Raw genomic sequence first — 124,925 nt, forward strand, 5'->3', positions numbered from 1 at the left:
AATGATATACTTTATCTCATTGAACTCAAGACTTGACGTTATATCAAGCGTTGAATCGAGTTTCCGTCGTGGGTGACTCTAATTAATGGGCTTGAGTCTCATCCCTTTTGAGCTCTTGTTGACTATATCTCTAGCAAGATTTTTTTGTCAAAGGATCCACCAAATTTTCACTTGACGTCACATACTTAATAGTAATCACTCCATCAGAAATTAATTTTTAGACATAACTATGTCTTAATCTAATGTGTATAGACTTTCCATTATATAATTAACTATATGATTTTGCTAGAGTAGCCTCGTTATCGCAATAGATAAAAATAAGTGAAATTGACTTAAACTATAAAGATACATAGTAAAGCAAGTTTATTAATCATTATTCTTCTTTAGATGCAGCGGCTAATGTAATAAATTATGTTGCCACAGTGAAATCAGTTTACACTACTAATTTTTTCATCTATTAATTTCTATATTTTAATTAAATTAAATCTAATCATCATTATTACTGTCACATCACTATGTACTTCATGATCAATTTACACTCCAAGTTCTTATCTTTTTCTCATTCATCTAATTTCATCATTTTTTACTTTTAAAATTTTCACTTCAGTCCAATACTTCTTACACTATTACTGTAACGCCCCTAACCCGTATCCGTTGCCAGAATAGGGTTTCGGAGCATTACTACCACTTGCAGATCACTAAAAAAAATTCACTTAAATACTTATCAATTCAATGCATCAATAAATATATTACCATTCAATCAATGGCTTGGCACTTGCCTAAGCATCAACAACAACACTTGTTAGTGTACTTCCACATATTTCATATAAATCCTTATTTTCTCAATATGTCATATTTGAATTTAATACTCGTCTTAACTTACATATTTTCCTTATGTTAACATATAAAAGATAATCTCATATGTACATGTCATGATACATATCATTCTCTTACCGTTTCTTTAACATATATCATTCATTTCATTATATCAACATTTCATGCACCATCATTTCCTTATATCTTAGGTATATTTATTTCCATATGACCAATTCCTGTAAACATTTCACATTACCATTTTGTATAACCAATTCATTTAACCATTTGTTATATTACCTGAATATTGGTTGTTCAACAGATATCTTGACGTTTCTCTTCCACGATCTTATTTATCTTCGACATGATGCCATAGTGTCTTTCAACTATGGTCTTACTCATTTTCTGTCATGTTGCCATGGTATCATTCAACCATGGTCTTATTCATTTCCCGTCACGTTGCCATGGTATCTTTCAACCATGGTCTTACACGTTCATGTCACGTTGCCATGGTATCTTTCAACCATGGTCTTACACGTTTCATATCGAGTTGCCATGGTATCTTTCAACCATGGTCTTACACGTTCATATCAAGTTGCCATGGTATCTTTCAACCATGGTCTTACACATTTCATATCGAGAGCACACTCATGAACCTCATTCTTACATGGGATTACCGGTCAGGCTAAATCACTCAAATATAAACTCATAGAGTATTGTCGGGATTACCGGTCGTGCTAAATCCTAGCAACGACAATTACTCTAATGAGCTTGGATCTCAATTACCAATCCAAAGCTAAATTCAGACCCTAATTCGGATTACCCGTCCGGCTAAATCCATTTTCCACATATTCTTCGGAGGGCTATATCGAGTTAGGATCACCCGTCCGGCTAGATCCTTTTTACTTCAATTCCTTCTAAGAGATCCATCGAATTTTCCTTTCATTCAATCGGAATTTTTTTCCCTTTTTTTATCAAATATATCAATATTTTATCAATTTTCATATAATGAACAATCAAATTATATTCGCATCAATAACATACATTTCAAGCATTTATGAATATAATTCAAGTTACATGAACTTACCTCATTGATTGTTCGTGTTTATGATTTCATTATTCTGATATATTTTCTTTTCCATGATCAAGTCTCGTATTTGTGTCGTCCGGATCTTTATAAATAAATTTGGTCATCATTTTCATTCATTTCATATTCTAATGCATTTAATTAATGCTCCAGCAAAATTACCATTTTGCCCTAAACTTTAATTAATGACGATTTCATCCTTAGGGTCAAGAAAATAAAATTCTTGCAATTTAATCCTTATTTCCAGCTATTATTATCATACATATCGATAACAGTCCATGAATTCTATAAAATATCAAAATTTTTCACAATTTCAACACTTTTCAATTTAATCCCTAAAACATGTTTTCCCCCAATCTTGAACTAAATTGATAATTTCGTTAAATTTTGTAATTTAAATAATAAAATAATCTATTTCATGCAATTTAGTCATTTCTGATATTTTTACAAAATTGCCCATAAAGTTTTACTTTTATTCAATTTAGTCCCTAAGCCTAAAACATGCAAATTAGCCATGCTAGATGAATATTCATACATATTTTCCTCCTCCTCCTCTCCATTCCACATCCTTAATTCATATAACATGCAACAAGTAACATTATCAATAATTTCACTATTTACTTATATGTACATTCAAAACTATCCATTTGCGTCATAGTCACTAAATTATTTATATATTAAGCTACAGAACTCGAAATTAAGATCTGTTAATTTTTCCTGAAACTAGACTCAAATTTCTTCTTACCATTAAATTTTCAGAATTTTTGGTTTAGACAATTAGTACAGTTTATTCATTAAAGTCTCCCCTGTTTTCCTATTTGACAGTTCTGACCACTCTTCACTAAAGTTTAATTATGTCTTTAAACAGAATTCAAATGATGTTATAATTTGTTTCTTATAAAATAGACTCATTAAGGAATTTAACCATATAAAGTATGTAACAAAATTATTTTTCTATAATTTTTAGTGATTTTTCCAAGTCAGAACAAGGGATCTTGAAATCATTCTGAACTAGTATCACAAAAATATAAATATCTCAGAATACAGAATTACTTTACTCTCTCTATTTATTTTATATAAAATAGACTCAATAAGCTTTAATTACATATCACCCTTAGCTTCTAATTCAATTTCTATTATTTTTGGTGATTTTTCAAAGTTAGCCTATTACTGCTGTCTAAAACTACTTTAGTGTAACATATTGATTACCAAGTTTATAACACTCTTATTTCCATTTTCTACCATATTTCCCATTATTTTCTCTCATTTCCTTCACTAATATATCAAAACATGGAACCATATAAAAGAAAACTCTACATTAACATCAATTCCATACTTTTCAACAATATTAGACTTAAAAATATATTGAAATCTTAATGTTCTTACCTTTTCTTATTAACTTCAATCTTTAACTTGATTTTTCTCTCTTCCAGCTTCTATTTCTTGAATCCAACTTGATATTCTTGCTCCCCATCATCTCCTTGCTATCTTTCTCTCTTGATGGCTATGGAAATTCTTTCAATTTTAGGTGAGAATAATGAATTTTTGGTGAAAGGACTAAATTGTAAAGAAAGAAAACTTCTTTTCTTCTTACTCTTTCTCACGTTGGTTTGCATGGAAAGGAAAGATGATGAAAATTCTTCATCTTTCTTTCCTTATATACTAAATAAATAATAATAAAATAATATTAAATATCTCATAAAATATTAATAAAATAATATTTATCTAATTAATTAATTTAAAATTATCATCAACATAATCATTACATTCTAGAATTCTTTCTCTTACTTAATTGACCATTTTGCCCTTCATGATCTTTTAAAATTCCATCCTTGAGTCATCATTTAATTTGGTAAAATTACATTTAGTCCCTCATAGTTCTTCACTTATTCAATTTGGTCCTAATTCATCCATTTTCCTTAGTTTCTAGATCATTCTACCCTTAAAATATTTACACTATTGGTCCTTCAACTTTTTCATATTTACACTTTAACCCCTTAAGTCTTGAGTATGTACTCTTAGGCAACAAAACTTTTTTGACTTTTACAATTTAGTCCTTTCCTGAATCAAGATATCATAATTTACTTCCCAATGTTGCCATAACTCAAAACTTCCCTTTTTATCACTTTATTTCCTTATTTTATTATATCAAGGATAATATATTACTGTAAAGATTTTTGAGGTATTACAATTACAATTTAGTCCACTCCTAAATTTAAATTTCCTAAATTCAAAAGTGTTTTTAGTTTCCTATAATATCTAATTATCCGCTCCACTAATACCAATATTTCTATTTTTATCTTCCCTAAAAATTTCAAACACGTGTCATACTGAATTGACACAGTTCACTTCTCAAAAATGTGAAGGATATTACAATTTTCATCTCATGAAATACAATAATTCCATTTTGTTAAACAAAGCCCACAACTTCATAAACAGATGTAACGTTTAATATATAAAGAAACAACGGTATCTCCTTTATTAATAAAATCATGAACTTCTCTGCACAAATAAATTCATTGAAGTTATGGTCAATTGTTAAACATCCACATCTTTTCTTTTTTTTTCCCATTTTTGATTATGCAATAATTAAAATATCTAATATCTCATTATGTAATTTTTTACTCATCAATCTCGAATGTATACACATTGATCATCACCATTATTCTTAATTAGAACTTTTAAATTCTAATATCTCATTCATAGTTTTTTACTTTCCATGCATAAAATATAAGCCAACAACATTTTAGAAATTTTATACACCCACATTCTTTTAGTAATGGACAATCATGCTTAATAATATCCAAATCCCAAAGTGCATCTTCAATCTTTTCAAGAATTTTCACTTTCCTTCATTTTTAATTAGAGACCATAATGACCTTCAATTCTTTTTTGAGTTTAAACATCACTGTTTGTTTCATTAATTCCAGAGCTATTGTATCTATTTTTTATTCTCCAAAATTTTTTTCATAACCACATTGGTCTCATTGGCTCAAGGAATATGTGCCCACATTAATTGAAGAAACCCACGAATTATTATGGTCCAATGTTGGTGTACTAAGTTCCCTTCATCTTTATTCACCGTTTTATGTGTCGAAATTATTTTTTTAAAAAAAGGGGGATCGATCTTGGTTTGAAAATGAAAACGAAAATTGGGAGTCGCCACCAATCCTTTTTTGTTTAGGTGTGATCGGATTACCTAGAAATTTGATCATTTTAATAAAACATTTTGATTTACTTAAAACAACGATTTTGGTCTACGAATTTTGAGAAAATGGGTTCGGGAGTCGGTTACGTACAAGGAAGGATTAGCACCCTCGTAACGCCCAAAATTGGTACCTAACTGATTAATTAATGTCTTAATGTCGAAATTTAAAAACTCGAAAAGAATTTCGAATATGATCCCTTTTTATGAATGTTCGTTTCAAAACGCCTAACTACGTTGAAATGAGCATCAAAGGCTTACTCGTCCCAAGATAGTAAGGTGTCGTATCCAGTAAGTTAGGACGTGTCGAGAGCAAGTTTGCCTTTAATCTTTATCGAAAGCTTGTGCATTTTGAAATCTAAAAGGATATTTGACTTTCTAGATTTAACAAGAAAATCAAAACCCAGTAAGTTAGGGCACGATTCCTCAAATTTCCTAAAACGCGAAATATTGCCTTATTTGAAATATATTATTAATAGTGAATACAACATTTGAAGGCATGCACTTATTTTGTTTGAAATACAATAAAGCGATCTAAATTGGATAAATATGTTGGGGTTTACTACACAACATGATTTGAGCTAAGTAAAACAAAAGTGTAAAATAGAGCATGGAATAATGAAACACGAATTAGATACAATATTAATGAATGTCACAATATGAAGATAAATAATTTTTAGTACATGTAATGGCAATATTCACAATGTATATTACTTTTAATACCCATCAATAATCAAAGACAAACGAAGTAAAATAACATGCGAAAAATGATTCAAAGTAAATAGGATAAAATTTAAAATTGATAACAAATGAAATAATTGAGATTTAAAACTCATAATACCAAAGAATGGTTCAAGATAAATGACGTATGAAAAAGATTTAACATGAATAAAATATAAAACAATTTGAAATAACATAATATATAAAGTAAATTTCAAATAAATAATATGTTAAATAAATTAAGATAAATAATTCACAAAGTAAAATAAAAAAAGGATCCTTTCAAATACATATAAAAGAGCTTAAAATAAATAATGTATAAATGAAAATTTTAAAATAAACAATGTACAAAAATAGTTTAAATGAAAATTTATATATAAATGCAATCCAAAGTAAAATTTTAAGATAAAAAAATTTAAAATAAGTAATATATAGGAAGTTCAAAACAAATATCAATAAAAGAATTTAGAATCATTAACATATAAAAGATATATACAAAAGTTTAATATAAATAACATATGAAATTTTAAAATTAATAATAGTAGAAAGGTTTATAATAAATAATAAAGAGAATTTAACACAATTATCGTATAAAACGATACAACTAAATAATATATAAGAATATTTTTTTAAAAAAATATGTATATATATAATAATTTAAAATACAAAGATACATATAAAATTTCAAAATAAATAACACGAATAATAGTTTAAAAGAAATTATATATGTAAATTATTTAAAATTGATAATAATCTAAAATACATGATATGTTCAAAAAAGTAATAATAATAATAATAATAATAATAATAAACATAAATAGAAATACAATACGTAGAAATATAAAAATAATAGAAGGATAAATAGATAGATAAAATTAGAGAAACGGTAATAATGTTAGGAAAATAAAATAAACATGAATATAAATATAATACTAATAGTAATAATATAATAATGATAATAGTAATAAAAAACAATAATAATAATAATAATAATATCAATAATAATGAAGATAACAAATATGTAAAGAATGTAAAAATAAAATGTAAGCAATTTAATTTTAAATGTGTATAAAAATAAAGAAATGATAACAACTAGAGTGATCATAGGCAGGCGGCCCGGCCAACGCCTCCTAAAAATGGGAGGGTTTGGGTAAAAATATAAGTCCGAAAAATGGGCTTGGCAAAAAAACGAGGCCCGTTTAGAAAATGGGTCGGGCCTCGGGTAAGAGTTTTTTGGCCCAGGCCCGGCCCTTCGGCCAATTATATATTAATATATATTTTTATTTTATTTTAATCATTTTAAATTTTAATATACCTATTTTTATTATATTGTCAATTTGTGTATTATTTTAAGAATTATTTTAGTATCATTTTATTTGTTTTAATATTTATTTTATGTTTTTAAATATATTTGATTTATTATATTTTTAAATTTTTTATTTACTAAAATAAGCAAAAAATTTAATATAGGCCGGGCTCGGGCTTAGCAATTTTATTTCGGGCCAGGCTTGGACAAATTTTTAGGCCCATATTTCTAGCCGGGCTGGGCCCGTGCCTAGTATTCGAGCCTAAAATTTTATTTAGGCCCGGCCGCCCGCCCATGATCACCTCTAATAACAACTAGATAAATAGATAAATAAATAGTAATAATAATAATAATAATAATTACAATAGTGAAACATGCCAATGACAGAATAAATAATAATACAAATTTAAAATACAATATAAACATATAAAGAAATAAATAAATGCATGGATATATAAATAAACAAATAAAACAAAACATAACAATCTATAAAGGTTGAAATTGAATGAATAAAGGGTTAAATCGAAATTTGAAATGAAATTTAGAGGCTAGATTATAATAAAAATGACAAATAAGGACCGAATCGAAACTAAATGAGGTTAGAGGGGATAAATCATGAAAAAATAAAAAGGAGGGGCTAATACTGAACGCGCGAACAAAGTGAAAGGACCAAAGGGAAAATATCCCCGCCATTCAAAACGCTGCTCCTCATGCAAGATTAAAATGAAATAGAAATGAAATCATCGGGCCAAATTAAAAAATAAAGAAAATTGAATTGTGGAATAATTAAGAGACGAAAGGACCAAAAGGGTAAATATCCCCTTTTGCAGAAACACGCGGATCCTAGGGTTAAAGGTCGGGTCAGACAGGCAATAGAGTGAAACGGCGCCGTTTTGGGCATCTGAGGCTTGCCCTAAAACGACGTCGTATTAGGGCACTATATAAACCAAATTTTTTTGTTAAAAATTTCATTTTTCTTCTTCACAAAACAGAATTTGCCAAAAATTCTCTCAAAAAAAACTCTCTCCCTCTCAGCCCCTTTAGGATCCGGCCTAGCTTCGGTCAATGGCCGTCGTGCCGACCGTCGACCACCGACGACGGGGCCGCCGTACGCGGTGGTCGGAGAGCTCAAAAGTCGCATTTCTCTCCCTTTTTCCTCGGTGGTCTCAAAAAAGGGTAAACCCTCCTCCCTTTTCTTCTTTATTCCTTTTATTTAAAATAGATTTGAAATGAAAACAAAAAGAGATCGAAAATAAAAAAGAGAAGAAAAAACAAAATCAACCTTTTGTTTTCTTTAATTTCTGGAAAAAAAAAAACCTCTAATACAATCTCTTTTTTTTCAAAAAACCCCTTTATTTACATTCGGTTTCCCCCTAAAATACAATCGGTTCCCCCCCTTTTCCATCGTTTTCTGCCTGTGGCTTTATAGCCTAACATATACAATATTCTATTTCTTATTACTGCTTTTACTGCTTTGTTCCTGCTTCTGTTCTCTTTTTCCTTTTGTTACTGTTATTTGCTCCCTTTTTTGTCCTCTTCTTTGCTTGTTTGCAGGTGACAGTGAAGGCGATGGGACGGGCCGTCTGTCTCGGGCGTTGGAGGCGCTAACAATGCACTTGGGAGGGTAGGAGGAGCGGTGCCTAAGCTTTCAGAAACCCTAGGGTTTCTGTTTAGGTTTAGGTTCTTGGGCCTTTTGGGCCCCATAGGTTTGGGCTTGTTTTAGTTTTAGGTTAAGTTGTAAAATTTGGGCTTTGTATAGACTGTTAAGAACTTGGACTTTATTTATTTTTATACTTTTAGTTTTTTATTAGTTTGGGCCCGGGCCAAAATTGGGCTCTACATTATGTTTGTTTACTTAATTTTACTATTTACATCCTCAATGTTCTATGAGTGAATCTCATGATTAGACAATCTAACATCAAAAGATTATTTTTGAAAAAAATTATGTAAATATTAAATCTTGAATTCTGATTTTAAGGTTAAGTTTATTAGTGATTAACTTATCATCACAATTTACTGAAGAATAAGTTTGTATATCATTTATGTCTCTTTTGCGTTTTTGCACAAAATTCTCATGTGGTTTGAATATTAGAATTAGTGATAAACTAGAATATATACATATTTTTACTCCATGCTTGGCATATTTATGGATGATTTTTCTTTGGTTTTATTGAATTCGATGCTCCTAATCATTTAAATTCATGTTTTACACTTAGGTGAGTATAGGAAGGCGAAAAAAGCAAGAAACGAGCCAAAATCGGACAAAATGGGCCTAATTCAGCGTGGCACACAGCCTACACACTTCCACACAAGTGATCCACACGCCCATGTGTGACACATGGGTAGACCACACGCTCGTGTGTCATGGCCTGTCGACATTAAATCAAGTCAGAATTGCACACTGCCTGAGCACCTTCACACGGCGCGTGGCACACGGTCGTGTCCTTATCGAGCCTAAGTCTAATTCTACTCGGAAAAGGCTAATTTTGGGCTAATTTGGGCATTCCAAAGTCTATATAAACACCCTAGAAGAGGATTAAAGGGAGACACGGAGAGCAGAACGCGGAAAGCACTCAAGGTCAGTCATCGGAATATCCCAGAAGCAGGATCTCTTTCAAGACTGAAGATCTCCATTCAATTTTTATCGAAGTTTTTGGGTTTCTTTATGTTTTGTTGTTTTCCCAATTTTGAGATGTTTCCCTCTATTGTTATGAACTAAATTCCCTAAATACCTAAGGGAGATAAAACCTAAGACGAATCTTATTACTATTTGAATTATATGATAAATATTTGTTCTTATTTTTAATTGTGAATTAACCCTTGCTTTAATATTCCAGGATATTAATTCAGGTTTTTGATGTGCTTATTCAGAGGAGGAAAATTCCTTGTTTAAGAGTAGATCGCCCATAATTAAGCTGAGCTGCATGCAATCCTAGAAATAGGACGGCATAAATCTGCCGGATTAGAGTCAAATCTAATAAGGAAATCCATAGATCGAGTTAATGCGACAATAGGAGTTTTAATTAGAAAGAATTTCGATTAATCAACCTAGAGTCAGTTGTTTTTAGTCTCGAGAGAGATATTAACATAAATCAGGGATTCCTACGGATTAAGTCAAGTGAATAAATCATCTAATTCAGAGGTAATAAGTGAAGTTTAGGTGAATTCTTCCTTGGGTATTGTCTTCTCCATCGGTTTTCCAAAAGTATTTTCCAACTTTAATCTCTGTCGCAATCTTAGCTAATTAGATAATTAATTTTAGATTAAAAATTCTCTTAATTGTTAGGCTAGATAATAAAAAATAGTAATTACTAGTACTTTTAGTCCTTGTGGATACGATATTTTCGGTCTCACCATAACTATACTACTGTTCAATAGGCGCGCTTGCCTTAGTCGAATTTTTAATTAGTTTTACAACCATCAATTAGTAAGAGACTCATCTTCGTATTTCACACTTTTTTTAATCGATGATTGTACCTCTCTCCTTTGTTTGTTCTTTTCTTTTCTTTTTTCTCAAGTTTTTAACAATCACTTGGCCAAAGTGCATACTCAATCTCTTTTAGAGTTTTCATTTTCTTTGTTTTTACTTATATATAGAAGCTTATCCTCTTGAATTCTTTCTTGAGTTTCACCATCACTATCTATTTTCATCTCCAAAGTTATATGAGCTCAAGGAATTTGTGTCCATATTAATTGAAGATACCTATGAATCATTATTGTCCAGTGTTGGTGTATTAAGTTGACAAAAACTAAAAAAAAATTAAAAATATAAAAAGAATTACGCGCCACTAATTTTTTCAAGGCATAATGATAAATTTAGCCCTCAACATTTATGTCTTTTGTTAGTTTCTTCCTTATTCATTTTTTTAATGATGTTGGCGTGACACCTGTGCAGCAGCTCACGTGTGTTTAATGTTGACATGATACTATGTGTCTTGTATGTCATGTCAACAATAATTTAACAATTATAAATATCTTCAAATAAATAAATAAAATAAAATGACTCAAAATTAAAAAAATATAAAAATTTTAAAAAATTAGGATGAAGTACATATGAATTATCATGCGGGCTATCATGTTTAAAAAATAGCAATTTGACTATTTTTGAAAAACTAATGGTCAAATTTGACTCCTTTTAAAAGATTGATAACTCAAAAAAAATTCAAATTGACAAAAGAAATATAATTAAAAATATTAAATAGAAAATTTTCACATTAAGAAAAGATTTAAACAAAAATACCACCAATTAAATTAATAAAAGTAAAATGATTTACAATTTGAATATTTAATTTTTAAAATTATTTTGATATAAATTTTAAAAATTATTAAGTCCTAAAATCTTGAAGTAAAAAAGGTCTTGTGCCCAATTAAAATATAAAGAGCTTGTCAAATCTCCTCTAATTTGTCGAGATTACCATTGAAAATATTTTTTTCTCTTTTTTCTTGTGCTATTATTCTTCCTACTCCCTACACATCTCATTTTAATTGGGAACTTGGTATATGTACGTTTAAAAGGAAAGTACAAATAAAAAAAATATTAAATAGAAGAATAAAATATTAAATAATAAGAATTTTACATTAATAAGAATTTTAATGAAATAATACAATGAATAAAATTAATTGATATTTTAATTTAATAAAAATAGAATTAATTAATATTTGGATATTTTAAAATTATCAATAGCATATTTACAGTTTGAATACTTAATTGTAAAAAAAAAAAAAGATCATGAGTAAATATGCTGTTCACTATTTGTAATTTTAGGGTTGGTACTTTTATAAATAGATATATAGAACCACAAAGAGGTTAAGGTATATATATATATATATATAGGAGATAGACATTAACTGGGAAATACACACCAAATGAAGCACTAAACTTGTAAGGGACTTATGATTGACCCACCACTGGGATTTTTTCATAGCTTTCCCGCCATCTAAATCTCTTTGGAACAATGCAGCAACCACCAAATTGCTGTTGCAAGTAAATGGTTGCAGCAAATAGCGAAACACCAATAGGTATAATCACATCCCAAGCAGTAGAGAAAAATTCCTCAGCAGGGTTCACATAAATGAATGTTCCCTTGTATTCAACATAGGTGTGGTCACAATAAAGATCGTATGCATGTGGCCGCAACCGAACCAGACTCGTACCGATATAGAACAAGGGGCTAAGTGCATATTCTCTAGAGTTTGAGAACATATTGAACAGTATCTGGGGAAGAAGGAAACCATCTGAGATTAAACCTGCATAGGATTTCAGGTCATCCAAAGTTGAACGCTGCCAGTAGTCGACCGGACGAGTGGGAAGCAACACGATCTCGCGTTTATAGTTCCCCCTATAGACAAGCAGGACAATTAATGCACCAGAAACATACAGTGATAGTGTGACAAGCAAGGTCATTTTCTCAGCAAACCATAGGCCTTTTCCGTTTCCATCATTTGATCTACTCGAAAATGCTTGTTGGAGAATACGGAATTGCAACAAGAATGCTACCATTGAAGTTATTCTTATGATTACCTCATTCACTTCGAGCCATCCACCGGTTTGAAACAACATGGTATCCTGATCACGTTTCCGATAGAATAAGGCTTCATAGTTAAGCACCAGAGGAATCAGTTGGCCCATGGTAAGGATCACAAACATAACCAGTGAAGTAAAAGGGAGTGTTTTAGGATGCCTTCTCGCATGATAGACCTGAGATCTCAGAAATAGACATATAAGTGTTTGAGATATTACAACCATCACAATCTCAAGATCCATTGCCCAAATAGTATGCCTAGCTTGTTCCCTGCTGTAAGCAACTGAAGACATATCTAGAGGATCAAAGTAAAGATCATCAGATTTGTCCCGTGTGCTTTCGATTCTTCCCCTTATATACCCTCCATTCTCAAACCCTTTTACAGGAGCAAATTGAAAGTTCAGAAGAATCTCACAGTCTATAGAAGTATTTCCAGGTGCTCGATCAGTCAATGCAAACTTTCTGCAACCAATCATACACAAGCCTCCGGTGTCAGCATCATAAACCCCTTCAGCAGTAATCTCCATTTTCTCATCAGGTACAACAGATACATAATTTTTATTAGCTAACTTCTGAGAAGTGTGCCATTTGATATCTATCTTATAGCTAATATTGGCTCGGCCTTGAGGTTCCCACCTTGTAGGCCTCTCAAAGTCATCATCAGGGATAACCGTAAGTGCTATGCCGGCCTGCTTGCAAAACTGATTATTGACAGTGAGAGCATCAGCAGAACCCCTAGCAGTCCTTCCTTCGGAACTTCTAACAGACATGTCGAACTTCATCTCGGAAGAATAGGGTCTAGGGTATCTTTGTCTCCTGTTTCTGTCAAGCTTCCTTTCCGGGCATTCATTTCTTACCCTGTCAAGTTCAGTGTATTCATACTTCAAACTATAAAGACCCTCAATGAGAAACTCAGTACTTCGAAACACGATTTTTTCAAAGTACCCTGAATCATGCACAGTTTTGTTAGTCCAAATTTGCCCCATTATGGTACTGGTCTCTTTAATTGACAAGATTGCAGGGTACCTCAAGCTCAACCTTGTTGTGCAATCTCCAACATAAGCATTAGACCAAGAGTTTGCTCTGCCGAGAAACCGACAAAGCAGAACATGCAACTGATTCTTCTTGTCATCCCACATTCCTTCTCCAATCAATGTTGTGTTGGGATTGAAACGCTGGTCGAGCCTTGAAAGCTTGGTATGATCATCAAACTTTAGGAAAACCCGAACTCTCTTTCCAACATCAGTACAATTAATGACACCAAAAGATATAGAACCAGGCAAATTTTGAACCACCCCACCAACAGGGAGGCACTTCTTGTTGGATCTGCAGCCTGTATACTCCAAATTAAATACATATTTAATTGCAAGGTTTGAGAACTTTGAACAAAAGGATCTTCCTCGCAGTATATTGTGCATAGATAAATTCTCTTCGAGATCACTTTCACTGGAAAATTCGTCACCAGAATCTCCAGACGCAAAGGTGAAGCTGTAATTCATTTGTGGAACCGTCATTAAGGAGATGGGCTCAAAGTAATTGTTATCATTGATAGGACTCAAACTCTTCAAAGTGCCAGTAATCAAAGTAGTAATATTACTTGAATTCTTGATATTATGAAGCTTAAGAACAGCTGCAGGTGTAAGCAGATTACCATCTTTGAAGTATGAAGAACCTGTTCCAACCATACAAAGTTCCCCCGAAGATTTGGACCAGAAGCCGTGCAGCTTCAAAATGAACGGACTTGTAAAATCAGCGACCACAGGCGGCGTGTGAGGTGTGAGAACTGAACCTTTTGATGGTCCATCTTCGTATAAGAAGCTGTGTAAAACAAAAGGATTTTGGAGCTCAAAGCTTCCTTCGATCATAAACACACCATCTTTATCGGTTTGGCTCACCTCAGTGGTGTAAAACGAAAATGAATTTGTATACCCCGTTATATTTGTACTTACAACTCTCAAATTTCCAAAATAGTAAAAACCAGATTGGGATGGACCAAATGGACCGAATTCGTAATCAAGAGGTTCAGAGTTGGGGACTGGTTCAGGGACAGTCGTTAAACAATGATCAGAGTAAGAGTCTATAACAGATGAGACAGGTTTCACTGACAAACTAATGAACAGAAAGGAAATTTTGAATGTACATAGCCATAGAAAGATTGAAGGTTTCATTGCCTTCGTAATTTCAAAGAAGGAACAAACAGTTTTTGATGTCTAAATGATTTTTTGTTGAATTTGTCATTTTCAAGTCTACATGTTATATAGTTCAAGCATCCAAAATCGAAATATTTTTTTATTACAGAATTGACAAAGACTGCATCGAAGGTCCAGAAAGTCATTGAAACTTCCCCAAGTGGGATGGATTTTCACCTTAGATGCTTTTCTTTAACAGGCCTGCATTGTCACTTTGCTGAATAACACTATTCTCCTTTCTGCTGGAAACTGATATACATATATGCCAAGGAGGCATTGGTGGAATTAGTGAGAACGCAACCTCTTGAATGTTGACATAAATTGTACAATATATAAAATATTAAGATGAAATATTGGAAGGATGAAAATTTCTCATACATGGGTTAAATTTTATATATGTAAAATAATAAATTGGTCATCCATTGAACTTTGGTTTTCTTTGACCAGATTAATGGACATACTAGCTCGTAGATGCTGAAAATCATGAGAATCATCGGTAGCAACTGCAAATACCATTTAACCAAAGTAGCTGAGGTAGAAGAAATAGTTGGAGATTGATAATTCAGATTCGGGTAAGAACCGATAACCACTATCCATAAAAGGGATTAATGTACGTCAGAGACTGTATGTGAGCATCCTATGAAGGAAAGTATAGGACACTTCTCAATTCAATTCTAAGTTACTAGCTGAGGACTCAAATTAAACTCCTATTCATATTTATAAATGAAAACAAGTTTCAAAATTTTTATTTTAAAAGTAGTTCACGATACTGGAACCTTGGGAATACTATCAACTCGATTGTTTTGACATTTGGGGACAATGAGGAATTTCTCACAATCCTTTACTCCAAGTACCGTAAATTCCTTCACCAGCATATTTACACATCCGGAGACAGAGTTCTTAAACTTCTGTGAGCAGCTCTTGTCACCTTCATCAACATCTTGAACCCCGCCTTTTACCAGGCAACCTACCTGAGCACCATCCATGTATGCTTTACATGCCACAAGTATATCTTGAGCACGACGGTAGAAATGGCCCACTACAAAATCCTCAAAATGCTGCAGCCAAACATTGCTCTATTAGAATTTAAGCCAAAGAGAAGAAATTGCCCTATATTATCATAATAGGAATATCTTAATCCAAACTATTAGTTCCGGGTTCCAGCTTATATACACCACCGAAAATATCAAGAAAATAAGAAAATAGTTCTTTCAACTTACCTTTGGTGGCCTCCTCATTGAGTAGATCATTGTCTTCAGTGACAATATGAATGTATCCTCGTTGTATTGTCGAGACAGTAATTCACCTTGTGGCGTGCCTCTATGATGAGCCCAACCAGGCTCATTAAAGTACGGATCCTGGTTCAAGATTAGAGCCTGAATAGATACCAGAACTTGGAGCATGGTAGACATACCAGGTATCCACTTCTCATTCTTATTACCAGACCATGTGTTTAGAAGACTAAGGCATACTTTCCCACAACTGTACAAATTTGGATTAAGGCGCAGTCCACCAGAGTGGTAATAAACTTGCTGAAAAACAATTCTTATTAATCAGTCCAAACACATATACCAGAAAAAATGATCATACAAGATACAATCAAATTCATAAACCACAATTACATACAGGGGGTCCTTTAGGATAGCTAGCAGGGAAGAAAACATCAAAGAAGAAGAGACCATCATGGTAGGGAGTGCCCTCTGCTCCTATAATTACAGCCCTCAAGAGATCCATTCTTGATTCATAAACCCTAACAAAAATAGTGTCTGTTGAAAAAGTTGAAACGGGATTGAGTAAGAAACAATGTTACTTATACATTCCATCAGTACAAAGGGAAATAGTTGCAAGAAAAGTAAAAGATCTCAGCTGTTAATATTTCATGAAAATCTTGATCATTTTGAATCACAATACAGGTTTGCAGCATTCACTAAATGACACATTTGTTTAGAAGGGATGAAAACAGGAAAGAACAAGTTATCAAATGGACACTCTCTGGGAGAATAATTCAACACTTAAAAATCACCTGGTAAATCCTTCTCAAGAATTCTCCACTCCTCCTGAATCTTCTTTGCCCAATTCTTCGGTGGCTGCCGCCAAGAGAATAACAGAAACAAGTTCACTGATTGAAAAATTAACATAACTACAAAAGGGGAAGACCTAAATACAACTTGAAAGGCTGCTCACCTGCTTCATTGAAGCACCACCAGAGGCATAGTGATGGTCTGAAAAATCTTCAACAGTATCAAACTGTTTAAAAAGTTGGAACTTACTGAGGATATCTTCTTCGTTTACATTTTTCTGGTTTCTGATATCTGCCACTTCTTGAGGAGTAATGTAAACACCATCAACTGGATCAGGAAAACTTGCATAGTTATTGTGCTTATTGAAATTATATTTTGGTTTCATCGGGGGTGGCCACCAAGGCATGGACGGTTCTGCAACCACGGTGTGATTTAGATCTATAGGTGTAGGAAAATTTGAATTCAAACTACCAGCACCAATTTGCTTATTTGCAGCAGAACTAAAGTGACCCAAATAAGTTGGATTTACTGCATGAGGGAGCATCATTGAATCAGAGTGACTCCCATTACTACCATTATTTGAACCACCAACCTGGTAAGGCTGGAATGAATTCCAAAATGGAAGACTTTGACTGCTCAATTTAAGTTGTGAAGTAGCTGACTTCTTACTTTGAGAACCTTGTGGAAATAACAAAGTAGAAGGAACAATTACTTCTCCAGGAGAATGACTCACAGGATCTGCTGGGTTATGGAAACTCGAACTACTAACTAAAGCTGCCTTCTTCATATGAGCAGGCTCTGACAACCATGATGAAAGTGACTGGTCATTCCCATTAGCACTCAATTGAGTCTTTGAGTGAGAAGTATTAACACTTGATTGAGTGTTTACATGAGAAGTATCCTTTTTCCTCTCAGAAAAGTCAGCAAACCAAGGGATGGATGCCTCTACTCCAGCAGGAATATCAACATTATCAAAATGTGCTTGCAACATGGCATACTCATCAACATCCATGAAGTCATTCCCGTAATAGTTATCAAAGAAATCATCATCATAGGTCAAATCACAATCAAGGTTATATATATTATGTGATCCTTGGGTAGAATGTTTAGAAGGCTCAATCTTGTTTAATGAAGCAGGAGATTTGGCCACAAAGTCCTGAGGAGAAATGGGAAAACAGTAAACAACAAAATCAGAGATCCAATGTACATTAATTTTGATGTTAGGCACAGTAAACAGTAACTACAGCAAGAACGCTCCAATCTCTCACATACCTCAGCTTGAATAGCATTATAGATACCAGAGCTACCTTTCACTGCCTTCCCTTTGTTCCTTACATCAACCCTCTCATCGAGGATCACTATATCACTTGAATCTCCATCATTATCTACATCAATTACTTCATGAATAACAACCTACCAAGATATGAAACAGAAATTTTTCAAGTAAAACATGAGGAAGATTTTTCTAAAGAACAACAAGATTGTGCAAGACACAAGTTAAAAACACATAACGCAATAGAAAAAGTAAGGCTTTGATAAACCTGCAATTGTCTCTATTTCTAGAAAGTAAGCTTATATCATATACAAGATGTTTCTTGGAGCTGATAGCTAGATCTGGAGTTTGTTTTTTTCAAAAAAACTGAATATACATCAAGTCAACCTTAATTTCAGTAACAGAGTTACTGCAAGATGCTTTGCCAACATTCTATCCGATCTATGGCCATACTCTGTGGAAAACTGATTGTCTGCTGTTCTTTCTTTCCCAATTCAAATAACAAAGAACATGACCAATGTTAAGGTCATTAGCCTTTTCCAAATTTTAGCAAATATTGAACATTGTCAGTCTTAGACACAAGCAATTACAGAATTTAACCCCTATTTAAATGCTTAATACTATCTGCAAAATTTTATCAGCATGAGGATATTGATTTCAAACATTTAGCTCAAACTGAGATCAGTTAGCTCAAACTAATAACTAAAGAGGTCCTAAAAAAATGCCTGATAACAAACCAAACCACATGTGAGCATTGACAAATGTGCTTGAGGCAAATTATATTGGTTTCAAACATCTATTCTAGCGATATATATACATATATCAATAAGTTTCATCCAGTTGATAAAAGAATATATACCTAAGAAATATTTTAAAAGCACATATAAACTATTTGAAACCTCAACTAAAAAGCAAAGCATGATCTTCTACTAAAACGAAGCCATTTTTATACACCACCAACACACAGTTGAAACCCACAGTCACACCAAAAGGAAGTTGAATCTTCAAAGCGCAGCATTTGAAACTATTAGTAACTTATCTACCAAAGGGACCGAAAAAAAGTACCCAAAAAGGGTTAGGGTGCAAGGATAAATACGAGTTCAACCAAGAAAACATGCTCAGTAATCATCACCTACATTACCAAGCATGCCTATTACATGAGCAAGGTTAGCTTCTTATAAATCCCTGAGACAGTGTCAAAGGAAGGACCCATAGTTTCAAACTGTTCGTTCCTTAGCCCTGCAAGCAATGGTTCCCTAACAAATAAGGGAGGACATCTAACAGTCACAACATTGGCCACAACTCCCTTCTATTATTAGTACAAAGACCAAAGTTAGGAACCCCAAAAAAAAAATGAAAAGTAAGATGGAAAAAATTTGGTAACTTCAAACTAACATGATTGGAAGAACGTAGTCCCAACTTCCAAGTCACAACACACAGTGATAAGTGAAATCATAAGTTTTCTCTGCAAAATTTTCAAAAATTTTCCTCCTTTAAACCCTAAAAAATCAATACTAAATGATCAAAAAAAGGACCAACACAATTCCACGATAAACCGACCAATCAAAATTCCAATAACAAAAGCAACAACTAAACGATCAGTATATTTAATCAAATTTCATAATTCTAAGAATTTTTTTTTTTCTAGAATAAGTTAAAGAAAGGCGAAAAGAATTGCTTTTTTAAAAGAAAATAACTAAGTTAATCTTGTGTTTGACCTGCTTTTTCTTATTAGACTTAAAAGAGTAAGGAACCGGAGGAGGGATCTCGATTACTTCAGGGTCCATGAAGAAACCGGAACTCGCAGTAGAAGAAAGCAATCGTTTCCTGTTTGGACAGTGAGAAAGTGAGGAGAGAAAGTGAGAGAAAGAGCAAGAAAAGTCATCAAAGAAAAACCGCAAAAGACGCTCAATTTCTATTCTTTTATTTTAAACAATCAATACAAAATAATTTAAGGAAGGACTTGGAATTGCGCGTGTTATAATAGGCTCGATGAGTAGACGGCGGCGGCGATGGTGGCAGCGGCTTCGTAGATGACATACCAAATAAAAAAGTATCCTTCTCTACTAAAGAGATCGTTCTGTCTGGCTCTACGGCTTCGCGCCTAGTCGTGAAGAAATATATAATCAGCTTCCTTTTCCTTTGAATTACCAATTTTGCCATTGATTGGTTTATTAAATGTCTCTTTTTTCTTACGTGGCAGGAGTTGTAACGACTGTGGGAAGTTTCAGTGTACTTGGTTGTAGAAGATCAGGGTCAAAGCTTCACGGGTACGACAGTGTAGAGTTGACTCATATGTTGACGCTACAGTGGTTTTTTGCACCGTCCGATAAGGTTGCCGAAAACGGCTAAGATTTAGACACGTGAAGACTTGAGAATTAAGATTAAGCCTCGACCGTCCATGCGTGGTCTTGTGGGACTCGTAGAAGCGTGGGCGAAAGATTAGTGGAAAATATTGCTGATGCGGATTTTCAAAAGTATTGCCGACGTGGAAAATAAATAATAAATAAATCATAATAAAATACTATCTCTTTTTTTAGTATTGTGCCGTATAAGAAAGAACTAGTACATGGGCTCACTATCAAAGGCCCAATGAATTTTTAGGAAATAATCAGACATGCGTCAGGCCTTGACTAGTACATGAGCTTACTATTTAATTATTTTGTCAATCATGTTAGTTTTTAATAATATAAATAAATAATTTAATAGAAATAAAGATTTACTTCTTTAAACTAAAGTACAAGAACTAATTTATTTTTTTCAAAAAGTAATTTAACTCTATAATAACTTTGTTTATTTATGCAATAATATGGGCATATAAGCGAGAAAAGGAAAAGGTAAAGGTTGTAATGAGGAGAACAAAATTGATTTTTCTTTGCTATAATTGTGGATGAAAATCTTGAAAACCAATATTTGAGGTTATATTTTGTTCATAAATGATTGGATATGGAAACTTTTAAACTCTCATTTTTTTAATTTTACTGTGTATTTTTCATATTGATTTTTTAAATATATTTTAATAATAATTAACTAGTCGGATTTGAAATCTTTATATTGTACCATTGTTTAAATGTTTTTTAATTTTTAATTCAATACCAACAAACTAGTCACCAAAAGACCTGTTTTCCTCTGATGGGGCCTAAAAGGCTTGGTTCCAACTGACCTCCCATTTTCCCTGGATGGTACCTGGTCGACCATCTTTGCGAGCTTGCTACCCACTCTTTTAAGTATCTTCTCGTTCCTCAGAGCACTCGTTCTATTATTGAAAGTGACATCAAACCCCACATAAGTTCAACCACTTTGCACCATAGTCTGGAAGGAATAATAGAACGTGTCCCATCACTGATATCCTTCCCATATATCCCACAATGATGGCATGACAATAGATTTACCACGTTAACGTCACCAAACACGAAACCTCCTCTATGTATACTCCTCTCCGCAATGAAGAAGGGATCAACCCTTCAACACTCTAGCCTCCATATTGCCCTTTACATCCTCAATCTCTTTGCCTAGTTACTGCCTTCGACTGTTCGTCCTGTAAAGTGGACTGTCTTTCCTTAGCACTACCACATCCTCCTTAGTGTCTCTTTTTTATTGATACCTAACATCGACAAAGTACAAGTGAAATTTCATGCAGACTATCGTGTTTAAAAATTTAACATTTTAGTCAATATTTTTGTTTAAAAAATTAATTTGACTCTTTTTAAGATACTAAATGCTATATTTAACTAATAAAACAAATCAAATTTGCAAGCAATATAAACATCAAATACTAATTTTATTATTATGCGAAGAGTAATCTTACATTTTATTTTATTTTATTGCTAAATAAGAAACAAACTAACAAAACCTCCGCCTAAAAACTAATGTCAGTCCACCAGTGCTATCTTGAAGCAACGGACCATAAATTGCAGCTGGTGGTTCGGAGTAAGTTTGAAAGCCAACTTGAGTTCTTTTGAGAAGGTCAGCCACTCCATCAGCTAACACTATTGGTTCCCTGATGAACACGTCTAAGGTGAACTACCCAGTCTCGTCGCAGCAACATTTTCAGCTCATGGAAAAGTGCGATATGTTGTACCACCCTGTCTCGCCCATTCAGTGCTTGCACCAATCCAAAATTATCCGTGTGGCACCCAAGTTCCAAGCAAAAGACAACCCATCGTCCACCCCTCACATCTCCGCCTCCATTTCTGAGCACATACCAATGCTTCTAGCAAAACCGATCACCCACGCTCCATGGCAGTCCCTAATTATTCCTCCTGCTGCTGCTACACTATCAGGTATTCTTACATATTTAATATTTCACCTAAGAAGAAAATTATCTATAAATATGTAGACCTCTCCTTTAACAAGGGCAATCCTTTTGCCTATAAGAATAATTAAGTACCGACTTTGACGTGGTTAAGTATTTCCCACTTGGCTTTGACATGGTTCGAGAGCTGGTATGCACACCAAATAATTAAGTTCCCTTTAAAACGTACTCTAACTCTAACAAATTAAGGAGGAAAAGGAAAAGGAGTCATTATTAGACCAAAAGTTAACTGTAAAAGTTAATTAATGGGCACAATATCCACACTACTATCTATAAAAGGAGGGCCATAAGGCATTTCTTACTTGGCACATGTACATTTCCTTTGTTTTTGTCTTTACATAATAATATAATTTTTCTATTTTTGTAGATTATATAAGAATATTTAATTTTATTTTTATCCATAAATTTTGCTGAAATTTGAGACTTAATCTCTCTATTTTAATTTTGAAATAATTTAGTATTTCAACTTTTATAATACTGTTACTTAGTCTAAAATTTTATTCCAATTAAAATGTTTATTTAAATTTTAAGAATTGTTATCACTATTAAATTCTCTATTAAATTTAGGTCTATTATAATGTCAATTTGTTACTGAGTATTTTTAAAAAATTTTTAAATAGTCACGCCAATAAATTTAATAAATAAATTTTAATAGTGTAAACATATAAACTTACATTTTAAACTCTGAAAAATAAAGAGATTAAAGTCTTAAAATAAAAGTACAAAAATTAAATTTATACAAAATTTAAAATATATTGCAAACTCTATAATTAGAAAAATAAATATATATTTAACCCAACATAAAGATCTTATCTAAATTTAAGCTGTAAAAATCTTCCTAAGAATAAGGAATTTGACCATATAATCTTGACAATATTAATGAAGATTGCGATTTTGGAATTCTGAATATCCAAATTTAAGTTGTAAAAATGTAATGGATTTTTTTTAATTACGAATTTTATCTAAATTATTTTAATTTAAATTTGAATATATTTAAATTTTCAATTTATTGTATTTTATATTAAAAATAAGAAATTTATATTTTTAATAAATGATTGAAATAGAAATTCTCCATCAATCTTTAATTCGGAAGAAAGATGCCTAGCAGCTTGATGGTCAATAATTAATGAATGAAAATCAGGTCAATTCAGTCACCAAACCCATTATATTATATCTCACCGGATAAAACAATTTACCTTTCTTTATTTACTTTTTTTTTTAAAAGAGAAAAAAAAAGACAAAAGAAGAAGAAGGAAAGTAGAAAAAGGTAAAAGACAAACGATAAAACATCCAATCACTGTGGTGCCATGCTGCTAAGGACCAATGTATAGAATCAAAGAACTGCATACATGCATATATAAGCCATAAGAGATAAGCAACAACATGTATCCAGTGTAAAATTTAAATAAATTTATTGAATTTTATAAATTAATAATTTAACTTTTAAATTTATCAATATAATCAATAATAAATATAAACACGATGTTGACGTCGATTCTCAAAGTTTAAATTTTATAAACTTTTTTCAATTTTAATTTTATAGATTAATATATGCATACATATTCTTATCTCCCTTTCCTAAAAGGAGAAATGATATGGACAGGAGAGGAGGATAGCAAACCTTCGCCGACCATTATCAAAAGATTCCTTACAACACTTTAACCAAACAGTACCCTCCCCTCGCTTTGCACCATTGCAATTTGCTTCCTCATCTATAAATGCATGCTCGTGCTGCAAAGTATAGCAATCCCAATATTGCAAGCTAGCTATCAACTTTAAGACGCTCAAATTCACCATGTCTAACACTTGCGGCAACTGCGACTGTTCTGATAAGAGCCAGTGCGTGTAAGTAAATCCATAATATCATTGTCATGTTCTAAGTTTGTGTCTGGTTTTTAGATTAATAATGTTCATGTTTTGCCATCATTTATCGTTGGATTTTCGATTGTTACAGGAAGAAGGGAAGCAGTAACACCATGGTCATTGAGACTGAGAAGAGGTATATATGTACTTTCAACTCTTCAATGGCTTTCATACCTGCAACAAAACGAACCAATATTATCCATAAAATTCTTCGAAGCATGCTATTTCTATGATCTGTGTAGCGACGTAAAAATTTGGCTTTGGTCACTAATTGAAGTATTTGATTGAAAATTTTGAAAACTGAAATTCGATTTTATTGAGAAGGGAGTCGCCACCGATCTTTTTCTTTAGGTGTGACCGGACACTTGATAAAATCTCTTTTAACGGAAAAATTTGTTTTTGGGTAAAAAGAAGGCCGGGTTTAGGTCTACGTCAAAATTTAGAGAAAAAACAGGGTTCGAGAGTCGGTTACGTGCAGGGAAGGTATTAGCACCCCCACAACGCCCAAAATTGGTATCTTATTAAATACGCGTTGTCTTGATTTCCAAAAATACGAGTTCGATGTAACGTTTAATCATGGTCCAATTGAAAAGACGAGAAGTTTTAAAATTTTGATTTTTTAGAAGGACATCCCGGTTTCAACACGAACCGACGTGATTCACCCAATATAACGATGAAATCGACGACTTAGTCTTAAATCGGGACATTGCCTCATGTATTGAAATGAATTAAAACAAAAATAAGATTTTGAAATATGATAGGTAAATTGATATGAAATAAAATAAATGAGATAAAGAATTAGAAACATAAGTCGGGACAATCAATAAATATGACGATAATATTAACGACAATAACAATATGTGCAAAATTAGATATGATAATGGAATTGAACATGAAATAAAAAACAATGAATGTAAATATGTACACATAAAACAAAAAATATGCCGAGTGATGAAGGCTAACATTAAACACTAATAATACTACTAATACACATGCGTGATAATAATATTAAAAAGAAAAAACTATATAGATAAGACAATGTAAAATAAAATATGTCATCAATAATATAGAATACGTGTATAATATATGAAATATGATATATATATATATATATATATATAACATAGGATAAATAATGATATATAATATAAAAATAATATTAAAAAGATAAATGCGCATAATAGAATAAAAATCTAATGATATAGTATTGAAAATATGTATAATATAGTATTATAAAGATAAGTGTGTTATATAGTATAAAAACATGGGCATAATACATACGTACATATAAAAATATATGATAATAATATTTTTTATATACATAACGGCATTACAAATATACATAATGGACAAAAATATATACACGATAATGGTATTAGAAAAATATATAATATAATATGAAAAATACATATATGTACGTAAGGTAATATATAAAAAGTATAAACTAATAGTATGAAAAATGCGTAACAATGCGTAGAAGTATAATATACACAATATGAAATTAAAATAATATACATAATATATGAAAAAGTATAATGTTAAGAAGAGATACATATATAATAATGATATTTAAAATACATGTATATAGCTTGGTATTAGAAATATACATACATATATAGAAAAAGATACAATATTAAAATACTATATCATGTGCATAAAAATAGAGTTACAAAGTGCACATAGTATAATGTTTAAAATATGTATATATATGTTTATAATGATAATATTTAAAAGTATATATCAAAGCATGTATATAATATTACATAATATATACATATTAAAATAATAATAATAATTACAAAAAAAAAACTGATTTTTGAAACTGTATTTTAAAAAAAAAGAGAGAGGTGCTTTGAAAGGCTCTCGGAGCGATGGCCGGACTCGGGCCTGGCTCCGTCACTGAGCCGCCGAGTTCCTCCATCTCCGCCACCGTGCACGGTCGTCGGAGAGACCTAGAAGGGCTATATCAACCCCTCGAAATCCACTGAACCCCAACCTCCACTCAAAACAACCGAAATCCCACCGGAAAAACAAACGAACAAACGAAACGATTCGGATTCCAAAGTCCGATCGTCCCAACGAAGGTAAAGTTTGCATTTTTCTTTTTATTCTATGGACATGCGGTGGTTTTGAGGTAAAGTAGGCTAGAGTAATTTGAAAAATACCTCTGTTCTTGTATATTTTGTATTTCAAAAACGTCCGAAAAAATTACAATTGTTCTCAGGCTCTTTATATAGCCGATTGCACTAGAAAAACGAAAATACCAATTTTTCTATACTGCTGTTATTATTTTTTTGCCTCTGTCTTTTGCCTTTGCGTGTTGGCTGTGTTTTTTGCCTGTTTTGGGTTGTTTTGCAGGGCTGAGGAAGGTCAACCGTGCCCGTTTTGGTGCTAAGGGCAGACATAGCCGAACCTCGGGCTTGGGAAGTGCCGACGAGGCACGTGGGCGCGCGGCGCTAGGCATGGCTTAGGGTTTCTGCCTCTGCCTAAGCCATTTAGGTCTTGGGCCTAAAATTTGGGCTAGGTTTTTTAGTTGGGCTCCTGGTTTGGGTCAAATTGGGATTAGGTTTGGGTTAAAATCGAATTAAGGGATTTGGGTTTCAATTGGGTTAAGGGTTGCGGGGTCTTTTGTAAATGCGTTAACTTTAATGGGTTTGAATCTGGTAATGGGTTTAACATTGTAAAGGGGTTTGAAATTGGGCTCCGTGTTTAATGTGAATGGTCTGTTTTGGTATTTACTTGTAATTTGGACTTTGGACATTTGGATGTTATTAATTTCTTCTGGTTTTATATTTGGTTTAAAATGGGCCTGGGCAATTTGGGCTTCATATAATCTGATGCTATCTGGACTGTGTTGTTTCCATCAGCACTGTTGTGGCTGAGGTTCCAACTGAGAATGATTGCAAGTGCGGAGGTAACTGCAGCTGCACCAATTGCACATGTGGTTGTCATTAAACAGAAAAGGGCAATGATGTTCTACTTCTTGGTAATATTGGGGAGCTAACAATAATGAAATTTGGGTTGAATAATTTGTGTTTGTTTGTGTTTTCATGTTTGACAGTGATGTAATGGCCTTATCTATGGACTTTGGTTAATGAATTACTATTTAGCATACATGATATTCTTAGTATAGCAGGAAATAGACTAGGTTACCAAGAGAGATTAAAAAAAATGTCAGCTTCATATATCAGAAGAGTTGAGCCATGAACAGAGTTATAATCACAGCACAGGCAGAGTGCAATCCAGAAAATAGATACATCCTGCCTCTTTATTCATGATATGAAATGGTACATGAAAATCTAATTCAGTGTGAAGAATTAGAACACCTTGTAGTTTCAAACAGAGAAGTCAAGAAAAAGAAGAACATAGGAATAGGTCTAATTGATCATCATCTAAACAAACCCTACTTAATCAAGCTTCTTACTCGGGTTTGTGTGTGCCTAAGACAGATATGTTCAATTTCTTTTCAAGAGTTTAATGTATTTGGAGTCCTCAAATATGTGTCAGAGTGTCTTCTCTGTCCTCTGTCCATATCTTCGTTCATGAAACCACGTTTGTTGGAATTCAACGGGACATATTGGATCAAGAACCAGTTTTTGTACTAGACTCGATAAAATATTGGACCACTTGAAATGGAAATCCTGTAGAACTAGTAAAAAAAAGGAAATCGGGATAAAAAAATCTACAATTGAACCGATTTTTTAATGTCTTTAATTTTTATTTTTATTGATTTTTACTTAATTAATTAATTATTATTAGCTGACCGTTGAATTTGTCTAGTTATTAAAACAATGCATGAAATTACTATTAGTGTTTCAATTCATTCTGCATAGTATTGTTTGAACCGAACTGGTTGAACCTAGAATCGGTTAGAGCAGTGGTCCAATGAGAGGTATAAAATCGGTTGATTTGCGGATCGATATGAATTAATTGAACCGATTTTTATATTAATAATTTTTTTTTTACTTTTTTAATAATTTATTTGTTTTATACCATTTAAACGATCAAATTGATTGAACCGAAAATTAGTGATCTAATTAATTTGACTACCAATTTAATTCTGAAAACATTGATTCTATGTAAAAAAAAAACTTATAAAAATAAAACATACAATAAACACATAATCCATTTTAGACAAGCTTCTTCCCCATACTCCAACATATATAGTTATAGCTGATCCCTAATGTTGCGGCAAGACAGGCAAAGCTAAGGCACATGTATCCACTGAAATTATGTTATCCAATCGAATGATGTTCAATTTCATGTCAATGTTTAAAACTCAAATCTTTTCAATTTTATTAAAAATTTATTTTAGTTTTTATTTAATTTTTATTTTAAATTTTAAATTTATATTTTTGGGGTCAAATTACTTTAAAATTGATGAAAAAGTTAATATTTATTAATTTTATTCATATGGCATTAATGTGAATTGTTTTGTAGATGTCGTGTAAACATTGAATTAATTTTTTAAAATTTTAAAAATATAAAAAATGTAAATATATTTTGAGATGATTTAATAAAAAATATAAATTTAAAATTTAAAAGAAAAAAATTAAATGGAAAAATAATTATTTTTTCTGTAAAATTGGAGGAAAAAAAATCCCAAAGCTATTTGTATCCATGTGTTCGAAAGAACTAGGCAATCCAGGGGGAAAAAAAGCTAATACAAGATACAGCAATTCCTTACAAAATTTTATTGGTTTATTGGGACAAAAATTACATGGAATTTTATTACATTACATTAAAACCATTCCCCTCCACCCCAAGCAAACATGCCAGCCTCATATGACATTGCCCTTTCATTATTCTTTAAACTCAAGCATGTTCTAGATTCACTTTTTCTCATATTTCACCGCCTGACCTGAACAAAACAGCATTTTGACAAAATAACCCAACTTGTCTTTCATTTCTCAACCCTTTAATCATACTTCTCCCTCCATGAACAGGCAAGAAGCAAAACCCAAGAAAGAGACAACATGATATCCCCAAGAGCTTGCCTAAGCCATTGATGGGCAAGATCTTCAAGCTTTCCTTCAAAACAAACCCTCCAAACAGCCATTGAAACATGAAGAAGCACACAACCTTTTGCAAAGAAGCTTTGGAACTCTCTGTCTTCAACAAATGCCACCATGAACAACACAAGACCAATGGTGAACAAAAGCAACCCAGAAAACGATTGAGATGTTTGGATCAAGAGTTGATCATGGGGTGTTGAACCTTGTAGTTTACTCGCAATCTCGTGACCGCGGCCGAAAACCGAGACTTCCTTGGTGTAAAACACCATTAAAGCTCCACAAGTGATGGCAACCATTGAATGGAGCATACAGATGATGAAGAACCCTGGTAAGCTCATTGATCAATGAAAAAATGGGCAAAAACACCGACCCCAGAGCTGAAATGGAAGAATAAAAGGGAAGTTTATAACTTGGGAAACAAAGCATTAGTGCCAAAATCAAGGCAGCTTTATAATAGATTTTGACTATTTCATAGGAGATTTTATTTGGATTTAAAGAAATATAAAGCAACTCAAAACTTAAAGTGGAGCAACTAGTAATGGGTGAATATTATAATTTTTTTCCTTTTTTTTATTCAACTAATTAATGATTTTTTTTTTTTGAGATATCTTTGTTATATACGGAATGAGATTAAGTAGGACCTAAAGTTTAGACTTTATTGATATTTTTTACCAATCCTAGTAAATTTTGCTACCCAAAAAGAGTACTTTAATGTCTTTGATTGGGGATATTTGGCTGGTCCTCATTTAGAAAATAATGGGTCACCATATTTAGGGATTTCGGCTTGTCTCATGTCAAGTCTTGTTTTTTTCTTTAAATTTCATTACAAATTAATGAAGTCACCCACGCTTCATAATTCCATTAAATAATAATACATAAATCAAAATTTATCCCGTAATTAAAGAAAAAAAAGAAGAAAAGTCTATAAGATAATACAACCTTGAGCCCTTCAAGGACTTCAGATTCTCATTGCTTTAATTAATTGATCAAAAAGACCTAAAAATGGTCAACTTTAGAATTTATTAGTCTAGAAAAAGTTCATATGCTGCTTTAGAAAATTTCCAAAAGCCTATGTTTTGGCAACACTTTTTCAAGGATAAGTTAAAGAATACACGCCCTTAAGATTTCATTTCTTTGCGATTACATCCCTATAATTCACTGCTAAGAAATCCCAAATTGCATTCAGATTTCCTTTTTTTTCTCAAAATGATTTAGATTGTTTGGAGAGTGGTTTGCATGATTTACAAAATTCCAATCACGTTTACTTTGATATGTAAGGCAAAGCCAGCCAAATGACAACCATGCTACTCTTTTATCAAATAGAGGCTTTTCAAGAGGAACCCATCATTGCTAACCTCTCTCACCTTACAGCTGTAGCGAATAAAGGAAACTTATATATTATATATATTAATCACATGGACTATCTGAAAGTTGAGACTGTATTTTTCATCTGACCAAACATGTCTCTTCACATAATTTTTTACTGTTTAAACCTCAACAAACTCTATCTAAACAAAGATTCTTGCTATGTGAATGACAAAGCAAGATATACAAAGGAAAACGACAACAGCTGGTATGAAGCTCATTCAGAATCTACAACAATATATGAATTAGATATCAAAATTTCAGACAAAATATGTGTATCAATGTTCTCCTTGTATGATCCTAAAACGATCTAAACAGTCCTATCTGTGGTGACAATTAGAAGCAATTTGATTTTGTTAAAGTAAAACAAAAGAACGAAGCTAAATTCCTTCCTCTCTTTTTGGCTCAAACAGCATTTAAAAGAAATTGCTCTCTATTACTAGCAGCAGCCTTACGGTGACGCCTTGAACCCGATCTTCTATCCCTTCCACGTCTAGGAATCCTCTTCCCAGGAGTTTTTCCACGTGTGTTGGGCAAAGCTGGTGGACGTCGAACCACAGCAGGAACAGGTGGAGGCATTTGCTCCAACAAATCCCTATGGTATGACTGTAAAGAAAAAATCACTCGGCAATGGTAACAGTCACCCATCAAACCAATAAATGCCACAGTCCAAGCATATGCATGGAAAGAATGTTGGTAGTATCCAACAAAAGCCTATGGAATCCCTCTAACAAGAAAAATGAAGACCAAAAACCCTCAATCCTTCAATTCAGCATATCATGCAATAATAAGAATGACTTTCAACATTGGAATAACTGAATGTGTTCTTAGGTAACTTCTTGTCTATTTCAGGATTTGGAAAAAATATAAAAAGGTATATTAAGGTTTATGCTCTAAATTCAGTCTCATCAAGTTAAAATGCCAATACATAATATATAGATACCTGTATGACAAAATTGCGTCTTTCACAATCCAAGAACATATTGATACTCCAATCAACTTTTGTCATTATTTTATCCCTTACTATGGCAAAGCTTAACTGGTCCCTGGATGTAAAACGGTCGACTTCATTGAACCACAGGCAGGTAAACAGATTTGTAATGGGAATATGTTCCTTTATGAGTACACAACCTTCGGGAACATCTGAAGAATGCCAGTTGATACCAAAAAGTCGAATTTTTTTAATGTAGAATTGGTTGAAACACTGCATAAGTAGAAGTCATTTACCTATTTGCATAAAATATTGTACGTACCGCTGGTTATCGGAAGTTTGGCCTCAGAATATGGAGTTAAACCCTCTTTTTTATAAAAATCCACCTGCTCATCAATGGAGGAATTATCATATTTTCCTGCAGCTTTATTTGCTTCAGCCTCCACAAAGACATCAAATCGTCTGTAGTGTCTCGAGATTGCAAAATTAGCATTTTGGCGCCACAAGAATCTGAGAAGAATAACCGAAACGGATAATGATCAAATATTAAAGCAATGTAAAACTTATTTAAGTAGCTATGTAGCAACAATTTGGTTTTAACATTCTTAAATGACAAAAAATCTTGAGAATAAAACCATATGATGGAAAAGAAATCATATAATCTAAGAATTTTTTAATCAATTTTAAAAACCAACGGCATATAAATAAAACCAAAAAATGTAGGGTACCTCTCAAGAACTTGGTAAGGATCCACAACAAGCTGTAGCTTTCCATCTATCCATATTGAGTAGCGAACATTTGGGAAGATTCTATGTAATAAAAGCTTTGGGACCTGCCAAGTAAAAGTGACTCAGCAACTCTGAACGATTAAAGAACCAGTCGTCCCCAAACTTTCATGAAATATCAAGCTCATACACTCTTATTTTGTGGACTGAAATATATAAATTTAGGTACATATTGAAGAGGGAAAACAGAAACAGTGAGAAGAATCAATTGCCAAGATATGTATGTGCTTCTTCCTGTTTGTCTATTAGAACCAAACAAAACTAAGTCGCAATCACACCCTTTAATAACAGCAAAATGCAAGATGGAATACCCCAAGACACCATAGATGCTAAGTTTTGAGCATAGAGCAAAAAAATAATAGAACCAATTCACAAAATTTACCCTCACATTAAAGGCAATAGATGGTACGGTTGAATACAAAAGTCACAATGATATGGAAAAATAAAATCAACCTTTTATATTCTGAGCATATATATAAATTATTCAATGAATTCAATAACAGTAATTTCCTTTTTCTCGATTATGTACTCGGAATAACAAAAAAAATAACTAACTAATATCCAAGGATCTTGTAAATGCTCAAAGGTGAATCAGATTAAAAAGAATCCAAGTAATGATTAGAGAAAATAAGAAAAGAAGTTGAAAATCAAACGAACCAAATTATGCTGACCTTCCCATTACGTCTTGCATCACTATAAGGAACATTGTGGATGACAACAATTCTCCACAAGCCCACCCATTTACTGCTGCTCAAAATACTTCTATTTTTCATGAATGCTTCTGTTTCTTCATCAACAAACATGTAGAAAGGGATATTTTTTTTTGCTTCTTCACTAATGTTCTGGGGATGCTGTATTATATCATAGTTCCCTGAAGAACAGAAAACATATAGCAATGAAGAAGATCCGACATACATAACCAAGAAGCTAATGTGGAAGATTGAATGCCCAGAAGTACCAAATATGGCAGATGCAACAATGATGTCATGGAACTGCTGCAACTCTGCAAGGTCAGACTCATCAAAGTCAAATCCAGTCCCATGACCAGGTTTACTTCCCTTAACGAATCTGACAGAGAAAGCATATGAATTGTAATATTAGAAAGCAACAGAGGAACAAGACTTATTTATGAAGACAAATAATGCATTGAATCATTTACATGCACCATAAAAAGTATACAAATCACATAATTTTCTATTATTATGTTGTATTAAAAATGTGATCAGGGGAGCGGAACCTACCCACAGTGCACTGCCATTGACTCTTTTATATCAAATGAATCATTTCTTTGTTTTAGAGATGGATATCCACCAAAGTCAGAGCCCCCATGTGGTTCACTTTTGATAGGGTTTTCATTAAGAACATATGTCAGATTATGAAGCACTGGAGATGCTGATGAAGAGCTTGGCATGCTAGCTATTGCCTGATCCACAGGGAGATAACACACTGGACATGCTGAAAACGGGATGAACAAGAATAAAATCAGTACCAAGATAATGACACATATGCTCAATATGCACATTTTGAAACAAGCATGACAAGATGACAAGAATGTTATTTCAGCCTAAAGATTATGTTTTGATCATTTTAATTTGGTGCAACAAGAGTGATTAAAAAAACAACATACAAATGATCCAATGGTTTTCTGGTGATATAATATGTTATTTGTTAACAAATATGTTTGCTTCTACCACAAACTACTCCTTTTAATGCCTTCATGTGAAAAATAAAACTACAATCACTCAATCACAGTGAAGGCTATGTTCCAATATACAACTCTGATGATGAAAATAAGAAGTAAGAAGTCCAACATACGCCGAGGTCCAAGCCGTCTACGAGTAGGTGGAGGGGGAGGAGGAAATGTGAAATTCGCGCATGGATGGTGAAATGGCAAAACACTTGCACCTTTAAAAGCAGGAATCTGAAATCTATTTTCATCTTTCTTCTTATCCTTCTCTCCAAGGATCTGTGAAGCTTCATGATGGCCACCATTCACATATGGAACTATTCCTAAAGTTCCAATCCGTTGAAGAACATTTGGACTAGTGCTGTCTGGTTCATTCATAATACAGAACAGCAATTTATTGCCTCAATCAGATAACCATGCTAAGAATGAAAAGTCACATGGTGAAGTAAAAGACTAAGTATATGTCTGCCAAATTATTGATGCATATTTCTACCTATACAAGTAACACTTAATTCTCTAAGAAAGTAAGAATCAGGGTCCAAGAATCAAATTAAAACATAGAACCCATAGAAACAGAAAAGGAACAAACCTTTGTTAACTACAAAAGAACCCAAGGCAAAGACCAAAAGGGCAAAAGCAATGAGAAGCAGCATGGAAAACTTCCGACAACCTATATAACGGTACCAAGCATTAGGGAGAGGCCTCTCCTTCTCCCTAATACCTGAAAGCATCTTGGTTGAACTCTTTCGTACATTACTCAAAGATTTAGATATTTCACCACCAGCAATAGCCCTATTTATGTTCTGCAATAACCCATAGCTCCCTGTACGTAGACCCAATGACCCTCCATTCATTGTATCTCATATTCAACCTCAAGCTCCTCACTCATTTCCTTTCACCCTCTCATTCACTCAACCACCAACAAGATTCTCCTTTCAAAGAACTATACAAGGACTTTTTTTCTGCTATGGCAATTTAGAAGCGAAGTTAATCACCCAATAATCTGCTTTGGACGAAGAACACTAAGAATATGGGCCAAGAAATCAACAGATATAAAAAAAAAATAACAGTTCTGCAAAGCTCTTCCCTTCCCAAATTGTTCCCAAAAACCAATGTGGTTGACTGCTGAAAACAAAGAGACAAAGGCGTTAAAAAAACAGAATCTAAGAAAATATTTTCTCCAAAACAGTTCAGACAAAGATTATAACCTTTTTTGCCATATATGCTCGTTGGAAATTCAGATTGTGGAAACAAAAATCCAATGACACAATTCTTCATTTTTTTTTTTTAATTTACAGTGAAAAAGATTGGATTACCGTAAAGCATCTAAAATAAAAATTCTAATCATAAAAATACACAAACTTAATGCCAAACTGCAACAAAGAAATACATTAATTAATTAGTTAAAATTCTTTTAGCAATGTGATTGAATTATGCTAACAAAATACTAAGCGTTAAGAATTGAAACTTTCTTTTTCCCATGTCAAGCCTTAAGATAACAAAAACCCATGATTCAGTTTCACTTAACTTACTCTCAAGAAACCAATGCGATTGAATTATATTAACCCAACAAACGAATTAAAAAGAATGAAAAGGAAAAAGAAATCAACCATAGAAACATACAATTTCGAGATCAAAATTAGAACCCAGTTTTAATTACACAAAATTGATTCAAGAACCAAAGTGATTAAATTATTAACAAATTACCCACCTAGAAAAAAAAATGTCTTTAAAAATAAAAATTGGGTCTTTATCCATGAGGCAAAATGGATAAGACCCACAACCAAAAGTAATAACACTAATAAAATTGTTTTGTAAGCACAATTAAATGAAATAACAATTTAATTTCCAGGAGTTCAACTCCAAACCCCAATGAGACTCTAAAAAATGAAGAAAAAAATATAAATAATTTTCTAAAAACGTGGGGAAATTACTTACCTTAAAGAAAATCTATGACCCTCTTTTGATTTTTAACTTTTTTTTTTCTCTTTTTCCTTCTTCAATTTTCTGTGGAATTCTTTATGATTCTTTTCTGGTGGTGATTGTTTTAGTTAGGGGAAAAACTGAAAAGTTACTATTTTTTTCATTTTATTTTTGGTAAAATTAATAAGATAGGTAACAAATGTAGTTAACTATTTGCAAAATTAAGTCCATCTTATGTGGAAAAATATATATTATGGTTTGAACTTGATCCAATTAATTGAGCTTATTTTCTTTTCATTTTATTAAATTGATAGGGTAGTTTTAAATTTTTACATATTGTATTAATTTAATCATAATCTTTTAAAATTAATTCTCAACATTACAAATTATCTCAATTTGGTTCTAATTCCAAAAAAAAATCAAATATATATAAATATTTTCGAAAATATATAAAAATTATTTAAAATTTTACATTTTAAAATTATAATATATGTAAAATAAATTATAATTTTTAAATTCTACAATAATATGAATATTTAAAAGCAATTCACCAGGAGGGGAACTGAAACTGATCTTGGGTGAGCATACCTCTGTTGCATCGATGGTGATTGGAAATGGGATAAATTTAACAAAATATTACCACATTCGATCACAGCTAGAATTGCAAGCCAGCATCCTCCATGAGCTTGGGATGTGGAGGATTTTCCCGGCTTGATATAGAACAAGGACCACATTTTCTCTACGAGATCTGCATATGAAATGCTGAGTGGTACCAATGCGATTACAATTGACAGAAGATGGCGACAACTATGGAAATATCACGGGTCGCACCGTGTCAAAACTTTTTTGTGGCTTGTCTCATGTGGTAGTTTGCTTATGAACGCTAATCAAGTGAGACAGCATTTGGCTACGGATGCAACGTGTGCCGTTTGTGGGCATGGTTACGAAGATACAGATCACATATTGAGAAAATGTTTCCCTGCGCTGTCAATATGGAGCAACATTATTAAACCTACAAGTTGGGATGAATGCATTCATAGCAACATTCAGGACTGGATAGTCTCTAATATGATGTACCCCTCGCTCTATATGACAGATGATAGTAACTGGAAACCAAGTTTGGATTCATTTGCTGGTTACTGTGGAACTGAATGAATAACAAGCTGTTTAATGAAAATTTTATTGAGCAGGGGACACGGCTAACAAGGCTAAGGGTTAGCCTATGAAAAAATTTGTGCCTGAATTTACATGTGGACCTTGAGTGCCAAAACTCCTGGTTTGTGTCATCACCTAGCTTGTGTTCAACCCTCTGCTATGTGCTTTATTACTATGTCACCTAAGTCATTATGACTTCAGAAAGTTTAATCTGGAAAACATTCTTTAGAATATCTATGCAAATTTCTAAAGTTGGTGGATACTTATCTGTAGTAATGTTTTATCTATTATTATCTAGTTTCCTCGACTTGTTTTTCTTTGTGTTTTTTAGTTCTTTACCACAAATCCACTCCCCTGTCTTCCTTCAAGCTTGCTCAAGTATCCTCCAACCCAAGTGTTTGATGCAAAAATAAGGGATCAGGAAGCTAGAAGGTGAATATTCTATAATTAATAAAGACATTTAATCTTCTTTATTTATTTATCTTTTTAAAAAATTTCGAGATATTTCAGCTATGTGGAAAATCCCATGCTTCTGAAGGAGAATTTCTTTCTTGTAAAGAAAATACTTTGATCTCTCCGGTGTTTAGCCTATAAATAGACTGCTGTTAACTTGGTCTTTGTTTTTACCGTATGAGCTATTATTATCTTCTTTTGAGATGTTCGCCACTGCTGTTATAATGGCCTGAAATCTTCAGTGCTTAGAAGACGTTCCATATTGCTACTCCTCTACCTTTCTTCTGTATTGGCAGACAAGGAGCTTGCAGGAACCAAAGGTCGGAGACTTGATTTCGACAGGAGAGCAACAAAAGAGTCTCGAGCCATGCCAGCACCTGATGCCAACGCTGAACAATGCAGGTAAACTTAAGATTCGGTTATAATGTATGTTTGTAATACAAATATATGATGTATATTCTATGGAAATAACAGTGGATCAACTTCGATTCACATGATGTAATTAATAAATTCTAAAGAAGGAAACAGAAATCCAGTTGAAAAATGTAGTCTTAGGATCTATTCATAACCAGAAGAAATTTTAACATCAAGAGTTTCCCAAGCTTGTGAACAATAAAGAATAGCAATTTTGAGATAAGTACATATATTTTTTTCTTTTTTTCTTGTTGGGGGGGGGGGGGTTGGGGTGTCAAAATTGAGTACCAAGTTTCACAGCTATGTCTTGTCTAATTGAACTTCCCCATCATGAAACTTATCTACATTGATCTTGGCCAAGATAAGCTTTCATAGCTAACCTATCTAAGAGATGACGAAGCCTTCGAGCTCCCGGCCCTGGCTTGATATTGTTAATGTCCCCAACCTCTGAACATTTCAGTTTCCCAGAGCACCAAGCACCTGGTGTGAAGCTTACGTTAACACGGCCAAGCAAATCGGCATCGATCTTATCCAACACAGGATCATCTTGGTTGAACTTGCGAGCGAATGCAGCGTTGCTCATAATCATCTTGCCCAGTTCGTTAAGGGAAAGGATATGAGGATGCTGTTTTGGAGGATTGTCCCATTTAATAAAATGCATATCATGATTGACAACAGTCTTGGCGAATTCCGGAACATTGCATACAACCGTCTGAAAGTAACCTTCAGGGGAGGAGATGAAGTTTGTGTAGTACATGAGAAGAGTTCTGGGTAGATTATCCCATCCCATAATAATGAACTCGATAAATGGACGCGACAAAACTGTCCATGCTGAACCTGCAACCAAAAAACAAGGATGTTTTAAGAACACTTAACCACCATATTTGTAAATGCCAAAAAAAAAATTTACCATCACCATGGATGTGGAAACTACACTTCTAAGTTTCAGTTTCTGTTGAAGTTGGCTTCCATGCAGACCAACAAGCAGGGGAAGCTGCCCAAGCCTTGCATGTTGCAGCTGGAGCATATGCTGCTGTTTTGTTACTTTCAGCTAATGTTTTGTTGCTTAGTTTGATTTGAACTAAATTGGTAACATGTTTGATGTAATTAGGTGCTGATAGATTGATAAATCAGCTTTACCATGTGTGCAAGTTATGTTCATCAATTTACTAGGCTACTTAGTGGTAGTAGGTAGTATTTGGTGATAGTTTTTAGCTATAAATGTATTGTTTTCTAGTTGAATGAGTGAGCAAAATGAGTAAGCAAAAGGAGCTGAAGCCATAGCTCCCTTGCTGCACATTTGTCAGCAAGTAAAAATACTGTCTTGTTCTGTCCTGTATTTCTTTCTCTGCTCCTCCTCCAAAAATCCCCAACAATTGGTATCATGAGCCTTAGTTTTAAGGGCCATTGATTTTTGCTTCCGCTGCTTGTTAAAAGAAAGAAGTTGTCAAAGCATGTCATCAAGGATCGCTTGAAGAGAAGACAACATCAGCTCAACCTTAAAGACTCCCAAACAAGCTTGAATAAGCTGAAGGAGGAGTTTCAAGGAAAGAATGTGAGCTTTCCAATGTGCAAGCTGCAAGCTCAGCAAGATGTCAAAGCTGCAAGCTTAGCTAGAAGTGAGAGCTGTGAGCTTATCAAAAGTGCAAGCTCACCAATAGTTGTGAGCCTGTTGAAGACACCTGCTGAAGACAGTATGCAAAGATGCGAATCTGTCAAAGGTGCGAGCTCAGCAACATGTGGAAGCAAGAAGAAGCAGGACTGTAATTAGCAAGGGAAAACCAGGCAGGATGTGTTTGAATGGTGATACCAACCAAGGCTGTGAAGGAGGAGAATACTCCATTTGATGAACAAATCTTTGCCACAAAAGACTGGTATGGTCAAATTGTGTGAGTCAAGATTTGGTTGAAAATGAGGCCAAGGTTGAAAATGTATTGCTTGAGCAAGTTCAGCTTGAAACAAAGCATCTAAGGACTGCCAAGTTAAAAAAAAAAAAAAACTTGATGAATGATTGGTATTTGCAGCATGAAAAGCCAATGAGGAGTGTTGAAGTTGGCTTCCATGCAGACCAAGAAGCAGGGGAAGCTGCCCAAGCCTTGCATGTTGCACCTGGAGCATATGCTGCTGTTTTGTTACTTTCAGGTAATGTTTTGTTGCTTAGTTTGATTTGAACTAAGTTGGTAACATGTTTGGTGTAATTAGGTGCTGATAGATTGATAAATCAGCTTTACCATGTGTGCAAGTTATGTTTATCAATTTACTAGGCTACTTAGTGGTAGTAGGTAGTATTTGGTGATAGTTTTAAGCTATAAATGTATTGTTTTTCTAGTTGAATGAGTGAGCAAAATGAGCTGAAGCCATAGCTCCCTTGCTGCACATTTGTGAGCAAGTAAAAATACTGCCTTGTTCTGTCCTGTATTTCTTCCTCTGCTCCTCCTCCACAAATCCCCAACAGTTTCTAACATATGAGATAAACTATTTGTCTGCAGGACTGTAACATGCAGTCCATCCATATCTGCTTCACACCACCAAACAAATATACACATACATATATGCGACTGCTATCCTCATATTCTGTCAGGTGAATGAAAGAATGCTAACCAGTAAACAATTTAAATGCTGTAGGTAATTTTCTTTTCTGTGAAGCCCAAACTACTTCAGTCTTGGTTGACAGATAGAGTCCCGGATCTATAATCAAAGGCATTGCTCTTTTGTCCCTGAAACAATCACAGGCAGAAAATGTCGGAATTCGACATTCACAAAGTTTTTCGGTAGCGAGGGAAAGAAAGAACTTACAGTTTCCAGCCAAGGTCGCTTGTGTGTTCGATGAAATTAAGGTCCCGGTTTAACGCCGAAAATGCGTAAAGAAGATCTGCATAATACACAAATTGATCCAAACAGCAGTTTGGTAAAGAATCTAAATGACTGAAATAAAAGCCATATGATATTGAGGCTAACCATCTTGAGTCACAAGAGGATAATCCGATGCACTGAGATTGATAAACCAATCCCAATCTTTATTTCTCTTGAGAAGAATGGCACAAGCATGGAGGGTATTAGCCACCATTGTTGGACCTCTATAAGTAACCATGTTGGCCTTGGTGATCATATAAACATTCCCCACTTTGGAGAACATTGTATTGTTTTTAGTCCTTGAAGCCAATGTCAATCTTTCTTCCGCAGGGGACTCAAGGTCCAAATGAACCACATATTGATTCCTTGGATGATACAGTGCATGGAGAACTCTCCAAAGCTTTTCAAGATCACCCTTTGATCCCGATATCAAATAAGCGAATCGGGGTATCGGCGGACCGGACGGTGGCAGTGGGGAACCGGACTCGATCTTGGATTCAACATAGCCTGGCTTTCTTTGACCCATTGGGAAAATGGAGAAGATTGAATTGATATTATGAACTGAAGAAACAAGCCCCATGTTGAAGGAGGAAACAAGGAAAAAGATGCATACAATGGAAGTAATCACAAAAGGAAATATCCATTTCTTCTCCATGATCATTAACATCATTGCCAAATCTTATCATAATATCCCTCCCAATAAATAATAAATCTTCAAAACAAAACTGTCTTCATCACCCAACTACAGAAAATAGGAAATGAAACCTAAAAAAAAAAAAAAAAAAACAAATCATTCATATCTTTCATTAAAAAAGAAAACCCATTAATATTCTTTTTCCGAAAATACTTACCCTCTGCTTTATATTTTGCTTTTCTTCATTCCATTTTCCCAGAATACAAAATTGTAAAACATTATAATGCAAAATGACAAAAATAAACAATTAGTTAAAGATTTATTAACAAAAATTAAACAATTAGTTAAATATAGCAATTATATCAGCATCTGTTTTATGAAAGAAAAATAATCAACAAGGATATTTATTTCCAATTTATTACAATATATGACCAAAAAATTATTAAATCACAATGGAAATATAAGCAAAACCCGGGTAAATTAGAAAAATATGCTGATTTTTTTAGATAATTAAAATAGCAGGTCGATTTTAACTCAAAAAATAAACAATTGTTTTTTATTTTCTTTTTGGTAATGAAATAGAAATGTTAATCCTAAGGATTAAGCACTTTTATTACAATCTGATAGCTCATCTATCTAAAATTGCTCAATAATTTCTGTCGAGATCTCCTTAAACCATATTGAACCATATGGAACTTTTGTAGTACATCAGCTAAAGTATGAGTTATAATGTTAACTTATTTTAGAACATTCTGTAAAGTCATTTGCCAAACTCTTATATAAAGCTATTGTATTCTTATCACTAAATCCTTATTCGATTTGGCACGAGATTTATCTAAAATTACCGTAAGAGTTTGAGCACAATCTGTGTCAACAACGATACTATCTCATTTCACATTCCAAGTTAGTATAAAGACATCATAAATTGCCTAAAATTTTGTCTGCTTGATACTGCACCTTCTAATGTTCGTCCCACAACATCTCTTACCAGCACTGCGAAAAATTAATAATTCTTTAAATATATGGAATACAATCGCAATGTGAAAATTTCACCCACAATTAAATTACCAAATATTAGTACTTTAATTTTAAGTTATCAACATTAATTGACTCCATTTAACTCTAATCAAATTAAGCCATTGCATGGCTAATTACAAAAATTTCCATTAATGATTCCAATCTATTGAAGGCTTAAATATATATCCAATGAGAATGTGAAAATGTCAAATATGTAACTATGTTAGCATTAAAATTTCTATATATAAATATGTTACTTTAAATATATATGATTAGTAGCATAACTTTTTAACCCTACTAGTAAAATTAAAAGAAAAGAATAAATAATGTGATGTTTGGTATATGTATTTTTATAAAATGTTCAATATGGTACATAAATTATAAATATGTGTTTTATTATGATACTTGTACTTGTATAAATTATCTAATATGGTACATAAACTATGAATATATGTTTTATTATAGTACTTAGAGCAAACACTATTAATATTAATAAATTGTTAAACTAGCCTATGAAAATTAGACATATAGAAAATTTTTCTTAATAAAAAGTCTACATGAATAATATAACATACATAAATAATATAACACTATGTGAAAAACTAAATTAGAAAACAAATAAATAAATATATGATTAATAAAAATTTAAATATTAGACAATTTTATGAAACTATTAGTGACAAATGTGATATTATCTCAAAAAACTTAATCATATATAATAAATATAAAAAAAAATCTCGAATTTAGGGCAGATTTGGATGGGCGATGCGTTTACTTGCAATTAGTATAAAAATAGTAGCGATAGTAAGATTGAATCTTGTAATCGTAAGAAGCCGAAACAAAATTTTGGGGGCGGATAAAATTTTAATTTTTTATAGTTTATATCTTTATAATTTGTAAATGATTAAATCAAATTTTTATAATTTTAGAGAGAGCTAAAGTACAATTTTAACTTTACTAATTTAAAATTTTAAAAAATTTTAAGAGACAAAAGAGTAATTTTATATTTTAAGGGAGTCGGGGCCCATGCTAACCCCCCTGGCTTCGCCCTTGACTGTAATAATATTCTAGTGTGAGATAAAAAAAAGTTAAACGCAATGCATGGTCCATTCAAACTTATCCATTAATTCCAAAAACATAAGGGCAATTTTGTATTTTCCATTTCACAAAGCCTCGACGTGGATGGCGGTTTTTGAATTCATGAAATGAGCGCACGTTTTGAAGGCAAATCCTAGTAATAAAATAAAAAGCTTTTGGATAAGAGGACAAGAGATAGGGACTGAGCTATCATTCACTTTTTGTTATCCCACTGCTTTGAATTTATTTCATTCTTTTGTACTTTTTCTTTTCATGGTTTTTAAAAATTATATTTTATTATATTTTAGCAAATATAATATTTTAAATTAAATAATTATGTGGTTTAATTAAGTTAGTTTTTTTAGGAAATTAAGTTAATTTTTAAGTTAAGAAAATCATGTCCTTAATTAATATTTAATAAACAAATAAAATACATGATGACTTTCAATCTTGTGTGCTGTATATTAAATAATATTTTTTAAAATTATACCATATTAAATATTTTATTTTTAAAATATATTTTCTTAAAAATTTTAAATCATCTTAAAAATATTAAACTATATGCATTATTTTTTTAAACTTTTTTATAACATATAAAAACGAGGTCTAAGCTTTTGTATCACCCCTAATGAAAATAAAATAGTGTATCATATTACATATATTTGTATTTTAAATTTATAATTTTCATATATACTAGTAAATTTTAATTGTCAAATAAATTTTAAATTTGAATCTATTTATCATTTACATTAAATTCAAATAGTACCATTTAAATATAAACTCGAATTAGTTCAATTATCCGTCGGATATGTTAAATATCTTCACTTAGTAAGTATAAATATACAAAAAAAAGAGAAGAGAAATCAAAATCAAAATAATAAACATACGTATTCAAATTCACCGTAAACCAGTAAATTTAGAAAACTTTTAAGGTTAAAATTGAATTATAAATGTTTGAGATGTTAATATATAATTTTATAATGTATTAGTTTATAATTTCATCATTTTTAAGAAAATTAAATATAATTCTTTTTCATTTTTAAGGTGTTAAAATATAAATTTACCATACATAAATTTATAATTTAATAATTTTAAGGAGATTAAATTACAATTTTTCAATTGCAATTGCGAAAAGGACGTTACCTGCCCGTAAATAGTAATTAAAATATTTGAATTTGCACTCTTTATTATCATCCCAAATGAGTTAATGTTGAATGAATTTTTTCTAAATTGTGAGTCTTAAGTAATTATTAAGTATAGAATCAAATTATTATAATATAAATAAATTACAAGCTAATTAATTAAACTACATATTTAATTTCCATGATGAGTGTGTAATTAAAAAATCATTATGTGTACTCACATGATGAGTGTGTAATTAAAAAACCATTGAAAAATTTTAATTTGAATAAAACAATAAATACTGGTATGGTATAAATTCGAATCGAGTTACTGTATCTCTTACTCTTAATATTATATAAAAATATGTAATGAATAAAAGAAAAGGATATCTGAAGTTAATAACTCCAAAAACAGCAAAAACAAACAAAAAATCCTTTTATAACTGCCAACCGCGACATGAAAAACGTTAGTCCACTGTTTTTTTAGAACTGAATAAAATAATAATCTTTTTTATCACTAGAAAAAATCTAATATTTTTTTCCTTCAAATTCTCTCCCTTGATACAAAGCATGAATATATAAAGCTAAAACCGGTTGCCTCTTTCTGGTAAAGAAGAAGAGAAATCCAAAGAGAGAGAGGCTGATATATATCTCTTTCTTTCGCCAAAAAGAAAAAGCTCTCTATTTTTTTTGACCCTTTTTTTCTCTTGTAAAAGGGTTTTCTCCTCTCCTAATAATCTCCCTAAAAGGGTAATCATATAATTTTTGGATCATTTCTAATGTTTTTCTTTGTGGGTTTTTGTTTTCATTTTATCTGTTGAATTTTCTTTTTCATTCACGATTTAAAATTATGGTCTTTTTTTTAACTTTTTTATTTCAGTTTCATAATGTTCTGCATGTTAGTTAGTTTTTTTTTTTGTTTGTTTATGGATAGTGGCTTGATCTTATGTTATATTTTATGTTTTCATTGATTTGATTGGCTTCTTTTTATTTAGTTTTTTTCATCTGGATTTTGTCATCATATTTTTTGTTTTATTATATTAGATCAAACCATGTATTGTTGTTCAATTTATTTAATTTGATGTTGGCTGTTGCAAGGATATCTCATGTATAATGTACGAAAATTCTGAATATTTTGTTTGAAATTCTTATGTTTGAGAACTTTCTTTTGATTTGATTAATAAAAAACTAGCTAAAGAAAAGGCTTTGGATAGGTATGCTTTTAATCCAAATGACAAAAAAGCTAGCAAAGCAAATTGCTTTGTGGTGATCTTTTTTGTTTTAATTTCATAAAGGAAATGTTATTTCATATTTTGGTTATATACTGTGGTATTTGTAAACTCTGTTTTTGGATTTTGTTAGGCTTATATCATTTTTGTGATTAATGGGTGTAGAGATTGTGGGATCAAACATGGCACAAGTATCTGTTGACAAAGTAGCTGAAGTAGACCAATCATTTTTGCTTGATAAGGAAAATGGGAAACTGGACAAGGATCCAGTTCATAATGAGACCATTCCAGTCATTCCCCGCAGCGAGGAGCCGAGTAAGGGAGACGGGAATAATGCATCCAATGACAACTTCCCGACGGATGCAGTTGACGAGTGGCCTGCAGCTAAGCAAGTCCACTCTTTTTATTTTGTCAGATATCGCCTTTACGAAGATCCCAGGATCAAAGCCAAAATCGACGAGGCTGATAAAGAGTTACAAAAGTGGAGTAAAACTAGGTTCAAGATCACTGATGAGTTGAAAGCTAAGAGGGTGAGTGGAAAGCTATTAATTTTGATTGGATACGTAGCTTATGAGCAATTCCATTTCATACTTTTATAAGATATTTATGTGCCATATGACCATATCCTGTTTTGCTTTCAATTGGTTCCTACAGATTAGATGACATTAATGTTGTGACGAATCTTTAAAACTTTGTTTTGAGTGCAATCGGGTGTGCTTATAGTGATAGATTGCATGCAGAGACATTAAACCTGGATGCAATTGATGAATGTTGGAAATTTATGCTCTTGAGCATGTAGTAACCATTATACATAACGATTCCTTATTGTTGTATTTGCCACATTTTAAAGCATTACCTTTATGTTACTGCAGTCAGATCGTGCTGAGTTACTTGCTCAAGTGAGAGCCCTGAATGTTGATTTTGAACAATATAAGGAGATTTTAGACGAGAAAAAAAAGGAAATAGAACCACTGCAGCAGGCCTTAGGCAAGCTTCGCACTAATAGCTATACCGGTCGTGGCAGTATGTGTTCATCTGAGGAAGAGCTCAACGATGTTGTATGTTACTCATAACTGCTTTGAGATTTGTCAATTGGTTTTTGCTGCGGTTAATCCTTTGCTTTTAGTCACTTCATGGGAATTGGTGAAACTACAGATCCATTGCTTGCAATATCGCATTCAGCATGAAAGTATCCCATTGGCTGAGGAGAAGCAACTCCTTAAAGAAATCAAACGACTAGAGGGGACCAGGGAAGCAGTTATCACTAATGCAGCAATGAGAGCAAAGATTCAGGATTCGATGGGTCGGAAGGAAGTCATTCAAGATCAGGTTAAAGTAAGAAACTTTTTGTTTTGCACATTTCGAAAATTCCCTACTTCCCACCTGTATTAATTGAGACCATCAGTGCATTACACTAATAAACTTTCTATATTTTGTTTTATTGTAGCTTATGGGTGTTGATTTGAGTGGAGTAAGGAAGGAGCAGTTTGCAGTCCAGTCCAAGAAAAAACAAATTAAAGAAAAATTGACTGCAATCGAAAAGAAACTTGAGTCTTTACAGGAGGAGCTGAAAGCTATAACCCAGAAGAGAGACAAAGCTTATCAAACAATTCTGGAACTGAGGAAACAACATGATGAGGAAGTATGTCTTTTCTTTGCTTCAAACTTTAAGAGTTCTGTTTCATATGCACACATGACCATATTCAAACTTTCATTTATACATGAAGAGCTGCTATCACTACATATATACATCTTCATATTGATAATCTTCATATAAAGATGGAATCATTTTTAAAAGCTTTTGTGGTCTTATCTTCATGGGAGATTGACATTGTTGGAGTAAAACCATCTGTTGAGTTAAACTTTTATGTGGTTTTGCCATTATGCTTTTCATTAAATGACACATTATAGTCAACTTTCAAACTTCATTGTCTGAGCTATCACCAAGAACTCGTTTTAATTACTATTATTTTTCAATATTTCAGAATGCTTACTTCTACCAGAGCCGTTCACTCATAAACAAGGCTAAAATTGTTGCTGCCAAGAAAGATATAAAAGCTCTTGAGGAGCTTGCAAATGTTGAGGTTTGTTGAGACTGCTGATTAATGTTACAGTTAGAGTATCTCATGTGCTTCGTATTTGGCTGGTCTCTTATCTTCTATGCTGCTTTTAGGTTGAGAAGTTTATGGATCTCTGGAATGGTAATAAAGCCTTCAGGGATGATTATGAGAGAAGAATTCTGAAATCCCTGGACACTCGACTATTAAGCAGGGATGGTCGGATAAGGAATCCTGATGAGAAGCCATTAGTTCTACCAGAGATAACAGTACATACGGGAACTGAAGCACTTCCAAAACCTGGTGCGAAACAACCAAAGGAAGAAGCCAAATCCTCTCCTCAACCAGGTACTAAACACCTGAAAAAGGGCCAGAAAGATGCTGAGACCAAAGCAATGGAGTCAAAATCCTCTCCAGAGAATGTTGTAGCAGACAAGATCTCTGGATCTTCAAACAAGGAAGTTGATGCTGCAAAACAGAAAGAAATGAAGAGAGAAGAGGAAATTGCAAAAGCAAAGCAAGCTTTAGAAAGGAAGAAGAAGCAGGCTGAAAAAGCAGCTGCCAAAGCAGCTATAAGAGCTCAAAAGGAAGCTGAAAAGAAGCTCAAGGAAATTATTTGCTTCTTCTCTTGTTTTGCTTCTTTATAAGTGGTGCGGGTTAAAACTGAAATTCTTTTGATGTTTTTTTCCTTTCAGGAGCGTGAGAAGAAAGCAAAGAAGAAAGCAGCAGCATCTACGACTGCTATAAATCCCGAGGAACCAACTGAACCCATGGCTGAAGCTTCAGAATCAGAGAAGGTTGATGCTAGTGCTGAAGCACCTGTTCCTGCTCCTGTTTCAGTGAAGGATAAAGCACAAAAGGGGAATGCTATTCGGTACAGAAATCGAACTAAAGGACCTGAGGTGCTTCCAAGAGCCATCCTGAGACGTAAGAAGTCAACCAACTACTGGACATGGGCCGCACCTGCTGCACTAGTGGTGCTGATACTTCTAGCAGTAGGTTACTATTATCTTGTCTGAAGAAGTTAACTTGAATGGAACTGAGAGTTTTGGTTGAACAACATGCTGATAGCTAGGTCCATAGCTGCAAAAGTTCTTTGCATCCATTGAGGATGGACTAAAAATGTCATAATGTTGCTGGTTGTTCAGTTGCAATGCTTACTGAGGCCAAAACTAAGCAATTCTGGTTTAATTGGTTGTATTTTAAAAATTTTGACTTCCATCAATTTGAGAATGTCATGAGAATCCTTCATGCATTTCAATATTTGAGATTAATCCTAAATTAATATGATTCCAATAGATAGAATGCCAGGTGTTCAATGGGATTATTGTTCTGGTCTACTATTTTCCTAGAAAGTAGCAATTACTCAACATGTATGATACATTATTATACAAAGAAAGATGCATCTCAAAGGAAAGCTAAAATCTTAACAGCTGCTCTAATGGTGGTTATTGATTCTTGAAGATATTAAATACTACTAAAACATTGCTTCTCATTTATCAAAGACAAATTGGGAAAGCTCTTTAGAAGTTTATGATGGTTTGAATAAACCAGGGAATTGGTGGCATATTTATCTCTTGGACTCCCTCAAGGATCTGAACAACATGCCCCATGGATGGCCTATTTTGTTCTTCATCTTGAATGCACCAACATGCTACTCTACAAGCTCTGATGACTTCTTCCGCATTTGCATTCCCCTGCAGCTTGGGATCCAGCAGACTTAGTACATCCCCTCCGTTGCTTACGCATATCGCAGCACGAGCTGGGAAGTAATTGTCTGTCTCATCACCTTTTATCTCCCAGTTTCTTCTTCCTGATATAATCTCCAATAGCAACATCCCATAGCTAAAAACATCAGATTTTGGAGTGATGGGATCACCTGAAATCATTTCGGGTGCAAGGTACCCTCTGGTTCCTTTCATCGTGGTCAAAACACGACTGAAATCCCTACCGAACAGCTTTGCTAAGCCGAAGTCTGAAAGCAAAGGATTATAATCAGCATCAAGAAGAATGTTCTCAGGCTTGATGTCACAGTGTATGATGCATACTCTGCACTTCTCGTGGAGATAGGCTAATCCTCGAGCTACTCCCAGTGCAATATGATGTCTTGTTTTCCAGTCTAGGATCTTTGAATCCTTATTAAACAGGTGACTGTCCAAAGAACCATTTGGCATGTATTCGTATACGAGAAACCTCTTCGTCCCCTTCAAACAAAACCCGAGAAGGTGAACTAGATTAACATGATGGATTGTCCCTATGGTGCTCACTTCAGCGCGGAACTGCTTATCTTCATGGTCTTGGCCTTTGAGACTCTTTACTGCTATGACAGCCGAATTCGGAAGCATTCCTTTATAAACAGAACCAAAGCCTCCTTCACCTAATTTTTCAGAAAAATTCTTTGTTGCACTCTTTAAATCACCAAACTTGAAGAGAACCAGAGCATCATCAGTTGGTTTGGTACCAGAGAAATTTGCCATCCTGCATGTTGAAACTAGTACCAAGATAGGAATCAAAACCACAATTGCTGCAGCTGCACAAATAGTGAGCCGCTTAATTCTTACCTTCTTTGTAACTTTCGAAGCTTCCAACTCCGTCATGGGAAGCCGGAGATATAAATCTCTTCCAATATAGTCACCAAAAGTGAGGTATTGGATGTTCAGCAAATCATCTCTCCATATGGAGCAGTTACCATAATATCCAATGGTGTATGCAATACAAGAGCAGTCTCTTAAGCAAGCCGATTTACACTCTCTCAAGCTCTTATTATTTGTCAACACTTCATTTGCTGGCAGCCTTATGTTTTCAATCAGTTGGAAGTCATGTTTCACATCTTTATTGCACTTCAACAAAGATTTTCGAAGACAACCATTTGTATAATTGCCCGTTTTCCATTCTCCAGGAATTTTAGGTTCAAAACCAGGCAAGCATTTGCATTTAGGCCCACCAAACTGATTACAAGCTCCATTTGCTCCACAGAAACCATAGATTTCACATGTTTCTCTCGGCTTTTCCCAAATAGTTTCCCATTCCTGAGAACCATCTTTCCATATGAGTTGCTGCACTTTACCCGTTACATCCATCAGAAATCTTACAAGAACCGAGGAGGTGGTGACCGAGTAAAAATAATAATTTTCTTCCTTGTTTGAGACATATTCCATGGTGATATAGTTGGTCGTCACTGTCTCAGTACTAAAAGAGGAAACTCTCTGTAGCCAAGACCCACAAGTCCAGTGCCTAATCCCATTCTTCAGTATATGATACCACCCGGTTCCATTGGTGTCTAGCCCTAGGGAAAACAATCCAGGCGAAGGATTATTTGGACTGCTCCAAGAAACATAGATTAACCCTTTCTTGCTCATCTTGCTTGTTCCAAGCTTGGCCCCAGGCAACCATGTATCAGTAGGATGATCAAAGCTTTCCCATGCTGTGACTGAAGGACTTGAACCATTTCTCAAAACAAGATTCCCACTATCCTCAAGAACTGCAACAGTGGAATTCATGGTGTTTGATGATGATGGCTCAGCTGACCAAACTGGGATTTCAGATTGGTTGTAAAGGACAAGGCTACCCTTTTCAGAGAGCTCAAGTTTTGAAACAGAATGATCAAGGAGTGGCTCATCTCTATTAGCCACCCACACCACAGTCTTAACGTTGAGGTTCTTGTACCAGATACCTACATAGTAGCCTGTAGAGTTACCTGGCTTAAAGAAACCAAGTTCAAACCTTCCATTTCTTGAGCTTATAGTTTGGTTACCAGAGAGTGACTGGCCTGGATATAAGGTATCCATTTCGATGGAGACATAAGTTTCAAATGACGAAAAGCAAAAAACCAGAACATAGAGAGGAAGCAAAAGCCTTGTTCTGTTTCCCATTGGAGAAAAATGGAGAAATTTTTGTACGTCTTTATTATTTATTTATGTATTTATTTGGTATACTGTTATTTTATTTTCTACAATGTTATAATTAATGGTTAAAATATGCCATTAATCCCAATAATTTAGTAGATTTTGAGATTTAATTTTTTAAAAGTTTTAAAAGTTTATTTTTTTTTATGATATATTAAGATGATGCTAATATGAAAAATATTTTTTTAGAGCAACAACTGTCTTATTAACTATAAAGCCTTAAATGTCTCAAATTAAAAAGTTTGTGAGCTATCTATGGTGCTTATGTTTGACAATATTATCCCAAATGGTATCATAGCTCCACGATATGGTGCAAGAGAACCTTTTATATTTGTATAATTAGCATCAATCTTCTAATATTTGAGTTCTCGGTCCAAATAGTAATAACTTTAATTATAAAACTTATATAAACTTAATTTAAAGAAAAACTTATATTAAGTTATATCTCTTTTATAATACATAAATTAAATAAAAATAATATAAAATTTATAATATATAACCTTTATAAATAAGGTTTTATAAATTGTCCAATAACTTTTGTAACTCTTCTTATAAATAATATAATTTTTACTATAATTTTAAAAATATTTTTTATAAATAAGTTATGATAAAAAAAGAAGCTATAATATTCTTTTATGAATAAGTATATCATTTTATAATATATAATATGAACACATGAATAAGTTATGTCCAACTTATTGACCACAATATTTTAGAAATAAATATATAACACTTTTATAATATTTAAATATTTTTATAATATTTTTTTCTAATTTTTTAGCATTTAAATAATATATATTTTTAATAACTTTATAAAATACATAAATTATTTTTATAATATATTTTTAATATTTATAATATAAGAATTTTTTGTCATCATCATCTCAAACACTTATATATATTCATGCTTATAAAATAATTTTTATAACTTGTATAAAAATATTTTTTAATATTGCACTTGAGTGTAATTATCTAGATAATTACTCTAATTTTCACCCTCTTTTAAAAATCGAAAATTGTAATTGAGATACTCAAATTACGCTCAATTCGATTAAACTCACTAATTATAATGATTATCCAAACTTATCATACGAAGTTTGTTGGTTGATTAGTTAATAAAATTATATTTATTTTAATGGCTTGGTTTTTAGTTCAATTCTCATTTACAAAAATAGTTTAAATAATAAATAAAAATAAGAATTCACTTTTGTTGATTTTTCAAAGATGAAAAGTGGAATTTAAGATTGGGTTTGGGTGGCCATGATAATTTTTTATTTTTTTATAAGTATGATAATTTTTTTCTGATAAAAGTTTTAATCATACGTGTGGGGTACATTTTGAAATGTTCTTTTCTTTTTAATTATTATTCAATGTTGATAATGAAAGCAGTCAACATATATATTTTTAATTTTAGTGTTGAATGCTTCCTTCTTGACGTGGGTTTTGTTTTTGTTTTTTTTTCAAAAATACATGTTTGTTAATTTATTTTACTGAAAATAATTTTAAAAATACTCTTTTTAAAAATGATAATATTAATATTTAAGTAATTTTATTTAAAATGTTTTTAGGTATTTTTTTCTGAAATTATCTTTTGAAAGTTGTTTTAAGTAATGTGAACTTTAATTTTTATGCTTTAAAAGTCAAAATTATTTTATTCGTAATTTAGTTCATGAAGCATATTCATTTTTCCAAATTTGATATCTAATATTTTAGAATTAGGTTACCATTTTTATAAAAAAAAAACTAATGTGGATGAGATCATTTGTCACGTATCTCGTTTTTATTAATTTACTTTGAATTATTTGGAATAAATAGGAATAAAATGGTAGTTTTCAGATAAAATAAAATTTAATTAGTCGAGAAATTAAGTATTTTTTATTTAATTTTTTCTTTTTTTTGAAAATTTGCTAATTTATTATGTATAATTTATTGTCAATTAATTTTTGTGTATAAAGTTGATGATGTTAATATTTAGAAGGTCTAATCATATCTTTCGCTTAAAATTATACATAACTCATCCCTAACTCATAAAGAGGAGGTTAATGCGTTTCAGTGCATTTAAACTTACTTCATACTGTATTGATAATAATGTTCATATCAATCAATGGACAATCCTTTTTATTATTACTATATTAAGAAGGTAGTTGAAAATATTTGAACTCGTATTATCTAATTACCAAACAAAAGTAATAATTATTATTTGAGACGATGTTGAATTTTTTAATTTTTAATATAAAATAACGTGACTTTTTCTTTGATTGATGGACCACATTGAGGGTAGATTAGACAATTTCAGAATTTCTAATTTCATAAAATAAAAAATTAAGAGTTTGATTGAAAAGTTCAAATTTAATTTGTTTTATTTGGGACAAGTTTAAGTCAATTTCATTGCTTTTTAGTACAAATTACTCAATGCCTTTATCAATGTTTAATACGCGTAAACTTAATTATAAATATGGACTTGATGGAAAAAATAGTTATAAATAATGAAAAAGAAAAAATCAAAACCCTTTAGTCATTAAGTAAAATTATGGTTATGGTTTTTATATGGTAAAACTCCCCTAGCAATCTATGTATTACCAATACGTAAAGTTGTTTATGAGTCGTGGTAAGTCCTTTGAAAATTTTGGATCCAATTGTTAGGACTAGATTCGATCTAAAATATGGGTTTAAATTTTTACTCAATCTCGATCTAGATTATAAATGGTAAATTCGAGCCTAGACCGATCCAATCCATATTAAAATCTATAGTATTGATACCATAGGAAATGTACCGATACTTACTATAAGGTATCGATATCTTGGGAAGGGTATCGATACTCAATCAATTTTTATTTAATTTTCAAAACATTGAACCTTAAAACGGTATCGATACTAGGCAAGGTATTGATACTTTGTTAAGAGTATCAAAATTTTGGTTTTTTAAACATGTAACCAGATTGGGCCGAGTTTGAGTAAAAAAGACTTACACAAGACCTAACCCGTTTATAAAACAGGCCCCATTTTTTGTCTAGGCTCATATTTTAAGCGGACTTTCGCGATCTCAGCCCATGCACATGCCTACCAATAAGGGGACAAAAAAGTCTTCCTACAAAAAGGAGCAAAAAATGTAAGCAAAGTGGTAAAATTGTTAATATTTATCACAAAAATTATTAAAATAGTTGATGTGACATATGATTGTTCAATCAATAGTGACATATTTTTGACGATACTGATATGATATTTATAAAATTTTAATATTTAAATATCACATTAAAAATTTTAAAATATTATAAAATCATTGTACATATAACGGATTATGATTAACTATAACAATTAAATGAGCTTTTAAAAATAAATAACTATTTTTTACTTTCTATTTCTTTTTATTCACGCGTAAGATTGGAAACTTTGTTTCCCGGTCTTGCTTTTTCTAAATTTCTTTTTAGTTTGGTAAGTTGTTTTCTTTCTTTTTAGTTGGTCTTCCTTTTCTACATTTCTTTTTAGTTTGGTAAGTTGTTTTCTTTCTTTTTTAGTTAATTTAATTTTAGCTAATTACTTTTTATATTAATAAGTATTAAAAATAAAAAGAGTTATTTTTTTAAAGTTATTACAGCCAATAATAATCAGCCACATGTACAATGATTTTATAATTTTTTAAAATTTCTATGTTATGTTTAAATATTAGTATTTTATAAGTGACATGTGAGTACTGTGTGATATATATCATTGACTGAACAATCATATGCCACATCATTTGTTTGGATGGTTTTGTTTCAAATGTTAATAATTTTACTAATTTGCTTACATTTTAAAAATATAGGAACTTAATTACTCATTCTTTTAGTAGAGGGATATGTTTACTCTCTTATTGAAAATTTAGGGATTGGCAAGGTACTTTCACCGATTTTATATATACTATATTCTTTAATTTGACTTAATTCAAATTTATTATTATTATCATTAGGTTTTTAAATAAAATATATTAGTTTAAAGATTTATTTAGCAAACTAGTTGCTTTAGACAATTATCTAGTAAATTAGATGAAGTCGTCACCTTGGGAGCCAACATTGAACTCAGTACTTCTAGGGGTCGACATGCCCTAGAGGTGTCTAACTTTGATGTTGGCTCCTAATTTTTTTTCACTAATCATTTTAGGTTTTGACATTAGGGTTTGAAGCTATAACCAATTATTTTAGGGTTTGAATATAAAAATTTTAGGGTTCACATTTAAGATTTTGAAGTAATAAAATTTTGTCTCGCATGAAAGGGCAATTGAGGGGATGGAACTTTAATACAATAGAATAAGACATTAGAGGATTCTGATTGAGTAGATAGAAGACTGAGATAACAAAATAAGTCTCAGTTGATAAAAGCTTGATGACTGAGATGATAAAACAAGTCTCTACATAATTTGATGGAAGTTTAACAACTGAAATGATAAAACAAGTCTGTTTGCATGAGTTGATGGCAGCCTGATAACTGAAATGATAAAAACAAGTCTTTTTATGAATTGATGGAAGCCTATTGAGTAATAGGTAAAATGTAAAAATAGTCATGAAAAAGGTGGGAAGGCTGAATATCATATATAGACACATTCACAGCAGTTTGAAGGGAGAATTGTTAGCTTATTCTTGGTTTTATCTTTCAAATCCACTACCAAATGAGCAAAATGTATTATGCTATGGTGAACTATAATAGTCAAACTTATAATACAAATATTGATGTAATCTTCGAGTTCAAAAGTCTGATTAACATAATGTTTAAAAAAGACATCAAGTTAGTGGAGATGAGGAACAAAATTGGTCAAAAAATTAGAGTTTCGGTTGGGTTGTTGAGGTATAGGTTTATTACATGTAACGATCAAGTCAGGTATTCAGTAATTCATTTAATGGGTGATGATGATATATAAACAATGGTTGCAATTCACGAATGTAATAGTATTGATACAGTTGAGTTGTATGTCGAGCTCGACAACATTGTAGAAGAACATGGGGGCGATATTCCAAACTCGTCTATGATCCCTTTAATGGATTCACAATGGAAATACCAAACTCGAAATACAGGTAGATTAATAACTTCATATCTTGTTGTAATCTTCTTAAAACTTTAATGAATACAACAAGATGGAGATGCAATTAGGATGTTTTGCAATGTAGTTTTTAGAATCCAGATTTAGTAATGCTTTTAACCATACAAGGTGCCATCAACTTCTATGGGTATACACCATTCCCAACAACATGAGGGGTCGTCCACTTTTGCTAGAATACAACATTCCCAACCTAAGTAAGAAATCCTTAAGAATTTGATTAGATTGCTTTTTGTAGAACTGATCAATGATTTTGGCAATGCTGATTTGAAGACTAGGGAACTTGTAAATGCTAGTGATGTTGGATAGGATAATATGAAATTAGAACCTTTAGCCCATATGCTGGAAGTTAACTTTGACGAGATGAGAGGTCTTGAGTTTCCGGAGTATCCGCATATCTTTCCAAGTTATACCACCCCAACCGATACATATTTCAAGGCAATTGACAGTTGGTACTCAATTTCCATGAAAAAGGCTACTGTATTAGCCATTTAGGAGTACAATGTGAAGACATTCGCAGACTACCGAGTGGATGTATCTACAATTGTAAGATATGTAGGAACATGTGTAAAATTCAGTGATGGATACATGTGGCAAGTACGAGTCTCATTTCTAAAGAGGAAACAATTATGGGAGATAACAAAATACAATAATCCTCACACCTGCACAGTTCCAATATCCTAAGATCACTGTAAATTGAGTTTGAATATGATAGCTAAAGAAATAGCACCATTATTGGAAGCAAATTCGAGGGTTTCAATTACGGTGATAATCGTGGATATTCATACCCGGTATAAATATCAAGTATCATATGCCAAGGCATGGAAGGCAAAGCAAAAGGCACTCGTGAAGATGTTTGGAGACTGGAATGATGCATATATAATTTTTTTTTAAGGTTATATAAATTAGATTAAAAGTTTGACAAGCTAAAATGAATTTTTTAATGAATTACAGGCATGCATTTTATTTCTTATTACGTGAAAAATCAAAATTTAAAAGAAAAATGTCATGTTAGATTTTTGCTTGAGATTTTAAAGGGAGTGACCTAAATGATTAAACTATGTAACATCGGTACTTAAATTGCAAATTTTTTATTTTGGATGTCTGAAATGAAATGTTTTGATAGCTAGAGGACTATCTGTGGAATTTGCCCAATAAAATATAGTAATAAGCCATTAATATATGCGTAAACCGGATCCATGTTGAGTCCAGCCCAAACCTAATTAGCCATTCCATACCATACCAGCCCAGCTCAAGCCCATGCACATGTCCAACAACCCTCCAACGTCTGTATTTCCCTCGAAATTTTAAATTCAAAATTGGGAGCGCTTCCTCTCTTTTCTTCTTTCCCCATCCCTCTTTTCTCTTTCCAACGGCGATGGCGACTCTGACTCCGACCAAAACCCCAGTAGAGAAATCCAAAAGGTCCCACTCTCATCATCACCATTCACGTGACGGTTCCTCCTTTTCTTCCTCTCTGTCCCGTTTCGAGGCCTACAACCGCCTCCAAGCGGCTGCAGTGGCCTTCGGGGAGAAGCTTCCGATCCCGGAGATCGTAGCGCTCGGCGGCCAATCTGATGGAAAAAGTTCTCTCCTTGAAGCTTTTCTTGGATTTCGTTTCAATGTGCGTGAGGTCGAGATGGGCACTCGCCGGCCTCTCATTTTGCAGATGGTTCATGACCCTTCGGCACTTGAACCTCGTTGTCGCTTCCAGGTGGTTTTTGCTCTTATTTATTATTTGCGAATTCGGATCGGTTTTGTTTAATGGGTTTAAGGGCCATTTTTGGATTTTTATTTCTTTTATTTCTTTTGAATTTCCTGTGGCGATGTTGTTATTTGCTTAATCGGTTTTTTTATCTGTGTTTATTTTACTCTGGATGGAAGAACTGCAAATTGTTTAATCAAAACAATACCTGGAATTTCGAAGAATTTAATTGAGAAACATAAGTTTTTCTTTATAATAGAATTTAGACAGAATAATTTGTGTTAAAAGAGTTGAATTTTAAAACACTTGTTATTGAACAAATACCGGGGATTTATTATGTTTTGGATGTGAATAGTTTTGATTTATACCTTTAATTCTTTTGCTAGCATTTTTCTTGGGGAGGGTATAGGATGTGGGTGTTCTTAAGTAATATATACTCCATTTCTAGAAGCGCTATGTTTCCCTTGTTATCTTTTTCTGATTACTTAAAATTGAAAACTACAAACAGGAAGAAGATTCTGAAGAATATGGAAGTCCAGTTGTTTCAGCATCGACAATTGCAGATATCATAAAATCAAGAACTGAGGCACTTTTGAAAAAGACTAAAACTTCAGTTTCTCCTAAGCCAATTATAATGAGAGCTGAATTTGCACATTGTCCAAATCTCACCATCATTGATACCCCAGGATTTGTTCTTAAGGTAGGCTGTTAGTTCATTTGGGGAAAAAAAAAAAGATCTTATATTGATTGAAATCTTGTAATATAATGCATTTATTTATGAAGCAAAATATATGGTTGGCAATTTGTTGGCAGGCAAAGAAGGGAGAACCAGAGAACACACCAGAGGAAATTCTTTCAATGGTTAAGTTACTAGCTAGTCCTCCCCATCGTATTCTGTTGTTCCTTCAGCAGAGTAGCGTGGAATGGTGCTCATCTTTGTGGTTAGATTCAATTCGTGAAATTGATCCAACCTTTAGAAGGACAATAGTTGTGGTCTCCAAGTTTGATAATAGACTCAAGGTACAGATTTCATGCTTTCCTTTTGGGCTTTATTATGTATGAGATGTAACATTGAGCTGACACATTCACACTACGATGAGTATTACATATTGTTGCAACCCGCCGAGGATTTAACGAACTGGACTTGGTTTAATGAAAACCTGAGCCCGGAGGCTCTGTTTAAGGAGAAATTGAGCATTGGGGTCCTGACATAATAGGGACTGAAAATAAGCCTTGCTTGTTGCTTGATATGATATGTCTGTGTCTTGTAACTTGATTGTGTATCTGAAATTGTGTGGCATTTGATTGTGACGATTCAATTAATGTAGGAGTTTAGTGACAGATGGGAAGTAGATCGTTATTTGAGTGCAAGTGGATATCTTGGAGAAAATACCCGGCCATTTTTTGTGGCATTGCCGAAGGAAAGGAACACCATATCAAATGATGAATTCCGAAGGCAAATATCCCAAGTGGATGCTGAAGTTTTACGTCATTTGCATGATGGAATCAAGGGAGGTTATGATGAAGAAAAGTTCAAGCCCTATATTGGTTTTTGTTCTTTGAGGGAGTATTTGGAATCAGAACTACAAAAGAGATACAAAGAAGCTGCCCCAGCTACACTGGCATTGCTTGAGCAGCGCTGCAGTGATGTTAACATTGAGCTGGCAAGAATTGACTCCAAAATACAAGCAACTTCCGATGTTTCTCATCTTCGAAAATCAGCCATGATGCATGCGGCATATATAAGCAATCATGTGGTGAGACATCTCTCTCATACAGAATTTTATTTGGTTCAGATAAACAGTCTCATCTTATTAGACTTAGCTACTTCAGAAAATCATTTCCCCTTCTAGTAACGTATAACTATTTAGCAAATTGGACCACTTTCAATATTGTTCCAACTTTTGGGGTAGCATCACATGTTCCCACTTCTTCAGCTGAGGTTAATATATACCAGTTTCACGACCTGAGTTATTCATGCTGAAATGGAGCTCTTAGAATTTGTGACCCTGTCTTCTTCCATAAAGCTTGTGGCTTAACTACAAAAAACTAATCCTACCTTTTCGTTGCTCAAGGGGGTTTTGATCGATGGAGCAGCAGATCCTTCCCCCGAGCAGTGGGGGAAAACAACAGAGGAGGAAAGATCCGAGAGTGGGTTAGGGAGTTGGCCAGGTGTTACTACTGATATAAAACCTGCTAATGCTGTTCTTCGTCTTTATGGTGGAGCTGCTTTCGAAAGGGTAATGCATGAATTCCGCTGCGCTGCATATTCCATGGAATGTCCCCCAGTATCAAGAGAGAAGGTAGATATTTCGAACTTTGAAATTTGCCCCAAGAATGCCATATGAGCATGACTTTTATCCCCGATGAACTTGTAAATAGGTGTATTTTCCTGAAACAGGTTGCGAATATCTTACTTGCACATGCTGGCCGAGGTGGGGGTAGAGGAGTAACGGAGGCTGCTGCAGAAATTGCACGTACTGCTGCACGGTCATGGCTTGCTCCTCTCCTTGATGCTGTTTGTGATCGGCTTGCCTTCGTTCTAGGCAATCTTTTTGACATTGCTCTTGAGAGGAATCGCTGCCGTGAATCAGAATGTAAGAAGTCATTTTCCCTTCATTGATCGAACTTTTTAGCCATCATTTTGAAGAGGGATTATCTTCAAAGAGATGGTATTTATGACATACATGATAGTCACTTTATGGATATTTTAATCCCACCTTATGCACACCAGTTGCATGTAGCATTTACCTCCTCTCTGATTTCCTTATAACATAATGCTTATTGATTTCTATTAATTTACACAGATGGGAAGAATACTGGAAATTGGGATGGGTATGTTGGGTTTCATGCAGCTTTAAGGCATGCATACAATCGCTTTATAAAGGATTTGGCTAAACAGTGCAAGCAACTAGTTAGGCATCATCTTGATTCAGTCACAAGTCCATATTCTCAGGTTTGTTATGAGAATGATTTTCAAGGAGTCTTTAACTCAACGGCAAGTTCCTATAACAAATACAACCAAGCTTCATCTGCTTCATATTGCCTTGAGCTATCTGGTATTGAGCAAGTACCGCACGACGAGGCAAAGAGAGATCAGGAGAACATACCACCTGAAAAGAATTCAAAGCAAACCACTCCAGGAAAAGGCACAGAAGCTAGAGAAGCTCTTCAAGAAACCCAATTGACAGTGCCTGAGACCCCATCTCCTGACCAGCCATGTGATGTGGTCTACGCTAGAGTTAAGAAGGAACTTGGGAATTGCATTGAAGTTGGACCAAGAAAACGTATAGCAAGAATGACTGGCAACAGAAATGCTGAACAATTGGCAAAAGTTCACAATGGTGGTAGTCTTTTATTTGGTAATGGTGATAGTGGTTCCAAAACAGGTTCAAGTTACTCAGAAATCTGCTCATCAGCAGCACAACATTTTGCACGGATACGTGAAGTCCTTGTTGAACGCAGTGTGACATCAACCCTGAACTCTGGATTTTTAACCCCATGGTAAGTCCTTTAATCTCTGCTTTTATTATTATCCGTACAAGTGATATTACTGGTATCAATACCCTCACTGACAATCGAACTGCTGTTAGAACAGTAAAAGTACCATAAAGGCACTTATATTAGGACCAGTATTGCATTTTACCCCTCTAGATTGGACCATAAAAACACATTGATTTAATTTCTTTGCTTTAATTGGATATATAGTCGGGACAGGCTAGTGGTGGCACTTGGATTGGACCTGTTTGCTGTGAATGATGAGAAATTCATGGATATGTTTATAGCTCCAGACGCCATTGAGGTGCTGCACAAGGAACGACAATCACTTCAAAAGCGACAGATGATTCTTCAATCTTGCTTGAATGAGTTCAAAAATGTTGCTCGAGCACTCTGATGCAAACGACACCGTTTTTTTCTCCATGAACTGGATCCCTCGATTCCAACACAATGCTCCCAAGCAAAGGTTTCACATCTAGTGAACCAAAAAAAAAAAAAAAATCATTCATGTGTTTTTGATTGTCTATTGCTGGCAACCATATTTTTCTTTCTCATCTGGATAAGGTACTGACCACAGTTTTAATCAGTGAATAAAATTAGCTTTCCTAAATATCTGCGTAATTTTAGCCCTTTTAATAAATACTAAAGAAAAATTATGTAAAATACATCAAAAAAATTTGTATAAAAAAAATAAGGGTTTGATTGAAATGTCAAAATTTCTGAATTTTTTGAGGTTAAATTATTTTTAGATAACATAGAAAGATAAAAATATTCTTATAATTATATTACGGATTTATTTTGATTTTAAATCATTTCTATAGACTACATAAAAAAATAAAAATTCTTTCGTATTTTTTACTTTTTAAATAAATTAACTGAATTAGTATCAAGGGTTGATCTTGATTTAGTTAAACATTTTAAATTAATTAATCATAGTTATACTTGTTAAGTGGATGAAAGAAATAAAAATAATATAATAATATTTAAACAATGATTTAAAAAATAATTATTGATAAAATAATTAAAAATAAAAACTAATGGTTGAATAATTTGTTTCTAACAATTTAATAAAAAGTAATAGTTGTTTTTCGAAAATAAAAAATTGATGTTTATATGTTTACCCATTAATCACTGTACTAATTTTTAGTTCTTTTAACACTATAATCAAATTGAGTTAATTGCATGTTATTATTTTAAATTAGTTTTAAAATTTTAAAATATTTAAATTATATTTTAAAATTATCAATATTATATCAATTAAGATTTTTATTAAAATTATTAATTTAACTGTTAAATGATATGTCAAATTGTATACAACATCATTTTAAAAAGAAAATTTTATGAAAAAATGAATATTGTTAAAATGGACATTGTAAAAATCTTGGTTTGAAGCTTTTAGGGATGTTTCCGTTCACTCTCTTTTTAAGTATTACTTTATTTTTAGTTTTACTTTTAAAATTTATACGGTAATATTTAATTTTTTAAATTCATTTTAAATTTAGCTAAGCAAGATTTGGTGTGCCATTTAATGATTTTAATAATAAAATAACCTGATTAATATAACATTGATAGCTTGAGGACATAATTAGAACATTTTGAAATTTTATTGGAAAAACATGGTGGGTTGAGCGGAGGAATTTTAAAATATTTTATGCATCTAGGATCACCTCGAATAATTAAGAATAATAGAACATCAATAATTTAGTACTTGGTTGAATTCTAATCCGCTTTGACAAGTTAGAAAAGTTGATTTGCGATGGGGCTCAAACTATCCTCGTTGGAAATTGCACTCCTTTACAAAAATGGTCATATTCAAGCTACACAACTCAAAATCAAGTAATTCAAAAGTCGTTTTGAGGAGAACTCAAAGATATACAATTTAAGAAAAAGAATTGTCCAAAAAAGTGGTCAAAGGGTCTCAAAAAGTCAAGTCAAAGTTATCCCTATGAAATCTAGCGATTAATCTTGAACTTCCTATAGGAAATTGCTTTGTTTTATGAAAATGACCGTATCTTAAGCTACAGACCTCAAAATCATGTGACCCAGAAATTGTTTCAAAGAGAACTCAAAGATCCAGAAATTCTCCCATATGTTTCAGCCTAATTTGGCTTACGTCACCTTAATGGTGACATATGTATTTTGGACTTTTAATTAATTTTAGTTAATAAATATAAATTAATTTTCTAATTAAATAATTTACATAAGCCTTATTTTAATCTCATTAAAGTTATAACAATTTCACAACATTAAAATGCATGTGTAACTTTATTTAATAAATTTTATTTCATTCCAAATAATTAGATGGCATGATCTCTTAATTTAGCTCTATTTCGGTGTCATCATTTAATCCAATTAAATAGATATCTGAAGTGACTAAATTAACTACAGATCAATCTAAGCTTTAAACCAATAAAACACATATTACTCCACTAAGGCTTCGTTTGGATGGGCGATTGACTGCGGTATGGTGCGTTTAACTTACTTTTTGTCTCACGCTACAGTATCGCTACAGTATCTAATCTCACCGCCACCGCTGTTTTTACACTAACCGCAGCTAAACGCACCGCCCATCCAAACTCACCCTAAGTAAATGGATTGAACATTTGTTGTTGTTCAATCATTTACAGTTTCATACAAGTATTCATGTTAAACACGATTCATTAAAGAGTTATGTTGAGATAATAGAGTGACCGATTAGGCATATATAATTAGGGCCTAAATAATTCGTACTTAAGTTTTGATTTTTCATCTATTAATCACAAATTATTCAGCCACAAAGTAATTCCTTTAAAGTACCATGACTAAACTTCTTATTATATACCATTACGAAAGCTATTGATTTCAAGCTTCTATTTAATAATGATAAGTGTCAAAAAAAACATATTTTAGCCTCGTTCTTAGCGCATTTTTGGGTGATTATATGACATTAATTGTGAAATATATTTCCTAATCTTTTATATTCATGTTTGATGTTTAATAAGGCATTCGAGAACAATAAGAGTGAAAAAAAAGGTGAAAATTAGAACTTTGGAGCATTTCGGAAGTTGTACAAATGTAGTAGAATTTCACATAGGCAATTCACATGGTCACGTGGATTCACAAGGCTGTGTGTCTAGGTGGTTGTGTCAATCTTGAGAACTATGTGGACTGAAGGTTGCAAGTTACAATTTTTAGTTTTTTTTAGCACCTTAAGAGGATATAAATAGAAAAAAAAAGGGAAGGGGGCAACCACTACGGGAGAGCACAAAATTACCTTGAGGACACCATTGAAGCCAATTTCTAAGTAATTTTCTACCAAGGTTCAAGAGTCCAAGTTGATTTTTAAGGGAGTTATTCTGGATTTCTTTTATTCTAGTGGTTATATTGTACTTTTGGTGTTACTCTTACCATGATGAACTAATTCTCTTAATATCTAGGCGAGATGAACCCTAGGATGGATTCTATTGTTTAATTTCTATTTTTATGCAATAAAATCTTAAGTCTCTTTATTTTCAATTATGAATTTTTATTATTTTTAGGTTAATAATTCTAGAGTGTTAATTCATGTTTGATGTGGATAAGTCTGAGGTTGAATAGACCCTCATTGTGATTAGATATTGTATAATTGAATGGAGTTGCATATAATCCTAGAAATAGGACAACATAAATCTATCGGATTAGAGTCAAATGTAATAGAGGGATCCATATAGTGAATTAATACAATAATAAGAGTTTTAATTAGAAAAAATTTTCAATTAATCAACCAAGAATTAGTTGCTCTTATACTCAAAAGATATATTAACATAAATTAGGGATTTCTACAAATCAAAGAGCTAAGAAAATAAATCGCATAAATTAGATTGAGAATTATAGATGAAATCTAGCTGAATTTTTACCTAGGTATTGTTTTGTCACTTGATTGATACTTAATTGTTTTTGTGTTTCATTCTTAGGTGCATTCGTTAGTTAATTTAGATGGTTTAATTTAATTTTAATCAATCATTTGAATTATTTGGTTAAATAATAGAAAGACGATAGTTACTAGTAATTGTAGTTCTTGAGGGAATAATATTTGTGTTCACCATAACTATACTATTAATTGATAGGTTCACTTGCCTTGGCTAGTTTATTAATTAGTTTAGTGGATATCAAATATCCTTGTCAAATGTGTGTTACCCTCGTAGAATATCCATGATCTTTTTAAGCTAAATCCATTAATCTAGCTAATTCAATTTATTTTATCTCATGGTCATCATTGTATCTTTCGCAATGGAAATTATCATTACTCATACCAATAATGATAAAATCATTTGTCGTAGACAAATGACCCTCGATTAGGTTCCATTTTCAATATATCAAAGTAAATGAGTTCTATACACAGGGTCAGTTACTCAAGATTAAAGTAAGTTATACTATGAAACATCACAAATGAATCTAAAATAAGTTCTACTTGGTCCAATCTGATGTACTATCAATTTTGACAATCACACCTATATCTCTATTTCTAAGAGTCAATCACTTCGATAACCAAAACAAATTATCTCTCAAATTAGACTCATATGTAACATAATAGCCTCTTGAATCAATTGTTTAATTTGATTCTTATTGACCATGGACAAATTAGATTACTTACTAATGTAAGTTGTCTTCTTGTATCATAATCTATGTCTTATGATCCAACTTACTATTAGTTAAATCTTAGGTAATCAACGAACCGATATTTACTTTATATAGAGATGATGAATAACATTTATGTATTTCCATGAATAAGCAATTTGGTCATTTCAGTAATTTATCACATATGATGAAATTATTGCGCTAAATGCACAAAAAAACCAAACATAGAGGCCAATTTAAAAAAAAATTGTAATTTAAAAATGTTTGATACAATTAACTCAAATAAATTGTAACACAATTAATTCCTGAATTTTCGAAAAGTAATGAGATTTTTCTTTCTTAATTCAATTCAATATAATCATTCCTCTCATCAATCATCATCGTCATCCTTTTCTTCATTTGTTTACAATTCTCCCCTTTTTTTCCCAAACAAGAAAAAAATCGGTGGGGTAACTGTGGTTGGCTATTGGGATCCGTAAGGCTCAAATTTTAACGGTTGTTAAAGATATGGATTAATTTCACTAAATTCCTCAAACTATGATACAAATTCTAAATTAATCCTAAACTTCAAAATATTCTAATTGAATCCTCAAATTATCAATATTGTATCAATCACGTCTCTCTATCAGCCTTGATATTAGCTTAAGCATAAAATGTAAGCTCAAATAAAACACAAAACATATTTAAACACATATATTAAATTGTAAATATACATATACCTATTATATGGACAACTTAAATATAATGTGTAAAAAATAGTCATCCATAATTTTCTTGGCTCTCTATTTTTCTAAGACATCAAATTAAAATTGTTTACGTTGTAACTACACTCGTATTTACAATTTTATTTATATATTTAAAAACATTTCACATTAGATTTAAAATAACATTTAACATTTAATTTAATGATTAGAATCGATGAATCAACCTATTTAATACAATAAAAGTATTTTAAAGATCTAATTATATTTTTAAAGTATAAAATAAATTAAAATAAAAAGAAAAGAAAATACAAAGTATAGCCCACTTAGAATGGAATTTCAAGGAGTATGATGTCTTAGATGATACGAATCATGATGATGATGATTAAAGATTTTGACTTTAAAATAAACACACAACAGCATATATAAGTGTATATATATATATATATATATATATATGTATGAGCAAAGTTGAAAACTATTCATGAACCTTGTTTTGTTTTTATTAGCAAGAATTGTAAGTGGTCCCCCCCACCCCTTTCCTCTATTTTGTCTCTAATGTCCCTATTGGACGAGACCTATGGCTATTCCATCCTTTAAAGAAAGAAAGAAAAGGGACCTATTCCAACATTTTATATTTTAATAGTCTTTGTATGTGTTCATAGTGTGTTAAATATGTTATATCTTGTTTTCATAAAACTATTATGCTTCATATATGTTTTCTTACCAAATTTTGAAATCTTTTTTGCATTTTATATAAAATTGGTCAAATATCACTTTTAGTCCTTTTACTTCATGCATTTCTGTCTTTGTTTCTTTTTGCATTTTTACTTGAATTTCTTCAATAATTGGGTCCTATTTTTTTCTTTTTGTACTTTTGGGTTCAATAGTTAATATTGATGATTACTCACCCAAATAGTTATTTTGGTATGATGAATTGGAATAAATCTTTTTTTTAAAACATCAACTACCAAAATTATTAACCGTGATAATTATTTGGACTAACTAATAACATGGTTTCCCCCTTTTTCAATCATTATAAGATAATGGTAAAATTGCAATTTCAATTTCTCTACTATGCTCATAACTAATAACATGGCTATCTTATTATTTTACTATCATATCCTTTGTATGCTGACAAGTGTCTAAAAAAAAAAAGAAAGTTATTTGCAGTTGAAAGGTTAAAAGTGATTTTTTCAACTATTTATAAACATCTTGAAAAAAAAAAGAAAAAAAGAAAGAAAGACTATAAACGTGACAAAGTGACATGACACCGTATATTTCTATAGATTATATTACAATGTTCAAGTTTCAATTTTGGTCCCCATACTACACTCAAATTTATACTTCAACTTCTTGACATAATTTGGTACCTAAACTTTTACAATGCTATTGATTAGCCCAAATACTTTATTTTGATTAAAATGATGATGTAATTTTTAAGAGTTGTTAACATCATCAAATTTATCTATTAAATTCACGACCATTTTAATTTTTTTGTTACATAGTTACCGTGTGAGTATTTTTAAAAAGAAATTAAAATGCCAGAATAACAATTTAATAGAAAAAAATAATGGTGTTAACAATTGGAGTTAAAATTTTAAATTCAAGGACTAAATTTTTAAAAATAAAAGTATAGAGACTAAATTATAAATACACAAAGAATACAAAAATTTAAAAAATTTAACTTTTAAAATTTATTCTATAATTTAATTAAAATAATTAACCCAAGGTAAAATATAATAGTGAGTAATACTAATTATTAATAAAAGTAATATTTAAAAGTTTTTGTGAGGGATTTTCTAATTGTTTGCTTTTGTAAGCTAAAATTGATTTTTTGAAGAAAGGCTAAACAATATTTTCAAAAGGCAGGTTTTGCCTAAAATTTGACTTTAAAAATTACGTGATTGAAAAGCACCCTTTATCAATCAATAAAGAATAAAAAGAAGAAGTTAAATATCATTAATCTTGTTTTGGAGTGAAAATAAGTTACTCTTCTTATATATATTCTTTAAACAACGTATTTTAATCAAATTTAAAATATAATCTCTCAGTTAAACTTTATTTATTTATTATTGTCGAACTCTAATTAGTCTAAATTATTTTATTATTATTTGACTTACAAACTTAGCTTATAAATAATTTTTTTAAGACTGATAATCTCTCGCTTAAACTCTGTTTATTTGTTATAGTCGAACTCGATTAGTCTAGATTATTTTATTATTAGTTGACTTACAAATTTAGCTTATAAATAATTTTTTTACGACCTTAAAAAATACACTCATTAAAGATTAGAACTCATAACATGTAACACCCCCTAACCCTATACCGTCACTGGAACAGAGTTACGAGACATTATCAGTCAGTACAGTCCAATTTCGATCATTAATTAAAATAAATATTCACACACATCCTAGTTTTAAGATGTCGTCCCTTTAATGGGCCCTCGCGGTCCAATATGAACAGTAAATTCAATTTGGGACTAATTTAGAATCACTACGAATTTTTAGTAAATTTCAAAATTCATACCACATACCGTTGCCAACCATAATTTACTCATTTCATCAATACTTTTACAACCTAAATGACTCTCATTAAACATCCTGGGTACATGCCATTATCAATACTCAACATACTTTACTTTAATGGATTCGGGATCGTCTTGGGATGCTGATTCAACGTACTATCTTTACTTAACTTGCGCACGGAAACAAACCGTACGCTGAGTATGGTATACTCAGTGGTATTTCTATAATCCGAACAATTAATAATATAATAAATACTTAAGATCATAATAATGAGTTACAATTATTCAATTATTTATTCAGAGATAAATTTCAACTACTTACCATATAAATTTTATACAAATCATATAATAAACACAATAACATAATTGTTCAATTCTTAACTAAATCCATTATTATTTACTCCATTCTTTCACTTACTACTCGGTATAGCTTTCCTTAATTTACTCACAATTCAATATCATTAAACTATATTCAACTATACACTTATCAATCATATTCCATTTTAATTCATTTCAATAACATCAATTTCATTTATATCATATCAACTTACTATCCCGATAGCTTTCAAGATATACATACGATTCATATATCTCAAATCACATTTCAATTCGTCAAGTGGCATCATATATCATCAATTCGAACTCCAATCATTTCATGAACCTTTGGTTCATATTTTCAATTGATATCTAAATTTTCAATTCTCAATTCAATTTCTCGTTTCATTTCAATAGCTTGATCAATCAAATTTATTCGATTTATCTTTCACTTATTTACCCTATTAACAAACCCGGACTTTGACGGATACACGGATTCCAACCCAAACACACCGGTCGGCACATTGTGCCTAAAACGGTACATAGTACTGATCGATATCGACACATAAAGTGCCTAAAACGACACACGAGGTGCCCGATCGACACACGAGGTGCCTAAAATACGACACATATAGTGCACGATCGATAAAGCCGGCAAATCCGTACACTTCCGGATCCTATGGTATGCTAATTATATCCGACTCATTTCGACTAGTTAATAGGGTATTTCATTCACTTTCTCAATTTAATAATTCTTTCATCAATATACCATTCGATAATCACATATATTCACCCATTTTCACAATTCATACAATTTCATTCAATTCAACAATATATTTCAATTATTCACATTAATTCATAATTCAATACAATTCAATTCACTTTTCAATATCAAATATTCAAATATCAAAATCTCATATATTCATATCAATTTCCTCATATTTCCAATCAATATATTTTTCAATATAATATTCATTCAATATTCAAATTTCTACATAAATCATATATATTATATAATTCAATCAATATAAATTCAATCAAAATAATTTCAATCAATATAAATTCAATAAATTCATCGCATACCAAAATCAATCCATTCCAATTGTAAAACATCATAATTCTAACACTAACAATTGCCATATGTATATAAATATAACAAATAATAACTAAGTTCAGATTATAAAAATACAAACCGTAATTTTCGAGCTAACTCCCGTTGACTATGTCTTATCATTTCTTAGCCGAGATTTCCGGTACCATATTGACTATTAAAGCTTAAAGCTTCAAATCTTCAATTTTCCCTTTTCTCCCCTTCTTTCTTTCTTTTTCTCCCCTGCTCTCTGTTTCGTTTCATTCTGTTTCTATTTCCTTTCATTTGCTTCTTTAGTTTATATATATAATATAATATAATATAATATAATTAAAACATAAAGTATCTTTATTATATAATAACATAATAATATAATAATATACTAAACATAAAAAAAATCTTAGATTTTCTTCACGATAAACCGCCTCAATTTATACTTTTTGTATAATTTCCTTTTAGTCCTTTTTATTTTCTTTTAGTCTATAATTTAATTTTCACACTTTATTCAATTTGGTCCTTTTATTTTTGTACACTTCGTTCTTTGTTCATTATAGTAAAATTATATTTGTCTATGGTTTTTTTTTTATCTTTTTTGGAGAGATTTTTTCATGTTAAATTTGCGCGTTTAATTTCTCAATTTCTTCTACTATTTTTTACTTGTTCATTGCTTAATCGAGTCAATCTCCAACAATACTTATATTGAGTTGAATAATAAAAAACTTAATACTCTTTAACCAAAGTATCAAGTTAGAGTGCTATGGATAGGAAAAACATCATTAGAAAATTTTTTATCCTCATTTAAGAATTTGATCTAACTTGACTCAGTTTAATTAGAATTCAATATGACTCTTATACATCACAAAAATCAAGATTATTTTTTTTTTTTGGGTAATGGATTACCTCTTCAACCAAATTCGGTCAACAAAGACTAAGTTAAAAGATTGAATGAAACTTCAATATCATACATGAAAGTGGTTGAATTAAACAACTGACAATATTATATTGGGGTGCATTTTCAAACTTTTTTTTCCCCAATTGTCATTTGACTAACCCATTAATTAATTGATTTTCTTGGTAAATATATAGAAGTTTGAATATGAAAACTTCATATATTTAATAAATACAAAATTAATATAATAAATACACCATGATTATTCATTTTATGATAATTTATATTATTCTCTCAGTTGGTCTATCCCAATAAGTTCATCAAATTTTTGATTTTAGTGATCAGTTTTTATTTTAAATTTCTTAATTATTGACAAAAGGTTAAAAATATGTTTAAAGAAGTTAAAATGTTGTATTTCAACATTTTTTATAAATTTTATTTAATCAAAATATTTAAAATAATATAGCTACAAGCTTTAAAATCAAAATAAAATGGTCTCAATTAAGTAAATACAATTGGTAAAAGAAAATACAAAACTACACAAATTCCGTATCTAATTACAATAAGGTGGAATTTTAGTAGAATTTTTTTTTTAAATAATTCACTCTTTTTCCTTTTTTTTTTTTAGTTTTTCAAAATATCTATTGGAGCGAGCCCAGAACTTAATTTTTCGTATTCGGTAGGCCCATTAAAAGGTAAATATTGACTACAAATTTTACAACTATTCTATATCCAGAATAAGAATTAAACCTTTGACCACTAATTAAAATATAAAGAAAATTTTACTCTTTTCTTAATATCTCATTCATTATATATTATATATAAATATTTTTTATGAGGATGATGATAACCCATTATTATCATTGTTGAGAGTAATTTAAAGAAAGCAAAACAATGTAGGGTCATGTAGCTTTGACTTACAACCATGTAATGTTTGTAATGGACAAATTCTATTTTTATCACAATTTCTTTTCTTTTTCCTTTTTCATCTAAGAAAGTAAAGGACATAAAAGTCAAGGTATTTAATTAAAATGTTTTATTTTATTGATTTTAAAATCCCACCAAAACACTCACCCACCAAGAAGAGTTCTTCCCTTTTGTTCTCTTCAACACCTATTTAGAACCCTACATTTTTAATTATCAAACCCCTAATTTAAAACTTCAAATTGGAAATTTACCTTTTAATTCCATTTGTCCTTGTCAATGTTAACATATTCTTTTAACAACAACACAATTATAGTAACTTATATAGTTTTTTTTCACATTCAATAATAAAAATTATATTTTACCCCTACAAATAATAAAAATGATTTAATCTTTTAAAATTTATAAATATATAAATTATTAAAATGGTGAAATTATATTTTTACTCTTGTATAAATATACAATTTTTTTTGACATCACCCTTGTGATTGGTACTACTTTGATACTAATTGCATCAGTTAGTACATATTATTTCAATAATAAACTAATCAAATAATTTAATTCTCATTCTAATTAAAAATTCAGTATATTTTAACCTACTTTGATCAATATCAATGTACGAGTGCTTATAAATTGATACACATTTTTATATTTTTAATATTTTTTATCTTAATCATTCTTATTTTTTATAATTATATTAAAAATAAGATATGATCATTAAATTAAATTATTTAACCTCAAAATATAGTTAATGTATATTAAGAAACTAGAAATTAGATTATAAACCTAAATACGAAAAATATTTTAAAAAGAATACCTTCACTGAAAAACTTAAGTTTAATTAAATAATAACATAATTTTGGCGAAAAGAAGGTGGCAGTAAAGTGAAATGGAATTTAAGTGGCCGGTTTCTTAGCTCAAAGTTGAAGCTAAAAAAATAAATAAAATAAAAGGGTTTTACTTTGAGTGTGACGGTGTTAAGACAAAGAAAGAGACCACGTTTGGCGGTCCCAACAACGTGTCCTAACCAAAATTTAATTCAAAAGTAGGATTCTCATTAACTAATTAATTAATTAATTAGTTAGTACTATTCCAACATAAGAAAAAACCACTCATTTCTCAACTTTTTTTCTTTCTTTAGAAAGCAGATTTTAGTCAAGCCGGCCAAGCCCCAAATTTTTTTTAATATAATATATATCTATTTCTAAGTTTCCAATGCTTAATCTACAATTTTTTTATTATAATTAATCAATGAAATTATCATTAGCAGCCTTATTCAATCAACGTAGTCAATACAATTAGTTTCGTGGGAATTTAGGAACCATAAAAATTCATTAATTTTATTATATGTTTATGATGGCGATTTGTGACTTGACTTTGAAATTGGGTATTATTAATTATTGCTAGTTTCTAGGAAGTTTCTTTGTTGAGTTGTGATTTGTTAGTGTAATTATCTTTGGTTTTGTCTCTCAAATTATGGATTATTACAACTTGGTTTTTGGAGTGATGTTGTAGTTTTTGTACCTTCAAGATAATATCAAACCAAACAACATTACTTCAACCCCCTCCATGGTAAACATTTTACTTTTGAAAATAAAAGTAAATTAATTTAATATTATTTGAGAATATGAGATTTTAAGATGGTTGGAATATTGAAAATCAAAACAATGTAATTTTATTTTACGATGTGAGATTACAGATCGTAATTTAAGATAATATGAACTAAATTCCTCCAAAATTTTAGAATCTGACTCTCCCACCTTATCATTTATTATATCCAATTTTGTTAGATATTATCTAATATGCGTTGAAATCAAATTAATTAGGGATTGGATCAAAGACTTTCAATACAATCCAAATTTCCTTCTTTAGAATATCAGATTACGAGTAAGTAATGAATATTGAGGAGACATTAGCTATTATGAAGATAATCCAATAGGTTTATACGTGGCTATTTTATGTGGGGATGTGATTGTAATTTATTGTAACTTAACAAACCATATTTTTTGTATACATGACTAGTATAAGTTAGAAAAAGTATTGATAAGTAAACTAAAGTGAGTCACTTAGCTTTTACATCCAAGTTTCCGAGGGGAAAGTCTTAGAGAGAGTGAACTTGTTTCGAGTATATGAGTGATTGTAACTTGATGAGTAAGTGAAACTTAAATCACAATTTATACTTATTGAAGCATAATCAATTTGACTCTCTAAGCAAGATCTTGTAAACATTGAACGTTTCTGAACTACATAAACAAAGCTTTAGTGTCCATTTCTATTTTACTATATATCTTAACTTATATTACAGAGCATAAATCAACGAACTCTCGGATTATTTTAATAGTTTTTGACTTGAAAACATTGGTTGGTTGTGGTTTTAATGGAGGATAGTACTATACTACTATTGAAAGCAAATTAATGAAACTGCTTTATTTCCTTTTGGTTGCATAACTGGAATATGTTAGGCACTCCACAATCTAAGACTATAATGATTTTGGTTTTGAAAAGAAAAAGAATTCGATCCCTTTTCACCAACAAGCACTGCTGTGTTTTGTAATGGAACTTTGGTCCCCTACCCTTCATTTCCCCTCTCCACAACACACACACATATATATTTTATGTTTCCCATTATAATCAGAATTTGATTCTTTCTTTACATTTTTCTAGTTTAACTATATCTTTATATATTGAACATCAAGTTTTTCTTTTTAACAATCTCATCATTGTAAATTTTAATAATATTTCTTCTCTAACCTATAAATAGGAAGATAGTGTGTTTCAGTGTACTCAAATCCATATTCTTTTGTATTGATAACAATACCTATACCAATTGAACTAAAACTCAATCTATTTAACCATCAAAATTTTAAACCAATAACCCCGTTTATTTACTCACTAGCAAGAAAAATTTTACTACACAAAATATAAAAAAAAAAAAATCATTTTTTGATTTTAATAATTCAACCAAGAACCTTATGCTAATATTATAGATGCAACAATTTGAAAACTGGATCCCATCGAATTCGAACCGAACAGATTCATTAAATAAAAACATTAGTATTTGGATTATGACATAAGAAAATTGTTCGTTTATATTTCAAAAGACAAGTGGGTAAAAGTCATGAAATTATGTCACACACTTGGTTACATGTCCCTTCTCTTGTTTCCCTTTCCTAAAATTATATTAGAGATATTTTTATTATATTGTAGGTGAAATTTATAAATTGTTATTATATTGTGAGATTGGTTTAAATATTAGTTAATTTTTTTTCAAACCATTCATCGTAATATGGTCCAGTTTAATTTCATATATCATAGTTTTTAATTTACATTTCATAAACTGTTAAAATACTTTGATTTTTGGTTAATTTTCGGTTTCTTGATTTTTCTTACTCAACTTTAATATTTTGTTTTGATTGATATTTATCATTTTACTTTCAATTAAAGATAAATTTATTATTATTTTACTTTTGTTTGTTAGAGCGAATCATTATTCAATTTTAAATTTAAATAATTTGAAGAAAATTACTATTAAAAATTTAATATTTTATTTTAAGTAATAATTAAAATAATAAATTAATGAATATAAAACTAACAACTACTAAAAAATAGTTTCACTATGTAAAATTTAAGTTAATTTATTAATTTTAATAATTTATAAATTAACTTGTTAAATATTAAAATAAAACATTTTAGGTAATAATTTTCTTGTTAATTTTTTTCAAATCATTAAAATCAATATTAAGTGATAAATTAAATAAAAATAAAAATAATAGAAAAATTCAATAAATTTAAAGTTTATTTACAAAATTTAATTACAAAATATAAAATAAAATTGTGTGATGAATTTAGCCATATTTTCGAAGTATGATAGAAAATATCAATTAAAATAAATATAGTGATATTTTAATATTTAATAGTAGTATGATGAGAAATTTATATTTTTACTTAGTTATATTTCATCAATATGATATAAGAAAAGTTATTAAAATGTAGTAGTAAAATTTATATGATACAAATTATAAATATAATAATTCAAATAAACATGTAATATCTTAAATTTGATTATAATAAAAAAATAATAGTTTAGAATCTTATTTGATATATTTTTTAACGTGGTACTTGTATTATTTTTGTTTAATATTATACCTGTATTTGTTAAAAATATATATTTTGGTACTAAAGTAATAAAGATTAATTATTTAGTGTTTAATTGATTTTAGGGTCGATTTGATGAAAGCTAATTGCTAGTATTATTATGTTTGAATTTTTCATGATTTTGTTAATTGTGAATTTGTTTAATTTTGCATGTAATTTTGTACAATATAGTTTGATGAAAGTGATTTAATTTGAGTTATAAGGTTGATTTGATGAAAAATAACAGTGATTAGCTTTTGAATTAAATACTAAAAATTAATATTGTTATTTTTGAGTACCAAATTAAATAATTTGTTTCAAATGCAAGTACTAAATTAAATAAAAAGTACATAAATTACATTAAAAAAATGACAAACTCAAGCATTTAAGAAAAATAAATCAAATATAATATAAATATATGTTTTAGAGTATTAAGATAATTAAAGGAATCAATCCCCTTCCCTCCCTCACTGTACAAATTCTTTCTTTCTTATTTTCTGACGTTGATTTTTTTAACTCAAAACCCTTTTTGACATTCTTCGGTATACACTTTTTCGAAAGAAATTAAAGAGATTCGGGCTCCATTTTTTGTAATAAATATGCACTAAAATAAAATGTTTTTAACATTTAATATTATTGAGGGGAGGTTACTTGTCAAGTTCTTTTATCAAATGGAATTCATCAACTTGGTATTTTCTTTAAGTTGAATTGAAGTTTTGTCTCTTAATTCTATGAAGATTCAGAATGCTTGAGATGGACAAATTCATTAGAGAGGAAGTTCTTTGTTAAATCCATATACTACCACCTACGGGAACGTAAGCATTCACGTTTAATAGGGTTTGAATCCATGCCACTTAAATGGCAATAAAAAGGCCTGTATACTATTATTTGAACTCACTCTATTGAACCCGTTGTCTCAATCATTTGAACTTTTCGCAGAGTCAAGAATTTAAGGGACCAAATCTCAGCTTGACTGATAGACAACACTGATTCATTGAGGAGTTTGACAACTCTGAATAATCGACATACCAAAAACTTTTTAAAAGAGTCAATCTCTCCTTAACAAATATCAAACATCAATTTGTTTTTTACCCTAAGAACTAATACTTTAAATGGAAAACATAGAAAAATTACGATAAAAAGAATGAAGAAAGGAAAAAAATAGAAGGAGAAATAGAAGAGAATGAAAAAAAATGGAATGATAAAAAAACATAAAAGAAAAAAAATTAAATTATTCAAAACAAAATATATAGGGATTGATTGTGTAAATTAACCTAAAATTTTTGTTTGAAATGATAATTTAACGTGCAACGTCAGCTTACCGTTAACGACAATTAATGGCTTAATGACTAAAATGCTACAACACAATAATGAAAGTGATTAAAATATAACCTAATGTAAACAAAAATGACTATTTTTGTAATTTACTCAATTATCTATTTTTATGTGAACTTATTTTAATTTAAATCTTTATGAATCTTTATAAAAATATTTTAATTTGGGTTGGATATTTTAATTTAGTTTGGATTATATTCTTAAATATTAATTCAATTACGTTATATACTGCTTAATTTTTAAATATAATTGATTTATATTGATTTTCGTGACTTTAATAATTAATAATAATAAAATAAAGGAAAGTTCACAACATCTCCAATCCCATCAACACACACAGAGTTTAAGTAGTCAGGGCTCTGAAGTCAATAATGCCCAATGCCACAATTATATTCCTATTTATTTATATCTCAAGCATATCTATTTATTTTTATTTTTATTTTTTTATCTATATTTTTTTCAAATCTTTCAAACAGTTTGGCATAGGGTGGGCCAAAAGAAATTCCATATTCAACCAATACCCTTATCTTATAAATAATCCCAACCCCAAAATCCATTTTTTTAAATTTATTTCCTTCTTTATTAAAGTAAAAATATGGTTTTAATAATAATTTATATATTTTTAAAAATAATTAATAAGAAGTTCAATAGCCAGAGAAACCAGTAAATGAAAAAAAAAACTAAAATAAGAGAAAAGAGAGAGAGAGAAAAAAAGAAAAGAGTAAAACTATAACCAGTTGTTCGCTGGAAATGGGATTGCCATAACACAAGAAAACAAATAACATATAATAAGCAACCTTCGGTCTGGTCTTCAACAGCAATCAATCCTTGTTTTTCACTTCTCTTTTTCTGTTCTTCTCCAACCAAACAATTTTTTTTTTCTCTTACAGGGTGAAGGGGGGGTGTTAGAGATCACCAATCACCACACCCATCAATGGAGAATTCATCAAGGTTAGTACAAGACAACAAGAACTTGAACTTCCCATCATCCTCATCTTCATCATCTCCTTTAAACTCCCCACACAGCAATGGAACCAACCCCAACAACAGCAATGGGGGTGTCCAAATTCCCACCCCACCTTTAACTCCAATCCCCATCTCCAGATCTGAGACCAACCCTTACCCAACAACCTTTGTCCAAGCTGACACAACTACTTTCAAACAGGTTGTCCAAATGCTCACTGGTTCATCCGAAACTGCTAAACAAGCCTCCTCTAAGCCTCCAACACAACATCATCATCATCATCATCATCAACAAGATCCAGCACTCCCATCAAAATCATCTTTTCCTATACCTCCCATGAAAACCAACTCCCCCAAGAAGCAAAATTTCAAGCTTTATGAGAGAAGAAACAGTAACCTGAAGAACAACCTCATGATCAACACTTTCCTTCCTTCTAACAACGGTGGAGGTGGTGGTGGTGGTGGTGCTTTTTATTCGCCGAGGAATGCAGAGATCTTGTCTCCAAGCTTGCTTGACTTCCCAAAGCTAGCACTTAGCCCGGTTACACCATTAAATGAAGACCCTTTCAACAAGTCTTCACCTTCTTTAGGGAATTCATCTGAGGAAGAGAAAGCTATAGCTGAGAAAGGCTTTTACTTGCATCCATCACCTATGTCAACACCTAGAGATACTGAGCCTCAGCTTTTACCACTCTTTCCTGTTACTTCTCCAAGAGTTTCAGGCTCTTCTTAAACATATGTTAGTTTGAGAGTGATTTGTCAACTGGGTTTTGGCTGAAATTTGAGTGATAAAAAAAAAAGGAAGTTAAGAGGATCTTTCTTCAATTGTATGATTTGATCTCCCTTTGATTATGGTAAAGCTCTTCTTTTTACCTTCTTTCTTCATTTTACTTGGATTATGGCTAACTAGATTATTCCCATATGAAAAAGATTACCACTAATCCTTTGTTTTGTTCTGTTTTGTGGTTGTTGTGACATTGTGTTGGCCAAGAAAGCAAGTCCTTTAATGTAACCTTTGCAGCTCTTTTCTGCTAAAAGGGTATAAGAAATGGAACTCATAAGTTCCTTTAAACCATGACCTCACTAAGATAATTTACAGACACTACAGTTGTTGTAAGAATACTGTTTATTTGCTTTCTTTGATGATTTGATTTCTATTTAGCAAAAGATCAAAAAGATGAAGATATTTCTTTGTTTTTCAGAAAAAAAAGTGAGGGAGGTGTGACTTGCAGAATGAAGACTTTTTGGCTGGTTTTAATAATGGACCATCATAGTTTTACAAGGATGTCTGTTTTTTGAGTCCAATTCACTGGAAAAAAAATAATTTTTGGGTACATTTTGTTCTTAAGATAAAATTGGAAAAAAAGTTGGAAACTTTAGTAATTGTTTTGTACTATGTAAAGAGTACTACACTATTGTCTTTGTAAACTCTATTCATTTACATTAGCCAAAAAACTTTGCAGTTGTTAATCAATAGTATGACAGACAACCTTTTCTATCATTTAAAATGGCCCACCATAACAATGAAAAAAAGATCAAACAAGATGTGACAATATTGGATCCTCTAATCTTTTAACTTTTCTACACCAAAATATTAAGTAGAAGGCAAGTAAATGATATATATGTATATTTTATTTTGAAAATATAGCAAAAGCAATCCCAACCCTTTTTCTTGGTCTTGTTTCTAACTAAAAACCCTTTTTTTTAATTGCTTTTTTCTTAACTACCACAACCAGTTTTGGTATGGTTTGATCTGTTTCAGCAGTAGTAAAGTGTAGTTAAGTTTGATGTTTATAGGTTTATAAAGACGAAGGCAAGGTTTGTAAGAAAACTGTTCAGTGAAAGAGATTAAAATGACCCACATGTCTTTAAACTTATTTTCAAGATGGAAGAGCAGTCTTTTTCATTTAAGTTTTGATTTAGTATGCAATCATATGCAAGTTTGGGGTTTTTTTTCATCTTTCTTTTTCTTCTTATATATATATTTTCCCTTTTTAATGCTATCTTTTTCTTGTCTTAGATACATCAGTTAGCAGTGTTCTTAAGAAATGTGAACACACACAGCAGGCTAAATTGGAAAAAAAGTTAACTGTTGTTATGATTATGATTGAAAGTGAAGTTTAAAATAAAACCCTCAAGAATGTTGAATACGGATATGTTTAATCTTTTCCAGATACGAATACTTGAAAATAATAATAATAAGTCGGAATAAAATAGATCGAGTCGCAGAAGCACTTGCACTGCACAAAGAACTGCCAACCAGTTCAGTGGGGGCTAAGTTCTGGTCAGCTATTTCTTTACTTTGCTTGCAAAACCCTAGGCTAGCTGGTTAAGGCTAGTTTCTACGTTTTCCTTTGAAATGAACTTCAAATATAGGAAAAAGGTATGCAAATTCGAACAAAATTAAAGACATTTCCTGTTTAAGCTTGTACTGAAATGAACATTTATAAATCAAATAATCAGAACTATTTTGTCCACCGTACTTCATTATTTATATACAGCATCTGCATGCATGCAGTTTCAACTGCCTCATTAGTCATTAGTTACTAGCATTTACAACTTTTATTGCACAGCTGAACCAAAATGTTCATTGAAACATATACCATTCAAAGATGTATTTTAATTGTGGTGTTTTCTTGTGCTGCTGGTAATTAAGATCCAAGGCATCCTTAAAACCTTTTCCGTACGATTTTAAGTGCGCATCATCTTTCAATCTCTCTAAACCCCAAATCCTAAACCCCACAGCAGACACCTTGTGTTCATCCTCTGCAAATGAAAAACCAAATCCTCCTTTGAATCATTATTGTCCCTGCAAAAGCCTTATTATGACATATAATGTTTGGTAGATATCTGGTTAGATACTTTATGGGGTGACAGAACCCAGCACTTGAGTGTCTGAAAAATTAGTTGTCGTCCCCAGAATTGAAATTATTCCCATTACTCAGAATGAACGCACAAACAGAATTTGCAGCAATGGATTTTGATAAAAGGGTTGTAAGGAACCCAAGATTTATTGCAGTTAAAAAGTGATTTATTATGTATATGAACTGTTACAGTTGATGTTATTACAGGAGTACAAAATTTCTATTAGACCTCCAAGAAAGAGTTGATGGTCTTGAACCCATGGTTATCTGGAAGTGGACTGTTCCCCGGACGGACAGAGATTATAGCCTCCATACCTAATACATGGATAATCATGAATATGTTACAAAGTATATAATATCACCTTAATTTCTAGTTCGAGTAACATTGACAACTTATGCAAGGGAGTGCAGTGAAATTTTAATATTTCTATTATGGTATTTTGTTGTTTATGGAAATGATATGATTCAGATTCTCTTCTAACAGTGCAGCATATCTAAGGGGGAAATAAAAACAAACAGACAAACCAACAAAAGAGAAAAAAAGGAAGAAAGAGTATGAATAAAAGTTTCATTTACTTTGGACAATGATTTTATATCTCAGAATATCGACACTGAAGAAAAAAACAGAAACAGTGGAACCTATGACTTTTGTAATCTGGCATACACAGATGAAAAAATTGAGCAAAACAATTACCTGCAGCTTTTGCAGCAATGGCTTCTTGATAGATATCAGTCAGAAATAGTATCTCAGATGGCTTATCAACACCCAAAGTATCGGTTATTTCGACATAACTGCGTTTTTCTCTTTTGTTTCTGCAGGCAAGGAACGCAAAACGACGTGTCACCTTGAATTAAAATTAAGTGATAAGAATGGAAGCTATGATGGATGTTGTGAATTTACCCCACTGCAGTGTCAAAATATCCAGATAAATACTTTCTCAAATCACCAAATTTTGTATTTCCAAAGAGAAGCCTCTGAGCCAATCTGCTACCACTAGAATATATGTATACCTGTGTTTAAATGAGGAAGCAGTGGTTGACATTGAAATTGAACTTACAGAAAAATAGTCACGCTATGTTACTTGGACTTAAAAATGAATGCCGGATGTGAGTATGGGTCCAACATGGGAAATTCTACCATGAGCTCCACTTAAATTTGCTTAGGAAAAGCTTTTACCAAAATATCTAATGATTTACCAATATTTCTAACTATTTACTACCAATATTTTTAATGATTTACAATGTAAGAAGTATTGGTAAATCGCTAGATATTTTGGTAAAAGCTTTTCCTAAGCTTTTTTTAGTGGAGCTCATGGTATAAGTGCTGGTCCAACATAAGCATGTTCCATTTTCTAAGTTTTTACATGTATTTGGAAAATCCTTGGAATGTCATATCCTCGGACACACTGTTCAGATATGAGTCAATACAGGTACTTCAGCAAAAATGAAGAGTTGGAATAGCATAGTCAAGGAGTACCAATCCTTTCGGGAAGGAAAGAGGGAGAGGGTAGAGATTTAAAACGCTATACACTCAGAAATAAGAGAACGCATCCTGTTTCTGTGCTAAGAGATGGTACAACATTATGACCAACCAGTATCACTAGGGAAGAACAATTATATTAACTTGAACTTGGGTCTAGATCAGGTCCAAATGGACGCAATCAACTGAGAAGATTGGCTTCAGTTTTGCATAATGATTAAAACAGCTTGTGAAAACACTGCATCATGGAGTACGTGCATACAAAGCAAAGACAAATATGGAATCCAGAACTTCATTCAGGAAATAAAAATGTAGAAAAATGAAGTCAAGAGTAAAGGAAATATGCAAGATACCTTCACACCCGAAGCATGCCACTTTTCAAGGGCTTCTGGTACATCATCGAAAACTATTCCTTTGAGCTCATTGTTCTCAAATCCAGTTCGCCAGATATGACCCTATTTAGCTTCATATATCAGCTCTATCCCAAAGGTAAGCTTTAAAAATGTAATTTCTTTAGTTCTTTTTTGCTTACTTGCAATTGCTTCAAGGCTGTGATTTTTCGATCAGCTTTTATCATTGCTTCCACATTAGCAACTAAAGCTGCAATTACCTCCTCTTTTTCAGCATCCTCTGAGGGGATAGGTACAGCGCCAATAACACCTTGCTTCAAGTCATCTTCAACCTGTAGAAAACTTGTTATGCATTCAATATAGACATCTGATTTAGGAGTCAATTTAGAGTTCTTTGGTTGCTAACTAGTATGGTCAATATTGAATATCCCATTGACAAAACTAAAGAATAGAGGTTAACAAGTATCCTTTCATTGTCTAGTTTCATTTTCTACGGTTTAATTTTAATTAAGAACATAAAAGTAAGACTAAAGAAACATTAATTCCTATTTTGTAGCATGTGCTATATCAAGGGCTTGACAAGAGATGCTAAGTCCAAATGTCCATCCAATTCGCATCTCTCAAACCATGTCAAGCAAAACGAACACTCCAGCAAAAAGCCAGGGTCTCACAAATAAAATATTTAAAAAACTAAAATGATTTGGAAAATTAACAGATCATCAAAGAAAATACATTCCTTGCAAATATACAACAAAGGTTCAAAGTATCTAGAAATTAAAATGGCTCTAGATTTTAGGAACACAGTTCATTTTTGAAAGTATGATCATGTATTGGGTATATCACACAAGTTTGAAAGCACACCATTTTAGGAAAGATAATGGGAGTCAATTGAATTAAATTTAAGCATCAAGCCAAAAGCTCAGCCAATCCAACCAAAAATTTGAATAGCTCATATTTGTTCTTCATTTGGTTAAGACTCCTAGAAGGAGTAATCAGTTTCAGTTCACTGGCAGAGCTTAACCAAAGCAATAAGCATATAATTTCCAGTAAGAAGCATCTACCAGAAGTGGTGTCCCAGACTCCAAGTGAAATCATATATGCAAGTCTCAATTCCCAAATTTCCATTATAAACATAGGAGTAAGGTGATATGGACACTTTAATTGCAATAGGAGTTTTTAGTTTTATTTATTTATTATATATCAGGTTTTACTAAGAGTTTTAGTTTTACTTATTTTATCTATTATATTAGGTTTTTATTTCCTTCATAAACTCTAAGTTAGGAATTCTATTTTATGTCAATTAGGACTATTTCCTTTGTCATTAACAGTCTATAAAAGGCTGTCAATATGAAATAAAGAGGTAAGCAATTATTCTATCAAAAGAAACGTTATTTTGAGAGGGGGTTCAGTCAAGGACGAATCTGCCTTTTGAGTAACCATAGGTCGAAGCAAGAATTCTTTCTCGTCTAGACCTGTGACTAGATCCTACGCCAAGGCGCATAACAACTTGGTATCGGAGTCAGCTGTCATGGGTGGCGAAAAAACTTTGACAGCCAAGCTGGAGGCATTTATGGAACAAATGGCTACAAGGCAACAAGCATTAGAGGAGCAGATGGCGATTTTATCTCTTTCGGTCCAAAAGACAACGAAAGAGAATTTAGAAAAAAATAATGAAGAACAAGGCAGCAGTGGAGGCAAGAAAAGAAATTCAGATTCACAACACGGTGGGGGCATGGTGCCAAGATACTCCAAGATGGAATTTCCCACTTATGATGGTGTTGGTGATCCTTTAGGATGGTTAAAAAGATGCGAAATTTTTTTTGGCAATTGGCGGACCAGCGAAGAAGACAAAGTCACTTAGCTTCATTCCATCTCTTAGGAGAAGCACAATTGTGGTTTGATCAAATCGAGGAAGAGGAGGCAAATCTGGATTGGGAGAGCTTTAGAGAGTGTTGTCATGTCAGGTTTGGGCCACCTATGAGTAATAACCCCTTGGGGGAACTTGCAAACTTGAGACAAACTGGGACGGTAGAAGAATATCAACGCCAATTTCAATCACTACTCGCTAGGACTACTGATCTTAAACCTCGACAACAAGTAAACCATTTTACTACTGGATTGGTAGAGGAACTTAGAATTGATATTGAGATGCAACAACCGGGAAACCTTGGAGTTGCAATGAATATGGCTCGAGCTTTGGAATGTAAACAAAAAGTCTCTTCCAAGATGTTATCTCAAACCAATCTAAACTGGTCAACTTCCCAAAACACTGACAGCAATTCAATCATTCCAACAACTCAGAACATTGCAAAGGGAGGGGGACAAACAATAGAACCAATAGGGAACAACGGCAAAATAGGTTCTTCTGCACCATTTATTAAGAGATTGACACGAATAGAAATGGCGGAAAGAAGGGCTAAAGGGCTTTGTTATAATTGTGACGAGTCTTATTCCATGGGACACAAATGTAAAAGGTTATTTTGGATAGAAGTACCAGGTGTTGAAGGCAAGCAAGATGATGATGAGATAGATGATTTTGGATAAGTTCTGAAGTTTATTTTGAATTTGAGCTTGAGGACAAGCTCAATTCCGAGAAGGGGAGTAATGATATGGACACTTTAATTGCAATAGGAGTTTTTTGTTTTATTTATTTATTATATATCAGGTTTTACTAAGAGTTTTAGTTTTACTTATTTTATCTATTATATTAGGTTTTTATTTCCTTCATAAACTCTAAGTTAGGAATTCTATTTTATGTCAATTAGAGAGGGGGTTCAGTCAAGGACGAATCTGCCTTTTGAGTAACCATAGGTCGAAGCAAGAATTCTTTCTCGTCTAGACCTGTGACTAGATCCTACGCCAAGGCGCATAACATAAGGTTTCTTATTCATTGACATTCAATTGTGGCTTAACTCTTAAAATTAATTATTTCCTCTAAGATGTAAAAAAAAAATTGCCTCAAGAAGCAAAGCCAAAAGGTTGAATCATGATGCAACGTAACATGATAAAAGGTACAAAGGTCCAAATAAAATCTTACTTGAGAACGTAACAGCTTAATATCATCTTGGGTTTCAGCACTAGCATATGTTGCAGATAAATGCCTCCCGACGTTGTTTTGGGCATAAGGAAAGAGAATATCAGTTACAAATGAAATAGGAGTGGTAGTTCCTTCAATGTCAAGGACAATGCAACGCTGCAACAAAGCAAAACATAGATGAGAGTGTTTTTCTGATGGTTGAATGTAACAATCTTCTTGTTCAGCAATAAAACAATCAGAGTCTACCAGTATGTCATTTGTCCATTCAAGTTAAAAGACAACCCCATATGGAAATTTTTGTTAGAGGGGAGATTATATCATGTATAAATCCTGAATTTAACCAATTGAAGGGAAAATATGTAAATTTCTTACTGGAAATGGCTTCCCATTACAATTTGAATCTGCTATCCTGGCCTTTTTTGACATGTTCATCCTGCAATCGACACTTGGGACTCCTTTAACAACCTGAATGGGGCCATGATCTGGGGTAGACCAGTCTAAGCCGAGTTGGTGAAGTTTAATAGCAGCATCAAAGAGGTAATGGTAACATTCACTCTGAAATAGTATGTCATGGCAGAAGTAAGCAACAGAAGATTACCTTCTGCAACATGTAAGAATGTATATCTCACTAGGAACAAGCATCAACTTTTAACAAAGGTTTTTTTCTTTTTACTATTCTTTTTACATTCTAATTCATATGCATACAAACTACTTTTGGCATCTGTAGTAAAGCCATGAGAGTGAGGCTCCATGAACACATTCTGAAACTTCCCTAGTTTGAATTCAAATGTATACACAAGTTTCACAAACCTGAGTTTTGGCACTAATCCATGAGTCTCCCCATACATATATGCCATGATTGCGGACAAGCACAGCAGTTATTTTAGGATAGGCTTCAATCTGAAAAATGTTAAAGTTAACTTCATTAGAATGAAAGCACACTGAAATGGATTGCTAGTGAACTGCAATGAAGACAATATGTTCTTATTAGCAAAATGGTACTAGGAAATAGAAACACTTAGCCCTCGTTGATATATGGTATTTGATTATCTTATTCAGTTATATGGTCATCATAAAACAAGTCTCTTTATCGCTATTGAAAAGATCAATGCAGAAGAAACATACAGCTTTAGCAAGAGAATCAGTGAGCTCGTTTTCATAAGCTGTGTTCTCAATAATTGGGATCACAAGTTCATCATAGTAACCATGTCCTTGGATTCCTTTTATCATTTCCATATGAGTGATCTGCAAACATCCAAAAGAGAAAAAGTAAAACAATCACTAAAATAACACAGATGTGAGCAGTAAAGAAAGAATTTTGAAGTGAGAGAAATAGAGAGAAACGCAATTTAGAATAATATTACAGTCAACAATAACTTACACGAAACTCTTTCAAATGTGGATTGATCATTGTTGCAAGACAGGATTCCATTCCATGACTGTGGATAACAGCCCCAGCATCACGCATATGATATGCCTGAATTAAAAGGAAAAAAGAATACTGGTGACAAATAGCAGTTCTACTTTGACTCCTTAACAAAACCAAGTAATCAACAACTAACCCTTGGTTAAAAGTATTAATAAGAATCTAAGTAGTTAAAGAGTTGTATTCCAGATTGGTAAAACAAAATTATGTCAACCAGTTGCAGAATGTAACAGATTAAGTAACAAATACGATTTACTTTTACAATGAAAAATTTAACAATTTAGCCGTAACAACCACAAGAATATACATCATTTTACACCCTCCACCAAGTTTTCAGTTACAATAGGATCAAGAGCACCTAAACTAGATGAGAGCTAAATCTGCAGGTTATCAATTTGTGTCTGGGATCTTTAATCTATTTTTGCACCAAAACAAGCGAAACTTGGCCATCTTCTGATTTCAATCCAATTGTAGTTTCTTTTGTATGGTTTTCCTACAAAAACACAGATAATAGTTACCTTCATGAAAAGCGGAGCACAATCAGAGCATTTAGGAGGCTTATGAGGGTATGGCTTTGGAGAAGGTGAAGATATGATAGCCCCATCTCCTGATAATACATACATGTCCTCCGGTTCCATTCTCTCCTTTTGGACACCTATCAAATTACCAAGTCAAAAACCCATAGGTAAGCTATTCTAGAAGACAATACAAACAGTATCTCTCAAGCAAGATGAAAAGGAATAAATAAACATACAATTGAAGATGAATGAAAACATACAAAATGCAATGAAAGACAAGTTCTATCCACAGGGCTGTCTACTGAGTCAAGTAATAGTAATGGTATCCACAGATTCATATGGTCGGAGTAAAATCAACACTCAAAATAGTAAAAGAAATGGCATCTCAAACTAATGGAAAAAAGAACAAACATTTGGGCTTGAAAAGCATATAACAAGTAGCCAAAAAGGCCATAAAAAGGGAGAAAGTTTGAGCTTAGATTAACCACAGCCCAGATATAAAAGTCATTCATGCTTGATAATAATATCCAAAAGCAAGAGTGTGAAGCAAAACAAAGAAGTGAGCTGATCAGCAACAGCTAAGTTACTAAACCCTCGTGATTAATAATAATAAAAAACACAAATTTGAGCTTCAATGACTTATAACAGAAGCTAAAAGAACCATCAAAAAGAAAAAAAAGAAAGTTATTCAGCTTGAATAACAACAATCGCTATGGTTAAAATTCTAGATTAATATAAAGAGAGGGATTGAGCCAGAGTATGGAATGCCCATAAGGGAAAAGAACCGAGGGAAAAAAGAGAGAAGTAAAGCGCTAAAACAATAACAACCTATCAATTAATTATAATAAATTCAACTTAGAGTTAGAACAACAAAACCCAGAAATAAAAAAGTTAAAAACAAATGATCCAGCAACAATAACATGATTCAACGATCAAGTTCCCAAATTAATGATTAAAACAAACTAGAATTTTGAGCTTCAATAACAAACAGTCATGACCGAGAACCAAAATATCTAGAAAAAAGACATAATTAATCTACAATAACAATGATCCAGAGATCAAAGACCCCAAATTAATAAAAAAAAGAGAGAGCTTAAAACAAACAGATTCGAGTTTCAATACCAAATATTAAGAAGCCAAAAACAAAAAAAAAACACGAGTATTGATTGAGGAATAGTTACCAGAAGGGGACATGAGGATGAGTTGTTGAGGCTTAGGGATAGAGCTATCATGGACCTTCATGGTGATGCTGCCACCTGTTCCTGAGACCCATCCAAGGCTATAGAACTGGCGACAAAGCTCAGATATCAAAGATCTCGCCCCCTTCACTGGTTCGCTTTCCAAATAAGCTTGTGAAACACTCCCCATATCAACGCCTCCGTTCACTACAGCCACTGCCAAAACAAAAGGCCTCTCTTTTTATATATATAGGTAGAACAAAAAGCAGAATCTTTAAATAAACCAAAGAAAAAAAAAGCAGAGTTCTGCGGGAGCTTTAAAATATGCCCTCTAAATAGTAGTAAGAAAAGAATATTAAAATGTTGAATCAATGTTAAGCAGTGGGACAAGACAAATTGTGCTGGACATGTTTTGGTTTGATTCGTTTAATGAAAATACGATGTTTTGATCCAGTGATTAATTTAATTAGAGTGTTGTGAACGAAAATAGTATGGGAGTTTGGTGAAAATAAAAGATAAGAAGGTAGTTTGGTGAGTGTACTTTAGGAGTTACCAATGGCAATGGCAGCTATTGACTGCACCAAATTGGCATTTATGACTGGAACTTTATTCATGATTTTATCACATTTTGGGCGATGGTCAAATTAGGTGATTTTGTTTTATTCTTGAGTATTTGATTTAGTGTGATTAAAGTGTTATATGGATTAAACTATTATGATTTTTGTTCGAAAAAAATATTAAAAATTAAAAGGAAAAATTTAATCCGACATTAAACTATCGAAAATCGATACAAATAATGTGACATATTAGTTTCATATAATCTCATCTCATGTTACATGAGAATTTATTGTTTTATTTGGGTTAAACTCACAATTAATTTTTTTTCTTTGAAATAACATTTTAAGTGAAACAAATTTTTATATCAATTTTATGATTTATATTTAAATTGTGATTTTTTAAAATTTTATTTCTAATATAAGACTAGTCACTAAATTCATTAAGTTGAATTTTGCTATCTTTAAAATCTTATGTGATAGACATCAAAGACGAAGCCAAAGATTTTCTGAGGGCAGGAGGTGAAATTGAGTTATATATTTTCATGAGAATTAATGTAATTTCGCCATTGTATTAACATATATCTTTGTAGTTTTTAGGATTAAATAATTTTTATTATTTTTAGGGTCAAATTATAATTTACCATTTATTTAATTAAAATTTTATAACATGTAATAGAAAAATCATGTAATGTCATGTTAGATTATTATTTTTACATAATACTCGTAAAAGTTACATTATTTAGTTGATAAATTTAATAGATATTATTTGAGTCGAATTGAAACTTTAAAAATAAAAAATAATATAAAATTACAATTTAACATAATATAAAACTGATAGATTTCTATTATATCATTTGGGTAACAACTAAATTTTATAATTGGAATGATGCCAAAAGTAAAAATTAACCAAATTCCTTTGGTTTCTTTGGGCTAAAAAACCTTGCCATCACTCTAGAATCCAAGATCTTTATGGCTTCTTTAGATTTAATGCAACTAGATCCCTTATATTGGCTCAGAGAAGCTCCTTGAGACACATAGTAATCCATTAATGCTTCAAAACTTCCTTGCTTCAAAACCTTCATCTCCAAAGCTGCAATTGCATTTTCCTTCCTATACAATCTGTATATAAACCCCAATGACTCTTCCATTCTAGAGCAACATTCCGCCATTATCGTCCTATCAAGTCCTACAATATTGTCGTTGCCTTCTTTTGCCTTGAGCTCCCAAAATACGACATAGTGACCTGGTATTGAAGATGCATCAACATGGCTAGTGTACCATCTCAAGATGAACCCTAATGGATCAAGAAGGGTCTTTGCTTCGTTCACCGCATTTAAAAGATCCAATTCACTTGTTTTATCTGATTCGATACTTAGGATAATGTTCTGCCTCTCTATGAATTGAAATCGAGGTGTGTTGTTGTGGAAACCGATCACCTTTAAAATGTCTCCAACTTTGTATTGATATAATCCTAAAAAGAAATACTTATCAAAGACAAGGTTAGATCATTACATGAAACTTTTCTTTTAGGTCAATTTATAGTTTTGGCCCTTCTATTATGTTTAAAATTGGATTTTAGTCCTTGAACTTTAATTTAACATATTTTAATTATACCTTTAATTATGACACTTAAATTTACCAATGTAAATCGTTTCTTAAAAGCACTTGTTCTAATTCATCATGCTGAATGAGGTATTCTTAAGTAAAAATGCACATAAATATTTTAACCAAAATAATTAAATTATAAAAGTAAAATAAAGGGATAGAATTATGTCAAAGTAAAAGAACCAAATCCTAAGGTTCCGTTTGTTTCACTGAAAATGACTTCGGAAAATGATTTCTGGAAAATGATTTACTTTTTTGGAAAAGTTAATATTTTCTGGCATTTGGATAAATCTATATAAAATATTTTTTTGTTGTTTAGTAGATTTCTTAAAATATTTCATAAAAGTTGTTTTCAATTAAAAATATACATTTGAATTTTTTATTTTTTCATTATTTAATTGAATTTATTTTTATCTATAATTTTATATTTCACATTGTTTTTGCATGTATTAAAAATATTATGTTAAATTCAGATCCATTACAACGTCATTTTTAATTACATGACTACTAAGTGAGTATTTTTATTTAAAAATGTGACATCAACAAAATTAACAAAAAAATTAACGATGTCAACAATTGGACTTGATTTTCAAATTTGAAAAGTAAAGGGACTAAATTCTTGAAAATAAAAGTAAAAAGACTAAATTACAAATCATGAAGTGTACATAGACTTATGACATATTTTAACCTTTACATCGTAAAACATTTATTATTAATATATTTATAATTGTAATAAATATTTATTATTGAAATATTAATATTGAATATTTTCAATAATACGTGAATAATATTATTTAAAATTATTATTTTTAAAATTTATTATTAAAATAAAATTGAAATATTAAATAATTTATTAAAATAATAAATTATATTTATTATATTAATAATTTATTATATGACTAAATATAAATAATTAAATATGTATGTTTAATAATATTGAAAAATATAATATTTTAAATATTTTTAAAATAAAAATAAAATTTATTATCAATATAATAATATTAAACTTGATTTAATTTAATTTTATATAAAAATAAAATTATTTATAGATGAGCTCTTTCCTGAAAAATAACTTACGCTTTTCAAAATGGTAAGTTTTTATCTTGACCTGTAAGTTATTTTCCTTTGATCAAACTATTTTCTATGAAACAAACATAGCAAAATGTAGAAAACATTTTCAGTAAAATTTTTTACATGTAAACAAACGGACTCTAAATGTAAGTATAGCAAAAGATTTTTTAATCGCTATAGATCAGATAAGGAATTTTACCTCCATAAGTTGTAACAAGTAATTGACAAGATCAAGAGGTCTAGCATTAAACTGAATCTGTTCAGACATGGTTGCGCCGTCTTTTTCCACAGGAAGGAATTCAAAGTAAGCCATGTTGGGGAGGAATGTGTAAGAGACCTCAAAAGGCTTACTTAGAGGCTCTAAATTGATCCCACAAATAGCCTCGGAGCAAATATAACCAGTTGACACTAAAGGCAGCCCTCCGCTCTAGAATTCAAGCGTTTCAGCGTATTGGCTCATAACTCCTGTGGTAATAGCATCGACGAGCTTGGCTTTAGGCCATAGCTTTACGATCGATGTTACAATGTTTCGGCAGCCAGGATCAGTGACCCAATCGCTTGTTCGACCCGTTCTTATGTTGGAGCATAGCTCTCCGTAGTACTGTTCTAAAAACTTGATGGCTCTTAGCACAACGGTGGCAAAGGTCGAGCCGACTGAAACGACTTCGTCTCGGTGTATTAAACCGAGGAGTAGTTGGCAGAACATGCTCTGGTTGTTGTCTGGGCAAAAGATTGTCTCAATGGGGCTTGTTAAAAGCTTGGGAATGGCGGTTCTAAACTGGGGTTGATTCAACATGCTAGTTAGAACAGTTGTTGCCTTGAGGCCGCCAGCGGTTTCAGACCCTGTTTTGGCAAACAAAAGTTGCAATCTCTTGCCGGTTTTGTCTAAGTCACCAAATCCAAATTGTCTGAATAAATAGAACCCATTTACTAGCTAGTTTTCTGATTTGGTTGAAATATCACATACATACATACATGCAGTACAGTTTCTTACTTATTCATCAGAGATCCCAACAGGGCAAAATAATAAACAGCAATTTGATTATAAGTTTCAACCGTCACAGGTATCAACTTCGGCAGGCCTCCTGAAGTTCCAGTGCTGCGTATAATGAAACAGGGAATTGAAATGGTAGGAACTAGGAAACATATATAGCAAGAAAATTTAAAAGAAAGACAAGAATTTAGACCTTAAATGGAACTCGTGGACAGGTTGGGTTAAAAGGATGTTTGATGTCTCCCCATTGGCGATCCGGTCAATGTAGGGCTTGATATCTTCAAAAGTAACAATGGGAACATTGGTTTTGAAGCATTGCTTGTCGGCATCGCCATTGATGAATCGACTCAGATACTGTGTTCCTGCATTTGTGGTCAGTATATGGCTCAAAACCTGTTCTTGGATTTGCTGAGCATTGGTGGTTAGTTCTTCCATCAGCTTCAATCCATCTTCATATTCTTTTGTAATTTCCATTGAACATTTCCATTGAACCTAACTGTAATTTCTTGGCTAAGAATATTAACACCTCGCTGTTTGCAACTTTATAAGGCTTTTTATATATATAATACAGGAAAGCGGCGGATGGCCTCGGTGTTTGCAACTTTATAGGGCTTTTTTTATATATTAATTACATGAGATGTGAAGCTAAACAAATCTCGAGATGGTTTGGACTCTTTTACCGACATGAAAGGCAACAAATCTCCTAACGTATACATCCACCTTCTTCGGGGCAGTTTAATTAATTATTCCGATTAGATTAAAATTGTAGAAACGGGGTACTTGATTTGCAAATTGTAGAAATGAGGATATTTGGAATTTTTTACTCAAATAATGTAAAAAGAATAATTATTTATCAAAATCGGGTAAGTAAAAAATTATTTACAAAAATGGATATTTGCTATAGTTCTTCACCGGTATTGCCTGACACACTCTAACTGCATCATCCAAAATTTCCTCCAATCATTACAACATGATTAGTTTTTTTTTTAAAAAAGAATTTTTTTTGTGTCATCATTGCGTCAGGTGACACCGATATGTAATTTTAAAAAATACCCAAAAATAAATAAATATACCGAGTTAAAAAATATTTTTTAATAGTATTGTCGGCGTGTCAGGCAACACCCAGAAAGTTAAAATTTTTTTACTCGTTGGTCACGGGCTCCCATGCCCTTTCTTTTCATTTCAACTTTTCTTTTTCTTAACTATTTTCATTTTTATTTTTTCAATTCTAAAATATATATTTTAATTGATGTTGTCGACGTGTCATGCAGCACCTCCGGCCGTTATATATACCCAACCCACCTGACCAACAATCTTTTAGTTTTGAAAGCTAGTATTTTATTGAAATTTTTTGTAGCAATATCAGAGAAGAAAAAAAATATCTTTTATTAGAAGGGGAGAAAAGAAAAAAAGAGAGGAAGATTTGTGTTTTATACAACAAAAGTAAAGTTCGAATTAGTATTGAATATGAAAAACCATATCATCGTATATGTTCATTTCGATAAAGTAATTTTAAAAACAACTGTTGGTTGTATATTTTAATCTCATAAAAAAAATAGGAATGTAATTTGTAAAGAATGTGTCTGTCAATGACATGAAAGGAAAAATCAGTGCAAAATTTGCTCGACGTTGTGGGTGTAGAATGTTGAAACTATTTTATAAATTTCCAATTTCATCAAATCTTATAAAATTTACTGAGATTAATGTAATACCCTATACCCGTACTTGAGACCGGGATAGGATACGAGGTATTACCGAGATTTTCAGAATAATTTCAATTAATTTATATTACTTAGTATTCATTTTCATGTTTCATATAACATCCTTTTCATATATTCAATTCAAAATATCATATAAAATACGATACAATACTTAAATTGTCATATTTACATGCTCATTCAGGATATACGAATCTACCTGACTAAATTGCAGAAGTACCAAGATTTAGGGGCATATTGGTAATTTACCATCTTCCCAAATTTCACCCAATCTTAAATTGATAATTTCATTCAATTTATTAATTTAGATAATAAAACAATTCATTCCCTTCAATTTAGTCATTGTTGACATTTTTACAAAATTTACCCCTTAAAGTTTTACTTTTATTTAATTTAGTCCATGAGCTTAAAACATGCAAATTAGCCATGCTAATTGAATATTCTTATATATTTTCCTCCTCCTCCTCTCCATTCCACATCCTTAATGTATATAACACACTTGTAAGTAACATTATCTATAATTTTTATTATTTACTTTTATGAATATTCAAGTTGTCCATCTGTGTCATAGTCACTAAATTATTTATATCTGGATCTATAAAACTCTAAATTAAGATCCGCTAATTTTCCCTGAAACCAGACTCATATATCTTCTTACCATAAAATTTTCAGAATTTTTAGTTTAGCCAATAAGTACAGTTTATTCTTTAAATTTATCACTGTTCTGCTGTCTGACAGTTTAGACCCTTCTTCACTAAAAATTAATTATCTCACAGTAAAAAACTCGGATAATATTCCTGTTGATTTATCCTGAAAATAGACTCATTAGGGGTTCTAAAAATATAACTTTAAGCCTCTAATTATTTTTCTCCAATATTTGGTGATTTTCCAAATTCAGAACAGGGAAACCCGAATTCATTCTGACATTGTCTCACAAAATTAATTATATCTCATAATTTACAATTCAATTTCTTATAATGTTTCTTCTATAAGAAACTAGACTCAATAAGCTTTAATTTCATATTTTATTCATCCTCTAATTCAATTTCTACAATTTTTGGTGATTTTTCAAACTTAGACTACTGCTGCTGTCCAAAATAGTCTTAGTGCAAAATGTTGATTTTCTACTTTTAATTTCAATTTAATCCTAACTAAATTCACTTACTTTTCTATCTACTTTTAATTTCAATTTAATCCTAACTAAATTCACTTACTTTTCTATCTTAATTCATACTTTACTTCTACTAAATTTTTAACCAAACTTAGACATAATTATCTATTTCTCATCATAAAACCATAACTTCAAAATTCTTTCAATTTAGTCCTTAAAGCATAAAACTTATGAATCACTTTACAATTCAATCCTTATTTCATTTCTAACTTGAATTTCTATCAATTTAGCCCTTAATTCATCTTTTTGTTCAACTTAATCAACACATAAAATTTCATTAACTTCCTAACTTTTGATATAATTCATGTAGTACTCTTCTCTAGAATTCCATAAACATCAAAATTGCAAAAAAAGGGATCAAATTGACTTACCTAATAAAGCCTAAGGCTTCAAAAACCCCAATTTTCCTTTTATTTTTCTTTCCTTCCTTTCTTTCCCCTGTTTCGTCTCCTTCTCTGTTTCTTTTTCTCTCCTTTTTCTTTTGTTTTACTTTATATATATATAATATATAATAACAATAATAATAATAATAATTTTATTAAATATCTACTTAATATCAAATATTTATTTTACACTTAGGCACACATATATTATTACATTTGTATTTCATCCTCACCGTACACTTTTCATTTTACATTTATTTATCATATAAATATATTATAATATAATTATTTATTTAATAAATATCTTTCACTAAATAATAAATATCCATTTAATATCAAATACATATATTACAAATGTATATATTTTTATTAATACATTTGTACCAAATCATTACCATACACTTGTCTTTATTTAATCTATTCATCATATAATATCAATTTAATAATAATGAATACATTAATTATTTACTTAAATAATAAGTAAATACATACATGTATTACAAATGTATGTATAATACTTATTACACATTTATTTTATTTTTGCCATACACTTGGCACTCCTTTGGCTTATTTACTTATTTAGTCCTTTCAATTTCTTTATCCTATAATTAAACTTTCACACTTCATTCATTTTAATCCTTTTATCTAATTATCCTTTATTTAAGCTAATTTGCTTCATTAAACTTTAATTAATAACTCTCTTAACTTCGTAAAAATTTTTAATAATTATTTACAAATCTATTTTTCAGAAACGGAGACTCGAAAATGCACTTTTTCGATAACTGTAAAAATTCGGGTCATTACAATTAAACTTTTAGATGATGAAGACGTGGAGACAATAGTCACAATATACTGCCCTAATGGGATGGTGAACACTGAATATGTTCAATTGTTTGCCAAGTTAACGGATGTGGAGCCCGTTGAAGATGTCATTCCATTAACTCAACATTATGAAGTTCAAGACTTGTGTCGATAGGCGATCGTCTATGTGCAGGTTGGACATCGATCTTAATGTTGGATGAGTAGAATCATCTGGTGGTGGAGTGACATTGAGATGGGCCAAAAATCCACACTATGCTCAGACTGCATATAACAACCTTAATTCGAGTCCCTGTTTACAGATACATCCAGTTATGATTGAGACCGATTTGGATGGTGAAGATGGATTCGATAATAATGATGATTCTGATAATAAGGGTGAAGATTTTAGTGACCCCAATGTAGATGAGGTCCCAAATGATATCGACAATGAATGTGTGGATGATGATGAAAATGTTTACGCCCATTCGATTAAGAGCTTGAGTCATGGCACTGTTGCACGCAATAGCCCTGGATCGCACATATCGAGCATAGATCCTGATGCGTCGCATGCATTCGAGTTCCCCGAATACCCCAATATAATATCTGCTCACTGATTGGCGGCATATCGAGCCTTCTTGAATGAATAGTTGGAAAAAGAAGTATATGTACACTAGATTGAAGGATATGCTGTAACGGGAAAGGAAGAAAAAGCGTATCAGCTTTGTAAGGGTCTTTATGGGTTAAAACAAGCCCATCGAGCCTAGAACAGTAAGATTGACTCGTACTTTCAGCACTTTTGTAATAGTTTGCGTTTACGTTGATGATGTGATCTATGCGAGAATCGGTATGAAGATGGTTGAAGATTTTAAGAAAGCCATGATGAAAGAGTTTGAGATGGTTGATCTCGGCTTTATGAAATATTTTCTCTAGTTTCAAGTCAAGCAATCAAGTGGCGAGATTTTTATTTTGCAGGAAAAATATGTGGAGGATCTATTAAAGAAGTTTCAAATGTCGACTTGCAAGCCAACGCCTACGCCAATGGCATTTAATGAGAAGTTGCAGCAAGATGATGACAGAGATGGCTGATGAGAAGCTTTACCGAAGCTTAGTGGGATCTCTGATTTATCTCACTAATACAAAGCCTGATATTGTTCAGCCAGTAAGTGTTCTTTCGAGGTTCATGAGCAAGCCGAGCAAGATTCATTATGCTGCTGCAAAGAGAGTACTCAAGTACTTGTAAGGAACAAAGATGCAGGGGTTGAGATATGTGAAAGAATTGAGCAACAATCTGGCCGGTTTTACGGATAGAGATTGGGCAGGTTCTGTCAAAGATAGGAGGAGTACTTCGAGTTATCTTTTCTGCTTGGGATCAAAGCTGATTTCCTGGAGCTCGAGGAAACAAAACACAGTGGCTTTATCATCTGCAAAAGCCAAATATGCTGCAGCAACAAGGAGAGGCATGCAAAATTGAGCTAAAGAGAACTAAAATTAACAGAAAAGAGAATAAGCTGAGGAGTCATTATTGATAATAATAAGAGTATTTAATTACAAGTTGTAGACCAAACCAAAGAGGTTTCATTGATCAACAAACACCGTAAGGTAGATGATACAATATAACATCAAAATAGACTATTTTACAACGAGGGTGGCCACAGATCAGCATAAACAAATGGCAGTCCCTCCTTTTACTTGCAAAATCAATACAAGTCATTATTAAACATAGGTTGAAATCAAGGTCTGATTATTTTCTAAATAAAAAGATTATCAAATGAAATATTAACAAAATTGAACAAGTACTTGTCGTCATGATTTAAGAAACCTAGTTCAAATTCAGTACCTTATTGATGAATCGAATTGAGCACAACACCACACTTTGACACTTGGTTCTCCTGAAAAAAGAATGTCAGTGTCATTGATTTACAAATTTGCAAAACCATGCATACTCTGTTTTTCCCCAATCGAAAAATTCTACGCAAATTATTTCAAAGAAAAGGAATGAAAGTAGAATGAAATTGACAGTTCTACAGAGGAGAAGAACAGATTATAAATGCATACCCTGAATTCATAGGTTTTTAACACAAAGTAGAGATTAAATATGCCAAAAAAAAAAAAAAAGAAAGAAAAGAACCAAGCATCTAGAGTATAGATTGTAAAGTTACCCGACAAGGATATATAATTATACGTCACAGTTAGAAAATATGATGGAAGGAATATGCTGGACTTTGTAGAAATCTTCTCTTCCTTGCACCATTTTATCTTTAAATTCCTTCGGCATATACTCTATCTTTAATTCTTGGAGGGTTGCAATGCATCTCAATCCATCTGGAAGCATCTTCAGTTTTTCACAACGTTTAATCTCCAAATGGCGTAGAGCAGGCATGGCTCCTTCTTCCACCTTCCACTTCTCCAAATCCCAAACGCATTTAAGGGTTAGAGACTTAAGTTTAGGAAAATGGGGTGCAGAGCAAACCATTTCCTTTCCAATGAAAGCATTCTCATATAATTCCAGAACCCTCAAGTTGGGCAGCTTCTCTAGCGTTGGCATAGGATCTTCCACAAGCTTGCACTTTATCAAGTGTACATAAGCTATACTCGAAGAGAAATGGTGAAAATCTGGTAACTTCTCTATCTTCACTTCTAAAATCAGCTCACACAAATTAACACAACTCGAAAGGAGGTGAGCTAATACTTTCGGATCTATTCCTTTATCATTCCAAATAGACAAGGACCGAAGGCAGTCACTTGCTATAATTGGCAGATTCTTATCCAGCTCCTCCTTAAAATCGAAAGGCCCACAAATTCCCAACTTTCTAAGTTTTGTGAACTTGGAAAGATCTGCAACTAAGCAGTTCCTTGTGTTGAAGTTGATTAGTGTTAAAATGTTTGTCAACGTGTGCAACTTCAATTTGGTCTTATCAGTCATCCTATCCGTGAGATACAGATGTCTTAACTGTTCCAACTTCCATATTATGTTAGGTACATTCATAACACCATCATCAAGAAAACTATAAATTCTTAAATTCAAGGTTTGCAAACACCTTAAGTTGCCCAGAGATGAAGGGATATGTGGACAACTGAATGCAATATCACCTAAATTCAAGAATCTAAGATGGATGAGATTACCTATAGCACTAGATAACTTAACTCCCGAATATCCTTTCGCTCCTCCTTCAAAGCTTAGAGCTCTAAGCTTTTTAAAATTTCCAAACATGTTCCAAGATCTCTGCCATTTCAAAATTAGACTAACAACCCAGACAAACCACCAAAAATCAACCTCATCGGGTTCCGATTCCATAACAAACGGGTGCCAAAAGAACAAAATGGATCTAAGAGGGATACTACTTTTAATGCGCTGAACATGAATGTGTTGATGTACAACAATTCTACGGACTGCCCTCGTATTGGATGGAGACAATGAGGAATCATTGATGATGCTGAGAAAATTTTCTTTCTTTGCTGTTGACAGGCAAAGATCTCTCATTAGATCATGCATGTGGCAAGTTTTGACCTTCAAGGTTGGGTCTCTTTCCCCGACTTGAACCATACACCTTTCCACAAGCTCATCTAAGAAGCCTTCTGCAACATCCTCCATAACTTCTTCTCCATTTCCGTCATCCTCTGTTGATGAAACAATGCCTTCTGCAATCCATAGCTGAATCAATCTTTCTGCAGGTATCTCGTAATCTTCTGGAAATTGGCTCAGATAAAGGAAACATGATCTTAAATAAGGTGGCAAATTATCATAACTCAAGGCTAACACATGCTCAATATGTTGGGCACCTTTACCTTTCTTCAAGTATGATTTAGCATTTTTATGCACAATTTGCCATTCATGTATTGAACTCTTTGTAGCCAAAATGCCTCCTAATACAATGATGGCTAACGGCAGCCCTGCACATTGATGAACCATTTCCTTCCCCAATTCTTCCATTTTTGCATCAGTTATGTTTTCTGAAAAATAAAAATAAAAAACATAATTACTATTCATCGTTAGCATCACATACAGCTTTTCATTTCTTTCAATAATAAAAAAGACATCATCGTATGTGATTTCTTACAAATTAAGTAAAATCTAATTTAAATTTTTAATCAAATTACTAAAAATAAATAAATAAAATTAATGTTTTTAACTTTTCGAATATAACATATTATATATGTTATGACCAAAAATTTATTATAAAAATAATTTATATGTTATAAAAGTGTTCTAAACTTATTTATATGTCCATACTATATATCATAAAAACAATATGCTTATTCATAAAAAAATATATATATATATAATTTTTAATCATAATTTATTTTTCTTTATAAAGTTTCCACAAAAACATTACATTATTTATTAGAATTGTTTTCAAAGTAATCGACAATTTTAAATTTTTTTATAAAAGTTATATATTATAAATTATAAATTATTATTTTTACTTAATTTATACATTATTATAAAAGGAATATAACCTAGTATAAATCTTTTTCAAATTAAATTTATATAAGTTTTATAATTAAAGCTACAAACTATTTGGATTGTAAACGCAAATATTATAAGGTCGATGTTAATTATGGAAATGGAAAATGTATTCTTGCACTATATCGTGGAGTATGGTACCATTTAAGAGAATAGTGTCGACACAAGTATCATAGACAATCAATGAACTCTTTAATTTAAGACATTTAATACTTCAAAATGTGATTAAGAAGATATTTATTGTTCTAAAAACTATTTCCTATATTAACATCACATTAGTATAGTATAAAAAAATGTTGTATCGTATTAACATGTTGCATATTTTATAACTTTAATCATAAGTAAAATTGAGATGATCTATACTTAGAGAATACATAGAAGAAGTAGAACTTAATAATTTTTTATAATTATTAATATTTTGAAAAATTATGTAATTTTGTAATTAAAATTTGTACTACCAAATATGACATAGTAAATTACAATGTAATTACACTTTATTAACCAAATATGTTTAAAAATTAAAATTCTTTGTTGTTACAAGATAACATAATTACTATATTAATAATTACACTTTCATTTAATTATTCTATATTCTCCAAACGTAATAAAATTATGGCATACTTAAAAGAAAAGTTACATCAAACAAATATCATCAATGTAAAAGGAAATATTTATACAATAATAATAAAAATATTAAAAATCCAAAAAATTATATTTTTTCCTAAAATTATAATAATACAAAAAAATCTTAAACTAAAAATCATAAAATTTATTTTATGAAATTACAAAATTGTTAAAAGCGTTCTAAAACATTCAAAATCTATTTCTAACATTATAAAAAAATTATATATACAAATTTGAATTATAGAAAATTTAAATTAAGAAAGATAAAAATATTTTTTATTTACAAAATTTTACAAATTTATTTTTCAAATGAAAAATTAATCATTAGTTTTTATTTTGAGGAAAAATTGCCATTATTTTTTAGAAAATTTAAAAATTGATAGAAAAAATATACACTTGAATGGATTTGAGCCAAAAATAATATTTTTAAAATTTTAATACTAGAAAAGGTTTAATTGATATAAAAATAATATTTTAATAATTTTTGAATTTATATAAAATAATATCCTTATGAAATCACTTTTTAATAATTTTAATTTTTAAATTTATATAGAATATAATTATAATTTAAGAAAATTATAAATTCTTAAGAGTTTTATAATTTTTGTAATTTTAGTTTTTTTTAATTTTATAATTTTTAAAAAGTTTATTTTGCATTATTATTTTAGAATTTTTATGATTTCAGAAAAAAATCAGAATTCTTTATATTTTTAGAATTTTTTCTTTTATTATAACCAATTAAAAAGTTTGTGCAATGTTACAAAGGGGTTGAATCGATTAAATCGAAATTGCTCAAATCAGTAAAAATCGAAAACTAGAACAAAAACTAATAGTTGAATAGACTAAACAAGTTTAATGATTTTTAAAAAAAATTAAAGTTTTAATTAATTAATTATTGTTGGTCTATTAGTTGAATCGACCAAATCGATTGAATCGAGAACCAGAGTTTGATCGATTCAACCATTAGTTCGGTTATTAGAGCAATGTATGTGACATTCGATATTACACCACGTCAGACTTGAAAATTTATATATTCTTTTATTTTCTAAATAATGATGTGGCAGAATCTTAAAATGACACATTATAAAATTTTTATAGTGACTAATCTTAATCAACATAAAAATTCAAATAATTTCAACTTTTGGTTAGTAGCTTACCTAACATTTACAAATATTATCATAAAATTGATTATTATATATGTTTTATTTAATATTATCTTTTTAACATTTTTACTCATAATTTTTAAAAGGATTTTAAATACTTTATTGTGAATTAACCTTTCAAATTATCATAAATTTAAAAAAAATTATATGATTATTTTATTATGTATTCATTTACCACCCTAAGTTGAAAATAAATAAGTATTCTTCTAAAAATTCTAATAAAAAAACTATTTAAAAGTTTAGAGTTTAATCACTTAATTTTAAGCTAACCTACTACAATTTAATTAAAGTAATGAGCATTATATTTAATTTAATTTCAAATAAATTAATAAAAACTATATACTTAAATTATATAGATAGTTTAAGGATAAATCTTAAAATTACATTTTAACTTCAATGTACATTGTTATATATGAACTTTGATTTATATAATTTTGTACATAAAATTTTTATTTGATTCAATTTTTAAAACTATTAACACAATTATCGGCATAACACTATTTTAAATTTACATATTGTATGCACAAATTTTGATCTACTTTATAACTTTTAATATAAAAATATAAACAAAAGAACTTGAACAATAAATCTAGAATAAATATATTAAAATAAGATAAAGATAATAAGTACCTGTAGGATGTGCTTGTGAAAATGCTATCTTTTGAAATAATTTCCAACTTTCATCATCGTTTAAACACTGCAATTCATGTAAGTATCCTCTTCTATCTGCATGCGAAACTATCTCTTTGTTTCGAGAAGTGAGCAAGAACTTGCTGTTACTGTTCATTGCAACTGGAAAAGCAGACTTAAGACTATCCCAAGCCTCTATGCTCCAAATATCATCTAATATCACCAAACATTTATTATCCTTCAAGAAGTTATGTAACTTCTCCGCTAATTCTTCATCTTTGTCAGTATTGTTTACAATTTGAAGACTAGATAAAATGTCTTTCCAAACTCTTATTTTTTGGAATTGTTGAGAAATATATACCCAAACCAAGCAATTGAAATGACCAATAACATGGCTATGGCGGTATATTTTCTTGGCAAGAGTGGTCTTGCCAAGACCACCCATTCCGCATATGGAAACAACCTTGCAACCGCTTTCCTCATCAACAAGAATTGACACCAACTTCTTGATATCATCATGCAACCCAACAACGTTATCGTCGACAATATGAGGATAAGGCCGCCTCAATTCCTGCCTTTGATTTGAAGAACTTGACCCTGCTCCATCCCTTGGCTGTTTTACATCATAGGTTTGTAATCGGCGAGTCAATTGGGTGATTCTGGCTGTGATTTTCTGAATCTCGCACTTGGTTTGGCAGAGCAACCCTCCCTCGTTAAGGATGCAAGCAAATCTTTTGATGACATTAGAGAAACCTCCTTTCCTTCTAGGTGCAACTTTGAGAGCAAAAGTCTCGATCACATCTTCGGCATCATACGCCAATTCTCTAATTTCATTAATACTAGTGCGCACCACCTCATTATCAACTTTCCTCGCATCTGCCTCCTTCAGGAAACTTTGTATCCATTCAAGCTCCTTTTGCAAATCCTCAACTTGGTCCTTCACGCCCATCAACGATGTGACTTCCTGAGTTAGCAACCTCCCAACAGTCTGGACAACAGATGAAATGGCTGAGAAATCCATGATTTTTGTTTTTAGAAAAAAATTCGAAGCAAAGAAAATCTTTGTTTTCTGATGACATTGATGTTGCCCCTTTATTGTGTTTAAAGTTCTAAACAAAGAATCAATCCTGCTTGCGGAACGGGTTTAAGTGATTGCAAAAGGTGCACAAAAGCTTAAGAAAAACATATTAATTATTAACCATTCCCAGCTGCAAGCTTGAAGCAAAGAACAAACGGGGAACACAATAAACTTCGTTGGCTAGAGGGAAAACCAATTCCTGCTTGAAAATGACTAAACCACATCAATCAATAGACATTGGCTTATCTAATTATATGTTATTTGTAACCCCAAACAGTATTCTCTCAAGTCTCAGCTTAGGTAACTAAACGCATAATTAGTAGGAATAGAATACTGGTTTGCCCCCACCAAAGCTATTAATTATCTCCATAAAGCTAAAAGAGCAAGAAAAGGATTTCATTCATACAAATTAAAGAAACGGAATCATATACTTTTCCTTTTAATACAAACTATAATTCCAATAACTCAATACTATACGTTTTGTTTTGATTATAAAAGGACAAAAAAGTATCCTGCCAGATCTTTCATGGTTCATTAGATAAAATTAAACTTTTTTAATAGACATAGTTAGTCTTAAAATAAATATTTCAGTTCGGCAAATTTTTATTTCTTTTTGAAAAGCAAATTTACCATAATACAGACTGCATTACAGATTGAAGCTTTTTTCAGAAAATGATTAAAGTATGAATTTGGTGCTTGGAAATTTAGGGTATTATTTTTTCAGGGAAATTCTGTACTAATTTCTGATATTGTAAAGCATGATTCGCCTCGAATTAAGTGGTAACCAGAAACAGGGGAGGAGCTCAAGAGAAAAAGGGTTATCGAGTAAGCTAAACAATATTTTTACGTAATATATTGAATTTGGAAGGTAAGAGCCAAGACAAAAGCAAAAGTTGAAATTTAGTGCTTTTTTCTTCTTTTTTAAATGTATATAATGTTTGAAAATATATAGTAGAGAAATGGGAAAGCAAAAGTTGAGATTAATCTTGCTTATGGAACAGATTTAAGTGATTCCCATTACAATGTACTGCTCACAAAAAATAAATGGATAATTACCCCCATTGCCAAGGCAAAGAGTTTGATGAAACAAAAACAAAATCATTGTACTAGAATCCAATTTTGTAACCTTATGAACTATAGGTGAAATAGACATATTATTTCTTCAAATTCAACTTAATATTCGTCAAATCGACGACCTTGGGTCTTGATTTTTATATATCCGGTGTTCAACAAAATTGCTCTCAAGAGAATGAAGTTTCTTATAGCCCACTAGAATTTTATACGAGATTAAAAGGTCAGGAAAAAAAAACACTTTGAACCTCGTCAATACAACAACATAGCTTTTTAGGATGAAACTAAGATTTTGGTGGTTGGGAATTTTGGGTGGAATTTATGCATGAATTTTGTTATTGGATTGAAATAATTAAGTGATAACCAAAAACAGGAGGGGAAGTACCAAAATCAAAAGGTTCCATTAATCAAAATTAACAGAAAAGAGAACAAGCTGAGGAGTCATATTATTAATAGTAAGAGTATTTAATTACAAGTTGTAGACCACACCAAAGAGGTTCCATTGATCAACTGACACCGTAAGGTAGAAGATACAATATAACATCAGAATAGAGAATTTTACAACATTAGAAAGAGGGTGGCCACAGATCAACATAAACAAATGCAATCCCTCCTTTTACCTACAAAATCAATACAAGTCATTATTAAACTTAGGTTGAAATCGGGGTCTGATTATTTTCTGAATAAAAAGATTATCAAATGAAATATTAACAAAATTGAACAAGTAATTGTCGTCATGATTTAAGAAACCTAGTTTCAAATATCAGTTTCATTGATTTACAAATTTGCAAAACCATGCATACTCTGCTTTCCTCAGTCAAAGTATTCTGAGCAAATTATTTCAAAGAAAATGAATGAAAGTAGAATGAAGTTGACAGTTCTACCGAGGAGAACAGATTATAAATGCATGCCCTGAATTCATAGGTTTTTAATCAAGAGAAGAGATAGATTTCAAACAAAGTAGAGATTAATATCCCCCGAAAAAAAAAAAAAACACAAGTATCTAGAGTATAGATTGTAAAGTTACCTGACAAGGATCATACAATTACACGTCTCAGTTAGAAAATATGATTGAAGGAATGTGTTGGACTTTGTAGAAATCTTCTCTTCCTTGCACCATTTTATCTTTAAATTCCTTTGGCATATACTCAATCTTCAATTCTTGGAGGGTTGTAATGAATCTCAATCCATCTGGAAGCATCTTCAGTTTTTCACAACGTCTAATCTCCAAATAGCGTAGAGCAGGCACGGCTCCTTCTTCCACCTCCCACTCCTCCAAATTCCAAAGGCATTTAAGGGTTAGAGACTCAAGTTTAAGAAAATGGGGTGCAGAGCAAACCATTTCCTTTCCAATGAAAGCATTCTCATATAATTCCAGAACCCTTAAATTGGGCAGCTTCTCTAGTGTTGGCATAGGATCTTCCACAAGCTTGCACTCTCTCAAGTGTACATATGCGATACTCGAAGAGAAATGTTGAAAATTTGGTAACTTCTCTATGTTCACTTCTAATATCAACTCACACAAATTAACACAACTTGAAAAGAGGTGAGCTAGTACTTTTGGATCTATTCCTTCATTATTCCAAATATACAAGGACCGAAGGTAGTCACTTGCTATAATTGGCAGATTCTTATCCAGCTCCTCCTTAAAATCGAAAGGCCCACAAATTCCCAACTTTCTAAGTTTTGTGAATTTGGAAAGATCTGCAACGAAGCAGTTCCTTGTGTTGAAGTTAATTAGTGTTAAAATGTCTGTCAATGTGTGCAACTTCAATTTGGTCTCATCAGTCATCCTCTCTGGGAGATACAAATGTCTTAACTGTTCCAACTTCCATATTATGTTAGGTACATAATTATACATATCTTCAGTAAGACCATAAATTCTTAAATCCAAGGTTTGCAAACACCTTAAGTTGCCCAGAGACGAAGGGATTTTTGGCCAATTGAATTGAATACCATGTAAATTCAAGAATCTAAGATGGATGAGATTACCTATAGCACTAGATAACTTACATCCTGAATATCCTTTCATGTCTCCTTCAAAGCTTAGAACTCTAAGCTTCTTAAGTTTTCCAAACATGTACTTCCAAGATCTCTTCCATTTCAGCATCACACAAACGAACCAGACCAAACAGCAAAAATCCTCCTCATCTCTTTGACCGGGTTCCAAATCGAAATCAAACGGGCTCCAAAAGAACAAGATGGATCTAAGAGGGATACTACTTTTAATGCGCTGAACATGAATGTGTTGATGTACAACAATTCTACGGACTGCCCTCGTATTGGATGGAGACAATGAGGAATCATTGATGATGCTGAGAAATTTTTCTTGCTTTGCTATTGACAGGCAAAGATCTCTCATTAGATCGTGCATGTGGCAAGTTCTGACCTTCAAGGTTGGGTCTCTTTCCCTAACTTGAACCATACACCTTTCCACAAGCTCATCTAAGAAGCCTTCTGCAACATCCTCCATAACTTCTCCATTTCCTTCATCCTCTGTTGATGATACAATGCCTTCTGCAACCCATAGTTGAATCAATGTTTGTGCAGGTATCTGGTAATCTTCTGGAAATTGGCTCAAATAAAGGAAACATGGTCTTAAATAAGGCGGCAAATCATCATAACTCAAGGCTAACACATGCTCAATATGTTGGGCACCTCCTTTGCCTTTCTTTAAGTATGATTTAGTATTTTTATGCACAATTTGCCATTCATATATTGAACTCTTTGTAGCCAAAATGCCTCCCAATACAATGATGGCTAACGGCAGCCCTGCACATTGATGAACCATTTTCTTCCCCAATTCTTTCATTTTTGCATCAGTTATGTTTTCTGAAAAATAAAAATAAAAAACACAATTACTATTCATCGTTAGCATCACGGACAGCTTTTCATTATTTTGAATTAAAAAAAAAAAAACATCATCGTATGTGATTTCTTACAAATTAGGTGTGCTAAATTAAGTGAATTCTAATTTAATTTTTTTATTATCAAATCACTCAAAATAAATAGAAAAAATTATATTTTTAAAATTTCCGGATATAATATACAAAAATATATTATTTAAATCTTAAAACCTCTAAAGTTATAAAAAGTTTGTAATAAAAAATAATTTATATATTATAAAAGTGTTATAATATATTTATTTATAAAAATTATGACTTAAAAATATGGAGAGAATTTATTTATATACCCATACTATATAACATAAAAACAATATGCTTATTAATAAAAAATTATATATTTTAATTATAATTTATTTATTGAAAATAACTTTCTAAAGTTACCCAAAAAATTCATTATTTATAAGAAATGTTTTCAAAGTTACGGACAATTTACAAAAGTTATATATTGTAATTTTTTTATTTTTTAAATAAGTTTATATAAATTTTATAATTAAAGCTACAAATTATTTGGACAATGAATCCAAATATTAGAAGTAAACTAGGTGTTCTTGCAATATATCGTGACGAATGATAACATTTGAGAGAATAGTGTCAGATACAAATATTATAGACAGTTGGTAAACTATTTAATTTAAGACATTTAAGACTTCAAAATGTGATTAAGAAGGCATTTATTGTTCTAAAAAATTATTTTCTATATTAACATCGCATTAGTATAGAATAAAAAACAAGGTTGCATTGTATCAACATATTGTATATTTCATAACTTCAATCATAGGTAAAATTGAGATGATTCATACTTCAGTAAAGCATATAGAAGAATGATAACTTAACAATCTTAATGATCTAAATTCAAATTCAAATAATGATGAACTTGGTTGACCAACAAATGATGATAATGAATATATGTTAAATTTTAAAAAGGAATAATTAAACAAATATGCACTAGAATAATTAAATAAAATTGCATGTGATGTATACTTTTTTTTTTTTTGCTACTTTTATTAATAACCGTGTAATCAATTACTTTTTAGACTAAACTAATACGTATGATGATTTTTATTTTTGTTACTTGTTTAAAAATATTTTATCAGATTAATAATTTTTATAATAATTAATATTATAAAAATTATGTAATTGTGTAATTAAAATTTGTACTATCAAACATGACATAGAGATTATAACGTAATTACACTTTGTTAACGAAACATGTTGAAGGAATTACAATTCTTTGTAATTACAAGATAGTATAATAATTATCTTAATAATTACACTTTCATTCAATTATCTGAACATGATAAAATTATGGCATACGTACAAAAAACGTTACATCAAACAAATATCATCAATGTAAAAGGAAATATTTATAAAAATAATAAAATCTTAAAGTAAAACTCTTAAACTAAAAATCATAAAAGTAAAAGAATATCTAAAATTTTAGAAAATTCCAAAAAATCTATAAAAGATATGAATTTATTTTATGAAATTACAAAATTGTTAAAAGCGTTTAAAAATTCAAAACTATTTCTAACATTCTTTCAAAAAAAATTATTTCTAACATTATAAAAAATTATATATACAAATTTGAATTATAGAAAATTTAGATTAAAAAGATACAAAATATTATTTTTATATACAAAATTTTACTAAAATGATTTTTAAATGAAAAAATGAATTTTTAAACGTTACTTTTTCTAAAATTATAATGAAAATAATCACAAGATCGGCATTGTCATTTCTAAAAAGATAAAAATAAACACATAATATTTCAATATTCCTGTTAGTTTTGAAAGAAAAATTAATCGTTAAATTTTTATGTTGAGGAAAAATTTGCCATTATTTTTTAGAAAATTAAAAAACAATTACAGAAAAAAATACACTTCAATGAATTTGAGACAAAAATAATATTTTTAAAATTTTAATACTAGAAAAAATTTAATTATACAAAAATAATATTTGTAATATTTTTTGAATTTATATGAAATAATATTCTTATAAAATCTGTTTTTAATAATTTTAATTTTTAAATTTATATAGAATATAATTATAATTAAAGAAATTCTAAATTGTTTTATAATTTTATGTAATTTTTAGTTTAGTTTTTTAAGTTTATAATTTAAAAAAAAGGTTTATTTTGCATTATTATTTTAGAATTTGTTATGACTTCTAGTTATCAAAAATAAATTAACAATTTTATTTTAAAAGTTTTCAAATCTTAAAAATACAATTTAATTATCTAATAGTTGTGAGTTAATTTACAAATTTAATAAAATTTCAAACTTAAATTAATTTTATAAATATTAAATTATATTATGAAAGCGTATTAATAGCTTATATGCATTTTCACGTATTAATAATGACTTTATTATAAGTACTATTTTATCTATCATAATTTAATAAATTGTAGACTACAATGTTATCCATATCTAGTACAAAATTATTACTATGTTATTCAGGGTGAATCCAGAGGTTAGTAGGTACTCCACTGCTTCCACTGCTTCTAAAATAGAAAATTTTCTATTTTGACTGTTTAAAATTTATATTAATAAAGGTAAATTTATAATTTGACCCTTAAAAATGATAAAATTTTGATTTAATCTTTAAAAATTATAATCTAATTTCGCGCCCTAAAATTTTTTAGCTTTGCCCTTGATGTTAATGCAATTTTTTAATTATTTATTAAAATATTAATTATTCACTAAATATTTTACTAATTTAAAGCTTCCGAGTTCAGAATTGTTTAACATATTAACTAATCTTAAATAACATATAAGTTCAAATAATTTCAAACTTTTAAAAGCATAATTACAATATTATGCTATCAAAGAGTTAAGATTTGAAAATATGAAAATTATTTTACCTTTTGTTAATAGCTTACCTAACATTTACAAATATTATCATAAAATTGATTATTATATATGTAATTATTTAATATTATCTTTTATAACATTTTTGCTCATAATTTTTAATAAGGATTTTATTTTATTTAAAAAGAAATGTATACTTGATTGTGAATTAACCTTTCTAATTATAATAATTTAAATTCAAATAAATTAATAAAAATTAAATACTTAAGCACGTATAGTTTAAAGGATAAATCTCAAAAGTACACTTAACTTCAACATGCATTGTTATATATAAACTTTGATTTGTGTAATTTTATGCATCTAAATTCAATTTAATTCAATTTTTAAAACTACTAACACAATTATCGACATAATACTATTTTAAGTTTACAGATTGCATAAATATACTTTATAACTTTTAATATAAAAATATAAATAAAAGAACTTGAGCAATAAATCTAGAATGAATGTATTAAAATAAGATAAAGATAATAAGTACCTGTAGAATATGGCTGTGGAAATGCTATCCTTTGAAATAATTCCCAGCTTTCATCATCGTTTAAACACTGCAATTCATGTAAGTAGTATCCTCTTCTATCTTCATGCGGAACTATCTCTTTATTTCGAGAGGTGAGCAACAACTTGCTGTTAGTGTTCATTGCAATTGGAAAAGCAGATTTAAGACTATCCCAAGCATCTATGCTCCAAATATCATCTAATATCACCAAACATTTGTTATCCTTCAAGAAGTTATGTAACTTTTCTGCTAATTCTTCATCTCTCCTCTCTCTGTCCGCATAATCTAAAATTTGAAGACTAGACAATATGTCTTTCCAAACTCTTATTTTTTGGAATTGTTGAGAAACATATACCCAAGCCAAGTGATTGAAATGACCAATAACATGGCTATGGCGGTATAGTCTCTAGGCAAGAGTGGTCTTGCCAAGACCACACATTCCCCATATGGAAACAACCTTGCAATCGCTTTCATCATCAACAAGAATTGACACCAACTTCTTGATATCATCATGCAACCCAACAACGTTATCGTCGACAATATGAGGATAAGGCCGTCTCAATTCTCGCCTTTGATTTGAAGAACTTGTACCTGCTCCATCCCTTGGCTGTTTTACATCATAGGTTTGTAATCGGCGAGTCAATCGGGTGATTCTGGCTGTGATTTTCTGAACCTCGCACTTGGTTTAGCAGAGCAACCCTCCCTCGTTAAGGATGCAAGCAAATCTTTTGATGACATTAGAGAAACCTCCTTTCCTTCTAGGTGCAACTTTGAGAGCAAAAGTCTCAATCACATCTTCGGCACCATACGCCAATTCTCTGATTTCATTAATACTGGTGCGCACCACCTTATTATCAACTTTCCTCGCGTTTGCCTCCTTCAGGAAACTTTGTATCCATTCAAGCTCCTGCAAATCCTCAACTTGGTCCTTCACGCCCATCAACGATGTGACTTCTGAGTTAGCAACCTCCCAACAAATCGGACAATGATGAAATGGTGAGAAATTCATGATTTTGTTTTAGAAAAAATTCAAGCAAAGAAAATCTGTGTTTTCTGATAACATTGATATTGCCCCTTTATGGTGTTCAAAGTTTTAAACAAAGAATTAATCTTGCTTGTGGAATGGGTTTAAGTGATTCAAAATGTTGCATAAAAGCTTAAGAATAAAATATTAATTATTAACCATTCCCTGCTGCAACCTTGAAGCAAAGAACAAACGGGAACACGATAAACTTTGTTCGTTAAAGGGAAAACCAATTCCTGCTTTAATATATTATGTATATCACTTGTTAGAATTAAGTGACCCAAATTCTTATTTAAATAAAATACGATGGAAAATAAAATAAAAGTAAAATCCATATAGAACTAGACTTCTTTTATTTTATTTTAGAATAAGGTTTTTAAACCTTATTAAACTCCATCTATTTTATATTGATTAGGATAAGGTGTTTCAATCCTACTAGAATATGGCTTTGCAAGCCTATAAATAGACATAGTCTATTCCTCTTGTATTTGAGTAAAAATTTTTTCGACATAGTGAATTTTCTTCTCCTCCTCCGTGGTTTTTTTCCGAAAGGGTTTCACGTAAAATTTATGTATTCTTTATTTTTATTTATTTTATTCTATTTTATTTTTCACAAATTGGTATCGAGCTTCCGGTTATTCATCTCGATCATGGTAATGGCGTCTTTGAAGTATGAAATTCATTGTTGGATCGCAACACCGATTTGCGTTGTGGCAAATTAAGATGCAAGCGCTTCTTGTACGATGGATCTAGAGGATGCCCTCGCTAGGATAGATAAGATGCCTTCGACATTAACAGATGAAGAGAAGAAGCGTAAGGATCGAAAGGCATTAACACAATTACATCTCGCATTTGTCCAACGAAATTTTACAGATGTGATGAAAGAGAAAACCGCCACGCATTATGGAAGAGGCTAGAACAAATATGTATGTCGAAAACTCTAACAAGCAAGTTGCATATGAAGCGGCGTCTTTATGCTCATCGCTTGGAGGAAGGTGTGTTCAGACACGAACACTTAACAAAGTTGTTTAAAGAAATTCTCTCAAACTTGGAGGCCATGGAGGTTCAAGATGATAAGGAAGATCTAGGGTTGATTCTACTTTGTTCGTTGCCCCTTATTCAACCTTTAGAGACACGATTTTATATAGCCGCGAGTCTCTCACAGTTGATGAGGTTTATGATTCTTTAACCTCGTATGATAAGATAAAACATCTTGTGGTTAAACCCAACTCTCGTGGAGAGGGTCTCATTGTTCGTGGGAGACAAGACCTAATGTTGATGATGATCGTGGTAGAACACAGAACGGAATCCTCGTGGTAAATCTAAGGGTAGATCGAAATCTTCAAACAGAGGTAAAACTTGCAACTTCGCAAGAAGAAATGGCACATTAAACTGAAAGTGCTATAAGCTACAAAATAAGATTAAAAGGAGGTCATGAATCAAAAGGAAAACAAACGTAAAATTCGGTGAAGTGATGTTGTAGAAGACTACAATGATGGTGAACTTCTAGTTGCTTCATCAATGATTCTAAAGTAAGCGAGGAGTGGATACTTGATTCAGTCGCACCTTCCACATGAGTCCCAATCGGGATTGGTTTACAACTTATGAAACAAGATCTCAAGGTGTTGTTTTGATGGGAAATAATGCTTCATGTAAAATCGCAGTGTTGGAACAATTAAAGTTAAGATGTTTGATGGAGTTGTCGAACACTTAGTGACGTGCGGCATGTTCCGTAATTGAAAAGAAATTTAATTTCGTTGAGTACTCTTGATTCAAAAGGGCATGATACACACCGAAAGTGGGGTTTTAAAGATTTCAAAGGGTCCCTTGTTGTGATGAAAGGGCAAAGAAAGATTGCCAAGTTATATGTTTCTGTGGTTCTATCATATCGGTGATGCAATTGCCGCTTCTCTTCCTTGTCGATGATGATATTACTAAACTTTGGCATATGCGCCTAGGGCATATGAGTGAGAATGGCATGGCGAAATTAAGCAAAAGAGGACTTCTTAATGGGCAAGGAATTTGCAAACCGAATTTCGTGAGCACCGTGTTTTTGGGAAGCAAAAGAGAGTTCGATTCACTAGAGGAATCCATAACACGAAGGAAACGTTGGAGTATATCCATTCGATCCGTGGGGCCGCCCGAGTGCCTTCGAGAGGTGGAGCTAATTATATGCTAACCTTTATTGATGATTTTTCCGAAAAGTTTGGGCGTTCTTCCGAAGCGAAAAGCGATGTGTTTTCCACATTTAAGTCTTGGAAAATTATGATTGAAAAAAGACGGAAAACAGATAAAATACCTCCGCATGCACAATGGCTTAGAGTTCGCTCGATGAGTTTAATAGATTGTGCAAGTCGGGGGATCATGAGACACTTGACAGTCATTATACTCCACAAAGAAAACGGCGCTGCGAACGAATGAACAGAACGATCATGGAGAAGGTTCGATGTATGTTGTCAAATGCCAACTTACCAAGTCATTTTGGGCGTAAGCCTTTCATCGCATGTTTTTGATCAACCGATCTCCATCCGCTGCCATTGAGAAAAAGACTCCACAAGAGGTATGGTCCGTAATCCCGCTAATTATTCGATTTAAAGATTTTTGGGTGTCTCCGCGATGCTCATGTTGATAATGGAAAATTGGAACCGAGATCCATTAAATGCGTTTTCTTGGTTATAAAGTGGTGTAAAAGGCTATAAGTTATGGTGTCCGAAAATAGAAAAGTTGTGATTAGCAGAGATGTTGTTTTTATGAAACCGCTATGCTACCTAACTTATCTCTTAAAGACTCTTCCAATAAAGAAAACCAAAAGCGGTGGAGCATCGATTAATACGTAATCAACTCCTCAAGCCAAGACAAAATTGAGAATAGAGTTGCTTCTTCACCGCAATACTCTATCGCCAAAAACAGGACAAGAAGAGAAATTAAACCTCCAAAGAAGTATGCCGAGGTTGATCTAGTTGCTTATGCTTTAAATGTGGTGAAGATATAGATGCTAATCAAGAGCCATTTAATTATTCGAGGCGATTAGTCAGTGAAGACTCGTAAAAGTGGATGTTTGCTATGCAAGAGGAGATGGAATCACTCCACAAAAAAGTAACATGGGATCTTGTAAAACTTCCTAAAGGTAAAAAGGTCGCTCGTTGTAAATGGGTGTTTAAAAAGAAAGAAGGGACTCTAGGAGTTGAAGAACCCGGATATAAAGCAAGGCTTGTTGAAAAGGGTTATAGTCAAATTCCGTGAGTGGACTTCACAGATGTGTTCTCTCCAGGTTGTTAAGCATAGTTCGATTCGAGCTTTGCTTGGTATTGTTGCCATGCATGATTTGGAGCTTGAGCGCTTAGATGTAAAACCGCATTTTGCATGGAGAACTTGAGGAAGATATTTACATGCAACAACCGGAGGGTTTTATAGTCTCGAAAAAGAAGACTATGTTTGCTTGTTGAAAAAGTCCCTTTACGGTTTGAAACAATACCAAGACAAAGGGTACAAGAGGTTTGATTCCTTTATGACTTCTCATGATTTCAAAAGAAGTAGTTTTGACAAATTGTGTCTACTTTAAGAAAAATGTTGATGGTTCTTTTGTGTATCTACTTCTTTATGTTGATGACATGTTGATAGCAAAGAAAAGATAAAAGAGAGATAAGAAAGGTTAAAGCCCAACTAAGTGAAGAATTTGAGATGAAAGATTTAGGACCAAAGAAAGAAGATACTTGGTATGGAGATTCTCGAGATAGAAAAGCAAGTAAATTGTACCTAAGTCGGAAGGGTACATTGAGAAAGTTCTTTGCGTGTTCAATATGCAGAGTGCTAAGCCCGTTAGTACTCCTTTAGCGACCCATTTCGGACTTTCATCGGCCTTATCTCTTCAATCGATAATGAGATTGAGTATATGTCACATGTTCCATACTCTAGTGCAAGAGGATCTCTCATGTATGCTATGGTTTGTTCACGCCCGATTTATCATATGCGGTCAAGGTCAGCTTAGCGATACATGGCGAATCTCGTAAAGAACACCGGAAAGCGCTTCAAAGGATTTTAAGATACTTACGAGGCACTACTAATGTTTGCTTACAGCTTGGAAGAACTAAAGATGGAGTTATAGGGTATGTTGATGCTGATTTTGCTGGAGACCTTGATAGAAGAAGATCTCTCACAAAGTTACGTCTTTACAATCGAGGTTGTGCAATTAGTTGGAAAGCCACTTTGCAAACTACGATCGCTTTGTCTACCAATCAAGTCGAGTACATGGCGATTATTGAGGCTTGTAAAGAAGCTATTTGGTTGAAGGGACTATTTAGTGAACTCAATGAAGACCTTCAAATCAAGACAAGATTTTGTGACAATGAGTGCCATCTTTCTTACAAAAGATCAAATGTTTCATGAGAGAACAAAACACATTGATATTCGGTATCATTTTGTTCGTGATATTATTGCTCGTGGTGATATTGTTGTGAGCAAAATTAGCACTCATGAAAATCCTGCAGATATGATGACTAAGTCACTTCCTATAACCAAGTTTGAGCATTGCTTAGACTTGGTTGGTGTTCATTGTTGAAGTTAAACCCTTAAGGGTTTTTGGAAGAGGTGAAGAACTTGTTTATTGAAAGTTCGCGATGAAGAACTTGTTCATTGAGAATTTGTGTCAAGGTGGAGATTGTTAGAATTAAGTGACCCAAATTTTATTTAAATAAAATACGATGGAAAATAAAATAAAAGTAAAATCCATATAGAACTAGACTTCTTTTATTTTATTTTAGAATAAGGTTTTAAACCTTATTAAACTCCATCTATTTTATATTGATTAGGATAAGGTGTTTCAATCCTACTAGAATATGGCTTTGCAAGCCTATAAATAGACATAGTCTATTCCTCTTGTATTTGAGTAAAAAAATTTTCGACATAGTGAATTTTCTTCTCCTCTGCCCGTGGTTTTTTTCCCGAAAGGGTTTCCACGTAAAATTTATGTGTTCTTTTTTTTTATTTATTTTATTCTATTTTATTTTTCACATCACTAAACCACATCAATCAATTTACATTGGCTTATCTAATTATATGTTATTTTTAACCCCAAAGAGTATTCTCTCAAGTCTCAGCTCAGGCAACTAAACGCAAGCTTGAACATTAAGTAGTAGGAATAGAATACTGGTTTGCCCCCACCAAAGCAGTTATCATTAATTCATCACTATTAATTGTCTCCATAAAGCTAAAAGAGCAAGAAAAGGATTTCATTCATACAAATTAAAGAAACAGAATCATATACTTTTCCTTTTAATACAAACTATAATTCCAATAACTCAATTGTGGGTGTGCCGTCAATATTTAGGAAAACCAAAGAATAAATAGAATCAACATCAGGACGAGGATGAGCACCATGTCATGACGACGCAACAGACAACGTCTGGACTAGTCAATATGCCTCGTCAGAATGTGATGACGTGTATTTAACTTAAATTAAGTTTCTTCTCCCAATTAAACTCTAATTAATTTAGTAATATTTTAGTTATATTAGATTTTAATATTAGCCTATTTAAAGGGTCTTTGTAACCCTGTTTAAGGAGTTAATAGAATATCCCTTATGTAAGATTTGATGAAGAGTTTTGGGGAGAGTTTTTGAGAGAGTCTTGTATTTTAGATTCAGGGTTTCTTGTTTCTCCATCTTATACTTCTCTTTTTTTAGTTTTTATCATTTTAGTAATTTTTTGTTTGTGATTTTTATCTTATTCGGAGGAATTTTTCACGAAAATATTTGTATGTTTGATCTTCTCTACATTTTCTATCTCGTTGTTTATACGAGTCGATCCCCAACAAATTGGTAACAAAACCTGGTTCAACTTCTACAAGTCGACTCATTTAAGATAGCAATAATGAGATTCGACATCGAGAAGTTTGACAGAATCACAAATTTCAGCTTGTGGCAAGTTCGGATAACGAAAATTCTAGTTCAAAATGGTCTGGAAAAGATCGTTACAGGGTAAAAGCTAGCGGATGCGAATTAAACAGAGTAGGAAGAGCTTGATGAGAAGACACTTTTAACAATTCAATTGTATCTCACTAACAATGTTTTGCAAGTACTTACGGAAAAATGACAACAACCCTATGGAGAAAATTAGAAGCCCTTTATATGACAAGATCTATCGCAAATCGCTTGGTATTTAAACAACGATTATACACGTACTTTATGAATGAATGTGAGAACCATAGGGTCAATCAATTTGTTACTCTATTTCAAAAGAAAGTCGTGATTAATATAGATGATGAAGATCAGACTAAGCTATTATTGTGCTTTTTGGCCCATTCGTATAAAAATTTTAGGGAAACCTTGATTTATGGTAGAGATAAAACCTAATTTGAATATGTGAAGGGTAACTTGTTGAGTAAGAAAAAACCATATAATGAGTTAGGTTTGGGTAGCAAGTTTGGTAGTTAAGCCTCGCTTTTGATTAATAGAGGCATGCAACAGTCTAAGGAATAAGGTCAAAACAAATTTAGATCAAGATCGAAGTCGAGGAATCTTGACAAGACATGTTACTATTGTAAGAAGTTGGGTTATACAAAGACAGAATGTTATAAGTTGAAAAGTAAAAACAGGAGGGCTACTAAGAGTGACGAGAAATAGAAAGTTGAGGTAGCCGATGCTAATGTAGCCGAGAATAATGGTGATGATTAGTTACTAGTGTCTACGATTGAAAGGTCTAAGCCTACGTCTGAGTGGATTCTAGATTCGGGGTGCTCTTCCCATGTGTCTAAACAAAAACTTATTCTCCACATACAGTTCAGTTGAAGGTGGAGTTGTGCTTATGAGGAACAATTCACCTCGTAAGGTAATCAGTATTAGTACCGTTCATATCAAGATTTACGACGAAATTATCAAGACACTTTCAAATGTCAGGCACGTGTCTGATGTAAATATGAATCTCATCTCCTTGCGAAGTTTAGACTTGAAGGGTTGTAAGATCATCATGGAGTCAAGCAACATTAAGGTATCTCGTGGAGTTCTCGTTCTAATGAGAGGTCAAAAGACTGACAGTTTTTATTCTCTACAGGATTTAACGGTGATCGGTAAAATAGAAATTTCCTTATGTGTTAAGGAGCCGGAGTTGACTCATTTGAAGTACAAGCGACTTGGTCATACAAATGAAAAAGGTATGATTATTTTGAATAAGAGAGGTTCTCTTTCAGGTGCAGGAATTGAAAAAAGATAGAGCATTGTGTTTATGGGAAGTAGACACAAGTCAAATTTGATTTGGCAGTTTAGAAAACTAAAACTCTTCCAATTGCAAAGTTCAAGTACTTCTTGGACTTGGTTAATATCCTTCAAAAATCAAGTTAGGCCCCTCATAGGGCTTGACAAAGAAGACGTTGCGTAAATACAAGTCAATGTGGAGATTTATGAGGTGTGTCTCGCATTTTCGAGTAAACTAATGAAGAAATAGAATCGACGTCACGATGAAGAGGAGCATGACATCGTGCCATGTATTCAACTTAAACCGAGTTTATTCTTTCAATTAAACTCTACTATCTTTTTCCAATTAAACTCTGATTAGTTTAAGAATATTTTAGTCATAATAGGACTTTAATATTAGCCTATTTAAAGGATTTTTGTAACCCTGAGAGAGTTTTATATTTCAGATTCAGGGTTTATTTGTTTTTCTATTTTGTACTCTTTTTTCAATTTTTTTTCCATTTTAGTGAAACTTTTCTTTACCCTTGCTTTTTATCCTCTTCAGATGAGTTTTCTAGGTAAATATTTATTTGTTTGATCTTCCCTACCTTTTCTATCTCGTTGTTTATACGGGTAGATCCCCAAGATCAATACTATACGTATTGTTTTGATTATAAAGGGACAAAAAATATCCCCTGAAACCTTTCATGGTTGGTTAGATAAAATTAAACTATTTAAACAAACATAGTTAGTCTTCAAATAAATATTTCAATTCAACAATTTTTATTTCTTTTTGAAAGCAAATTTACAATAATACAGACTGCATTACAGATCGAAACTCTTTTTAGTAAATGATTGAAGTATGAATTTTTAGGATGAATTTGGTGCTTGGAAATTTAGGATGTTATTTTTTGAGGGAAATTCTGTACTAATTTATGACATTGTAAGGCGTGAGTCCACTCAAATTAAGTGATAACCAAAAACAGGGGAAGAAGAAACAAAAATGAAAAGGGGAGACATAAAACCGTTGTTAAAGAGAAATAAAATCAACAAGATAGCTAAACAATATTATTGAGTAATATTATTGGATTTGGAAGGTAAGAGGCAAGACAAAAAAAAAAAAAAAAATGTTGAAGTTTAGTGCATTTTTCTTTTTCTTTTAAGTGTAGATAACATTTGAAACTATAAAGTAGAGAAATGGGAAAGCAAAAGTTGAGATTAATCTTGCTTATGGACCAGGTTTAAGTGATTCTGGTTACAATGTTATTGGATTCCATTTCTTTTATGTTGAAATCAAATAATAAAGTGATAACCAAAAACAGGAGGGGAAGAAACAAAATTAAAAGGAGATGAAGTTGAGGAGTCATATTATTGATAAGAATAAGAGTATTTAACTACAAGTTTTAGACCAAACCAAAGAGGTTCCATTGATCAACGGACACCGTAAGGTAGAAGATACAATATAACATCAGAATAGAGAATTTTACAACATTAGAAAAAGGGTGGCCACAAATCAACATAAACCAATGGCAGTCCCTCCTTTTACCTGCAAAACCAATACAAGTCATTATAAAACTTAGGTTGAAATTAATCAATCTGATTATTTTCTGAATAAAAAGATTATCAAATGAAATATTAACAAAATTAAACAAGTAATTGTCCTCATGATTTAAGAAACCTAGATTCAAATTCATTACCTTATTGATGCACTGAATTGAGCATGACACCACCCTTGACAATAGGTTCTCCTGAAAAAAGGATGTCAATTTCATTGATTTACAAAGATTCCAAATTTGCAAAACTATGCATAGTCTATTTTTGTTGAAGTTAGTTCCCATGCAACATATGCAGCTCATGCAAATTCATGCACATAAGTTATCCGGGTAAAGTACGTGTAAGAATCCATGCACATAAGTTTCTCGGGTAAAGTACGTGCAACTGAAGATGTTAATGCTACTGCTTCATTTCAGTTTCATTTTGTTACCTTTTAACAATGTTTTTGTAATTTAGTTCATTTTGAATTATGTTTGGATGACAAGTTAATGTAACTTAATGGTCAAAGAGCTGGTTACCAGCTTTGTTTAAGTGTGCAAGTAATATCACCTAGTTCCAATGTAATAAGTGGAGTTAGGTAGTGTTTAGGTGATGAATTTATTGTTTTTGACCAGCCAATGTCTGGTATATGTAATAGCTTTAAGCCAATGTTTCTTTTGAATGAAATCATTAGATTTTCTTTCCATATGCTCTATCTTTCTTTGCCTTCAAAATTCTGTTCTTCATTCCTGGCAGTAGCTCAAAGCTTGAACTCCAAGTATTTTTCCTTCATTCTTTATTCGGGTAAAATACGTTGCTATTAAAATCCAGATTGAAGTTCTTACTTCATCCGGCTAAAGTGTGTCTAACACCAACAATTGGTATCTAGAGCCCTTATCTTAGTGGACCTGTTATAGTTGGATCACATACTGATGGCTTCATCAAGCTTCTCGCAGTTTTTAATGGAGAAGGATATCACATTACAAGATGAAAACCTACCTCCAGGCATTTGATCTATAGGAGGTAGTTAACTCAGATGTTGAACCAGAACCATTGAGAGCAAATCCAAC

General features: G+C 31.6%; 11 protein-coding genes, 2 long non-coding RNA genes and 2 pseudogenes across 28 annotated transcripts; 5 read left to right on the forward strand and 10 right to left on the reverse strand.

The window, feature by feature from the left end:
* Positions 1-12,022: 12,022 nt before the first annotated feature.
* LOC108481642 (uncharacterized) lies at positions 12,023-14,821 on the reverse strand. The gene has a single exon (XM_017784752.1). It carries the CDS (start codon positions 14,819-14,821, stop codon positions 12,023-12,025), a length of 2,799 nt encoding a protein of 932 aa, XP_017640241.1.
* A 737-nt stretch (positions 14,822-15,558) lies between these two features.
* LOC108483580 (probable ubiquitin-conjugating enzyme E2 25) lies at positions 15,559-20,288 on the reverse strand. 3 transcript variants are annotated; one of them, XM_017787054.2, is made up of 8 exons: positions 20,179-20,288; positions 19,855-19,963; positions 18,136-18,276; positions 17,027-18,019; positions 16,866-16,929; positions 16,469-16,608; positions 16,063-16,374; positions 15,559-15,900 (listed from the first exon to the last, which is right to left on the reverse strand). In XM_017787054.2, exons 2-8 carry the CDS (start codon positions 19,921-19,923, stop codon positions 15,604-15,606), a joined length of 2,016 nt encoding a protein of 671 aa, XP_017642543.1. In that variant the 5' UTR covers positions 19,924-19,963; positions 20,179-20,288; the 3' UTR covers positions 15,559-15,603. The 3 variants fall into 3 exon arrangements, with proteins under 3 accessions (XP_017642543.1, XP_017642542.1, XP_052886650.1); XM_017787053.2 differs by having other exon boundaries at positions 20,100-20,233; XM_053030690.1 differs by lacking the exon at positions 20,179-20,288 and adding an exon at positions 20,080-20,097.
* Positions 20,289-24,037: 3,749 nt separating this feature from the next.
* Positions 24,038-27,118, forward strand: LOC108482129 (uncharacterized). Its single transcript, XR_008285727.1, has 3 exons — positions 24,038-24,296; positions 24,406-24,450; positions 26,673-27,118. It is a non-coding gene; the product is annotated as an uncharacterized LOC108482129 (long non-coding RNA).
* Positions 27,119-28,993: 1,875 nt separating this feature from the next.
* Positions 28,994-29,910, reverse strand: LOC108482530 (uncharacterized). The gene has a single exon (XM_017785662.2). The coding sequence runs from the start codon at positions 29,665-29,667 to the stop codon at positions 29,233-29,235; it is 435 nt and encodes a 144-aa protein (XP_017641151.1). The 5' UTR covers positions 29,668-29,910; the 3' UTR covers positions 28,994-29,232.
* A 1,004-nt stretch (positions 29,911-30,914) lies between these two features.
* LOC108480453 (probable hexosyltransferase MUCI70) lies at positions 30,915-36,960 on the reverse strand. Of its 8 annotated transcripts, none has more exons than XM_017783462.2 (10): positions 36,036-36,267; positions 34,687-35,219; positions 34,226-34,462; positions 33,652-33,865; positions 33,369-33,478; positions 33,082-33,281; positions 32,354-32,457; positions 31,948-32,135; positions 31,638-31,837; positions 30,915-31,300 (listed from the first exon to the last, which is right to left on the reverse strand). In XM_017783462.2, the coding sequence occupies exons 2-10, from the start codon at positions 34,949-34,951 to the stop codon at positions 31,100-31,102; spliced, it is 1,719 nt and encodes a 572-aa protein (XP_017638951.1). In that variant the 5' UTR covers positions 34,952-35,219; positions 36,036-36,267; the 3' UTR covers positions 30,915-31,099. The 8 variants fall into 8 exon arrangements, with proteins under 8 accessions (XP_017638951.1, XP_017638950.1, XP_052886663.1 ...); XM_017783461.2 differs by having other exon boundaries at positions 34,687-35,222; XM_053030703.1 differs by lacking the exon at positions 36,036-36,267 and adding an exon at positions 36,609-36,960 and having other exon boundaries at positions 33,082-33,478.
* A 64-nt stretch (positions 36,961-37,024) lies between these two features.
* Positions 37,025-38,265, forward strand: LOC128295354 (uncharacterized). Its single transcript, XR_008285743.1, has 2 exons — positions 37,025-37,607; positions 37,925-38,265. It is a non-coding gene; the product is annotated as an uncharacterized LOC128295354 (long non-coding RNA).
* LOC108480855 (beta-glucuronosyltransferase GlcAT14B-like) lies at positions 38,165-41,839 on the reverse strand. Its single transcript, XM_017783977.2, has 5 exons — positions 41,747-41,839; positions 41,001-41,660; positions 40,839-40,914; positions 40,644-40,759; positions 38,165-38,879 (listed from the first exon to the last, which is right to left on the reverse strand). The coding sequence occupies exons 2-5, from the start codon at positions 41,563-41,565 to the stop codon at positions 38,380-38,382; spliced, it is 1,257 nt and encodes a 418-aa protein (XP_017639466.1). The 5' UTR covers positions 41,566-41,660; positions 41,747-41,839; the 3' UTR covers positions 38,165-38,379.
* A 3,397-nt stretch (positions 41,840-45,236) lies between these two features.
* On the forward strand, positions 45,237-49,291 carry LOC108480618 (proton pump-interactor 1-like). 4 transcript variants are annotated; one of them, XM_053030725.1, is made up of 7 exons: positions 45,237-45,535; positions 46,139-46,503; positions 46,846-47,031; positions 47,129-47,308; positions 47,421-47,615; positions 47,959-48,057; positions 48,147-48,794. In XM_053030725.1, exons 2-7 carry the CDS (start codon positions 46,156-46,158, stop codon positions 48,675-48,677), a joined length of 1,539 nt encoding a protein of 512 aa, XP_052886685.1. In that variant the 5' UTR covers positions 45,237-45,535; positions 46,139-46,155; the 3' UTR covers positions 48,678-48,794. The 4 variants fall into 4 exon arrangements, with proteins under 4 accessions (XP_052886685.1, XP_052886684.1, XP_052886687.1 ...); XM_053030724.1 differs by having other exon boundaries at positions 45,237-45,494; XM_053030727.1 differs by lacking the exon at positions 45,237-45,535 and adding an exon at positions 45,744-45,859.
* Positions 49,292-49,373: 82 nt separating this feature from the next.
* LOC108481643 (G-type lectin S-receptor-like serine/threonine-protein kinase At2g19130) lies at positions 49,374-51,911 on the reverse strand. Its single transcript, XM_017784753.2, has one exon. The coding sequence runs from the start codon at positions 51,900-51,902 to the stop codon at positions 49,554-49,556; it is 2,349 nt and encodes a 782-aa protein (XP_017640242.1). The 5' UTR covers positions 51,903-51,911; the 3' UTR covers positions 49,374-49,553.
* A 6,413-nt stretch (positions 51,912-58,324) lies between these two features.
* LOC108480978 (dynamin-related protein 5A-like) lies at positions 58,325-62,816 on the forward strand. Its single transcript, XM_017784137.2, has 8 exons — positions 58,325-58,717; positions 59,217-59,408; positions 59,522-59,728; positions 60,037-60,465; positions 60,784-61,011; positions 61,110-61,305; positions 61,516-62,212; positions 62,417-62,816. The coding sequence occupies exons 1-8, from the start codon at positions 58,382-58,384 to the stop codon at positions 62,601-62,603; spliced, it is 2,472 nt and encodes an 823-aa protein (XP_017639626.1). The 5' UTR covers positions 58,325-58,381; the 3' UTR covers positions 62,604-62,816.
* A 16,491-nt stretch (positions 62,817-79,307) lies between these two features.
* On the forward strand, positions 79,308-81,154 carry LOC108480879 (VQ motif-containing protein 19-like). Of its 3 annotated transcripts, none has more exons than XR_008285747.1 (2): positions 79,308-80,534; positions 80,672-81,154. XR_008285747.1 is itself a non-coding variant. In XM_017784005.2 (2 exons), exon 2 carries the CDS (start codon positions 79,652-79,654, stop codon positions 80,411-80,413), a length of 762 nt encoding a protein of 253 aa, XP_017639494.2. In that variant the 5' UTR covers positions 79,338-79,519; positions 79,608-79,651; the 3' UTR covers positions 80,414-80,552. The 3 variants fall into 3 exon arrangements, 1 of the variants encoding a protein (XP_017639494.2); XR_008285748.1 differs by having other exon boundaries at positions 80,883-81,154; XM_017784005.2 differs by lacking the exon at positions 80,672-81,154 and having other exon boundaries at positions 79,338-79,519; positions 79,608-80,552.
* A 1,504-nt stretch (positions 81,155-82,658) lies between these two features.
* Positions 82,659-91,035, reverse strand: LOC108483756 (probable bifunctional methylthioribulose-1-phosphate dehydratase/enolase-phosphatase E1). 2 transcript variants are annotated; one of them, XM_017787322.2, is made up of 12 exons: positions 90,537-91,020; positions 89,356-89,492; positions 88,793-88,888; positions 88,537-88,656; positions 88,222-88,311; positions 87,784-87,966; positions 87,412-87,567; positions 84,557-84,706; positions 84,378-84,479; positions 83,446-83,555; positions 83,239-83,357; positions 82,659-82,859 (listed from the first exon to the last, which is right to left on the reverse strand). In XM_017787322.2, the coding sequence occupies exons 1-12, from the start codon at positions 90,721-90,723 to the stop codon at positions 82,768-82,770; spliced, it is 1,542 nt and encodes a 513-aa protein (XP_017642811.1). In that variant the 5' UTR covers positions 90,724-91,020; the 3' UTR covers positions 82,659-82,767. The 2 variants fall into 2 exon arrangements, with proteins under 2 accessions (XP_017642811.1, XP_052886700.1); XM_053030740.1 differs by lacking the exons at positions 82,659-82,859; positions 83,239-83,357 and having other exon boundaries at positions 83,446-83,538; positions 90,537-91,035.
* Positions 91,036-91,920: 885 nt separating this feature from the next.
* LOC108481644 (indole-3-acetic acid-amido synthetase GH3.17-like) lies at positions 91,921-95,286 on the reverse strand (annotated as a pseudogene).
* Positions 95,287-100,330: 5,044 nt separating this feature from the next.
* LOC108481645 (putative disease resistance protein At1g50180) lies at positions 100,331-107,012 on the reverse strand. The gene is made up of 4 exons (XM_017784754.2): positions 105,716-107,012; positions 100,993-102,784; positions 100,671-100,722; positions 100,331-100,521 (listed from the first exon to the last, which is right to left on the reverse strand). The coding sequence occupies exons 1-2, from the start codon at positions 106,734-106,736 to the stop codon at positions 101,010-101,012; spliced, it is 2,796 nt and encodes a 931-aa protein (XP_017640243.1). The 5' UTR covers positions 106,737-107,012; the 3' UTR covers positions 100,331-100,521; positions 100,671-100,722; positions 100,993-101,009.
* Positions 107,013-108,918: 1,906 nt separating this feature from the next.
* Positions 108,919-115,073, reverse strand: LOC108481646 (putative disease resistance protein At1g50180; annotated as a pseudogene).
* Positions 115,074-124,925: the final 9,852 nt, after the last annotated feature.

The sequence above is a fragment of the Gossypium arboreum genome, chromosome 1, assembly GCF_025698485.1.
Source record: "Gossypium arboreum isolate Shixiya-1 chromosome 1, ASM2569848v2, whole genome shotgun sequence".
Classification (NCBI taxonomy): Eukaryota; Viridiplantae; Streptophyta; class Magnoliopsida; order Malvales; family Malvaceae; genus Gossypium; species Gossypium arboreum.

Bases quoted from the DNA above. Each gene is read 5' to 3' on its own strand.
- LOC108481642 (XM_017784752.1), bottom strand. From the start codon at position 14,821: ATGAAACCTTCAATCTTTCTATGGCTATGTACATTCAAAATTTCCTTT.
- LOC108483580 (XM_017787053.2), bottom strand. From the start codon at position 20,176: ATGTCATCTACGAAGCCGCTGCCACCATCGCCGCCGCCGTCTACTCAT. The intron at 16,609-16,865 runs GTGATTTTTAAG...CTTTTTCAACAG, and splicing joins TCTTGAGAAGGATTTACCAG to ACACTATTTTTGTTAGGGTT. The intron at 16,375-16,468 runs GTATGTAATTGT...ATTGTTTTTCAG, and splicing joins GCTATCCTAAAGGACCCCCT to CAAGTTTATTACCACTCTGG.
- LOC108482530 (XM_017785662.2), bottom strand. From the start codon at position 29,667: ATGAGCTTACCAGGGTTCTTCATCATCTGTATGCTCCATTCAATGGTT.
- LOC108480453 (XM_053030703.1), bottom strand. From the start codon at position 34,951: ATGAATGGAGGGTCATTGGGTCTACGTACAGGGAGCTATGGGTTATTG. The intron at 33,866-34,225 runs GTATGTTGGACT...TCCCGTTTTCAG, and splicing joins TAGACGGCTTGGACCTCGGC to CATGTCCAGTGTGTTATCTC. The intron at 33,479-33,651 runs GTAGGTTCCGCT...TTTCTCTGTCAG, and splicing joins TCAATGGCAGTGCACTGTGG to ATTCGTTAAGGGAAGTAAAC.
- LOC108480855 (XM_017783977.2), bottom strand. From the start codon at position 41,565: ATGATGTTAATGATCATGGAGAAGAAATGGATATTTCCTTTTGTGATT. The intron at 40,760-40,838 runs GTAAGTTCTTTC...TGATTGTTTCAG, and splicing joins AGCGACCTTGGCTGGAAACT to GGACAAAAGAGCAATGCCTT. The intron at 38,880-40,643 runs GTTAGCATTCTT...TTTTGGTTGCAG, and splicing joins AGCATTTAAATTGTTTACTG to GTTCAGCATGGACAGTTTTG.
- LOC108480618 (XM_053030731.1), top strand. From the start codon at position 46,129: ATGGGTGTAGAGATTGTGGGATCAAACATGGCACAAGTATCTGTTGAC. The intron at 46,504-46,845 runs GTGAGTGGAAAG...ATGTTACTGCAG, and splicing joins ATGAGTTGAAAGCTAAGAGG to TCAGATCGTGCTGAGTTACT. The intron at 48,058-48,146 runs GTTTGTTGAGAC...TGCTGCTTTTAG, and splicing joins AGGAGCTTGCAAATGTTGAG to GTTGAGAAGTTTATGGATCT.
- LOC108481643 (XM_017784753.2), bottom strand. From the start codon at position 51,902: ATGGGAAACAGAACAAGGCTTTTGCTTCCTCTCTATGTTCTGGTTTTT.
- LOC108480978 (XM_017784137.2), top strand. From the start codon at position 58,382: ATGGCGACTCTGACTCCGACCAAAACCCCAGTAGAGAAATCCAAAAGG. The intron at 59,409-59,521 runs GTAGGCTGTTAG...ATTTGTTGGCAG, and splicing joins CCCCAGGATTTGTTCTTAAG to GCAAAGAAGGGAGAACCAGA. The intron at 61,306-61,515 runs GTAAGAAGTCAT...TAATTTACACAG, and splicing joins TCGCTGCCGTGAATCAGAAT to ATGGGAAGAATACTGGAAAT.
- LOC108480879 (XM_017784005.2), top strand. From the start codon at position 79,652: ATGGAGAATTCATCAAGGTTAGTACAAGACAACAAGAACTTGAACTTC.
- LOC108483756 (XM_017787322.2), bottom strand. From the start codon at position 90,723: ATGGGGAGTGTTTCACAAGCTTATTTGGAAAGCGAACCAGTGAAGGGG. The intron at 88,312-88,536 runs GTATGTTTCTTC...AACATTTTTCAG, and splicing joins CTGATTCTCTTGCTAAAGCT to ATTGAAGCCTATCCTAAAAT. The intron at 83,358-83,445 runs GTAAATTCACAA...CCTTGCCTGCAG, and splicing joins TATTTTGACACTGCAGTGGG to AAACAAAAGAGAAAAACGCA.
- LOC108481645 (XM_017784754.2), bottom strand. From the start codon at position 106,736: ATGGATTTCTCAGCCATTTCATCTGTTGTCCAGACTGTTGGGAGGTTG. The intron at 102,785-105,715 runs GTACTTATTATC...TTTATTTTTCAG, and splicing joins TTCACAAGCACATCCTACAG to AAAACATAACTGATGCAAAA.